General features: G+C 43.4%; 1 protein-coding gene across 1 annotated transcript; it reads left to right on the top strand.

The window, feature by feature from the left end:
- The first annotated feature begins 37,973 nt into the window (after positions 1-37,973).
- On the top strand, positions 37,974-94,240 carry grpr (gastrin-releasing peptide receptor). Its single transcript, XM_078408741.1, has 3 exons — positions 37,974-38,368; positions 58,233-58,584; positions 90,858-94,240. The coding sequence occupies exons 1-3, from the start codon at positions 37,974-37,976 to the stop codon at positions 91,254-91,256; spliced, it is 1,146 nt and encodes a 381-aa protein (XP_078264867.1). The 3' UTR covers positions 91,257-94,240.
- The last annotated feature ends 49,939 nt before the right edge of the window (positions 94,241-144,179 follow it).

The following is a 144,179-nucleotide window of genomic DNA, read 5'->3' as shown; positions in this document are numbered from 1 at the left end:
GTTCTTCAGTCAGTGCTCCCGATGTGGCCTCCTTTACATCAGTGAAATCAAGCTTAGACTTGGCAACCATTTTGCCTAGCAGTAGCGCTCGGTCCGCCAAAGCCTGCTGGATCTCCTGGTTGCTAACCATTTTAACACCGCTTCCAATTCCCAGACTGCGCTTTCTATCCTGATCCTTGTCCATTGCCAGAATGAGGCCAAACGTAAACTGGAGGAACAGCGTCTCATATTCCTTTTGGGTATCTTACAACCCAACGGTGTGAACACTGAATTCTAAAGTTTTAGGTAACTAACCAACAACATCCACCCCCTCCCCCTTTTTTGCTCCCTCCTCTCTTCCCTGTTTCACACCTGGATGTGCACCCATTTCTCCTACCTTCTGGCCCCATTCCCCTTCCCCCATCCCATCTCAACTACATCCTTTCCTCTGGCCTCACAATTCCCACATCTTCTCTCCTTATCTCACAGCCTTTTGTCTCCTTTCAATCTGTAGACTTTAGACTTTAAACTTTAGATTTACAGTGCAGAAACAGGCCCTTCAGCCCATCGAGTCCACACCGACCAGCAATCATCCCGTTCAGTAACCTACACACATTTGGGACAATTTTACAACTTACCAAAGCCAATTAACCTGCAAACCTGTACGTCTTTGGAGTGTGGGAGGAAACCAGAGCACCTGGAGAAAACCCGTGTGGTCACAGGGAAAACATACAACCTCTGTACATAGAGCACCTGTAATCAGGATCAAACCCGGGTGTCTGGTGCTGTAAGGCAGCAACTCCACCACTGCACCACTTTGCAGCCCCATCTCTGGCCTCTGTCCACCCATCTACCATTCCACCCCTCTCACCTGCATCCACCTATTACTTGCCTGGCTTTATCCCACCCCTATTTCTCTTCCAGCTTTCTCCCCCCACTACAATCAATATGAAGGATTCCGACCTAAAATGCCGCCTGTCCATGTTCTCCGGAGATGCTGCTTGACCCACTGAGTTACTCCAGCACTTTGTGTTTTGCTCAATATTCTAGCTTCTGTAGTTCGTTGCACATATAATTTCTTTGATTTTTTTAAATCTCTCTCAGCATAAGTACTACATAGTATAAATTAGTAAGTCTAAATAGCATTAGAACATAGGGAAATTAAGATGACATAGGTCTTATAGCTCCTTGAGCGTACTCTGTCATTCAATAACATCACGGCTGATCGGAACTTTATTTTCAACTTCGCTTTCCTTCCAATCCCCATAAGCATTAATAAGTGGTAAGTTATGACGTGGAGGATTTTAATCAGTAAATTATGCAGGCTTGTCATCAAAAGTCCTGTTGAAAAGTCTCTGCACAAGGCAAAGGTGTTGCCAAGTGAGTTCCATTAGGCACATTCAAGACATTTGTCTTGCTCGAATAACCTCTGTGGAATTATCACCCGCTTCACCCGCTTGAGTGGCATTTTTATGAACGAGATTAGTGATGTAGGAGTGGACATTCTTAGATGAGAAGGTAATAGAATTTATCTTCCCCTGGACATTATCAATGGTATTATAATCCATAAATCTTAGATCTCATGAGAGAACAGTTAGTCGTTTTTTTTAGTGCTGTTGAACACTTTCACAACAGTCATAAATCATAAGCCACAATTACTGTATGAGAATGCCATCTTAAGTAATCATGCATTACACATACCCTATATAGTACTGATCATTAGAGGCCCCAACCATTGTTGATCTTTAGAATTGACTTTAGATGATATCAGTGCACGTCTGAAAATCTCACTTCATCCCAACCTATTCTACTTCCAATCAAATGCTCAAGATGTGTTCTCACTGCAAAATATGTATGGGGTTCCCACTTTGCAGAGCACTCCTTTGCACTCTGCAGTCGAGGTAGCCTGTTCTTTAATTCTCCATCCCACTCCCACACTGACCTCCTGCATTATTCCATTGTAAGCTCAAAGAATAACACCTCATCTTCTATCTGACACACTGCAGCTCAAGACTCAGAATAGAATTCAACAATTTCAGATAGCCAACTTCCCCCATTTGTGTCAGAAATGTTTATTCTTGATTCACAACCATCCCCCTGTAATATTAACTTAGTTCTTCTCTCTCCACAGATGCTGTCTGACCTGCTGGTCATTTCCAGCATTCTCTTTTATTTCTGATTTCCTTCAATCCTGCATCACTTGGCTCCAGCTTTGTTTTATTTCTCTCCCTGCTGCTTTTATGCATCTCCACTTATTTATATTTCTCCAAGCAGTTTGGCTATAATTAACATTAATTTCCCTCTATTAGACAGCACTAACAGCACTAACAGTGCTTCCATTGCCTGGATAATCTAAGTTACACCCTGTCGCAGACGTTGCTTCTTTTCGCTAGACACAAAATGCGGGAGTACCTCAGTGGGACAGGCAGCATCTCTGGAGAGAATGAATGGGTGACGTTTCGTTTGGAGACCAGTCAGCTCCATTGCCCTCCCTCCACATCTCTCCACCTTCAGCTACACTTGTTTTCCCACTCTTCCAGTATCGATTAAAAAATAGTTATTGCACTCAATCATTAACTGGGTTTCTCCCTCCACAGAAATGGTCTGTGGTCTGACATGCTCTGTACCGCCAACATTTTCTATTTTTACACGAGATCCCAAAAGTTGGGTTGTGCACTATTAATTTGTAAAATATATAAGCGAGACATATTCAAAGGTTTCATAAGTTCATAAGTTCATAATTGATAGGAGGAAAATTAGGCCCATCAAGTCTACACCACCACTCAACCATGGCTGAACTTTCTTTCTCTCTTAACCCCATTCTCCTGCCTTTTCCCCATAACCCCTGACACCTGTACTAATCAAGAATTTATCTATCTCTGCTTTAAAAATATCCATTGACGGCCTCCACATCCTTATGTGACAATGAATTCCACAGATTCACCACCCTCTGACTAAAGAAATTCCTCCTAATTTCCTTCCGAAAGGAACGTCCGTTAATTCTGAGCCTTGGTCCCAGACTCTTCCACTAGTGAAAACATCCTATCCACATCCATCCATCCAGGCTTTTCACTATTCGATAAGTTTCAATGAGGTTCCCCCTCATCCTTCTACACCACCATGAGTGGAGACCCAGTGCCGTTAAATGCAAACATTTTTAAAAGGCTGAATGGATACAGGATTTAATTTTGATTGTTTTAAAATGTATATATAATAGTTGTATGCATTTCATTCAGACAGCCAAACCTACTATGGAGCGAAAGCAGCAGCAGGAAGGCAAGTTTTTCATGTAGGTGATTGTTAAGAAGGGATGACCATAAATATGCCAACATGGTGACATCATCACGCACATTCCCAGAAGTGGACATGTGCCCATTTGTTTAGTTTACACAATCCCAGAAGATATGCAGCAATCAAACGCAGCAGCAAAACAAGCAAGCCTTTACAGAGAGAAGGCACGCCATGGTGCAGCACGGTGGTGCAGTGATTGAGTTGCTGCCTTACAGTGCCAGAGACCCGGGTTCGAGCCTGACTATGGGTGCTGTCTGTTACGGAGTTTGTACATTCTCCCTGTGACCCCATGGGTTTTCTCTGAGATCTTCAGTTTCCTCCCACATGCCAAAGGCATACAGGATTGTAGGTTAATTGGCTTGGTAAAATTGTAAATTGGCCCTAGTATGTGTAGGGTAGTGTTAATGTGCGGGGATCGCTGTCAGTGCGGACTCGGTGGGCAGAAGGGCCTGTTTCCGCGCTGCATCTCTAAACTAAATTAGAGACCCTTTATGACCCAGTTCAGCATCAGCAGCTGTATGTAGCCTTTGTGACTTCACAGGTGCTTTTGGCCAGATGATCCAGGGACACCTGTCAAAGCTGAATGTTTCGAAATGTCAGTGACATTCAAAATCAACCAAAAACAATTTCAAACTAACTATTTTTTTTAAATTAAAATGATCAATAATGAAATATTAAAATATAGCACTTAAAAACCAAGCATCAGTCAAATAAACTTCAAATAAACTCCAAAATTGTAAATTAATTATAACTTGCTTCCATTCTTCTCAGTTTAAATGCCAAAAATTATGTTCCTGCATTAGATCCAACTTGAGCTTTCAGGAAACCATTAACAAAAAGGTTTGGTGCTTGCAAGTTTGCATGAATGTGCCCTGCAATTCAAAATTTGCAGCCGTTGGCAACAAATATAGGGAAATGTTAGTTGTTCCAGTCCCAAACATCTGAGTCATTTTTATTCAGAGAGGGGAGAGAGGTGGGAAGAGAGAGGGAGGAGGATAAGGGGGGGGGGGGGGGGGGGGGAGGAGACAGGGAGTAAAAGGCTACATTAGTATGGAATGGGAACTAATGTTGAAAGGAACTAATGATAAGATAAGCCAGGAGTAATGGTAGATCCAGAAACATTGGCTGCGAGGCTGACAAAATGATTAATGTATTTAAATGAAATATTGGAGATTTCATTTTTTATTTGTGAAATGTTGCTTCACAATAAACATGTTAATGTTATTTGCAGTGACTAAGACAGGATATTAATTCAATGGGTTCAAAATCATAATGATGTCAAGCTAAATGATCTTATGGTAACATATTGGTAAAAAGGACAAATATTTATATTAAATTAAACAAAGTTCTTATTTTCTTACAGTCACCAATCGCTGGAAAATAATACATTAATCCCATATTTTATTATCCGCACATTCTCTTAACCGCCCATCCTCCTAGATTCTTCCTCAAACAGTGGAGGCAATTTACAATGACCAACCTGTAATCAATGCGTGAGGAAATCAGAGCAACCAGAAAACCACACAGACACATGGAGAATATACAAACTCCACACAAACATCCAAGATCAGGATAAACCCAGGACTCTGGCGCTATGAGGCAGAGGTTCTACCAGCTGTACAAATTTTTAAAATCCAAATAGAATATTCAAACCAAAATAACAATAAAATTGTAAACCAGTATCATTCACGTTATTGCTGCTGGAAAGATTGGATTCACTTGACTGAAGCAAGGCATTGTGCCATGTTAGATTGGTAGGCTTTGTGCCTGATGCAACAGCAACAGTTTCACTGAATAGGTTTTGCAACAGCAACAGTTTCACTGAGTCTTGGGCTGGAGGCAGGTGTCTAAACAGAAGGATGCAGGAGCAGAATGCTTTTGTTTAAGAGGGTGTCATGGGTGTTTTTGGTGGCGCAGAAGATGACTCATGTAAATCTAGGGTTCCTTTTTCATTCTTTCAGAGAACGAGGGAACTACTTGCAAGGTGACTGCTGTGATAAGCAAGATGATGCCTGAGCCAATCAACTGCACCATTGGTGTCCAATGGTGAAGGCATTCCTTCCGTGAAGGTCAATAAAGAGGTTCAGGCTGTTGATCCAGTGGCAATGGAGAAACGTTGATATATTTAGTGCAAGCCAGTTGAGCATGTGACCTTGTGAGGAATTTGGAAGTAATGCTCTTCCCAGTTGCTTGTCACCCAAGTTCTTGCAGATTGTTGATTTACAAGGAACTAATAAAGAAACCTTGGCTTAACCATGGTCATAATGTACAGTGAGAGAATGAATGACTCGAGTTGTGAGTGGGGTGACACATGACAGGTATAGCTTCCACTAAAACAGCTTTATCCTGGATGATGGTGAGCCTTTGTTGGTTCTACACTTATCTGGGCAAGAGGAGAGTATGAGGAGCCTGCAGGTGAGCCAAGGAGAAGTGATTGGATGCTTTCCAGATGGAGATGGCAATTGCCCAACATTTGCGTGGTGCAAAATTCGATTTGCCATTTATAATCATGACCCTGGATATTTTTCAGGTCTTGGTGCATGAGCATACAAATTCATCCACTGGGTTGGATCATATTGGTCTGTTCTCCTGCATGGGGTCACCCACCTGCACCAGCCCAATCTCATACCCAGGGCTGACCAAGCTGACCCTCCATGCTGAGAAGCTTCTTGCAGGGTACGGTACGGTACGGTACGGTACGGTAGCGCAGCGGTAGAGTTGCTGCTTTACAGCGAATGCAGCGCCGGAGACTCAGGTTCGACCCTGACTACGGGTGCTGCACTGTAAGGAGTTTGTACGTTCTCCCCGTGACCTGCGTGGGTTTTCTCCGAGATCTTCGGTTTCCTCCCACACTCCAAAGACGTACAGGTATGTAGGTTAATTGGCTGGGTAAATGTAAAAATTGTCCCTAGTGGGTGTAGGATAGTGTTAATGTACGGGGATCGCTGGGCGGCACGGACTTGGTGGGCCGAAAAGGCCTGTTTCCGGCTGTATATATATGATGATGATGATGATGAGGGTGGAGCAGGCTGCCAGTGGTGAAAACCCCTCAGATATCTGGCCCAGAGACTATTGTCCCCTTTTTAACAGCTTCGAAGCAGGCTTTTAAAAATAGGTTAATCCTTGCTAGATCATTTTTTTAAAACAGTAAAATGCCACTGAAAACGACATTTAAGGGGTTTTTAGACAGACACATGAACAAACAGGGAAGAGGATACAGACCATGTGCAGGTAGATGGGGTTAGTTTAGGTTGGCACATGTGTAATGGGCTGAAGGGTACTGTACTGTTTTATGCTCTATGCAGTAGTAAATGTAATTAAAGCTGCCTTAACAGGCCAATGGATATCAGTGCATCAGTGAATGCTCACTGACGCCGTCTGGAGTGTTACTCATCACTTTAAAGACTTCTGAACGATCCTGATCAGCACAGGTTCTGACAGTGTGATATCTGTTCAGTTATTATCTCACAAGGAGCTTTGAAAGCAGCAGTTTGATTAAACTGGAGAGTCGTTGCCATTTGTGTACTAGTTACTTTCATAATGTTACTAGACGACCAAACTCAATCCAACCTGTCTCACATTATCTTGATCCATTTATAAGATGAAATGTTCAACTGGAGCAGCATCCACGTTACTTTCCCAAGAGAGAATAGGAAAGTAGGGTGTTCGATGGTTGAGGTTGACTCGGTGGATCGAAGGCCTGTTTCCATGCTGTATCTCTAACCTGCACTAAATTTATAGCACAAATAGTTCATAACTTCACAAGTTATAAGAGTAGAATTAGGCCTTTTGGCCCATCGAGTCCACTCCGCCATTCAATCATGGCTGATCTCTGCCTTGTAATCCCATTTTCCTGCCTTCTCCCCATAACCCTTGACACCCCATTCTAGTCTATTAATTTAATGGAGACACATAAATTTGACCAATTATCCGTAACAAAGACCAGGTGGCCATGCTTTGGAATGAAATACTCCAAGGTACTCAGAGAGGAGTGGCAAGACGGAAACAGTGGTGGTTTATCCCTGATAATAAAATAGAATTAACTTGGCTCAGGAAAATAGTATGTAGAATCAGTACAGGTAGAGATAATACATTAAAAAAGTGATCAAAGCTTTTGTGTCTCTACCAGATGCAACGGAAATGGGGAGGGCATTCATCGTAATAATAAAATTACAGATAATACCAGAGCTGACACGATAATCACAGAGTGTTTAAAGGAGCCATTAACAGGACAAATCAAGTTGGTAAAAGTGGTTTGTAGGATGTTCAAAGAATGCATTCAGGGCAATTTTCCAGAACCATGTCATGGAACTTGGTAATGCATTAATGGTCTGGTAATATGGTGAATGGTGTTACAAAATGATAGAAGTTTGCATGCTGTGATGGAAAGAACACCGATCCACCAAAAATTGGAGCCCATGCGCCCTGCAGTATAGTTGCTGTCTTACAAAGCCAGAGACCTGGATTCGATCCTGCACCCGGGTGCTCTCTGTATGGAGTTTGTACGTTCTTCCTGTGATATGTGCAGGTTTCCTCCAGGTGCTCCGGTTTCCTCCCACACTCCAAAGCCATACAAGTTTGTAAGCTAATTGGCTTGGTAAAATTGTAAATTGTCCTGAGTGTGTGTAGGATCGTGTTAGTGTGTGTGGATTACCGGTGGGCTGAATGGCCTGCTTCCATGCAGTATCTCTAAACTAAACTAAATTTTTTCCAATTGAATACTATTAGCTTTGTAAAATTGAGAGATGCATTGACACGGGTAGATTAGAAAATGACTTTGAAATGTTTATCAGCAAATAAATAATGGCAAGCACTTGAAGAGAGATTTCAAAACTCCAAACGAATGTACATTCCTCTAAGAAATAAATACTGCATGAGAAAATGGATCTATCTGTGGCTGCAGGTAAAAAATAGTGTTTTGGATTGAAAGCAGAAGCTTATGATGTTGCCAAGAAAAATCGCAACTCTAAGGAGTGAGAAATGTTTACGAAAAATGGCAACAAATGACCAATGGGGAAGAGATGAGAAGTGAAGAGAGGAAAGTTGGGTGGGAGGAGCTGGTGACTGGGTAATGTTATGATAATTGAATGTTGTTGGCATGTGATAAAAGGAAAGGAAAATGTCCATGTTTTGACTTCAGGTACAATTATGCCACAACGTAGCCCTGTAAGTATAACACAAAGGATGTGGTGGATGGAGGGAATTGTTCAAACTGCTGTGAGAGTGGATGGAAGGAGCATTGGAAGGTGTCTTTGAGGCAGATGGCAGCTGTATTCACTGGTACGGTGACCAGAATTGGAAGTGATACCACAGTTGTAGCTAAACTTCTCTTTTAATTGGCTGGGTAAATGTAAAAATTGTCCCTAGTGGGTGTAGGATAGTGTTAATGTACGGGGATCGCTGGGCGGCACGGACTTGGAGGGCCGAAAAGGCCTGTTTCCGGCTGTATATATATGATATGATATGATGATAATTTCTTTCTTTTAGTCCTCAGCATCTAAATATTGAAACCAGTGACTGATATATTTTTATAGTCACGTCCTCAAGGATAGACACAAAATACTGGAGTAACTCAGCGGGTCAGGCAGCATCCCAGTATTTCTGGAGAAACGGAATAGGTTACATTTCGGGTCGGAGCACTTCTTCAGACTTTCTGACCAAAACGTCACCTATTTCTTTTCTCCAGAAATACTGCCTGACCCGGCTGAGTTACTCCAGCATTTTGTGTCTATCTTCAGTATAAACCAGCATCTGCAGTTCCTTCCTACACACTCCTCAATCTCACCAGCCCCATTTAAACATTGGGCTGCAAACCCTCTTCTGAACTGTTCCTTTTTATGTTGTGTTGCTTCTTTGTGCTTCCCATCATATTCTTTCACATTCTACTTTTCCATTTTTAATTTCGACTGTCCATTGATGGTCTGTCACTATTCTCCTCACAGTTCAGAATACTGAAAAGTTTTACACCATTTGGGCATTTTGAAATTGCCCGTTGTTCATCAAATTTCAGGAAGAGAGTGGTCCTATCTTTTGGGCTATTGGAAACATGACTCTGCATATTCCTTCGGTTTGAAAACAAGCTCTTCGCCACAATGCTCTATTCTGGCACAATGCCATTTCCTATCCATGCTGGCACTGCCCGCTTGCTTTGAAAGGCTTATTGTGTGGCACTTCATCCATCACTTTTTCCATTTAACTACAACAATTACACTGCCCCCCATCAATCCGTTGTGACTTCATCCAACCAAAAACTCAGATTAGATTGTCAAAGTATAATTTCTTTTCCACAAATTTATTACAGCTTCCATTACATAATCCACGCACATCCAAGTGATTGTTACTTTGCTCCTGGATTAAACTTTCCAAAACGTTCCTCACCCATAGGGTTAAACTGTTTGACAGTGTTTGCTGGGTTTATCTTTATTCTCTGTGTTAAAGTGTGTGATGTTTGAAAAATGACAGCTTGTTAGCACACAAGCCGGTCTCACTGATTGATAATGTTCAGATCATTTGCTCTGGTGGTGTTGGTTGAAGGAGAAATACTGGCCAGACACTGGAGGGAACTGTTCAATGTCACTTCCAAACAGCAGACTTTGAACCAAAAATGTATGGAGGGGAGTTGATGGAGAACAGACCTGCTGTCTTCCAAAGTTCACATTTAGGAAGAATCAAGCTCACAATTCAGCTTCCTGAGTGTTGTTCATAGTCTTTCAGTTTAACTTTCATTTGTCAGAACAGCCGTGGACATGCTTTTGCTAAAACAATATGAGTGAGGAAATGTTCTTAAACCAAAAGAATGTAAGTAACCCTTTAACAACCTGAAATTTATTAGGAATTAATATCTTTTCAATGTTAATGCAAAAGTAGCTTTTAAATTTCAGAATGGACTAATGCACTTTCTTAATCAGTCTGAGCAACTATTGATATTGATTATCTTACACCCTAGCTTAGTTTTATTGTCGCTGGCCTGATGCCTCTTTTGATTTATTCTCCGTTAGGCTGCATTGCTGCACACCGTTCCTGTCCTTTTAATGCCGACCCAATGCTGCAATTTTACTGCATTGCTAACACTTGGTTGTCGCTGCATCTATTTCACCTTTGGTTCCCTTTGGTGCCATCATTTAGGTCCAGCATGGTGTTGCCTTTGTTACCACTCACAAACCCAAAGCCAGTTCATTGGCATTGTTTTGAGCTCAGTGTAAATGGGTTTCTCCGTGTAGGTAAGTGGCAAGAGAACCAAAGGGTGGTTGATAGGTTTATGAGAGATTGCTGAGGAGGGAGGTGGTGTGGGACTGATGGAATTGCTCTACCAGGAGCCAGAGCACACAATGGGCTGACTTAGCTCCCTTCTTTAGTTTAGAGATACAGAGATACAGCGTGGAAACAGGCCCTTAGGCCCACCGGGTTCGTGCCGACCAGCAATCCATGCATATTAACATTATCTGACACCCACTATGGACAATTTTTACATTTACCAAGCCAATTACCAATTAACCTACATACCTGTATGACCTGTACATACCTTGTTCTGAGCCATGATAAGTGATCAAGTGAATAGGTAAAAAAAAAACAGTTCTGTTCAGGAAGTGTTGTGCCTTTTTGTAATGGTGCATAGTTACTTCTAGCCACCAATATTATTGCAAATCTAGTTTTGAGTAGGAAGGGGTTTCTGATATTTAATGTCATTCAATGCATTCCTTCTATAACTGTTACTTTTCAAAGGCCAGCATGTTGATATAGGCTGTACATATAGGCTGAATGTCATTCAAAGACTGGCCAGTGTAATGGAGAAAGGGTTAATAGTATGTCAATAAAAGGACTTCCAATGGGAATTATAAGGTTTGATTTGTTAGGCATGTGCAACCTGTTGTATCATGATATTCAAAGTGATTCTCTAAATCTTCAGAGAATCATTCTCTAGAACATCTTCCTATGCTTGCAGACATCTGCAGTGGACATTTCTATATCATACAGGTTGAATTGCTGTCATCTTTGTTATTTATTTCCCACAGATTACCAAAATGTGGAAGAAATATCATTTGAAGATTTAACTTTTGGAAAAGTAGTTTGATGATTATCTGTTGTGGACATTATGAGGAAATGCACAGCTTGACAAGAGAGGTCAAACACAAAGTGCTAGAGAAACTCAGCGGGTCAGGCAGCATCTAGAGAAGGAATGAGTAGATAATGTTTCAGGTCGGGATCCTTCTTCAGCAAATTAATGGTCTTTAAATGTTATGACCAACTGGTATGACACAGAAATTACAAAAAAATACAAACATGATAGGGTTATTACAATGAAGGGCTTCAATAGTTTCATTATAAACTGGGATAGTGATAATACTAATGGCAAAATGGGCAAAGAATTTCAAAAATATGTCTAAGGTGATTTTTCTAGAACAATACACTTCTCATCCAACAAAGGAGATATTTCCAGATTTGTTTCTGGGGAATAAAGTGGAATTAAAAGTTGGCAGGCAAAACTGTAGCAGAGCAATGGGCTGCATTTTCAGAAGAGATTGATCAGGAAAAGTTGAGGCATGTCCTCATGAAGAACAATGGAAGAACAAACAAATCCACAGATCCCTGACTGCATCTCCCTGGATGAGATGCAGAGGAAGATAAAAAAAATATGAAAGGCCAGATTCAAGTTGTAAATACCAGCGAGAACCTGGCTGAAGACAAAAAGAATTTGAGTGGAAGTGAAAATGAAGAAAAGAGAATCCAAAAGAGTGTAGGAGAAAAGATAAGATGCTAACATAAATGGGAACCCGGAAGGCATGTGCATAGTAAAAGAATAATGCATGAAGGAGTGGAGACATTTCTGACAAAATCAGAAAATTGCACATGAATGCAGTGGCGTTCAGGTACTAAATGAGTACTGCATATCTATCTTTGCCAAGGATGAGCGTGTTTCCAAAATAATTGGGAAGGAGAAGATAGTTGCGATACTAGATATGTTAACATGGAGGTATTAGTAAAGATAAAGCAGGTAGGTCACCAGAACCAAATGGGATGCGTCCTGGAACTTTAAATGAAGTACAGGAGGAAATCGCAGGGACACTGGCCATAATTTTTTTATGCTCTTTAGATACGGAGTGTGGTGCCAGAGAACTGGAGAGTGACAATTTTCACTCTGTTGTTCAAAGGGTAAGACCAACAACTACAGATCAGTCAGTTTACTCCATGAGGTGGGAAAGTTTGTCGAAACATTGAGGTCACTCAGGGGTAACAGTCACTGAGATGAAAATGGAAAAATTATGGTAAACCAGCATGGCCTTGTTAAGGTCAAATCACATTTAATGTCATGTTTTGATGAGCTGATGGATGGAGTGAATGAATATTGTGTAGTACTGGGAATTTCAGGAGGTTTTAGATGAGGTACTGCAAGACTGACTGATCAGCAATCTTCAAGCACTGGCATAATTGATGGCATGAATCAGAAGTTGGCAAAGTAACAGACCACAGAGAGATGTAGTAAGTGGTTGCTTTTCAGACCAGACAAAAATGAATTCTGGCATTCTCCAGGGATCAGTATTAGGATCATTGCTTTTCTTGATCTATATTAATAACCAAGGCTTGGGGTGTAAGCCACAATTTCTGTATAGGAACATTGTGAGCTGAAAAGAGAACAATTGTACATTGCAGCGTGATATAATGAAGCTGATGGAAGGGCAGACACGTGGCAGATGAAGTTTTATGTGGAGAAATGTGTGGTGATCCACTTTGATAAGAAGACTGAGCAAAGCCCAGTAGAACAAAGGGGCTGTTCTAAAATGTGTGCTGGAGCAGACATACCATTGGCAATAGGTGCAGGAGCAATTGAAAGTGGTAGGGCAGGATGAGAAATTGGTTATTAGCCATATATTATTCTGGACTTTATTAACAGAGACATGGAGTATGAAGGTAGGGAAATCATGCTGAGCCTTTTTAAAGCACAAGTCTGGCCACGACTGGAATATTGTGTTTAATTCTGGTCTGTTCATTGTGGGAGGGAGGTGGAGGCATTAAAGAGTGTTCAGAGGAGATTTAAGAAAATGGTTTCTGCCATGAAGGATTACAGATGTCCATTATTGTTTCCATTATGGTGTTCAGTTTAGTTTATTCAGTTCAGTTCAGAAAAAAAATTGCAGGGTTGGGATGGAGTGGGACTAGAGGAGTGGAACTACTGAGATACTCTGATAAAGAAATAGTATGGACACCCATGGGCTGAATGGCCTCACAGTGCTGTTCATTTACCAGGGCTTCTTCAAATGCACTTTTCAAATCTGGAGCCTCTACCGCCGATAAAGAACAAAGTCAGCATGAGATTCCAGAACACCACCACATTTAGCTGCCCATCAAGGCACGAACTATATTTAATTGTTTCTGGGTGAGTGTCCAAGAGATGCACATCCAACCCCACAGTGTAATTTCCTTCACCAGATGGATTGCATCATTCAAAAGGGCAGCATACAGTGCATTCAGAAAGTATTCAGACCCCTTCACTTTTTCCACTTTTGCTACATTACAGCCTTATTATAAAATGAATCACATTTTTTTTAAAATCATCAATCTACACACAATACCCCATAATAAAAAACTGAAAACAGGTCTTTAGAAATTTTTGCAAAGTAATTAAAAAGAAATAACTGAAATATCACATTTACATAAGTATTCAGACCCTTTGCTATGACACTGAAAATTGAGCTTATGTTCATCCTGTTTCCATTGATTATCCTTGAGATGTTTCTACAACTTGATTGGAGTCCACTAGTGGTAAATTAAATTGATTGGACATGATTTGGAAAGGCACACACCTGTTTATACAAGGTCCCACAGTTGACAGTGCATGTCAGAGCAAAAACCAAGCCATGAAGACGAAGCACTTGTCCGTAGACCTCCGAGACAGGATTGTATCGAGACACGGATCTGGGGAAGGGTATAAAACAATTTCTGCAGCATTGCAGGTCCCGAAGAGCACAGTGGCCTCTGTCATTCCTAAATGGAAGAATTTTTGAACCACCAGGACTCTTCATAGAGCTGGCTGCCTGGCCAAACTGAGCAATTGGGGAGAAGGGCCTTGGTCAGGAAGGAGACCAAGAACCCGATGGTCGCTCTGACAGAGCTCCAGAGTTTCTCTGTGAATATGGTAGAACCTTCCAGAAGGACAACTATATCTGCAGCACTCCACCAATCAGGCCTTTGTGGTAGAGTGGCCAGACGGAAGCCACTCCTCAGTAAAAGGTACATGACAGCCCATTAGGAGTTTGCCAAAAGACACCTAAAGGACTCTCAGACCATGAGAAACAAAATTCTCTGGTCTGATGAAACCAAGATTGAACTCTTTGGCCTGAATGCCAAGCGGCAACGCTCATCACCTGGCCAATACCATACCTAGGTGAAGCATGATGGTGGCAGCATCATGCTGTGGGGATGTTTTTCAGCGGCAGGAACTGGGAGACTAAGTATAGAGAGATCCTTGATGAAAACCTGCACCAGAGGGTTCTGAGCCTCAGACTGGGGTGGAGGTTCACCTTCCAACAGGACAACGACCCTAAGCACACAGCCAAGACAACGCAGGAGTGGCTTCATGACAAGTCTGTGAATGTCCTTGAGTGGCCCAGCCAGAGCCCGGACTTGAACCCGATCGAACATCTCTGGAGGGACCTGAAAATAGCTGTGCATTGATGCTCCCATCCAACCTGACAGAGTTTGAGTGGATCTGCAGAGAAGAATGGGAGAAATTATCCAAATACAGGTGTGCCAAGCTTGTAGCGTCATACCAAAGAAGACTTGAGGCTGTAATCACTGCCAAAGGTGCCTCAACAATGTACTGAGTAAAGGTTCTGAATACTTATGTAAACGTGATATTTCAGTTATTTATTTTTAATTATTTTGCAAAAATTTCTAAACACCTGTTTTTGCTTTTTTATTATGGGGTATTGTGTGTAGATTGATGATTTTTAAAAATGAATTTCATCCATTTTAAAATAAGGCTGTAATGTAGCAAAATGTGGAAAAAGTGAAGGAGTCTGAATACTTTCTAAATGCACTGTATAAAGTCCTTCCCAAGGGCAACAGAGATGACCCATAAATACTGGCCTTTCCACCAACACCCGCATTCTAAGAATGAATTAAAGAAAATAAACTTCATAAACTTTTGTGTAAATCTATGCCCTATAAAAAAAATGACATGCTTTTAATCTTGTAACTTTTTATTGGATTGAAAACGATATTCTTCATCTACAATTACTTAAAAGTGTCAATGAGGAAATAAAACAGGATGATGGGAGAAGAAAGCTAATGAGTAGAATTTAATTCAATGTACTTTGCATATTGCTTGTGTTTTAGATGATTTTAATTAAAATTTGAATTAAACATCCCACCTGATTTTAGGCCAGTTTAATTTGTTACAAGACAGAATGTATTGCAGAGAGTGGATGGAGATGGCTTACAGCCTTGTAGTGAGATAATGTTCTTGCTTATGTAAATTAACAGTCTGTGCTTTCCATATTTCCTAAGGATCCTTTAACTCTGTGGCCCCGATTTTTAGCAAAATGTGCTTGGTGGTAATGGCTCAGAAAACACAACAGGCATTGCACTAGCTCTCAGTGCCTCAGCTGGAAGCAGGGTTGGCTTCATGAACAAACCCAGGTAGGGATCCAATTGCTCATTTGGATTCTGAAACATTATCACTGAGCTGCTCAGCAGTAGCCCCGTCAGATATAAAATCGAAGGAAAACAGCTTTGCAAACTGACAGAAGCTGCATTGAATGAAGCTCTGACCTGCAGGAGTCCAGCCATTACAACCTGTTCTGCTTTTCTTTCCCACCTCTGCTTGCCATGAACTTTTACAAGACTGATACTGCTCCTCCTGCATGTCATCTTTAGGATACCAGCTTTAGGACGTCAGAGGGACTGATCTGTTTAATCTGTTTCGGAATGGGATTGTTGTTTGTACTTTACTACGGGTACCTCAGAACAACAAAAAGCAACCTAAAGGGTTGCCTTGTGTAACCGTGATGTACTCAAACCCCAGTGCCCCATCAGTGGCCGAAGTGAACTTGTGGACACCATATACTCAATGTAATAAAAAGGAATATAGATATTGATTTACACCAAAGATTGACTCAAAATGCTGGAGCAACTCGGTAGGTCAGGCAGCATCTATGGAGAAGATAGATAGGTGAAGGTTTGGGTCATATTTTGTCTTTCTCGTGAAGGATCCCGACCCGAAACAACACAAATCCATTTTCTCCAGAGATGCTGCCTGACCCATTGAGTTGCTCCAGCATTTTGTGTCTATCTTTAGTATAAACCAGCATCTGCAGGTCCTTTTATTGCATTTCACCTTGCTCCATTGTAAAATCTGCTCAAGGTAGGTCTACCTTGGGCGGCACGGTAGCGCAGCGGTAGAGTTGCTGCTTTACAGCGAATGCAGCGCCGGAGACTCAGGTTCGATCCTGACTACGGGTGCTGCACTGTAAGGAGTTTGTACGTTCTCCCCGTGACCTGCGTGGGTTTTCTCCGAGATCTTCGGTTTCCTCCCACACTCCAAAGACGTACAGGTATGTAGGTTAATTGGCTGGGTAAATGTAAAAATTGTCCCTAGTGGGTGTAGGATAGTGTAGGAAGCAAAAGCGAGGACGCCGGTCCGGTATACTTGCCAAGCTAAAGAGACAGCCACACAAACCACCGCTACCCAGCATGTTCCTCACCAACGCCAGATCCATCATCAACAAAATGGACGAACTAAAACTACAGATATCAGCAAACAAACTCGTGGAGGACTGTTGCATTCTCTTAGTAACAGAGACATGGCTTCATCCACTTATCCCAGATGGAGCCATTGAGCTAGCCGGGCGTACAGCGTTTCGTTGGGACAGAAACATCGACTCCGGTAAGAGCAAGGGGGGGGGTTATGCATTTACGTGCACAACAACTGGTGCACTAACATCCAAATCATAGATAGCCACTGTTCTCCTGATCTGGAGTCCCTAACAGTTAAATGCAGGCCTTTTTACCTTCCTCGTGAATTTACAGGGGTTATAGTAACAGCAGTCTACATCCCACCGAATGCTAACGCTAGCACAGCTTTAGGCTACCTGCTCGGTGCAATAAACTCACAACAGAGCACATATCCAGAAGCAGCCCACATCATAGCCGGGGACTTCAATCATGCAGACCTAAAGTCAGTTCTCCCGAAACTTGAACAACACATAAGATGTGCTACCAGGGGGAAAAACACACTAGACAAGGTTTATTCAAATATTAAGAAGGGTTTCAGGTCAGCACCACTACCACACCTGGGGCAGTCAGATCACCTGTCCATATTCTTAACTCCAGCATACACCCCACTCAGGAGGAAAGCTCCAGTCACCATAAAGACTGTTAAGACATGGCCTGAAGGAGCTTCCTCGCAGCTGCAGGATTGCTTCGAAAGGACCAACTGGGATATTTTTGAGGATCAGGACTTGGAGGAGTACACATCAACTGTACTTTGCTACATCCAAAACTGTGTTGACAATGTCACCGTCGACAAACGCATCCGGTTGTATCCCAATCAGAAGCCCTGGATGACAAAGGATGTCAGGTCTCTCCTCAAGGACTGTAACACCGCCTTCAGGTCTAGTGATAGAGCTCTATACAGTGCTGCTAGAACCAACCTGAAGAGAGGCATCAAGGATGCCAAAGCGTCCTACAAGAGGAAGATTGAGGACCACTTTACCAACAATGATCCACGGCGGGTATGGCAAGGCATCCAGCACATCACCAACTACAAGACCAGCAACCGCACGACCGCCGACGGCGACGCCTCGCTGGCAGAGGAACTTAACTGTTTCTTTGCTCGTTTCGAGGTGAAAGCTACAGTGGCAGACATAACACCCTCTCCAGCACCTGACAGCAACACCTTCACTGTGCAGGAGTATGATGTTAAGCGCGTGCTCAGAGCAGTGAATCCCAGGAAAGCTGCAGGCCCCGATGGTGTGACGGGCAGAGTGCTGAGGGAATGTGCAGACCAATTATCTGAGGTCTTCACAAAAATCTTCAACCTGTCCCTTTTAAAATCCACCATCCCTCCCTGCCTGAAGTCCGCCACAATCATCCCACTGCCGAAAAAGTCTGTCATCAGCGGCCTTAACGACTACCGTCCGGTAGCACTCACACCGGTCATCACAAAGTGCTTCGAGAGACTGGTCCTGCAGCACATCAAAGCCAGCCTCCCACCCACCTTCGACCCATACCAGTTTGCCTACAGAGCAAATAGGTCTACAGGGGATGCCATCGACACTGCTCTTCACACTGCACTGACCCACCTTGAACATCAGGGGAGCTATGTGAGGATGCTCTTCCTCGACTTCAGCTCTGCCTTTAACACGGTCATCCCGAGCAGACTGGTCACCAAACTTTCTGACCTTGGATTTTCCCAAACCATCTGCCAATGGATCAAGGACTTCCTGACCAACCGCCCCCAGATCGTCAAAATAGGCCCTCACCTCTCCTCCACCATTACACTGAGCACCGGCTCACCACAGGGCTGTGTGTTGAGCCCCATCCTTTACTCCCTCTACACTCACGACTGCGCCCCCACCCATCCCACCAACACCATCATCAAGTTCGCGGATGACACGACTGTGGTTGGACTCATCTCAGGAGGAGATGAGACAGCCTATAGGGATGAAATCCAAAGGCTGGCAGCATGGTGTTCAGTGAACAATCTTGTCCTGAACTCCTCCAAAACAAAGGAACTTATAATTGACTTCAGAAAAACCAGTGTAGAATACGACCCACTCTACATCAATGGGGTCTGTGTGGAAAGGGTACCAGCTTTCAGGTTCCTGGGTACGCACATCGCAGAGGATCTTACCTGGTCTACCAACACCATCACCACAGTAAAGAAGGCACAGCAGAGACTCCACTTCCTGAGGATCCTCAGGAAAACCAACCTGCAGGAGAAGCTCATGATGTCCTTCTATCGCTGCTCCATCGAGAGTGTGCTGGCATACTGTATAACCACATGGTATGCCAGCTGCTCAGAAAAGGACAGGAAGGCCCTTCAGAGGGTCATCACGACGGCCCAGAAGATCATCGGCTGCTCACTGCCCTCCCTGGAGCACCTGTTCAGCCTACGCTGCCTCAGTAGAGCAGGCAAAATAATAAAAGATCCATCCCACCCCGGCCACCGTCTGTTTGTTCATCTGCCCTCTGGTCGACGTTTCAGGTCGATCAAATCCCGAACAAACAGACTTAAGAACAGTTTTTACCCCAGGGCCATACGAGAACTGAACACTACCTTCTGCACTAGGCAACACCGTTAAAAAATCTTGTACTTAATATAATTGTATTTATTTGTTTTTGCATTTATTGCATATATGTTTGTACGCACCGTCAGGATTGGCTATTTTTTAATTTCGTTGTACTCGTTGCAATGACAATAAATGAATATTATTATTATTATTATTATTATAATGTACGGGGATCGTTGGGCGGCACGGACTTGGTGGGCCGAAAAGGCCTGTTTCCGGCTGTATATATATGATATGATGATACTTTGAAGACGTTCTCTACCTCTCTGCGATGGGAGTTCTGCAAGGCCCCTCTCTCACTGCTCCCTCTCTGTAAATCCTGCTGCTCTCCGGCTCTGCCACCACGCTTTAACCCGGACTCACTACCACAGCCGCATGATTTCCTCGGCACGTTTGCCTGCACCTCCACCTCCACAAGCAGACCTTCGCTCTGACTCTCCCGCAGCTCCGGCCCTCACTCACGCGCACTTCAATGGACCCCAACTTTACTTCATTCCACAACAGATCCACACCTTCAATAACGCTTCCTCACCTACCTGGACTTCACTAAGTATCAACATTTTATCTAAAGGAAGAAGGGTTCCAACCCGAAACATCATCTATCCATTTTCTCCACAGATGCTGCCTGACCAGCTGAGTTATTCCAGCCTTTTGCATCTCACCATATACTCTCTTTCTCCAGATGCATCGGGCAGCAGCGCTACCTTAGTGGATGTCAGGCAAAGGAGGATTACAGTTAGTCATCAACCCACTGTCTATCGCTGTGAACAGCTACTTTAGAAAGCTCAGGAGCAGATTGACTAGTGGTTGCCTCAGTCCTCTCCTCGATAAATGCCCAAAGATGAGGAATGTGTTGGAGATTATCCAGAACCTGAGAAGCAACCTCATCAAATAAGTGGAACACAGACTCTCCAAGGCTACAAAAATGGCACACAGCATGGGGGGTGCATGAACGTGCATGGGGTTGCTTTGTGCAACACTATCCCATCCAAGGTGGTGGATTTCCATGTAGAAAGACCTCAGCTCTTTAGCTAATGGAAACCAGAAAGGTTCAACATAGTGTGTCAACATGGCAAACAAGTACATGGAAGTGCAATATGCCTTGGACGATACTGTACAGCAAATACCACTTACAGCGTGAGATAGTATGGAGAGCATTTCCAGAGAATTGCGTGAGACTCATGGAAGGTCTCGGGTCCTGGACCCGGTGATAAGTTTAGGTCAACCAGTGGTCCACCTGGTTGATTGCAGTGCCTTGAGCCCCTTTAACAACCACAGTGATGGAGCTTCAAGATGCTGCAGGCACAGGCTTTGGTGTCCAGCAGCTCACTCCTCCACCCTGCAGTCAATTCTCACGTCCAGCCACCCTGATAGCTAGATCCTTCCCCTCCACCAGCAGGGGTCACTCTGAGTACAAGTGACCATGTGGTGAAATATCTCAGGAAAAGACATGCAAGCCCCTTAGAGATGTGTGGCTATCATTTGCTAATGGGAGGTTTAAAAAATCTTTTTCCTCTCACCCTAAATCTATGTCCTCTAGCTTTGTGTTCTCCTATGCTCGAAAAGAGACTGTGAACATCCATCTTATCTAACCTCCTCATGATTTTGCATACCAGAGCTGGGATAGAAAAACTGGTGCAGTTACACCAATGTCTTATATGGCTGCAACATGATGTCCCAACTCTTGTATTCGCTGTCTGCCCTGACCCATGAAGGCAAGCGTGCCAAAACATCTTCATTACCCTGTCTACTTTTGTTGCCACTTTCAAGAAACTAAGTACCTGTACCTTACATCTGTCAGTTCTACAATAGTCCCCAAGCCACTGTCATTCATTGCCTATTTCCTGTCCTGGTTTAACTTCCCAAAATACATGATGTTGCACTTGTTCGAGTTAATTCCATCCGACATTCCTTGGCCAACCTTCCCAGTTGTTCTGGATTCTGTTGTAATCCTAGTCAACCTTCTTCAATGTCCATTACACCACTAATTTTGATGTCATCTATAAATGCATTAATCACACTACCTCTATTCTCATCCACATTATTAATACATGTAACACACAACAATGGATACAGCACCAGTTCCTGTGGCATCAAAACTTAAAAATCAACCCTCTAACCACCTTCTGAATGCTTCTCCAAGTCAATTTGTATCTAATTTGTTAGCTCAACCTGGATTCAATGTTATCTAGCCTTCTGGACCAGCCAACCACAAAGGACCCTATCAAAGGTCATGCAGACAATGTCTACTGACCTGCCCTTGTCAAGTCTCTTGGTCATCTCTTATAAAAACTCAATCAAATTCATGAGAATCATGAGTAAAGTTAAAAAGTGATGATTGTTATGATATTGATGAATTGAGCATTCATATTAAAAAATAAAATGTAAAGTTGTAGAGCTGGAGGGTCAGTTATTTGATTATTCACGATAATTCCAACATGGACAGGAGTTGTATATTCGCTTCGCTCGTGTGTCAGACGGCATTCTGCCATCGCTTTGCCACCTGCTATCGCAGTGCCACATCTGTGCCTCTGCGGAGATCGTGCGCAGTGCACACCTCTCTGCAAGTCAGTAGATGGGCCATTGTCGTGTACCTCTCCACACTTGCATTTGTCAAGAGTCCGAGAAGCCGAGAATGAAATGCTTAGTGGAGATTAAGGATTAGCAACCTTTAATGAGAAAGGATTTAGGAGTAATAAAAACAAATTTGTTCTAAAATGAGATGGGATGTAAATCTATTTCAAATGGACAGAGGTATTACTGATGGAAAGCCAAGGATAAACACTGGAAAAGAAAACTAATTTGGAAACTAGGACCGACCCAAGACAGGAGTTTCCCGCAAAGGCTGATCACTGATCAGATGTAAGATCTATAAATGAATTTAGAAAGGTTCTGTGATTTTACAAACTAAATATTACTGAATAGTAGCATAGAGAATGGGGAGGAGGCAGGCAGAGAAACAACTGTTATCCCTGGAGGAGAAAACCTTTCCTGTTTGGACAGGAATAGAGAGAAAGTGGCAGTTCAAGGACATAAGATAGGTAAGCACTTTTGGATACAATCAGAGTGTGGTTGATGGCAATGTGGGGTACAGGGAAAATAAGTGGGGGAATGGGTTGGGCAGGAATGCTCGGAGAACTGGCATGGATTTAATGGGCTGAGTACCCGCTTTCTATGTGGTACTGAATTATAATATGGAATGTCATATTGGAAGAAAGAATGTGCAGCAGTGGCTTGTAAAGTAAAATGCAGACAATAAACCGAAGTGTAATCTGAAATCTGACATTGATATATGTTGAGAGAAAGAGGCAGGGTCTCAACCTGAAATGTCAATGATTCTCTTTAGACTTTAGACTTCAGACTTAAGAGATACAGCGTGGAAACAGGCTCTTCGGCCCAATGAGTCCACGCCGACCGGCGATCGCTAGCACGTATACTATCACTATCCTACACACTAGGGACAATTTTCAACGTTACTGAAGCCAATTAACCTACAAATCTGTATGCCTTTGGTGTGTGGGAGGAAACCGGAACACCTGGAGAAAACCCACGCGATCACAGGGGAATGTACAAACTCCATGCAGACAGCACCCGGGGTAAAAAATTGGACCCAGGTCTCTGGAGCTGTAAAGCAGCAACTCTACCACTGTGCCATTCAGCTGCCCTTAAAACAATAGGTACCGATTTCTCCGTACATATAACCCATTGAGATACTCCATCAGTTTTTATGCTTGCAGATAAAATGACTATCTCTGAAGAAGTCAGAAAAGGAGAGCTGCACAATATGTACATCTGTGTCCCATGTGGAGCCATCCTTTGATCCAATAAGCTCATGGATTGAAGGCACATCAGATGGTTGGATGAGCCATGAGTGAAGCTTCAGTTATATGAAGGACTGGTGTATCATAGAATGTACTGTTTCCCATTATTTATGGATGTAAATACTTTGAAAGTAGTTCAGTGAAGGTTTATTGGACTGACATCTGGAACAGGCAGGTTGACATCACAAAAGATTGGATGGATTAGATCGTATCCTCTGGAGCATAGAAAAGTGAAATGAGATGATTAAAACATGTAAGATCCTGGCGTGTCTTGATAGGGTAGATGTGGAGAGAATATGGCAGAATCTAGAAGCAGGTAATGAAAGCAGAAATTTCAGATCCTTAAATCTGAAAGAAAATCAGAAAATGATGGAGACACTCAGTAGGACTGATGAAATATCATCAATTTAAATTGATAACTTTGTTTCGCTCTCCAGAGAGACAGCCTGATTTGTTGCTTATCTCAAGTACTTTCTGATTTTAGAACCAGGAGTCACTGCTAAAAATAAGTGTTCATCCATTTAAAATAGAGATAGATGATTTTATTTTTCTTTCAGACATCACAAGCCTTTTAAAAGCTAATTCTTAAAGGCAACAGAAACCAAGTCTGAATATTTTTAAGACAGAGATTAACAGATTCTTGATAAATAATGGGACTAAATGTTTATGGGGGGGGAGGGGGGAGGGGGGGAGGGGGGGAGGGGGAGGGGGGGGAGGGGGGAGGGGGGGAGGGGGGGAGGGGGGGAGGGGGGGGAGGAGGGGAGGGGGGAAATCACAGTTACAGAGTTTGAAAACCAAGCTCCCACTGATCATCAAGCACTCTTTTACACTCATCCTGAACCAGTCCCATTGCATTCTTCCCACATTCCTACCAACACCCCATTCGCACCACTCTCCAGATTGCACCAGTCCATTAAGCACTAGAGGCGATTTGCTGTGGCCAATCTGGCCTACTAATCCATAGCTTTTTGAGAAGCATGAAGAACTAGAAGCATCACAGGCAGATTGTGCAAACTCCATACGGTCAGCATCCGCAGTTCAGGATCAAACATGGATCACTGGAGCTGTAAGGCTGCAGCTACCAACTGTCCCAAATGACCTTTCATTTAGATAAGCCATGAACGATGCAGCATGCTTGAAAGACCAAGTAGCCCCCTCCTGGTTGTAATTGATTTATTTTAGAGATACAGCTTGCAGAATAGATTTACAAGGATGTTGCCATGACTTGAGGTCCTGAGCTATAGGAAGATGTTGGGCAGACTAAGGCTTTATTTGTTGTTAAGCAGGAGGATGAGGGGCGATCAACAATGGTCTTTGACTCTATTAGTGGATTATCTCAATAAAATCCATTGTATACAACCGATTGTTCTTACAATGACGTAAGGTCAAAGGTAGATAATCATTCCATCCAAAATAGGTTTTGAATTATCCTTTGAAGTTATTATGATCTTGTTTATTGCATAATTTGAGAAGCTTTGGAATTTTTACGTGTTGTTCTTTGCTCTGTCTGTAGATGCCTAGGTACAAAGGGCTAGAATTCACTTACAAAACTACTCCGTTTTGCTAACTCTTTCTTTGAGATGTTGTGTAAAGCCTATATGATTATTTTCAAATGGTTGTATCTCTGTGAAGTGACAGTAGCCATTTTTTTTCTGTCTGAAGGAATCCATACTTGAAATACGTCATAGCCCCTGCAAAGTTATAGTTTAGTTTAGCTTAGAAATACAGTGTGGAAACAGGCCCTTCGGCCCACCAAGTCTGTGCCGATCAACCGTCACTAGTTCTATTCTCCACACTTGCGACAATTTATAGAAGCCAATTAACCTCCAAACTTGTGTCTTTGGAATGTGGGAGGAAACCGGACCACCCGGAGAAAACCCACATGGTCACAGAGAGAATGTGCAAACTCCACACAGATAGCACTTGTAGTCAGGATTGGACCTGGGCCTCTGGTGCTGCGAGGCAACAACTCTACCGCTGCGCCATTGTGCTGCCCTTGCACGATTGAGTGTAATTTAACATTTTTCAGATTGTCCCATCACATCAGTGTTACTGTCCAAACAAATAATGGAAAACACTCCATTCCGTCTTTGGACGTCGCCTGACCTGCTGAGTTCCTCCAGCAGCTTGTGTTTTGATCACTGTAAAACAACTGGTGCAAACTTTAATAATTCTCTTTGGAAGAAATAAAAAAAAATCGATAAATTCTCAATTACCCTGAGAATGAATTATATTCAGTGTTGTGCACTGGCACAAAATCAAAACATTACACTTTAGTTTTCTGCGAAATAGCAAAATTAACTATGAATATTGATAAATTATTCTTGAATGTGTATTAATCAAGAAAAAAAATGCAGTAGAGGCACAATTCCTTTTTATTAATAGGTTTAATAGGTTTACCAGTTATCTTCAGACTCAGTAGAAGGTAGTATATATAAATATATATAAGTATATATAAATATAAATATATAAATAGTTTAAAAAATCAAGGCTGTCGGGAAAATTGTGGGAGATGGAACAAGATAGCTGTTCTCATAGAGAGCCGGAATGTGAATGATGGGCTAAATGGCCTCAAGCACTATTAGCGTTCTACGTTTCAATGATAGTTTTTGCCACCAACCCAGCATGAACACAATGGAACCTTGGGTCCAATGTCATGGGTCCAAGGATGAATTGAAATTGAGCTTCATTTGAATAATTAAGAGAAACCAGAAGTTTCAAATCTTTCAAAGGCATCTTGCCCACTTTGAATGGCACAAATGATTGCCTGCATCTGTGCCACCACATGCAGGATAGGAGGTAGTGATAGAACATAGAACACAGCACAAGAAGAGGTCCTTTGGCCGAACATGATGCCAGGACCATCTTTTACCTACTTGCACATAAACCATATTCCTCCAATCCTTGCATATTTATATGCCTATCCTAAAGTCTCTGAGATCTAATCGGATCTGCCTGAACCACCAACCCCAACAGCATCAACAATCAACTAAATAGAACTAAACTGAACTGATCTGAACTGATTTTTCCTGCCCATGTATCTGTCCAAGTGTATTTTAAATGTCTTAATTGTATACAACTCTACCACTTCCTTTGGCAACTCATTCCATGTATGCACTACCTTCTGTGTGGAAAAGATGCCGCTCGGATCCCTTTTGAATTTTTTCCTTCTCACCTCAAGCAAATGCCCTTTAGTTTTAGACTCTCCTACAATAGGGAAATCACTATGGCTATTCACCTCTTCTATGCCCCTCATGATTTTATAAACCTCTATAAGGTCACCACTCAGCTTACATTCCAGGGAAAAATCGCCTTCTTTCTTTCTCTATCCTTGACGTTCTGGATGCCAACCCATTCTTTACTCTTTTGAAGCAACACTTCTGCAAAACTTGCACTATACTTAAAGATTCATCTTTGTGGACATTTTACACTGTCACCCCCACACACCTCTGCATCCTCTCCAGTACAATCATGTCCTTTCTATAGTGTGGTGACCAGGACTGCACATAGTATTCCGGATGTGGCATAACCAAAGTTTATAAAATTGTATCATGACCTCCCTGCTCTTATCTACTTTGTCACAGCGAATGAAAGCCACTATCTTGCATGTGTGGTGGATGGAGATGTGTGACCATTTTGCAAGGTGTCAGTTACAGAAGACCTCATCCAGAGTCCAATGCAAAAGGAAGAGTTGCCTTTCAAGTCAGGTTCCATTAGATATGGTCCGGCCTCAGGTAATTATCTATCCAGAATGATTTCACTTATTCGGTTAAAATAATTAGACTTCGAGAAAATGACTCATTATGGGAGGAGTTGGCTGCGCCTAACGGCTGCGGCTCTCTGGCAGTCTGTTGTCTTTTTTTCTTTTTTTTTTGTTTGTGTCGGTGTTGGGATGGTTTTTGTTTCTGTTTTTGGCTGTGTATGTGTGGTGGGGGTGTGTGGTGGGGGTGTGGGGTGGGGTGGGGGGGTGGGGCGGGGGGAAACCTTTATTTTATTAGGTCTCTTCCCCGGGGCGCGGCTCGGCTGCGGGCCTTAACATTGCCGGCGCAGCTCGGCTGCGGGACGTTTCAGTGCCCGGTGCGGCTCGGCTGCGGGCCTTAACATTGCCGGCGCAGCTCGGCTGCGGGACGTTTCAGTGCCCGGTGCGGCTCGGCTGCGGGCCTTAACATTGCCGGCGCAGCTCGGCCGCGGGACGTTTCAGTGCCCGGTGCGGCTCGGCCGCTGGACTTAACATCGCCCGGTGCGGCCGCGGGACGTTTCAGTGCACGGTGCGGCTCGGCCGCTGGACTTAACATCGCCCGGTGTGGCCGCGGGACGTTTCAGTGCCCGGTGCGGCTTGGCCGCTGGACTTAACATCGCCCGGTGTGGCCGCGGGACGTTTCAGTGCCCGGTGTGGCCGCGGGACGTTTCAGTGCCCGGTGCGGCTCGGCCGCGGGACGTTTCAATGCCCGGTGCGGCTTGGCCGCTGGACTTAACATCGCCCGGTGTGGCCGCGGGACGTTTCAGTGCCCGGTGCGGCTTGGCCGCTGGACTTAACATCGTCAGCGCTGTTCGGCCGCGGGACGTTTCAGTGCCCGGTGCGGCTCGGCCGTTGGACTTAACATCGCCCGGTGCGGCCGCGGGACGTTTCGGTGCCCGGGGCGGCTCGGCCGGGGGGCCTTCCATCCCCTTGCGGGGGCTGTGCGTGTCGTTTGCCTCGGTAGGGGTCGAGCTGCCTGTCCGTGGGTGCGGGGGGAAGAGAGGGGAAGTTTTTGTTGCCTCCATCACAGTGAGGGGGTGTTTGGAGTCACTGTGATGGATGTTTGTGTTGGGGTCGGGTGTCCTGTGTTCTTTTCTTTTTGCTGTATTTTGTGTGACTGCTGAAATTTCGCTCGGTGTTGTGCCGAGTGACAATAAAGTGTTGTTATGTTATGTTATGTTATGTTATGTTAAGTGAAGAAAGACACAAAATGGTGGCGTAACCCAGCGGGTCAGGCAGCATCTCTGGAGAACATGGATAGGTGACATTTCAGGCTGGGACCTTTCAGCAGACTAATTGCACGGGGTGGGAAGAAAGCTGGGAGAGAGAAGAGGCAACATAGAGCATGGCCGGTAATAGTTGAACACAGATAACCAGGTCACGTTTTTATTAAGTGACTGATTCCAGGTTCCCTGCATGGAAACTGTTCTGGCTGATCTATCTGAACAACTCTGCATTCTCTTGTTACATCCTATGATCAGGAAATTAAAGTAATATAAGTGCCAATTTCTGAAGACGTTCATTATGATTAATCTGGAGGGTTATTTTCGAGCCAGGCTATTGTTGGCTACTTTGGAGGTTTAAAGCAGTGCAGCGCTCTATCCCAAATGGCTTGTCAATGAAAGTAAATTAAAATCCACTCCGCCTGCTTCATTTTTCAGAATGTCAAAACGATACTGGACAGCTGAAGATGAGAAAGCCAAGGGAGGACATTCTAATTTGCTTTTTGCTTTAGCGAAGTTAGACGCGGATCACTGGCATGTGTATGGACAGCGAAAAAATCCTCACTGTTAGTTAATGTCAGATGGGATCAAAAACATGAAATTGCTCTGACTGTGTGAAATAATTATGATTTATTAATAGTGTGCGCCATTGTTAATGAATTAAATTTCCAGGAAATTATGGAATGAATCATGCCGATTCATGTGCTGTGCCATAATTCTTTGGCACATTCACCCCACAGTCAACTTCTGTAATAATGTTTCTTCATTATCTCTTCTCTGCTGATCATTCAAGTAAGGTATTGCTGCATTTACCAATCTATTGGACTGGATCACGATCTTCTCACTCCCCTTTTGACTAGTACGGGTGTCAGGGGTTATGAGGAAAAGGCAGGATAATTGGGTTGGGGGGGGAAGAGAGATAGATCAGCCATGATTAAATGGCGGAGTAGACTTGATGGGCTGAATCAGTCTTGATGATGAATCAGTCTTAACTCACTTCTGGAATTCAGATCTTTGGTTGGTCCAAGGCTGTGATAAGGTTTGGAGCCAGGAAATCCTGACAAGGCACAAACTGGACATCAGTGAAATAGATGCCACCATTGACAACAATTTCTACCAACACTTTGCTGATGATTGGCAGTAAACTGATTGTGAGATAATTAATCAGATTTAATATGTCCTGCTTTTGGTGAAGAAGACATATGGGTGTTTAGTTTTAGTTTAGAGATACTGTATGGAAACAGGCCCTTCAGTCGACCGCATCACGCTGAACATGAATCACCTGTTCATACCTCAGTCTGAAGAAGGGTCTCAACCCGAAACGTCACCCATTCCTTTTCTCCAGAGATGTTGCCTGACCCGCTGAGTCATCCCAGCATTTTGTGTCTACCCGTTTACACCAATTATATATATTATCCCACTTTCATCTCCTCCCTAAACACTCGGAACAATTTACAGAGGCCAATTAACCTATAGCTCCACACGTCTTTGAGATGTGGGAGGAAACCCGAGCACTCAGAAGAAATCCACATGGCCACAGAGAGAATGTGCAAACTCCACACAGATAGCACCAGAGGTCAGGAATGAATCCAGGTCTCTGGCGCTGCGAAGCAGCAGCTCGAGCAACTGCATCACTGTGCTGCCCTGGCATATATGGGATTGTACAGGATAAATTGTAATGAGATTGATTTAAGGCAAAAACAAACTGGAACTTTGTGGCTGTGTAAAATAGTTTATGTAATGTATTTTTAAATTTGCTAAATATTTAAAAATCAATCCTAGGATGCTTCATAACAAATAGCTGAACAAACAGAATCAAATCTGTTCCTGGTGTCAGTTTGTGGAGTTGAAAACATGCAAAATAAATAGACGTACATTTAATGCACTCAGCAAAATGTGGTTTTTGTACAAAAACCTGTGCAAGGCTATTAATGATCTTCATAACATGAAGAAATGTAGATGATGCTCTATTTAATGTACATTTATTTCAGCCCAGGTTTCATTTTAATTATACACTTTGGTTTTAACATGCACTATTTGATCCAGATGAGATCCTACAAAGCTTTTGCAAGTCGTGTTTATTTCCAATTATGCCCACACAATAGCACTTGGGTGTTAGGGGGTAGAGACATATTATGAAAACGTGTGATATAATTGCCATGCGGAATATGCAGTCAACAATGGATTGCTCAAACTTTCAGCTCATAAATTCAGACATACATGGGGGATGATCTCAATGGGAATTTTTGGAAATCATTGGGAAGAATCCTTTGTGATGAAGCCTTGCTGGTTGTAATGGAATCACATGGAGAGACCAAAGCAAGGTGAGGATAAAGCTTGAGTGCCAGCCAAGCTACACCCCCCTTACTGGTAATCATAGAAACATAGAAACATAGAAAATAGGTGCAGGAGTAGGCCATTCGGCCCTTCGAGCCTGCACCGCCATTCAATATGATCATGGCTGATCATCCAGCTCAGTAACCTGTACCTGCCTTCTCTCCATACCCCCTGATCCCTTTAGCAAAAAGGGCCAAATCTAACTCCCTCTTAAATATAGCCAATGAACTGGCCTCAACTACCTTCTGTGGCAGAGAATTCCACAGACTCACCACTCTCTGTGTGAAGAAATGTTTTCTCATCTCGGTCCTAAAAGACTTCCCCCTTATCCTTAAGCTGTGACCCCTGGTTCTGGACTCCCCCAACATCGGGAACAATCTTCCCGCATCTAGCCTCTCCAACCCCTTAAGAATTTTATATGTTTCTATAAGATCCCCCCTCAGTCTTCTAAATTCCAGCGAGTACAAGCCTAGTCTATCCAGTCTTTCTTCATCCCAGGGATCAATCTAGTGAACCTTCTCTGTACTCCCTCTAAGGCAAGAACGTCTTTCCTCAGATTAGGAGCCCAAAACTGCACACAATACTCCAGGTGCGGTCTCACCAAGGCCCTGTACAACTGCAGTAGAACCTCCCTGCTCCTAAACTCAAATCCTCTTGCTATGAATGCCAACATACCATTCGCTTTCTTCACTGCCTGCTGCACCTGCACGCTTGCATCTCCCCTTCTCCTAATCGTTCACCATTCAGGTAATACTCTGCTTTCCTGTTCTTGCCGCCAAAGTGGATAACCTCACATTTATCCACATTATATTGCATCTGCCATGCATTTGCCCACTCGCCTAATCTATCCAAGTCACTCTGCAGCCTCCTAGCATCCTCCTCGCAGCTAACACTGCCACCCAGCTTCGTGTCATCCGCAAACTTAGAGATGTTGCATTCAATTCCCTCGTCCAAATCATTAATATACACTGTAAATAACTGGGGTCCCAGCACTGAGCCTTGCGGTACCCCACTAGTCACTGCCTGCCATTCCGAAAAGGACCCGTTTATTCCTACTCTTTGCTTCCTGTCCGCCAACCAATTTTCTATCCACCTCAACACTGAACCCTCAATACCGTGTGCTTTAAGTTTGTACACCAATCTCCTATGTGGGACCTTGTCGAAGGCCTTCTGAAAGTCCAGATATAACACATCGACTGGTTCTCCCTTATCCACTCTACTAGTTACATCCTCGAAAAATTCTATAAGATTCGTCAGACATGATTTGCCTTTTGTAAATCCATGCTGACTTTGTCCGATGATTTCACCACTTTCCAAATGTGATGCTATCCCATCTTTAATAACTGACTCTAGCATTTCCCCCACTACCGATGTTAGGCTAACTGGTCTACAATTCCCTGTTTTCTCTCTCCCTCCCTTTTTAAAAAGTGGGGTTACATTAGCTACCCTCCAGTCCTCAGGAACTACTCCAGAATCTAAGGAGTTTTGAAAAATTATCACTAATGCATCCACTATTTCTGAGGCTACTTCCTTAAGCACTCTGGGATGCAGCCTATCTGGCCCTGGGGATTTATCTGCCTTTAATCCATTTAATTTACCTAACACCACTTCCCGACTAACCTGGATTTCCCTCAGTTCCTCCATCTCATTAGACCCCCGGGCCCCCGCTATTTCCGGCAGACGGTTTATGTCTTCCTTAGTGAAGACAGAACCAAAGTATTTGTTCAATTGGTCTGCCATCTCCTTGTTCCCTATGATCAATCAAATCTGTCAAGTATTTAAAAGAATGAACATCTCTGAATGTCAACATTTAACAATTTGGAGGAATCAACTCTGAACTTAACTAAAAGAATCTAACGCAAAAAGTTTTAAAAAACTCTAAGAAATCTAAATACTATTCGTCATCTTTAGGAATCTGTTATTATTCCAGTAAAGGTCTTATGAATATTGGAAAGATCAAAAAAGAGATTTTATATTGAAAACTTTAAAATAATCTAATATTGCAAAAAACAGTTTGAAAAAGTAGAATTCTTTCCACTGCAAGATTATCGATTTCCAGTTTTATTTGTTGAATACATTTGCAAAAATTAGACTTCCTAACCTCACCAAAACCAAAAGGATTATAACAAGTGGATTCCCACAAGAATCAATGTCGGACTGTCAGGTTTTTACAGTCTCTATTTATGAGTTAGTTGAAAATACTTTAAGTTGCTGATGATGTAAAGCTGAGTGGGAAAGTAAACAGTGAGGACACATGAGGACTACAAAAGGTTGGGGCAGGGAATAAAGTTGAAACTAATATGATAAGTTATTCAGTTTTGTGGAAAGGATATAAAATTGTACTGATTGAGAATGATCAGCCATGATCACATTGAATGGTGGTGCTGGCTCGAAGGGCCGAATGGCCTACTCCTCCACCTATTGTCTATTGTCTAAAATTGAATTATTTTAACTTGTGAGAAGCTAGCAAATTTGGATGTCTAGAAGAACCCCATCTGGAATACCAAGTGCAGTTTTGGCCTCTGAGCCTTAGAAAGGATGTACTTTCCTTGAAGGCCACACACAGGAAATCAATTAAGTTGAGATGGGGGGTTGGTCCTGTTAGGAGAGAAACATGAATGGCTTGTGCTGACTGAAGTTTGAAGGGATTTTCAAGACAAATGCCAGGAGATGGTTTTGTCTGGCTGCGGAAGAAGCAACAGGTAGCCAGTAATAGTCTGAGAAGACGGATTCAAGATTGAAAGTGTGTAATTTCTTTACTCAGAAAGTTGAGCATTTTGGAAATATCTAACCCAGAAGATAGTAGATACTAAATCATTAAGTATATTCATGACAGAGATTTTTGGAATCGATGGATATAGTGATCAGACTGAAAAGTAAATGAGGTCCTGATAATAAATCCTGATAGGAAAGATGAACAAACAATGTACTATATGTAGGATAGGCTTTTAGTGTGAAGATATAATGTTCAATGCCAGTTCACAGAAGCACCATCAAACAAACTCTGATGCCAAGTCACAGAAGGAAATAAAAGTTTGATCAAAAATATGGATTTGAAGGAGTACCTTAAAAGAAAAAAAGCAGAGAGGCATAGATATTCAGAAATGGATATGAGATTTTGGCGGCAGATAGCCCAGCTCAGGTGATGATCAAGAGGCCAAAATCAGAGGAACACAAGATCCTTGAATATTTAGCAAGAGGAAGCTACAAAGACTGGGAAGGCATGGTGGAATTGAAAACAAGAATGAGAATCTTAAAACTGGAGCACTGCTGAAACAGAAGTCAATATAGGCCAGCAAGCACAATGTTGATGGATGAGTGGTGTTCACGGTAGGCTAGTACACATATATGAGATGTTTGGCCTCACAGTTATTAAAGGCCAAAGACGGTTGTCTAGCAAGCGATGGAATTGTGAAACCTTGAGGTAGCAAAGGCATGGAAAAGTAATAATAATATATTCCTTTATTCGTCCCACACTGGGGAAATTTACAGTGTTACAGCAGCAAAGTGGATAGCAAGGGAGCAAGAGACCATTCATTATAAATAAAAGATACTTAAATTGTCACCAGTTTTCTGTGTGTTCTTAGCTGTTATTGTTGACTCGTCTGCTGGGAACAGTGCTGGTTGTGCAGTCTCACAGCAGCGGGAAGGAAGGACCTCCTTCTTAAAAGTGTTCGAACAACAGATAAAGTGGTGCTAAGGGATTTGGAGGCAAAGATAGGGAAATGGAAGGAAACAGTACAGAAATAGTACTGCTAGTGTGGTCCAAAGTTGAAATCAAGGTCAGAAAACACACCAAGGTTGAAAACCGTCTGTAATAGCTTCTCACGGTTGCCAGGGAGAAAGATGGAATGAATAGCTAGGGAACAGAGTATGTGAAACCACAGCAAAACTGGTCTTACATAATGTGTCAGCAATCAAGTCCTGATCCTGCCAGCTGAATATCTCCAGCAATTGCCAAACCGTGGTCTAAAGTTAAACTCCACATGGAATTCAAAAGCCCAGTACAAACACAGCAATACCTCAGCCTGGAAACATTGCCTGCTGAAGTCCAATCACGTTGATCTGTGCACAAGTGTGGTGATGTGCAGGTATAATGAAAAATGTGCTTGCAATAGCAACACAGGCACATAAACTCAGATAACATGCAAAAATATAAATCATATATAAATTACACATAAATTCCACATGCCAGTGAAAAGAAAACAAAAGAATATACAAAGACAAATAAGACGATAGTGCAAAATAAAATTGGAAAACAAGTCCATGGTAGTACAAGAGATTTAGTTTTGTTTATGGTCACGTGTACCAAGGTACAGTGATAGCTTTTTGTTGCGTGCTATGCACTTAGCGGAAAGACTATACATGATTACAATCGAGCCATCCACAGTTTACAGATACAGAATAAAGGAAATAATGTTTAGTGCAAGATAAAGTCCAGTAAATTTCGATTAAAGATAGTCCAAGGATCTCCAATGAGGTAGGTAGTCCATACAACTACACCAGGTGAGTGCAAATGTGCCCCCCCCCCCACAGGCAGAGATAGTAAAATATGTAACAGGGAATTACAGAAAAGACATTTACTCCTGTACTCTACAGTGTATGTCCATATTTGTAGAAGAAAGCTACATTGTAGGCACATAAGACCTATCAGAAATACTGGACAGAGGCTCCACTGGAAATGGAGAACTGAAGGAGATTATAAGTAGTTAAAAATTAAGTACTAGAGAACTTGATGAGATTGAAAGCAAATAAATATTGTTGACCAAGAATTTTGAAAGTGGTGGCTATACAAAGAGCAGATTCATTGGTTAGCATCTTCCAAAGTTCTGTAGACTCTGAGTTGATTCCGACGGATTGGAGGGTGGTGAACATAATCTCCTCAAGTTTACATTCGTCCTCATTATAACAACTGAAAGATCAGAATATGAGTGGAATGGAGAACCAACACGGCAGCTAAGGAGTCCAGAGTTGGACTGAACACAGGCAGTCCAGTCCACAAGGCGATCAGCAAATCTACATTTGGTTTATCTGCCGTCGTACAGAAGACCAGATTGTGAACACTGACTGCGCTATACTAGACTGGAAGACGTACAAGAAATGTTCTGCTTCATTTCTAATCACCGGCGGTTACACATCTACTCTGTCCAAACTATGCCTACCCTGGTATCAGTCTGTTAAGATTTCTCTAACTGCGTCCAACGTATCAACATCCTTCATTAAACTGGAAATCCAATTCCGCACACATTACTTCCGATGTGGTCTCACTAATGCCCCATATCACTGAACTAATCACCTCCTTATAGCAATAGATTGTAACATTCCTGATGCAGTGTCTTGCCCCTAACGTCGACAATTCATATCTCCCCACAGAACTAACAAGTTGAGTTCTTCCAGCAGTTTAAGCAAAACACAAAGTGCTGGAATAACTCAGCAAATCGCCCTGCCACTGAGCTATTGAGTTACTCCAGCACGTTGCCTTCAGCTCGAGATTCCAGCATCTGCAGTTCATTGTATCTCCTCCAACTTTATTTTAGCTCAGATTCCAACATCTACAATCTCTGCAGATCCATCGGTAACATTTTTCTCCTTTATTTATCACCTGCATTTCACACTGACCACTCGTCGTTTTAGAAACATAGAAACATAGAAAATAGGTGCAGGAGTAGGCCATTCGGCCCTTCGAGCCAGCACCACCATTCAATATGATCATGGCTGATCATCCAACTCAGTATCCCGTACCTGCCTTCTCTCCGTACCCCCTGATCCCTTTAGCCACAAGGGCCACATCTAACTCCCTCTTAAATATAGCCAATGAACTGGCCTCAACTACCTTCTGTGGCAGAGAATTCCACAGACTCACCACTCTCTGTGTGAAGAAATGTTTTCTCATCTCGGTCCTAAAAGACTTCCCCCTTATCCTTTTTAGAATGCAACTGGATATTGAAAGATCCACATTTCTCGAGGACACTGAAAACAAAATAAATTCTTAGATGCTGGAAATTTGAATTAATGAACGAAGTTCCTTCTGATGGCCTGAGCCGTGAACTTTGCGTCTTTCTCGACATGGGCTGCGGGGGTTCCGCTGAGTGTCAGACACAAAATGCTGGAGTAACTTAGCGGGTCAGGCAGCATCCCTGAGTAGAAGCAATGTGTTGGAAGGAACTGCAGATGCTGGTTTAAACCGAAGATAGACACAAAATGCTGGAGTAACTCAGTGGAACAGACAGCCTCTCTGGAGAGAAGGAATGGGCGACGCTTCGGGTCGAGACCCCTCTTCAGACTGTCAGGGGAGAGGGAGATCCAGAGATAAGGAAGGGGTGTGGAAACGAGACAAAGGGGATGCAGCTCAAGGAAAATATAGATCATTAGTATAAGAAAATAACTGCAGATGCTGGTACAAATCGAAGGTATTTATTCACAAAGTGCTGGAGTAACTCAGCAGGTCAGGCAGCATCTCGTGAGAGAAGGAATGGTGACGTTTCGGGTCGAGACCCTTCTTCAGAAACGCAAATGCTGGTTTACACTGAAGATAGACACAAAATGCTGGATTCTAGTCTGAAGGAGGGTCTCGACCCGAAACGTCACCCATTCCTTCTCTCCCGAGATGCTGCCCGACCTGCTGAGTTACTCCAGCATTTTGTGAATAAATATAGATCATTGTTCGCTTGGAGAATAGACAATAGACAATAGGTGCAGGAGGAGGCCATTCGGCCCTTCGAGCCAGCACCGCCATTCAATGTGATCATGGCTGATCATTCTCAATCAGTACCCCGTTCCTGCCTTCTCCCCATACCCCCTGGTAACATCAAAGCAAACAGAGATAATGGGTGATGTTTCGGGTCGAGACCCTCCTTCAGACTGGAATGCAGCATTTTGTGTCTATCTTCAGTGTAAACCAGCATTTGCGTTTCCTTCCTACACGTTTTGCTGAGTGTTCCCAGCACTGGCCGCTGGCAGGGATGGGTGTGTGTGTGTGGAAGGGGCGGTGTGTTTCGCCAGCAGGTGGCCGTGTGTTGGGGTGTTACCAGAGGCAGTGGTTGCTGTTGGACCAGCCTCTCTGTGTGTGGGTGGGTGTGCGCTGCGAGTGACGCCAGTGAGGGGACGCACGCTGGAAGCTCGCACTTTAAATGTTGCCGCGGCCACAGATGGAGGGCAGGGCTGCAGAGGCGAGGAGAGGGGACGGGACGGGACGGGACGGGACTGCGTCGGGGGAGCCCGCTATAAAGTAGGGGGGACCACCCCACATGGGCGGGTGGCAGGGAGCGGAGGACAGCTCTCAGCCCGCGGCAGCATGAGTGCGGGCGACCTGTCCAGCTCGGACTGGGAGTTGCTGGACTTCAACCAGTCGTACAACCAGAGCTGGCCGGAGGCCGAGCCCGGCTTCCCGTTCCTCTACGCCATCCCGGCCGTGTACGGGCTCATCATCCTGGTGGGGCTAGTCGGCAACGTGACCCTCATCAAGATCTTCTGCACCGTGAAGTCCATGAGGAACGTGCCCAACATCTTCATCACCAGCCTGGCTCTGGGCGACCTGCTGCTCTTGGTCACCTGTGCTCCCGTGGACGCCAGCAAGTACATCAGCGCCGAGTGGCTTTTCGGCCGGGTGGGCTGCAAACTCATCGCCTTCATCCAACTGACCTCGGTCGGGGTGTCGGTCTTCACACTGACGGCACTCAGTGCGGACAGGTGAGCGCCAGAGAACCTTATCCTTATCCCCTCCCTCTCTCTCTCCACTCCGGGTGTGGTTCAAGTCAGGGGTAAGTCAAAGGGTTATCTGCCCGTGTTGGTCCCGGTTCCTCTGAATCCAAGCACAAAGTGCTGGAGTAACTCAGCGGGCCAGGCAGCATCTGTGAAGGGAATGGACAGGGACAGGCAGAGGTTCGGGTCGGGACCCTTCCACTCAAGACTTCGGCATCTGCCGTTCCCCGCGTCTTAGTTCTGGATGTCTACTGCACATGGACCCCTCTGCTTTGTACGTACTTCTCCCTGAGTGTGATATGTGTGCGTGCTTGACATCTGTTTTGGCGACTTGTTCCGCGCGTTACAATATAAGAGACGAGAGGTTGGGAAACTTACCGGGACTATCCAAGTCTTATCAAATCTTGTAATGAGCCCAGGCCGTGCGGTGTTGTTATATGGGGGGGGGGGGGGGGGGGGGGGGGGGATAAATATGGCACAACACTCGGACTGAGACCACTAATACCCCCTCGGTGACAGGGGCGAGGGAGGAAGCGGCGACAGCCGTTCACATCATACTTTCGCCTCTTTAAAAATATATATTACAGCGCGTTATCCTGGCATTTCAGAGTTTAACTGCGCTGCGAGAGTTTTAACGTTGCGCCGTCTCTCTCCAGGTGCGTGGGTTTCACTCTAAAAACTGCTTTACTCCAGAGCCGTTTTTCATCCACTCCTTCCATGAATGTCTTTTTAACGAGTCGTGCTGCAGTCCCGAATATGAGCCAAGTGCAACAGATGAAAAGTGTATTGTGACCTCCCTTCCCCCATTTGTTGCATCCGTGTGGGGGGGGGAAATAACAGTCCCGGCCTGGACACAACATGCCGGAGTAACTCAGCGGGCCAGGCAGCTTCTCCGGAGAGAAGGAATAGGTGACATTTCGGGTCCAGACCTTTCTTCAGACTGAGAGTCAGGGGTGAGGGAAACTAGAGGTATAAAGGAAGCACTCCAAAGGAAGGCAGGGTTGTAAGTTAACTGGCTTGGTATCATCATAAATTGTCCCAAGTGTGTGTAGGATCGCTGGTCGGCGCGGACTGGATGGGCCGAAGGGCCCGTTTAACTACAGAACAATCCAGAGCCGGCACCGATGACCAAAGGAAGGTGCCCACCTTTCTCAGCGTGTCCGCCAGCCGGCTCGTTTTATAGACAATAGACAATATCCATTCGGCCCTTCGAGCCAGCACCGCCATTCAATGTGATCATGGCTGATCATTCTCAATCAGTACCCCGTTCCTGCCTTCTCCCCATACCCCCTGACTCCGCTATCCTTAAGAGCTCTATCTAGCTCTCTCTTGAATGCATTCAGAGAATTGGCCTCCACTGCCTTCTGAGGCAGAGGATTCTGTTTCATACTGTTTGGGCTGGGAACCCAACCGTCGCTTTATCCCGTCAGCTAACAAGGGGGAAAAAACACAGCCACAATCTGCCGGTCTGTCTCACTGTAACTGCGCGAATCCACGGTCTCAATTCTATGAACATTAGAAATGTCAAGCATGTGACACGCTGGATATCTCTTAGGTTGAGCCTCGTGAAAATGTTTATGTGATTACTTTGTGGCCGCACGGAACAGGTTTTTGCAGCTTAAATTTGTGTTTTGATTCTGTCAATGAACCTCGCAGTGTAAGTGTTAGCAAAGATTCCCATCTGTTAGCCATCTGGCAACAGATGGGGAAAGAGCCCTTGGTCAGGCTGGTAAACCGAAGGCTCCTGTAAGGAGTTCCTGCCGTGGCACTGGTGGATTAATGGGGACATCTGCTGCTGTTGGGATCTCCGTGAGAACCTGATCGAGATATGGTGGACGTTCATTAATTCTGGTATTGGAGTATGATCGTACAGGTACCGCTGGAATAGGCGCCTTCATTTGGATCTTCTCCAGACATTAAGCCCCCGTGCTGGCTGAAAACGTGGTGGAAATAGCCGTGGAGTCATAGTCATGCAGGACGCTAACAGGTCCTTCGGCTCATCTCGTCCGTGCCGATATAGATGGCCATCTAAGCTAGTCCCATTCGCCCGCGTTTGACCCATATTTCTCCAAACCTCCCCTATCCTTTTTACTGCCAATGGTGGTGATGAAGGCAGAGACGATAGGCTTTTAGACAGGCACAGGGTAGTGCGGGGAATAAAGGTCTATGGGTCGTGTACAGGTAGATGCGATCAGTCTAACTTGGCAACATGTTCGGCACAAACATTGTGGGCCGAAGGGCCCGTTCCGTTGCTATACTGTTCTCTATTCGATGTTCTATGTATCCATGCTGCTACACTTTTTTTTTAACGCCGTTTACCTCTACCTGGTTGAGAAAGAATACGATGACATTAGCAATGTTGGACGGAATCACATATCTGAATCACAATACATTAGCAATGTTGGACGGAATCACAGATCTGAATCACAAAAGCAAGAATATTTTGTTTTTTTACCGCGGGGCAACTTTTGTGAAGGGCTCTCCGTCATCAAGAACACAAAGTACTGGTGTAACTCAGCGGGTCAGGCAACATCTGTGGAGTGAAATGGACAGGCGGTATTTCGGGTCGGGACCCCAAACATCGCCTATCTATTCCCTCCACAGATGCTGCCTGATCCGCTGAGTTTCTCCAGTGCTTTGTGTTTTGCTCAAGTTTCCAGCATCTGCAGTTCCTCGTGTCCCTGTGATTGTTGTTGATGGTGATCTCAGTAGAAATTAAAATGAAGCAAACGGGGAACTCAGTCTGTTTTTGCTTCATTGCACAAAGGCAAGATTTGCACCCAAGTGTCTCCTGCGGAAAAGAAAACACACATTAAGTATCCTTTGTGCTATAACGCGCCGAGTTTATTTCATCACGTTTAGTGTGTTCGCCTACTTCCCCTAATAATCCGCAGCTATGTGTGTGTGTGTTCGCGAGCGAAAACTTGGAAAGGACAGGCAAGGTTCCTCTCCAGCGAAGATGGACACAAAATGCTGGAGTAACTCAGCGGGACAGGCAGGATCTTCTTAAGAGAAGGGATGGGTGACGTTTCGGGTCGTGACCCATTACTTCTCTCCAGAGATGCTGCCTGACCCGCTACGTTACGCCAGCATTTTGTGTCTATCTTCAGTGCAAACCAGCATCTGCTGTTCCTTCCTACACATTTCGTCCTCGCTAGCGAGTCGCATTTAGGAGGAAGGGTGTGTTTTGACAGAATAGCTGCTAAATGTGCTGTCGTGTTAACAATTGCCAAATCTGCAGTTTGAAATGAAATTTTGCGAACAAAAATAATCTTTGCTCAAATTAATGAAACACGGCAACATCAAAGCACAAAGCCAGTCCGAAGAAGGGTCTCGACCCGATATGTTACCAATTCCTTTTGTCCAGAGATGCTGTCTGCCCCGCTGAGTTACTCCAGCATTTTGCGTCTATCTTCCATGGCTTCTAATGTCACCTCACATTGTAAAATCATTATCTGAAGAAATATCTCCCCGCTGGCTCAAATATACTCTCTTGGTTTAAGCACATAATGGACACAAGCGTACGTGCGTGTGAAGCGTAATGCAACTGTGGTTGATTACGCCCTCGGAGATGTTCATCTCACTGTAGATCACAGGTATTTATTCACAAAATGCTCGAGTAACTCAGCAGGTCAGGCAGCATCTCAGGGGAGAAGGAATGGGTGACGTTTCGGGTCGAGACCCTTCAATTTTCACTGTTCACTCACTGTAGATCACAGGTCAACAGGTATGGGAGTAATACATTTCCTTTCAGAATTGATAAGTAGTTTTAAGTAATACATTTCCTTTCTTGCTGCTACCTGCCACCTGTGGTCTTTTATATTAACATTGAAAAGAACTGTCCGCCTCTCTTCACTTGCTGGCAACAAGTTCCCTTGTTGTTGACTCCGCCTGAGATACACTGAGTGAAAATTATGTTCATCGCCTGTCCCTGAACGGACAGAACACACTGGAAGGATTCAGCAGGTTCGGTTAGCCTATAGTTTCAGTTCCCCAATGTTTGAAGCATTGCTGAGTTTATAATTTCTCTTCATTGATCGTAGCAAACGTTTGCATCAAATGGCAGCGCTGTGCGACAATGGGACTATGACGTGCTTATTGATTAAGGATGCAGGATGTTTAAAACTGAAACATGCGGAAACTGTATCTCATGCTTCGTGCTCGCTCAGTTGTTCAACATAAGCAACAGATGTGTAATTATACTGCACTGGATGATCTGATACTACTCGGAGTAGTCTAATAGCCCTCACACATTTCTCAAACGGTTTCTTCATTGCTTTAACCAATCTCCGGTAACATTTTAAAAAAAGGTCTCGACCCGAAGCATTACCCATTGTTTCTCTCCAGAGAGTTGTTCCAGCATTTTGTGTCTGTCTTCAACATTAAAAATCAGTTCATCGGAAGCCATCGTGCGACTCAAGTTAACCGGGCAATTTAGATTACGTTGACTGAGCAACGCGCTACTTCATTCAGCGTGGCGTAAACCCTCACGAATTATGAGATTTGAAACTGCCCCCTTTGTTTTGTTTGAAAGTGGAACACAGTTGATAGACTAAACAATGGCAGATTTTTGCATTGATATGCACCACGTCAGACAGCTGCCCTCTTATTCTGCATATGGCCTCGCTTTGCAGAATTCTGGGATATTTTCCATATGCCAGTTATCTTATTTATTAAGCTTATTGTGGAGATAATTGGGGCCAAAGTTTATCATTCATTATAAAGACTGTTAGCTCACGCCTTGAATAACCTGCACAGCATTATAATCAGAGCAAACACATTTTTTTCAATGTACATGTGCAGAGGAAGTTAACTCCTGCTGCTCGCCATATGTACAATCGAGAGGCAGCTGCACACAGAGACATCCCTTGTGGGGCTGTAGATATGAACATTTAACCTCTGATAAATACCACTTACCTACACTAGGGCCTAGGGGCAATGCAATTTTCCTTTGTTTTGGGAATCCTGGAGCACTTTTAATCGTAATCGAGATGGAGTTCAGTGCCACGAAGATGCTCCCTTGATTGGATCTGTTATTGTTGATTCAAGAGCCTTTATGGTGGAATGCAGATTGTTAGTTGTGGTTCTTCAGCTTCACTGTAATGTCTTTTTGAGGTCAGAATACATTGAGCTCACATGCCTCTCAGTTGAAAGTAAAAGCTCCTTGGCATCCTGCCTGCACCAAAGCAATCGGTTTTGCAGAAAGGCAGTGAGTCAGGAACACAAAACAGCATTCGGCCCATCAAGTGGTACCAACCACCCATTTACACAAAACTGTCATTAATCACGCTTTAATTTCCCCACAATCTCACACACACACACACACACACACACTACCACTTACCTACACTTGGGCCTAGGGGCAATTTATAGTGGCAATTAACCCACCAACTTGCATGTTTCTATGATGTGGGAGAAATTCAGAACAACCAATGAAAACCCACACGGTCATAGAGGGAATATGCACTCTTTATACAGACAGCATCCCAAGGTCAAGATTGAACCCAGATCCCTGGCACTGTAGGGCAGTGCCTCTACTAGCTGTGCCATTACACTACCCTCTCTTTCAACCCAGATTTTGTTGACATTTATCCCTGAACCAAAATTGAAAAACAAATTACCCGACCATTATCAGGAGTTGTTTGTGGAATCTTGCTGTGCAAAGTTGACTCCTGCATTTTCTACATTACAATTTGTGGCTATGCATTCAAAGTTTTCCATTAGCCGTCAAGTGTTTTGAGACACCCTGAGGTTGTGCAAGACACTATACAAATGCGGAATATAAAATGTGGCCAATTGCCTTCCAGTAATTTAAGAACCACTCCGTAGAATTTAATCATGTAAACCTTCGGACTGTTTGACTTCTAAACTTTCTATTTCAGCGTTGCTTCATTGGGGATATGCAAACATCCCTCTTGAAGCTGAGTGGCTTTGCTTTAAGTGAAATATTCAAGTCACTAGCATGCCACCGCAATGCATGTATCCATATAAGGGAAGGTATATTGGAAGTCTACTATTACTTCCAGTAAGAATTCCCAGATGTATCTGGTAGTTAGCCGTAATGCCTCCTAAAAGATTTCTCTGACGAGAGGAATGGAATTATTTCATGGTGATGGTAGATTTTACATAGTAACTTATTCAAAACAAAACCTGCTGCAATGTACGTCATGTGAAGTATGTCTCTAGGACCTCATATTCTGTGATTTACACAGCATCTACGAATTTCAAACCAATCTGCATGTGCAGTCAGCCTACAGTTTTACACTGAGTCATTAGTAGAGAGAGTTAAGAGCTTCAAATTCTAAGGAGTTAACATCTTGGATGACGTCCTGGGCCCAGGACATAGATGTAATCAGGAGGAAGGCATGCCAGTGTCTACTTTCTTTGAAGGCTAAAGAGATTTGGCATGTCACCAAATACTCTTAATAAACTTCTGGACATCCACTGTAGAAAGTAAACTAACTGGTTGCATCATGGCCTGGTATGGCAATTCCAATACACATGAACACATGATGCAGTGGTGGATGGTAGGCAACCAAGCCCATCACAGGCACAGTTCTCCCCACCATCAAGAGCATCTACACCAAGCACTGCCTCAAGAAGGTGGTATCTATGATCAAGGATCCCCATTATATGGGCCATGCCCCCCTTCTGTACCATTGGGCAGGAGGTACAGAAGCCTGAGGTCCCGCACCATCAAGTTTAGGAACAGCTATCTTCCCATAGTCATCAGGTTCATCAGATGACCTGCACAATCCTAATCCTACCTCAGCAACGGATCACTATGGACCATCTCTTACACTACAATGGACTTGTTTTCCTATTGTGTACTTTTGCACTAACATCTTTTGTTTTGCACATTCTTTTTCTTTTCACTGTCTTACAGAATTTATGTCTAAATTATGTTTCCATGTGCTGCCTGAATCCATGTGCCTGTGATGCTGTTGCAAGCATGAATTTCATTGTACCTGTACGTTACTGAACTTTATCTTGCACTAAGCATTATTCCCTTTATCCTGTATCTGTACACTGTGGATGGTTCAATTGTAATAATTTACAGTCTTTCTGCTAACTGGATAGCATGCAAAAAAAATTTTTTCACTGTATCACATGACAATGTGACATCATGTGACAATAAACTAAAGGTTAAACTAAATACTTCACTGTAGTTGTACGTATGACAATAAATTTGAGTTGACTTGACTGACTGTATTTACAGGAAACAATGATTTGAATTTACTGGGGTTGTTTGGTGCTTCAATGTGGATATATGTCCAAAGCTATTTCACAGGAGTGAAATCAACCAGCAACCGAGATCAGGCCAAAATGAAATACAGGGGTGGGTGAATCAGGCTTGTTCAAAAAGATGGATTTGATGGATTTAAAGGAGAATTCTAAAAGGCAGGAATGAGATGAAATGGTTTAGGAAGGGAATAGCAGAGTTTCTGACCATGTAGACAGAGAGGAATGCATGGCTCTCATGGCTCTTCATGGCCTGCCCCTTCATGGGGTAGGCCATGAAGTAAACTGGAGGTACCAGGTAATGGGAGTCACTGATCAGTGAGTCAGTGATGGCAGAATAATGGCTGTGGGCGAGACAGATCAAGGGCTGCAGCCATGGTCTAAGTGTGAATACAAGAAAGGATTCCAGAGGGGAGGTGAGAGTGACTGCCCTTGGCATCCAGATGGCTTGCCCCTGATTGGAGAAACCCCAACAGAACTGAAGGCAACGGGGTCTCCAGCAGCTGACAAAATGTGTCGGAAGGAACTGCAGATGCTGGTTTAAACCAAAGATAGACTCAAAATGCTGGAGAAACTCAGCAGGACAGGCAGCATCTCTGGAAAGATGCCAGTCTTAACTCAAAATGTCACCCATTCCTTCTCTCCAGAGATGCTGCCTGTCCCGCTGAGTTACTCCAACATTTTGTGTCTATCCAGCAGCTGACAGTCCATTATGGTTATCAAGTGGCACAATGGTCCAGCTTGTGGAGCTGCTGCCTCACAACCAGTGACCTGGGTTCAGTCCTGGCCTCCAGTGCTGTGTGTGTGGAGTTTGCACCTTCTCCCTATGACCTTGTGGTTCCTTGCTGCACCCAAAATATATATGTTGCTTAATAGGCCATTAATAGGTCCCTATTACATATATAAACAGAAGAATTTGGGGGCATTTAATGGGGGTGTTAGCCGAATAAAAATAGGATAAGTGTAAATGGGTGCTTGACACAAAATGTTCGTATCCCTTTCCCCTGACTCTCAGTCTAAAGAAGGGTCTCGACCCAAAGCATCACCTATTCCTTTTCTCCGGTGATGCTGTCTGACCCGCTGAGTTACTCCAGCATTTTGTGTCTATCTTTGGTTTAAACCAGCATCTGCAGTTCCTTCCTACACAATGGGTGCTTGATGGTTGGCATGAATTTAGTGGCCTGAAGCAGAGAGCTGTGCTGAACTACTATCTACCTCTTTGGTGATCCTCGGACTATCCTCGGACTATCCTTGATCGGACTTTGCTGGCTTTATCTTGGACTAAACGTTATTCAATTGTAATCATGTACTGTATTGTATTTTGGCTGACTGGTTAGCACACAATAAAAGCTTTTCACTGTACCTCGGTACACGTGGCAATGAACTCAACTGACGGACAGCTTCCTGACTGTATAACTCTATAACATTTATCTTAATGGCAGGGCACAGCCACGGTGGGCCTCAGGGGAAATGTCTCTTCCCAGCTTGACACAAAATGATGGAGTAATGTCTCTTCCCAGCTATCTTCAGTTACTTTATTACTGAACTTCCTTCACTCTGCCTTAAAAACACAACTGCTAACTTAATCACCATGTTATCTAGCCCTTCTTTATGCAGTTGGGCCATAGTGTAGCCAATCAATCAATGCCTTACCATTAAGCCTTGCATCCCGGGAACGGATAAAGAACGACAAATGGGATTAGCTGACATTTTGCACCAGGATGTTAAGTAGATTTCCCATCAAATAGAACTGTTATCATGAGTAATCCTTGATCAAAGAGTAAGCATGACAATAAATTAGATAAATTGTCTCTGACAAGTACTTTGAGGAAAATCAGTTGAATACACTTCAGAGAGCAGATCTCCCTGTCTTCGTCTACAATGCTGGCACAGTTTGTTTCTGGCATAATTGCAACAAGACAATATTTATAACCTACAAAAAAGGAGTGCGTTGAAGGTGACAATTTATTCATTTGTTTCAGACAATATTGATAAATTGTTTAGGTTTTTTAATGCACTATGACATGACCCATTGACTGAAACATAATGCACTAACTCATTCCAAGTAGTTGATAGGTCTTTGCAGTGAAAGCTTGCCTTAAATATTGTCATCACATAATAATTCAAAGGCTGCACATTATTACACTCACTTTGAAGTTTGTAAAATGATGACTGTGACAATCAGCTGTCTGAACTTTCTCAGCACTGTGCAAAAGACCTCTTTGCTTTCATGCTCCATCATCTACCTGTTTTGAATTAAATTATAACATTGCACAGCATACTGTGGGAGGAAAATTGATGATGTCAAAGTAACTATCATTTGAACGATGCATGCGGTTCCCGTTGCCTGCTCTGTTGGTGGAGATGTTTACATTGCTTATTATGTTAATAGGGAAAGCAAATTAATATAAGTATGTACTAACATTGCACAGTGTGATCCCAAGACCCAAAACATTTGCTGAGGGGAAAATATCCGTCACCTTGAAGGAAAGGAAGCATGAAGAAGAATGGATGGCCCTTTTACCTTCCTCTTATTAAACAAACTTAGGAATCAGAAGCAAGAGGAGGGCATTTAGCCACTTGAGTCTGTTCTGTTGTTTAGTGAGGTCCACGGATGGCAATGGCTGGAGCCGCGCTGCAGTCTGGGATTTGCCTGGAACGCTCATAACAACTAGAGCACTGACTGGACTTTGAGAATGGCGCCAAAACATGACTCCTCTTGCATGTGGGATCAGTGGACTATTTCTGTACCCTTGCTAATTGGGGATGTGCTTGGTTATGACAATACTCTACTGGACTGTTTGTAAGAAAATAATTTCTCTGTGCATTTGCACTTCGCACATGTGATAATAAATGGCTGACCTGTGACCTCATTGTCCAATCTTCCCTAAGATCTTTGGCTAACAATATTAAATGCAGACACCATGTCTTTACTTCATTCTCCTCTTACTTCTTCTGTTTGTTTGAAAATTATCCCTTAGTTTACCTTTTCTCCTTGAGATTTCACCCAATCCAAATTTCTCAATGCAAATTCTTCCTGTTGTTTCAAAGTGGCTGCCTCGTTTCCCTATATTATAAACACATCAGTGATCCTTCATTAGCTGTGAACTGATTTGGGGAATCCAGAATTGTGAAACATTACCTTTAAATACAACATTTTTTGTTTTTACTCACAAAGTTGCTTGATGTTCCAGAGTAATCAAAATGGTAAAAAAAATAAAGACTTTAAACTGCTTTTATATGTGCCTTTCTTTGATTTCTCTCTCTGTAACTATCCTCATTAATCTTTCATCTTTGTCACCATTGCAAATGTGGCCTCGCATATTCAAGGGTATATATACCCTTCATCAGACTGAGAGTCAAGAAGGGGGACACTAGAGGTATGGGAAGGTACAGAACAAAGCAGGAAAGGTGGAGCCCACAATGGTCCATTGTTGGCTGGGGATGAGGTGATGACGAAGGAATACAAACTGTGAAATTAGCAAGAGAACAAGAGTGGGGGAAGAATGTAGAAATCCATTGGCTCCTGATTGAAAATAAGGAATTGTCCATTTAAAACAAACATTAATTGATAGTGATTGAAGCAGAAACATTTCAACGTTTTAAGAATATGTTCTTAACAAAAGAGACATAAAGAAGTATGAGAACAAAGTCCAGTTTTAACTTCAATATAATCTTGTTAGTCACAATAGTTTTTACTGTTCAAATACTTAATTGTTTGGGTTTATTATGGTCTACTTCAGTTCACTTAGCAGAAAGAAATCTCATCAAATCCTCAACATTGCAATGGAATTCAGTTAACTGTACAAGGACAGAGGTTATTTTTAATTAGCTCCATCATTTTGTTATTAAAAATCATTAAAACAAAGCTGCAGCAGCTGGAAAAATAAGGCACAACAGAAAATACTGGAAATACCAAGACTGCATCTGTGGGAAGATAAACACAGTCAATATTTCAGTTTGGAGACCCTTCTTCAGAACTGAAAAGGAGATTAGAGAGAGACACAAAATGCTGGAGTAACTCAGCGGGCCAGGCAGCATCTCTGGGTCGAAGGAAAGGTATGTGGGTCGAGACACGAAACGTCACCGATTTTTTCTATCCAGAGATGCTGCCTGTCCCGCTGAATTACTCCAGCATTTTTGTGTCTATCTTCGGTTTAAACCAGCATCTGCAGTTGCCTACTACAACAGAAGACTAGAGAGACATGTCAAGCTGCAGAGAGGTTGGTAGTGATGGGTGCCTGTGTTAGGATAAAACTAGGATAAGCGGGGAAGAAGGTTATCTAGTCCATGAGTAAATGGGAACAGTTGGAGGTTGAGAACATGGGCAAAAGAAGACAGCAACACAAGGAACTGCATTTGCTGGAATCTTGAGGGAAAACACAACATGCTAGAGTAACTCAGTGGGTCGGGCAGCATCCGTAGAGGGAATAGACAGGCGATGTTTCAGGTCGGGACCCTGCAGATTCATGTGGTAGTTGTGAAATGCAGAACAGGAGGACAAAACCAACAAGTCATAATGGGCCGAACTCCACTCCAAGAGAGTGAGAAAAAAAGGAAGGAGAAAAACAAGCTGAGTTGATATCATAAACGGACAACAAATAGAGGCCACACAACCAAGTTACCAGAAGCTGTAAAATTCTATATTGAGTCTCGAAGGATGCATTGTGCCCAAATGCATTGTGAGATGTTGTTGCCTCAAGGTTGCATTGGGCCTTACTGTGAGAGTACAGGAGGCCACAGATCAATAGGTCAAAGTGGGAGTGGGATGGGGAATTAAAATGGCAGTTAACGGGAAGCTCAGGATCATTCCTGTGGTGTGAACATAGGTGCTCCGTGCAAGACCACTTCATCTGCATTTGCTTTTTGCCAATGCAGTCTCCTGTGCACATGAGTTCTGGAGAAGGGTCTCCAAACTGAAACATTGACTCCATTTTTCTTCCCACAGTTGAGGCCTGACTCACTGAGAACACCCAACATTTTTATTCTGTTATAATTTTATTCTTTATTGCCGACAATCTCACCCCCTCAAAAGATGCATGTCATAAAGAGAAAGTAATGAATCGATTGTCTTCTTAATGGATTCAGCTGGTGGTCTTGCTGAGGCAGAGTGAGGTGTAAAGGGAGTCAAAGGAAGGGAGGTTGGTTTGTGTGATGGCCCACAATTCTCTGTAATTCTCTGTAATTTCTTGCAGGCTTGGATGAAGCTGATCCCAAACCAAACTAATATCAATACCAATTCTTTCTGGCAGTGTACACCAAGTTATAACAACTCAATTTGCAAAGGAAATTCTGTTCCTTTCCTTGGGCAGCACAGTGACACAGCGGTAGAGATTGTGCCTTACAGCACCAGAGACCCAAAGAGGTCCTTCTGCAGTTGTACAGGGCCCTAGTGAGACCTCACCTGGAGTACTGTATGCAGTTGTGGTCTCCAAATTTGAGGAAGGATATTCTTGCTATTGAGGGCATGCAGCGTAGGTTTACTAGGTTAATTCCCGGAATGGCGGGACTGTCTTATATTGAAAGACTGGAGCGACTAGGCTTGTATACACTGGAATTTAGAAGGATGAGAGGGGATCTTATCGAAACATATGATTATTAAGGGGTTGGACACGTTAGAGGCAGGAAACATGTTCCCAATGTTGGGGGAGTCCAGAACCAGGGTCCACAGTTTAAAAATAAAGGGTAGGCCATTTAGAACGGAGATGAGGAAAAACCTTTTCAGTCAGAGAGTTGTAAATCTGTGGAATTCTCTGCCTCAGAAGGCAGTGGAGGCCAATTCTCTGAATGCATTCAAGAGTGAGCTAGATAGAGCTCTTAAGGATAACAGAGTCAGGGGGTATGGGGAGAAGGCAGGAACGGGGTACTGATTGAGAATGATTAGCCATGATCACATTGAAAGGTGGTGCTGGCTCGAAAGGCCGAATGGCCTACTCCTGCACCTATTGTCTATTGTCTATTGACCTGGGTTTGATCCTGACTACGAGTGCTGTCTGTACAGAATTTATACGTTCTCCCAGTAACTGCTTGGGTTCTCTCTGATTGGTGCTGTTTCCACCCACATTCAAAAAACATGCAGATTTATATGTTAATTGGCCTCTGCAAATTGCCCCTAGTGTGTAAGATAGAACTAGTGAATGGGTGATCGCTGGTCGGCATGGACTCAATTGGCTGAAGAGCCTGTTTCCACGCTGTATCTCTAAATCTAAAACTGAATCTATCTGCATCTGGTACCAATTACCTGCGATTTGTACTCAGTGCTTACCGAGTCTCCTGCCAGTGAAAGCAGATTTGTCATATTTATTTTATCAAAATCCCATATAAATTTTAATCTCCACTTAATCATCTCTTCTCTGAGAATGATTCTAGGTTCTCTCTAGTCTTTCCACAAATAGGTTCCCAATTACAGAGCAGATGTGATGCACACTAACAATTGATGCAAAAGCCATGTAACGGTGAGCCAAGCTGCCCTGGAGTTAGCAACAGTGCATTAATATTTTGTGCAGACAACAGCATGAAGGCAACAACCAAAACCAAAATAGCAGCCGACCTGGAGGAGAAGGGACAATGATGGGTGGCTTCAGACCTTGGACAAGAATCTATGCTTCACAGATTACACAGCATGGAAAGCTGTTCGAGCAATGCCTTGTGTAGCCAGCTGAGTTTCAAATGGAATCAGTAAAACAGGAAGGCAATTATCAAGTCAGCTACCTGCACAACCTAAAGGACCCATCCTGATACCTACTTGAGATTCAAAACTACACACGCTAGCAGCAGGTTGAATCATCTGCAGGATGCACTCCAGCAACTTGCTCAAGACTCCTTTGACATTACCTTCCAAACCCATGACCTCTACCAGCCAGAAGGACAAGTGCAGCAAAATCAAGAGAACGCACCACCTGGAAGTTGCTCTCCAAGCCACGCACCATCCTGACTTGGAAATATATCAGCATTCCTTCACCTGGGTCCCTACTGTGGATGTTTCCCATGGTGGGAGAGTCTAGAACCATAGGTCATAGCCTCAGAATTAAAGGCCACTCTTTTAGAAAGGGGGTGAGGGGGAACTTCTTTAGTCAGAGGGTAGTTAATCTGTGGAACTCATTGCCACAGAGGGCTGTAGAAGCAGGGTCAGTGAATATTTTTAAGGCAGAGACAGACAAATTCTTGATTAGAATGGGTGTCAAGGGTTATGGGGAGAAGGCATGAAAATGGGATTAGTAGGCAGAGATCAGCCATGATTGAATGGCGGGGTAGAAAATGGGCAGAATGGCCGAATTCTATTCTGATAACGTGAACCTGGGTCAAGATCCTCAAAATCTCTTCTTAACAGCATCGTGGGCAGGCCCACACCTCAATGAGTGTCATAAAATCATAGAGTGATACAGCATGGAAACAGGTCTTTCAGCCCAACTTGCCCACACGGACCAACATGTCCCATCTACACTCATCCCCCCTGCCTGTGTTTGGCCCATTTCTCTCTAAAAATGTCCAATCAATGCAGCTATTTAATTGTTTCTTAAGCATTGCAATAGTCCCTGCCTCAACTACCTCCTCTGGCAGCTCGTTCCATACAACCACCACGCTTTCTGTGAAAAAGCTACCCCTCAGATTCCGATTAAATCTTTCCCCCTTCACCTTAAACTTGTGTCCTATGGTTCTCGATTCCCCAACTCTGGGAAAGAGACTCTGTGCGTCTACCCGATCTGTTCCTCTCATGATTTTATACACATCTATAAGATCACCCCTCATCCTCCTGCACTCCAAGGAATAGAGTCCTAACCTGCTCAACTTCTCCCTCTCAGCTCAGACCCTCGAGTCCTGGCAACATTCTTGTAAATCTTCTCTGTCCCCTTTCCAACTTGACAACATTTTTCCTGCAACATAGAATGCTCTAAATGCGGCCTCACCAGCGTCTTATATAACTGCAACATGACCTCCAAACTTCTATATTCGGTGGTTCAAAAAGTCAGCTCACTGCCAATTTTTCAAGGGGCAATTAAATGGTTAATGTTGGCTCATGTTGGCTCAGCCTATGAACCCCATAGGAATGGAATGATTAAAAAAATATTAGTTGTTACTGGACATCCCTTCTTAAAGGCATTGGTAAGAGACATCTTTGGGGGTAGCTGCTTTGTTTGCACTTGTACTGGATCACTGATCCATTGTCAGGAAAATGGACAGTGCCAATGAAGATATGGGGGGAGGGGGGTGGTGGATCCCCAGACCGGGATTGAGAGAGGGGAATTCCAGGGCAGTAAGGCTGGAAGGCATGAGGATACAACACTGAATTAAAGGGATGGTCTTGGTCTTTAAACAAAGAATCATTCATGCTTCAGCATTACCCAAGGACCTGTTGGTGGCTTACAATTGTGTTAAAACCACCTGTAGCAACTCTTCTGTGAAACAATCTTTTTGTGCCCCAGACCAGCCAGATTTATCCACCATTCTTGTTAATTCCGATTAGTTAACAATTCGCAAGTGGGTCCAATTATTGCCATGTTTCAACAGGTCCTTGGGTAATGCTGAAGCATGAATGGTTCTTTGTTTAAAGACCAAGACCATCCCTTTAATTCAGTGTTCTCAGTCTTGCCAGCGACTAAAATATTATGTTCTTGCAAAAGTGTGATAAAACCTCTCTGCATTAACGCAAACTTTGTGTGCAAATATCACGCTGTTCTGATAATGTTATTTAACTGATCTTTCAGTTGTAACACCAGAGCATTAATAGTGCCAGAAAGAGCCGCTTATCTCAATGGTATCAGCAGAGCATCAATACCAAAGCACAGCAGGCCCTTTTATAAGGCTGTCTTCAAAAGTTGCAGAGAATGTGTAGCTGCAAATGTTTGATTCACCCTAACCACGTGAATATGAGTTGTAGGATCGTGACTCATAGATGACAGGTCTTGCGGCTGGATTTGCTGGGCATTAAAAGGGTAAATTTCAGGTCAGTGGAGAGTGCACTTTTCTGCATACGATGTTGTTTCAGAGAATTGCACCCACCACCCACTTCTTCATTGACATTTTGTATCATTGGTATCTCCACAATTTAAAGGGACAGCAGAACACTGTAGGTACTAAAAACATTTGAGAGAAATCCCATTGGTGTTAGGTAAATCGATCACTTCAGAATCTTTCCATGGTTTTTCCCAGGAATAATATGCATTATAAGTAGCTAGCTTCACTGTCGTTCTGGTAGGTTTCATTGTCTGTATAACTAATTTTTTTCCCAGCCCGCAGCTAACAATGGACCGTTTCCTTCATCATCGTTACTTTTTTGCATATCTTTCATTCATTTGTTCTATATCTTTCTATAATCACCGTCTATATCTCGCGTTTCCCTTTTAATAGACAATAGACAATAGGTGCAGGAGTAGGCCATTCGGCTCTTCCAGCCAGCACCACCATTCAATGTGATCATGGCTGATCATTCTCAATCAGTACCCCGTTCCTGCTTTCTCCCCATACCCCCTGACTCTGCTATCCTTAAGAGCTCTATCTATCTCTCTCTTGAATGCATTCAGAGAATTGGCCTCCACTGCCTTCTGAGGCAGAGAATTCCACAGATTTACAACTCTCTGCTGAAAAAGTTTTTCCTCATCTCCGTTCTAAATGGCCCACCCCATATTCTTAAACTGTGGCCCCTTGTTCTGGACTCCCCCAACATTGGGAACATGTTTCCTGCCTCTAACGTGTGCAACCCCTTAATAATCTTATATGTTTCAATAAGATCCCCTCTCATCCTTCTAAATTCCAGTGTATACAAGCCTAGTCGCTCCAGTCTTTCAACAAATGACAGTCCCGCCATTCCGGGAATTAACCTAGTAAACCTACGCTGCACGCCCTCAATAGCAAGAATATCCTTCCTCAAATTTGGAGACCAAAACTGCACACAGTACTCCAGGTGCGGTCTCACTAGGGCCCTGTACAACTGCAGAAGGACCTCTTTGCTCCGATACTCAACTCCTCTTGTTATGAAGGCCAATATCCCATTGGCTTTCTTCACTGCCTGCTGTACCTGCATGCTTCCTTTCAGTGACTGATGCACTAGGCCACCCAGCTCTCGTTGTACGTCCCCTTTTGCTAACTTGACACCATTCAGATAATAATCTGCCTTCCTATTCTTACCACCAGTGGATAACCTCACACCTATCCACATTAAACTGCATCTGCCCACTCACACAACCTGTCCAAGTCACTCTGCAACCTCATAGCATCTTCCTCACAGTTCACACTACCACCCAGCTTTGTATCATCTGCAAATTTGCTAATGATACTTTTAATCCCTTCATCCAAGTCATTAATGTATATTGTAAGTAGCTGCGGTCCCAGCACCGAGCCTTGCGGTACCCCACTAGTCACTGCCTGCCATTCTGAAAGGGACCCATTTATTCCCACTCTTTGCATTCTGTCTGCCAACCAATTTTCTATCCATGTCAGTACCCTACCCCCAATACAATGTGCTCTAATTTTGCCCACTAATCTCCTATATGGGACCTTGTCGAAGGCTTTCTGAAAGTCGAGGTACACCACATCCACCGGCTCTCCCCTGTCAATTTTCCTAGTTACATCCTCAAAAAACTCCAGTAGATTAGTCAAGCATGATTTCCCCTTCGTAAATCCATGCTGACTCAGAACGGTCCTGATACTGCTATCCAAATGCTCCGCAATGTCGTCTTTTATAATTGACTTCAGCATCTTTCCCACCACTGATGTCAGACTAACTGGTCTATAATTTCCCATTTTGTCTCTCCCTCCTTTCTTAAAAAGTGGGATAACATTAGCTACCCTCCAATCCACAGGAACTGATCCTGAATCTATAGAACATTGGAAAATGATCACCAATGCGTCCACAATTTCTAGAGCCACCTCCTTAAGTACCCTGGGATGCAGACCATCAGGCCCTGGGGATTTATCAGCGTTCAGTCCCATCAGTCTACCCAACCTAATGTGAATTTCCTGCCTAATGTGAATTTCCTTCAGTTCCTCCGACACCCTAGGATCTCTGGCCACTAGAACATCTGGGAGATTGTTTGTATCTTCCTTAGTGAAGACAGATCCAAAGTACTGGTTCAACTCGTCTGCCATTTCCTTGTTCCCCATAATAAATTCCCATGCTTCTGTCTTCAAGGGACCCACATTTGCCTTGACTATTCTTTTCCTCTTCACATACCTAAAAAGGCTTTTACTATTCTCCTTTATATTATTGGCTAGCTTACCCTCGTACCTCATCTTTTCTCCCCGTATTCCCTTGTTAGTTATCTTCTGTTGCTCTTTAAAAGTGTCCCGTTCCTCTGGCTTCCCACTCTTCTTTGCTATGTTATACTTCTTTTTTATTTTTATACTGTCCTTGACTTCCCTTGTCAGCCACGGGTGCCTCTTACTCCCCTTAGAATCTTTCCTCCTCTTTGGGATAAATTGATCCTGCAACTTCTGCATTATTCCCAGGAATACCTGCCATTGCTGTTCCACCATCTTCCCTGCTTGGGCCTCCTTCCAGTCGGATCTGGCCAGCTCCTGCCTCATGCCTCTGTAATCCCCTTTGCTATACTGTAATACTGACACTTCTGATTTTCCCTTCTCCCTCTCAATTTGTAGAGTAAAACTTATCACTGCCTCCTAACGGCTCTTTTACCTTGAGTCCCCTTATCAGATCAGGTTCATTACACAACACTAAATCCAGAATTGCCTTCTCCCAGGTAGGCTCCAGTACAAGCTGTTCTAAGAATTCATCTCGGAGGCACTCCACAAACTCTCTTTCCTGGGGTCCATTACCAAACTGATTTTCCCAGTCTACCTGCATGTTGAAATCTCCCATAACCACCGTAGCATTACATTTGCGACATGCCAATTTTAGCTCTTGATTCAACTTGCACCCTATGTCGAGGCTACTGTTTGGGGGCCTGTAGATAACTCCTATTAGGGTCTTTTTACCCTTACCCTCATTTCTATCCATACTGATTCTACATCTCCTGATTCCATGTCACCCCTTGCAAGGGAGTGAATATCATTCCTTGCCAACAGAGCGACCCCACCCACTCTGCCCACCTGTCTTTCCCCTGACTCTCAGTCTGAAGAAGGGTCTCGGCACAAAACGTCACCTATTCCTTTTCTCCAGAGATTCTGTTTGACCCACTGAGTTACTCCAGCTTTTTGCGTCTACCTTTGGTTTACAGCAGCATCTACAGTTCCTTTCTACACATAAGTAGCTTTTAATTCTCTATCACAGAAGGCAGTGGAGGCCAATTCACTTGATGTTTTCAAGAGAGAGTTAGATATAGCTCTTAGGGCTAATGGAATCAAGGGACATGGGGAAAAAGCAGGAACGGGGTACAGATTTTGGATGATCAGCTGTGATCATATTGAATGGTGGCTCGAATGACCGAATGGCCTACTCCTGCCTATTTTCTATGTTTCTATGATTCTATGTTTAATTCATATTAGGAGTGTGGGTACATGATCTAATTATTGCCCAAGTGCTGAGAAGCTGGAGAGGTTCCCTCTTCTTTGACACCCGCAATGAGTGCATTGTAATCTATTTCTTTGTTATCATTTGATCTAAATGGCACCATTCGGAGTACTGTTACATACTGCTCATTTGTTCCTTTTGCAGGTACAAAGCTATAGTCAGACCGATGGATATCCAAACCACCAATGCTCTGATGAAGATTTGTGTGAAGGCGGCTCTCATCTGGGTGTTTTCAATGCTGCTGGCTGTCCCCGATGCTGTGTATTCTGACCTGCATCCTTTCGATGACCCCCATATCAATAAAACTTTCAAGGCATGTGCCCCGTACCCGCACGGCAATGAGCTGCACCCTAAGATCCACTCCACGGCCTCCTTCCTGATCCTCTACGTCATCCCACTCTTCATCATCTCCGTGTATTATTTCCACATTGCCAAGAACTTGATCAGGAGTGCTTACAACATTCCAGCAGAGGGCAATCAGCACATATTGAGACAGGTAAGCCCACAAATCTCAGGCTGCTCAGCTGCAGAGGTGATGCCACTGTATCAGTACAAAATGAAGGCCATTTTCAGTCGAGACTGACAGCACGGAAATCTGCTTTGAAATCAGTCAGTTCACTCGGAGAAATCAATTTCCATTCACTCTAAAGATCACAGTAAGTACAAAGCCTGCTTACAATTGAAATTTTGGCCTGTACTGTGGGCCTAGATTCTTTGCGTGACCTTTAAGAGCTCTCATTCTCCTGGTACTGTGTCTAAAGTTCTCTGATATTCATTCAGTTTGATGCAGCATGATATGATCGTCAGCATCTTTATTCACTGCTGTTAAGATGGAGGCGCCTGATAGCAGAACTCCACTGCTCACAGCTGTGGGAGAGGTCTAGTGGTCATAAATGATAGGAGCAGAATTAGGATATTCAGTCCATCAAGTTTACTCCGCGATTCAATCATGGCTGATCGATCTCTCCCTCCTAACCCCATTCTCCTGCCTTCTCCCCATAACCCCTGACACCTGGACTAATCAAGAATTTATCTATCTCTGCTTTAAAAATATCCATTGACGGCCTCCACAACCTTCTATGGCAAATAATTCCACAGATTTACCACCCTCTGATAAATAAATTCCTTTACATCTCCTTCCTAAAGGAACGTCCTTTAATTCCGAGGCTATGGTCACTGATCCTAGACTCCCACTAGTGGAAACATCCTCGCCACATCTACCCTATCCAAGCCTTTCACTATTTGGTACATTTCAATGAGATCCCCCCCCCCCTCTTACTTCAAAACTCCAGCGAGTACAGGCCCAGTACCGTCAAGCGCTCATCATAAGTTAACCCACTCATTCGTGGGATCATTCTTGTAAACATGTGTGCATGAAAAATGGCACATATGCTCAAGAGTTCCTGGGGAGTTCCTTGCACCCCCCCGTAAACCAGGAAAAGGTCATATCATCTCTTGTCTAAAAGCTGACAAGTGATTGAGGTCTAATAGGTTGGGGCAATAGGCAAGACCTCTTATAATTGAAGTGAGTGTGTGAAGGCATCTGACAATGGATTTGCTCATCAGGTACCTTAACTCAACTGGTCTGCAAGCTTTTGAAACTGGTTTTGCTCATCTAGATAGTAATAGCCTTGATTTGACACAAGAAACAGAAGTGAGAGGAGGCCATTTGATCCTGTGCATAATATGATCATGATTGATCTTTTACTCCAGCATTACTGTCTTGCACTAACCCCATATTCACTTAGTATCTAAAAATCCATCAAGCTCTGAGTTGAATACAAGCAGCAACTGAGCCTCCACTATCTTCGAGGGGGAGGAATTTCAACCATTCACCACCCTCTGACTGAAGAAACATCTTCTCATCTCATTCCCGAAAGGCCAGCCTCTAATTTTGAGACTATGTCTTCTGTTTTTGGATGCCTCAGCCACGGAAATCTTCCTTTATCCTTTTGAGCCCTATAAGAATAAGGTAATGAAATCACCTCTTACTCTTCCAACCAAAAGAGTACAGGCCTAGTCTGCTCAAGCTCTTATCTTGTGATACACCCGCTAGATTCAATCGGGTAAACCTTTGCTGTAGTTGTCCTAGTTTGCAGGGAAATATTGGGTACTGCTTCTTGTGCACCTGACGTAACTCAGGAAGTCATAAATGCCTGTCCTGGAGTTCAGTTTGGGACCAGGATGGTGCAGCAAGGTAAGACCTTGCACAAAGAGGTTGTTTTCAATGGAGAGCTGAGCTAAGTGTTTGCAATGTTGGATGGTTATTTTTAACTGTGTAATTTTTATTGTCATAGAGCTAACAAAGCATGGAAACAAGACCTTCAGCCCAACACATCCATGTTGATCAAAATTGCCCCATTCATGCTAATACTATTTACCAGCATTTGCTTCATATACCTCTAAACCTTTCCTATTCACGTACCTGTTCAAATATTTTTTAAATGGTGTTATTGTGCCTGCCTCAACCACTTCCTCTGACAGCTGCTTCCATATAGGTACCATATATCTGTGTGAAAAAGTTGCCCATGGGGTTCATATTAATTCTTTCCCTTCTCAACTTAAACCTATGCTCCCCAGTTATTGAATTCCCAACCATGGGAAAAATACTCTATGCATTCACCCTATCTATGCCCCTCTTGATTTTATACGCTGCTATGTCACACCTCAGTCTATAAAGTTCCAAGAAATAAAGTCCTAGACTGCCCAATCTCTCCTTATAACTCAATTTAGGTGTTTATTTTTGAAATTATTAATAACTGAAATGGTTTTTAATTAGTTTGGATTATTTACAACAGGTTTGATATTTAACTAAACCTAGGTGGCGGGAGCCTGGCTCAGCCAGCTACCATTTTGGTCTACTGCTTTGTGTTTGAATCATACAGCTCCACTCCCAGATGACGTTATTCACAGGAAGACCATCTCCCCTTGAGCTTCCCATGGAAATCTGCACAAAGTGTGCCCTGTATTGATCAGTTCTGACCAGCATACACCAGCACTATCCTACACACTCGGGGTAATTTACAATTTTTACCAAAGCCAATTAACCAAATACCTGTACGTCATTGCAGTGTGGGAGGAAACTGGAGTACCTGTGGAAAACCCATGCCAGATAGAACGTACAAACTCCACACAGACAGCATCTGTGGTCAGGATCAAACCCGGGTCTCTGGCACTGTAAGGCAGTAAATCTACGGCTGCACCACCGTGCCACGCTTGCATTAATATCCATAGATGAGCCATGCCTTCCCCAAAGTGTATTATGAAAATTAGTTCACATAAAACCATGATTCAATACACTTTGAAATTAACTTTCATCGTAAACTCAGTCACAAAGACAAATGAGAATCTATTGCATTGCACTGTCCATGGTTTTCCTTCCAGTTCCTCCATACATGGGATGTGTTAATGCATGGAGCATCCCGGACAACTGCCAAGGAAACCAGACTGAGTGAAGAAATATGTATGAAACAGAGACTGCTGCAATGGTCATGGGAGCACTCCTGCAGAAGCAGATCTTCATGCCATTTATGAGACCTGCTGCATAGAGCAGCTGGCCAAGATGCCTGACTCTGAGATCCCACACCTTGGGTGTTCCTCAGAGAGGGATCTAACTACCTGGCTCTCCCAAAGGATCATCTCCTCTTGCAACATCTCTGCGTAATCACCAGCCTCCTCACTCACCACCTTGTCCTCAGCGAGCCGACTGACAACCAATCACCCAATATTCTTCCACTCCCCCTTGCTATCCACAACTAACTTCCCTATCAAACTATCTGATGCCAAATGTCTCCAAAACTCAACCCCTCTATCAAATCTCTCCTGACGTCAGTCCCAATAACTCTGCTACCGATCCTGGCCTGATGATTATTCTCGCCATGGTAGACACAAACTGCTGGAGTAACTCAACGGGTCAGGCAGCATCTCTGGAGAGAAGGAATGGGTAACGTTTCGGGTTGAGACCCTTCTTCAGACTGATGTCAGGGGTGTGGGCGGTACAGAGATAAAATGTAGTCACAGACAGAACAGATTATTCTCGCCATTGTATCCTGCTGCCCTACCCTTGTGCTCTCTGACTCAGTCCATGTCTCACCAACCATAGGCATCTCTCCCACCTGGTCCCTCCACCCTTCTGCATAAGTAGGAAAGAACGACGTTAATTCAATAACTGAATTTCTGAAACAGAGACGGCTGCAATCGCCTGGCATTGATGAGTACTAAATTCACTGACGTAGAATTATTTATTAGCTTGTTACCATAACACAAAATAAACAGTCAAGTTGAAACTAAATCCCAAAGATGACCAACATGGTGTAGGAACCAAGTTGTAAAATGCAGACGCATTAATGTGTTTATATGGAAGTCTTTTACTTGTTGTTGAAGATAAAGCTTTGCTTTATTTATAACAAGTGGGATCATGTGTTTTTAAAATCGCCCACAAAAAATCTTTTGCAGGCTTTTTAATATTTTCTGAGGAACACCCAATGTACTCTCAATGCACTCATTTCTTTAAAAAAGCACTTTTGAGACATGATATTTGTGTTCACAGAGCAGAGATCTAATGGATACAGGAACTTGGAATTTTCTAAGCAACCCCATGGCCTTACACCGCTCCCCAATCTCCACCACCACCCCACCAGCCCAGTAATAAGAGCAATTTTAGAAGCACAATTTTCAAGATTAGAGGAGACATTAACAACCGACTGTAAGCTTAAAACAATAGCGGAGAATGAAATAAAGTCTGGGGCATGCAGCGAACAAATAGATGGAGCACTTTGATTTACTGAGATATCTGCAAAAGGCAATGTAATGGAGAAAGGTTGTTAATCTGTAAAACTTTCCAGCTTGAAATTTGGTGACTTTTACAAGGTATGTAAAGTTAAGCAATATGGGGATTAAAGCAAAGCTTGCATTTCTGTAGCACCTTATCATGTCTCTCAGTTCATTGTGAGTTGCATTAAATGCTGCAGTGGTGCTAAATGAAAACAAAATGGTTTTAACAGTGATGCAAAGTACCGCAATATAAGACCATAAGATCATAAAACATAGGAGCAAATTAGACCATTCGGCTCATCAAGGTAGCACATTGGTGCAGCAGTAGAGTTGCTGTCTTACAGCGACAGAGGCCTGGGTTTGATCCTGTCTATGGGTGCTATGTGTAAATAATTTGTACGGTCTCTCTCTGACCTGCGTGTGTTTTCTATGGGTAATTAAGCAGTTGAAGTCAGATTAAGCTTCTGTGTCTGTGTAATGTATTACTAATGGAAAGGCTGTGAAATATGCCTATTGGGCCTGACTATAGAAATAAACAATACTGGACTCATTATAGTAGTCACCAGGAGAAAGGGTATTTAATAGCAAGAGGCATCCTCCTAGGTAAATCACTTTAGACTGGATGAGAATTGGGAGGAGAAAATGAAGCAGAGAAGCAAATAAAGTCAGACAGAACCACAGCAGCACGAGAGCAGGACAGGAGAGCAAGATCGGTTCCTTCTCTTTTTTGAAGATAGACACAAAACGCTGGAGTAACTCAACGGGTCAAGCAGCATCTCTGGAGATAAGGAATATGTGACATTTCAAGTCGAGACCCTTCTTCAGACATCTTCTCTTCTTCGTTGCACTTCATCCAGCAGGATCTCAATGCCATGTCCGAGGACCTCTTTGTTTTCTCACTTGGTCCCTAGGCACTGCAACCAATACACTCTACACCTTCAGTGAAGGGAATGTGTGAAACACAACGATTGCGTTGAATCCTCGTTTGAGTGCTAAGGTTGCTGGTGCGTATATTTAGAAACATAGAAACATAGAAAATAGGTGCAGGAGTAGGCCATTCGGCCCTTCGAGCCTGCACCGCCATTCAATATGATCATGGCTGATCATCCAGCTCAGTAGCCTGTACCTGCCTTCTCTCCATACCCCCTGATCCCTTTAGCAAAAAGGGCCACATCTAACTCCCTCTTAAATATAGCCAATGAACTGGCCTCAACTACCTTCTGTGGCAGAGAATTCCACAGACTCACCACTCTCTGTGTGAAGAAATGTTTTCTCATCTCGGTCCTAAAAGACTTCCCCCTTATCCTTAAGCTGTGACCCCTGGTTCTGGACTCCCCCAACATCGGGAACAATCTTCCCGCATCTAGCCTCTCCAACCCCTTAAGAATTTTATATGTTTCTATAAGATCCCCCCTCAGTCTTCTAAATTCCAGCGAGTACAAGCCCAGTCTATCCAGTCTTTCCTCATATGCAAGTCCCGCCATCCCAGGGATTAATCTGGTGAACCTTCTCTGTACTCCCTCTAAGGCAAGAACGTCTTTCCTCAGGTTAGGAGACCAAAACTGAGTTTGAAGCTCTGGCCAAGCTTGTCTTATCAGCACTACACCAATTCAGCATCCTTTAGAACATTTGAGCCAAATATCCAGTTCCCTGTTCCCCACAAACTGTACTATAGTATATGCTTGTGCTGAAATGACAATTCTACCGAATAAAGTATGAAAATGTCTTCTGTTACGCGTCGACAATGCTGCAGGACAATATAAAGTAGAAAAAGTTCTTAAGTTTCCTTGCCTTGTGATCCTGAGGCATTTTGCAAGACCCTGCCACCACTATGGCTGAACTCAGCTGACAAGGAATGCGTTGCTTTATATAGATGGATATCTCAGTGCGTGTGATTTATGCATTCAGAAATCATAATTATTTACCCACTTTCCCTATTTTCCCTTTGCCATGTTAAAAGTGAGGCTTTAACTTCCACCGTTCCTTTCATGAACACAGAGCCTTACAGCCAATTTAACATTTTGAAAAAATGTAGCTGCAAGCTAATGCCGGAAACATAAAAGTTAATTTTAATGCAGCGTTCACTCACAAAAAGCAATGCAAATGCGACCAGATAATCACTTCTTGTTTGATGAGATAGTTTGAGAGAAACATTTTGCACTTCTCTAAAATAATTCTTGAGCTTCTTTAACATCTGCTGGAGAGAATAGTTATGGCCTTACTTCAATGTTCCATCAAATGGCTGGATTTAAATGCTGTGGATTTACCCAAAGGAAAATAATAGACTATTTACCCTAAGAAATTTAATAGACCATCTAGTTATAACGTTCTAACTGCTCCCTTTTAAATCTGCCAAGTGCACTGTCAGGTTATGTTATCTTATGCCAAGAGGCTGCATTGCGAATCATTGTGATGCTTTGATTTTTTACACCAGATCTGTAAGATTTATTGAGTTATAAAAGGCCAACGTCCAGAATTATAATTCAAGAACATGATTTGGAAAGCAGCATGTTAGCAGCCTATGCCAGATGTGGTCAGAAAAAGAGATGGAAAACAAATAAAAATTTCTGCGTGTTCACAACATCTCCTTTTCAAGCTTTTTCTACCATTCTGCAATAGTCAGGGCCAGCTGCTGATAATATATTCACCCTTCAGATGTAACACGATGAAGTGGATTTGCTTTATGTGAGCACATGGCCTACAGTGTAAACACTGCCTGATACTGGAGTTAAGAGCTGTGTTGCTTCTGGAGTGAAGGAAAGACTTGCATGTATAGTGGGGCTTCCACAGCTCCAAGCTACTGCAAAGCACTTTAAGGATTTCCAGCAACTGCACAAGTCCCACACAGTCACTGAAAAGCATTAAATGCAAATGCCGGAAATTTGAAAAATCAAAAAACACTGGAAACACTCAGCAGGTCAGACAGCTTCTGTGGAAGGATTAAACTATGCTTGTTCCTACCCTTTTTCCATTTCCGGCAATAGGCCACTTACCTGAAACATTAACATAATCCCTCCACAGATGCTGCATGATCTGCTGAGTGTCTCTGGCATTTTTCTTTTAACTATAACATTCACTCTTCATTGCACCATTGGCCTCAAGACTCTAGAGTCAGACTTAATTCCATGACTTTCAGACTCAGGGACTTAAAATGATCACAATGAAGGTAATACCATGTAAGAGAACTAGAGCTGCTAAATCTTACTTCTAACACCTCTCAGTTATTTCAAACTTGGACGTCCATTCTTATGCACATGGATTGAACTTTAGAAGAAGAAAAAGGCTTTGCTTTGGCTTTTAAACTTATAAAACCAAAAGCAGACACGTTTTAATTTAGACATATGTCACTGAGTCTGGGAGAATCATTTCAAAACACTGCATGGAAACGTGCCCTTCTGCCCATTGAGTCTATACAAATCATCGAGCACTCATTTACATTGAATACATACAGCACACTATGAAGTAGAAAAAGTTCCAAAGTTTTCTCCCACTCCTTACCTCGTGATCTCGAGGCCTTTTGCAAGACCCTGACACCACTATGGCTAACCTCAGCTCCAGCAACACATTAATCCCAATTAATTCTCCACACATTCCCATCAACTCCCCCCCCCCCTCCCCCCCAGATTCTATCATTCACCTAGTGTCTTCATTGTGATCGGATTAAAACACAGAGATCCTTGCCAAACAATGCAGTGAGAATGCCTCACCAGCCACACATAGAGTAGCAGTCATCTTCTCACAATCCACCCTGTCTGGGCAATAAATCCTATCTTTGCCATTTTGTCATCTAATCCAGACATTTTAGAAAATGCTCTGAAATTAACTGCAAATGCAAGTTAAATAAAAATGGCTGAGCCTACATCAAGTGGACTAACATGTTCCAACCAAAGGAAACAAACTGTCAGTTAATTATATCTTTAAAATAATATTTGTTAATTGAGGGAGGAAATATCAATTCCACCTGATCTAGCAGTGAGTTAAAGATGTGGCTGGGCAAAAGAAGTACTTACGGAAAAGAATATTGTGGAGCACTCAAGAATGGGCTATAAAACAGCTCAAAGGATCTGAGCTGTTTTTAATCTTTGTGCATAGCTCACACATGCATGAGTCGTCATATTTTGGCAACATTTACGAAGGTTCAAGGTCCTGTGCATGTTCTCGATGTACTGGAGCAGTTCCCGATCCAGGTAAGCCCCAGTCTACTGCAGGGACTCCTCTAGGGGGCGACGGAAGAGGCCCTGCAGCAGCCTGGGGCTCACCTGGATTGGGAGCTGCTCCAGTACATCGAGCACGTGAACTAGACCTTGGACCTTTGTAAATGCTGCCAAAATATGGTGACTTGTGTATGTGTGAGCTATGCACAAAGAATTTCTATGTACAGTGCATTCGTGACAATAAAGAACCATTTAACCATTTGGGTGGCATGGTAGAGCAGTGGTAGACTTGCTGCCTTACAGCACTTACAGCACCGAATACCCAGGTTCGATCCCGACCACAGGTGCTATCTGTATGGATTTTTTACATTCTCCCTGTGACCGCGTGTGTTTTCTCTGAGATCTTCTGTTTCCTCCCACATTCCAAAGACGTACAGGTTTGTAGGTAAATTGGCTTGGTTTAAATGTAAAATTGTCCCTAGTGTGTGTAGGATAGTGTTAATGTGCGGGGATCGCTGGTCAGTGCGGACTCGGTAGGCCAAAGGGCCTGTTTCTGCGCGGTATCTCTAAACTAAACTAAACTAAACATTGAAAGAACCTAAAGTTCGGGAACAAAGAAGAGGGATTATGGGGTGGCTTCAGTTCTAAGATTAAAAAATAATGACAACAATGAAATTGAAAACTGGTGGAAGGGTTATCAATCCATAAATCAAGTTCTACACCCAGTGATGCTAAAAGTGTTGCAAGTTTTAATGAGAGCCCAGGTCTTCCAATAGGTTGATGTGTGATCCCAAGAAGGATCAGCACAACTTGAATGCACTGCTGACGAGTTGAGAACCAGGAAAAACATCCATGGATAATAGGGAGTGGTGACCAGGAAGAATATCCCAGTCAGGGAGCTCGCTGGGAATATCTACCATGTAAGAAATCTTAAAAACTTTAACAATATTCATCGCTTTAATGACTGCTCACAGATCTTGAAAAGCAAAATACTGCAGATGCTGGAAATCTGAAATAACAAAAAATGCTAGAAATACACAGCAGTTCGGGTAGCAGGTGTGGAGAGAGAGAATCAGAGTTAACACTTCATATTGATGGCCTTTCGTCGGAACTGAACAGTTCTGATACAAATTGGAAGCTGATTATCAGAAATTGTTGAATTCAAAGTTAAATCCTGGAGGCCATCACATCTCCAGTCGGAAGATGGGATGTCATCCCTGTAGCTCCATTTGGGGTTTAATGGAGCAGTATAATAGGCTAAGGTCAAATAGATCAGTGTGGGAGTGGGATGGTAATTTTGTGTGACAGCCTACTGAAAGCCCAAGGACACCTCTCTGGCCAGAACAGTGATCTTCCATTCTGCATCTGGTATCTCCAATATAGACAAGACAACTTTTTATCTCGTGCTTCAACTTGTTGACTCCATTGAGACCCTCTGAACTCCCTGGCATTCTTGGATCTTCCTCTCATCCCACTAAACTCTTCCCATTGCTTCCCTGATCCGTCAAAGCAAATGATACATTGATCAGGATGTTGGCTCCAAAGTCAACCATGATATACCCGCCCTACCCCCAGAATGCAGCATCCATATCCTGATCTAACCACCATACCTGCCATCCAGCTTCTCAAACACACGCACATGCATACACACACATACACACACACAAACACACACACACACACACACACACACACACACACACACACACACACACACACACACACACACACACACACACACACACACACACACACACACACACACACACACACACACACACACACACACACACACACACATACAGATGTCCTGCCCCATATTTATTTACCAATGTCCATCACATAACCCCCTCTCCAGCCACATAGCTTATTTCTGATCCTAGGAACAGGCTGAAGTGCTCTCCTACACCAGTCTGTTCCGAACCCCACCTCGTCTCCCACCCACCCAACCAACCCAAACCCCCCCCCCGCCACCCCCTCCCTTCCCCACATTCCCCCTGACAAAGCCCAACTCTAGTCCTCGGTAGCACATCTGGATCATGAGAAGGTTCAAAGCCCCCAAGGCTTCAGGTATTACTGAGGTTCACAGCCATGAGTTTATGCTTGAAATAGAGATTTTGCGGCTTTTGTGTCAACCCATTTAGACACACTGGAAGTTCTAGGCTTCCCTGTTTAACCGTACGCATCAAGAGTTGCCCAGTGTGATCTATGACAGGCTGGACACCATGTGGGACCATGGCCTCGAAGGGAATTAATGCGCAGGGTATAATAGGAGAAATTAAAATAAGAGAAAAGTTCTTAATAAGGACACTTGGATGTGCATGAGATTGTGCTGCTTTTGATTTATCCCTCCATTTACTTTTCTTTCCTTCGCATGGCTCATTGCAGTTATTGTAGATGAGTCAGCTGTGATGGGATTTTGTGAGAACAGCATGCACAACTATTACGAACCAAATGCATCATTTTATTAATTGCATAAAAAAATACAGGCGATGGAAATCCAAAAGAAAACTCAGCTGATCATCGGGCACTCATGTGGTGAGCAACAGAGTCAATGTTTCTGGTGAAGGATCCTTCATCAAGCATGTTTGACTTCTCAAATTTCTAATTCTGATGAAGGGTCATCGGCATGAAACAGCATAGAAACATAGAAAATAGGTGCAGGAGTAGGCCATTCAGCCCTTCAAGCCAGCACTATCATTCAATACGATCATGGCTGATCATCCTAAATCGATACCACATTCCTGCATTCTCCCCATATCGATTTATTCACAATATGCTGGAGTAACTCAGCAGGTCAGGCAGCATCTCGGGAGAGAAGGAATGGGTGAAGTTTCGGGTCGAGACCCTTCTTCAGACTGATGTCAGGGGGCGGGACAAAGGAAGGATATAGGTGGAGACAGGAAGATAGAGGGAGATCTGGGAAGGGGGAGGGGAAGGGAGGAACAGGGGGACTATCTAAAGTTGGAGAAGTCGACATTCATACCACTGGGCTGCAAACTGCCCAGGCGAAATATGAGGTGCTGTTCCTCCAATTTCCGGTGGGCCTCACTATGGCACTGGAGGAGGCCCATGGCAGAAAGGTCAGACTGGGAATGGGAGGGGGAGTTGAAGTGCTCGGCCACCAGGAGATCAGTTTTGTTAATGCGGACCGAGCGCAGGTGTTCAGCGAAGCGATCGCCGAGCCTGCGCTTGGTTTCGCCGATGTAAATGAGTTGACATCTAGAGCAGCGGATGCAATAGATGAGGTTGGAGGAGGTGCAGGTGAACCTTTGTCTCACCTGGAAAAACTGTTTGGGTCCTTGGATGGAGTTGAGGGGGGAGGTAAAGGGACAGGTGTTGCATCTCGTGCGGTTGCAGGGGAAAGTGCCCGGGGTTGGGGTGGTTTGGGTAGGAAGGGACGAGTGGACCAGGGAGTTACGGAGGGAACGGTCTCTGCGGAACGCAGAGAGGGAAGGGGATGGGAAGATATGGCCAGTGGTGGGGTCCCGTTGTAGGTGACGGAAATGTTGGTGGATGATATGTTGGATCCGCTGGCTGGTGGGGTGGAAGGTGAGAACGAGGGGAATTCTGTCCTTGTTGCGAGTGGGGGGAGGGGGAGCAAGAGCGGAGCTGCGAGACGTAGAGGAGACCCTAGTGAGAGCCTCATCTATAATGGAGGAGGGGAAGCCCCGTTTCCTGAAGAACGAGGACATCTCGGAAGCCCTAGTGTGAAACACCTCATCCCGGGCGCAGATGCAGCGTAGACGGAAGAATTGGGAGTAGGGGATAGACTTTTTGCAGGGGACCGGGTGGGAAGAAGTGTAGTCCAGATAGCTGTGCGAGTCAGTGGGTTTATAGTAAATGTCCGTCACTAGTCTGTCTCCTGTGATGATCTCCCCATATCCCTTGATTCCATTAGCCCTAAGAGTTATATCTAACTCTCTCTTGAATACATCCAGTGAATTGGCCTCCACCGCCTTCTGTGGCAGACAATTCTACAGATTCACAACTCTCTGGCTGAAAATGTTTTTCCTCATCTCAGTTCTAAATGGCCTACCCCTTATTCTTAAACTGTGACACCTGTTTCTGGATCTCCTCTTATCCTTCTAAATTCCAGTGAATATAAGCCCAGTGGATCCATTCTTTCATCATATGTTAGTCCCGCCATCCCAGGCATTAAGCTGGGATGGAAACTTTGCTTCCCCCTCCACAGAGGCGGTCCGACCTGTTGTGTTCTTCCAGTCTTTGCAACTGTTCTTTAGTGGGGCGACGGTGAGATACAGTAATGGGAAAGAGTGTTAGATCTGAGGGTTGCAGAAAATAAATTTACAAATCTTAACAGATGATCGAGCAGCTGAAATAAGTCTACAGAGCTTTGGTTTTCTCAAGAGGGGAAATTAATTCAAAACAAGGAGCTGACAGTACAAATCCATAACTCACAGGCAAGGTCTCCACTGGGCACCAGACTTTGAGGAGGTTGCTGTGCCCGAGGAGAGCGTACAGAGATATGCATTGGGAAGTCATCAGGGAGGCACAACTTTCTCTATATGTAGAGATTGGAGAAGCTCTGCCACTGACAATAAAGTTTTAAAAAAACCACAGAAGAGGTTCAGGGGACACTTGAAAAGGAACAAAAGCAAAAACAATACCCAACAACGTCAAAAGAAGGAGATTATCAAGGAGTTATCCCTTGCTGCTTGATTGACCACTGTGCTTCCTTCAGTACAACTGTATCTAACATTTAAATAACATTTAATTGACTGCAGCTTTTGGGATGTTCTTGTTCATGAAATGTGCTGAGTACCTTCACAATCTTTCATTGTATAACAAAAATGATTGGAGCTGTGCAGAATGATATGCTGTGTGTATGATTATCTTAGCCGTAGCTGTCAAAGCCTATTATGCAGAGCCTTCAGATTTTGCCCTCACTGTGACATGCTCATGTAAATGTTCTGAGTCAGTACAGCGGGGAATACTGAAAATGAGTTACTCCAGTATTTTAGAAACATAGAAACAGAAAATAGGTGCAGGAGTAGGCTATTCGACCCAGCAACGCCATTCAATATGATCGTGGCTGATCATCCAAAATCAGTACCCTGTTCCTGCTTTTTCCCCATATCCTTTGATTCCTTTAGCCCGAAGAGCTATATCTAACTCTCTCTTGGAAACATCCAGTGAATTGGCCTCCACTGCTTTCTATGGCAGAGAATTCCACAGATTCACAACTCTCTGGGTGAACCTATCTTCGGTTTAAACCAGTTCCTTCCTACACATTTCGTCTGTCCCACTATGAATGTTTATTGTTGGGTGCCAGGGTCAGATGAAGTCTCAACTTTTGCTGCAAGATTTGTTTTCTATTTTCTTGGGGCATCTGAGCATTGGTAGCCTAGTCAACATTTATTACCCATCTCCATTTGCCCTTCAGAAGGTGGTGGTGAGCTGCCTTCTTGAAACTCTGCAGACAATCACTGCAGTTTCAGGCTTTTGGCCCGGTGTGAAGTTACTACATGTTGTTTCATTATCTTTTTAAAAAAATGGTTGAAGCTGCTTAAAATGGTCTGCTGGAACTCAGTACCTAATGATACACACAGAGGACGGTGGGTGTATGGAACCAGCTGCCGGAGGAGATAGTTGAGGTAGGTAGTATCGTAATGTTTAAGAAACATTTGGACAGGTACATGGATAGGACAGGTTTAGAGGGATATGGGCCAAACGCAGGCAGGTGGGACTAGTTTAGATGGGACATGTTGGTCAGTAGTGGCAAGTTGAGCCGAAGGGGCTGTTTCCACACTGTGTGACTCTATGACTCTATACACAGCAGTGTTTCAAAAAGGAAAATACCTACACCCTCTCAGCGGTAATTAGAGATGGCCAACACTCTCTAGAGTATGCCACCAATGCTCAGAACCTAGTGCTGGTGTAGAACAGAGGCATATTTCCAAGTCAGACTAATGCAGTGTTTGGAACACAGCTTATTATTTTGGGTAGTCACCTTACAGGTTTCTCAGGTGTTGTCAAAGAAATTGGGGTAAATTGCTCCAGTGAATTTTGTACATGACTGACAATACAATACACTACAAACTACAACTAAACTGAACTACGAACTGCCTGGGTTGCACCAGGGACTTTGGGCTTTCTTTGGTTTTTGCACTATATTGTATTTTGTTATTTATTAAACATCTTTTATTGTTTGCTTGTTGTGTTGTCGATTGAGTACTGCGTTTAAAAACCCACTGTGCTGCTGCAGCCAGTAAGAATTTCATTGTTCCGTTTCAGGGCGTAGGATGATAAAAACACTCTCGACTATAGTGGTGTTCTGGTAATGGAAGGAGTGAATGTTTTAGCTGCTGCTTGAAATAGCATTCAAGTGGGTTGCTTTGCCTTGGATAATGCAAAGTTGCTTGAGTTAAAACGACTTTGTTGCTCCCGTGCCAAGTTTTGATTTAAATCAGCACACTATTACCACGGACCCTATTCATCAAGCTTAAGTGTGCCAAGAGGATCAGGGAGTTGTTAACAACTGAGACTCCTATCCTCAGTCAGTAGCAAGGACGACACTCGACAGTAACAACAGTGCATTGTGTTCAGCCCCACAGCTCAGTTCTACTGCCTTGAGTTGAATGCAACCTTGTGATGAGGGAATATAGGTTTCTAAGAAGGAGAGCTATTGAAGCATTGAATGAAACTTTCTCTGCAAGGCAGGGTGCGATGGATGACGTTCCTCAAGTACCTGCATTAGGTCCTTCACTTTAAAAAAAAAGCTGTGTATGGATGAGTTTCATGTCCAAATTTGTTTGTTGGTTAATTGGCTTCAGATCAGTGGGGAATGTGGAGGAGCTGCTGTGGTGGATGTTTATGTCAATTTTTATGTAGTTGTGTGTCTTGTTGCTTTTTTTGTTTTGTTATGACTGTATGGCAAACCAAATTCCTCATATGTTGCAAAGCATACTTGGATAATAAATTACGATTGTGATTACGATTATGATTATGAAATCTGCACAAAGAAATGAATTGAGTGGTGCAGTAAGTTGCATTAATTGGAAAAGGAAGTTTCAAAGACTATAGAATGGGGCGGCACATTGGACCAGAGGTAGAGCTGCTGCCTTACTGTGCCAGAGACCCTGGTCCGATCCTGACTATGGGTGCTGTCTGCATGGAATTTGTACTTTCTCACTGTGACTGCATGGGTTTCTCCAGGTGCTCTGGTTTCCTCCCACACTCCAAAAACATGCAGGTTTGTAAGTTAATTGGCTTTAGAAAAAATTATAAATTGTCCCTCGTGTGCAGGATAGTGTTTGTGTACAGGGTGATCACTGGTCGGCGCGGACCCGGTTGGCTGAATGGCCTGTTTCCGCGCTGTATCTCCAAAGGCTAAAGCCTAAAGTAAAGAAAGATTAATTGAGTGGGTAGATGGAGTAAAATATGGAAAATCATGAACCCATTCACTTTGGATATGAGAATATTCACTTTGAATAGTAAGAGACGTAAAGCAGTGGGAAAACAAATCAATCTAGCCCAGGTGCAACAAATAACAAAGGTTCATGGACCATTAGACACTTCGTGCAAGAGGTTGGAATTCCTTGCCAGGGAATCTGGAAGCTGCTCCCGGAAAAACTGTGATGCTGAGACACTTGCTATTAACGAGACCAAAAATGATAGATTTATTTTTCCTTATGGGTTGGGAAAGGAATTAGAACACAACTAGATGAATGGAATTGGCTGAGAGAGACTGAGTTGAATGGTGGAACATGCTAAAGTGACTGAGTGTCCAGCTGCTGTTCTTATGTCGTGGCATCTCCAACTCCCTTCCCTTAGCTTGCAAACATAATTCTGTTTTACATTCCTCAAACAAATCTATTGACAACCAGGAGAAAAGTGAAAACCTGCCAGATGTTTAAAAATATATATTAACGTGTGACTGAAATGTATATTAGCTGGGATTGACAGAATGTTGTGAATGTCATGGAATAAAAGCAAATGGCGATTTCATGAACCTGGTGGACAAGTTAACTGTAATTGTATAATTGTACTGAATAACTAGTTTAGGTGGAGGTAACCTTACCGATAAGGCCCTGCAGATTAACGTTTCAAATATCAAAATGCAATACGTATTGCAAAATTCTGCATTGTGGAAGATATGTTATTATGCTTGTAACAAAATAAATTGAAAACGATATTAAATATAATTTTTCTTCAGACTTAATGCAAGTACTACATTTTTACAACTGCTTTTAATATTTAATGTTAAATAAAATATTATAACAATTCTCCATCAAGGATAGATCGGCCCTTTATTCTGAATGTAAGGGCTTAGGCCTTTCTTGCGTCTACAATGCTTGCTTGGCAAGTGCATCTTTAAACTGCAGCTCCCTCAGTGAATATGGCTTCAGCCTATTCTACACAGCACACAGCCTTCCAGGTATAGATGGCATCACATGGTGGAGCACAGTTAAGCCCAAAGAAATGCTTTGACAAACTGGCTAAATCAGCCATCAGAACTGAAAAGACACAAAGTGCTGGAGTAACTCAGCAGGTCAGTCAGCATCTCTGGAGAACTTAGATAGGCGACATTTTGGGCCGAGACCTGAACCGGTCCGGATCCGAAACGTCACCTTTCCATATTCTCCAGAGATGCTGTCCAACCCTCTGAGTCACCACTCTGTGTCCTTTTGTGTAAGCCAGCATCTGCTCTTCCTTGTTTCTACGTCAAAGCTGTAAAGTGCCGTGAAGACACAACAAACTGCTTGGTTCTGAAAGTCATTGATTCAAAAACAATAAAACCTGTTAAGAATTAATCAAATTAATAAAACAATTAAACCTCCTAAAAAATTAAAGCACTTCAAATGATTTTAAATCAATGTTGACTCAACTCATTCAATGAGTTGTTAATTATGCAGGGGTTATCCTTCCCCCGAGGAGCTATACGTTTCCATTGATTTGAGTGGAGTTGCTGAATCTGTTGCATGGGTTCACTGAGCAGATTCCCCGGTGTGACTGGTGAGGAATTGCAGGAAGCTGGGGCTCTGCCATTTGGGAATGTAGATCAAGGGACTACAGGAAGATTGGAGTTTAATATCTTCCAGAATATTCATGACTTCTAGTTTTGTGCACAGAAGTCTCGAGACTGCAGACATTTACAGAGGGAAACTCTGGCCGTCCCACGTGATATTTGTCAGGAACATCCAATGTTGAATCAACAAAGGGCGGAATCTGGCAAAATATTGAAAAGGTAGATTCCCTGATCAGCACTTTTGATGGAAGGCTATCTGTTTGTGGGATTGCTCCAATGGATTGTGCATCAGCATGGTGGCATAGCGGGTGAGTTGCTGCCTTACAGTGCCAGAGACTCGGTTTCAATCCTGCTTACGGGTGCTGTCTGTACGGAGTTTGTACGTTCTCCCTGTGACCACGTGGCTTTTCCCCGGATGCTCCGGTTTCCTCCCACTTTCCAAAAATGTCCAGGCTTCAGTAAAAAATTGTAAATTGGCCCCAGTGTGTAGGATAGTGTGCGGGGATCGATGGTCGGCAGGGACTCGGTGGGCCGAAGGGCCTGTTTCTGTGCTGTGTCTCTAAACTAAACTAAACTAAACTAATGTGATGCTCGTGATCTTCTGGTAATTTAAGTTAAGGAAAAGGTGTCCAGGACGTCCTGTGTTGTTTTAGAGTCATAATGTTATACTCCTATTTTTGCCTATCTACACTAATCCCATTTACCCGCATTAAGACCATGAATACTCCTATCCATTGCCTTAACTTGCTTTATTGGGTCAATCAGAAAGATTGCATGGCAGCATCAGTAATTTCTGATCTTTTTCCCCTTAAGGCTGTGTTAAAGTAATCTTTATTTAGTGTCTCTTGACCCTGCCATTTATAGTTTATTTTATTGCTGCCCAATCAATCCAGCCTTCTGTGACTGTAGCTTCCAGACACACTGTCCTTTAAACCTACAATGATACAAGGTGTTTGGTAAGTTCATTTATGGAGTACAGTACACAATTTTGGTCTCCTTACTGAAAAACGTACACTCGTCCCAGTGGGCGTGCTGGAAAGATTCACCAGAATGGTTTCTGAGATAGGATATCTATTAGACTGAGTGGCCAAGAACCCTTCTCTCAAGTTTAGAAGAACAAGAGGTGACCTCACTGAAAGGTATGAAACGGCTGGAGGCTCCAATGGGTCGACGTAGCATAAGAAAATAACTGCAGATGCTGGTACAAATCGATTTATTCACAAAATGCTGGAGTAACTCAGCAGGTCAGGCAGCATCTCGGGAGAGAAGGAATGGGTGACGTTTCGGGTCGAGACCCTTCTTCTGAAGAAGGGTCTCGACCCGAAACGTCACCCATTCCTTCTCTCCCGAGATGCTGCCTAACCTGCTGAGTTACTCCAGCATTTTGTGAATAGGTCGACGTAGCATGTTCTCTTCCCTCGCCTGCGCTAAAACTATTATTTTATTGAATATTTACATTTTGGTGCGCAAAAGAATATGGGTGCCTGAAATGGTAGCTTAACTAATTGAAGCAAAGTCCTTGATCTTGGGGGCTTGCAGTTTAACCTGCAGCAATTCCACTGTAAATTAACATCCCACAAACTCTTCATTTTTTGGGGTCTTGCTCTTATTTGAGTTGAGGATTCTTCAGTTTAAAATATTGATTGATAATCATTATTTCTGCAGAGCATCTTGGAATGTGCGATACATCAAATAATCTAAATAATCAGCTCTTTCAGTCTGAAAGAGTAAGAATTTATGTTGACCAAAAATTTTGGCAATGGCATCGTTGACTCGAAAGGTTAAATTCAGCGTAAAGCTGTTTCTGCCCTGTCCTGAAAGTTCACCTTGATCCTGAATTAAGTACCTGCTCCATTAGGTCATATTTTCATTTCCGAAAGCAGCTATTCCTGAACCAATTAGTGAATTGAGTAAATTAATTTGAAATTGTAAGCATTTCTAAGTCCTGTTCACACCCAATAGTGCCCAGATTGCCTGTGGTTAACTCACGAAGAACACAACAGAGTGAAACATTCAACGTTCTGTTCTCGGCTGCATTTTACCCTGGCTTACAAAACCTACCCCAACACCACCATTCTCCCTCCCCAAAGCCCCTCTTTCTGAACCCCCATTAGTGCAGCCTTTCCTCTGACAATAGCCTTGTGCTGTAGTCCACCAAATCTGGTTAGCTCATGTTAGAAGGTACAATGCACTTCACCTTTAATTTGTACTGAAGCTGGGTCACAAGCAAGATTCGCAGACCTGTGGATTACCAACCTTCTCCTCAGAGCTTATACTCTGCAGATTAAGTGGGCAAAGTACAGTCAAGGTGAAGCTTACGATGAATTCTTTGTAGGCATTTTGCCCTGGCTTACACTTCCGGGCCATATGTTCACCAACAAAAGTCAGAAATTTAATTTGACAAAGCTCTCTAGAGTTCATTACTTCACAACACAGATGTCATTTTGGGTCCACTCCAATCTAAAATTGACTGATGTGAGATAAAGGTGCACAGCTGCACTGTTAAGAGCTATGAGTAAACCTCGGCTTAGTTGCTATTTAAAAAAATTAGTATTCCAGTCACAGATTGCTGTATGACACCAGCATCTTTTGGTGATTTGAATAAAGAGATTAGTATATCTAATTCACGTGCAACTTTATTTTTTATCGATTCATTTTAATGAGAACAGGATGTGCACTGTGATTACTATGTGTAGAATGGAACTTGGAGCACAGGAGGATGAGGGGTGATCTTCTAGAGGTGTACAAAATCATGAGGAATAGATCGGGTAGATGCACAGAGTCTCTTGCCCAGAGTAGGGAAATTGAGGACCAGAGGACATAGGTTCACGGTGAAGGGGAAAAGATTTAATAGGAATTTGCGGGGTAACTTTTTCACACAAAGGGTGGTGAGTGTATGGAACAAGCTGCCAGAGGAGGTAGTTGAGGCTGGGACTATCCCAACGTTTAAGAAACGGTTCGATGGATACATGGATAGGACAGGTTTGGAGAGATATGGGCCAAACGCAAGCAGGTGGGACTAGTGTAGCTGGGACATGTTGGCTGGTGTGGGCAAGTTGGGCCGAAGGGCCTGTTTCCACACTGTATCACCCTATGACTCTGACATAACTGCAGATGCTGGTTTCAATCAAAGATAGACACAAAAAACTGGAGTAACTCAACGGGTCAGACAGCACCTTTGGAGAAAAGGAATAAGTGCATTTGGGTCGAGACCCTTCTTCAGACTGAGAGTCAAGGGAAAGGCCCCTTCTCTCTGAACACCCACCACCCCCCCACAGGACCTCGCCTCAACCTCTGTCTACTCGCCTATCCCCCCTCTGACCCTAACCCCCAGCCTTCTTGTGTCTTCACCACCCCCCTGACCTCCTCCTTTCCGATACGGAATGGTCTGTCCTGAACAGAGGCCTCACCATCGTTCCCCTCTGCCCCCAACTCAACGAGTTCCAGGTCCGCCACGACATGGAACTTTTCTTCTGTTGCCTCCGCCTCTGTGCCTTTTTCTATGGGAAGGAGTCCTCACCATCCCCTTCTCCCATTTACACTGGTTCCCCCTCCTCTTGGACATCCCCAGACAGCCTTCTACCCTCTTTAGACCTCTTAATTTCTAACTGCCGGCGTGACATAATTTTTCACTTTCTCCTGACTCTCAGTCTGTTGAAGGGTCTCGACCCAAAATGTCACCTATTCTTTTTCTCCAGAGATGCTGTCGGACCTGCTGAGTTACTCCAGCTTTTTGTGTCTATCTTTGTGCACTGTGATTAAATGTGTTGAGCAGGGGATACAGCTACAAGCCCCTCGGCCCTGTGAGCCTATTCCATTGCACAAAACAAAAGGCTGGAGGAGCTCAGGGGGCCAGGGGGCATCTGTGGAGGAAATGGACAGACAACGTTTTGGGTCGGGACCTTTCTTCAGACTGGTAGAAGTAAAGGGAGAAATCTGGAAAAGAGAAAGGAGGGTGAAACAAAGCTTGGCAAATGATAGGAAAGAACTGCAGATGCTGGTTTAAACTGAAAATAGACACAAAAAGCTGGAGTAACTCAGCGGGTCAGGCAGCAGGCTAAAGAAGGGTCTCTACCTGAAACGTCACCCATTCCTTTTCACCAGAGATGCTGCCTGACTCGCTGAGTTACTCCAGCTTTTTGTGCCTAACCAGGCAAGTGATAGGTGGATACGGGTGATTTACAGATGGGGGGAGTGGAGTAAGTGGCAAAGACTGGGGATGAAAAGACGAAAGGGTATCAGATAAGGCAAGAGGAACAGTGGAATTTAATGCCTGAGAGAGGGATATGGGTGGAAGAGGACAGCGGGGGAAGAGAAAACCAGCAGATGCAGGTTTACATCAAAGATAGACACAAAATGCTGGAGTAACTCAGCGGAACAGGCAGCATCTCTGGATAGAAGGAAGGGGTGATGTTTCAGGCTGAGAAGTCGGTCTGAAGAAGGGTCTCGACCCAAAGCGTCACCCATCCCTTCTATCCAGAAATGCTGCCTGTTCCGCTCAGTTACTCCCAACATTTCATGTTTATCTTCCAGTTTGCACGTGACCTCACAGTCGCAATGGAATTCTGCAAATTCACTCTACAGCTCCTTTCTTTTCCCTGCTCCCCCACCCCCAGGTGAACACACTTTCTCCCATCATCTCCCACCACCCCTGTCACCCTGCTCCTTTCCCATCCTCCGTACACTCATCCTCATCCTTGTCTCTTACTTCACTTTTATCTGCACTCTCTCCCCTCTACCCTGCCCCCTTCCACCCACGTACCTCCCTCTTGCTTTACATTTCACTTTCCCTCGTTTCATTATCTGACAACCCTCCGTCTCCTTTTCGCCTCCAACCTTTGTCACTTACTCCACCCATTTGCCAATCACCCCCTCATCTGTATCCACCTATCACTTGCCAGACGTCGCCCCATCCCACCTCTCTGTACCAGTTTTCTCCTCCCTCCTACTCCATCATTCTAGCATTCAAGAGGGAGCTAGATAGAGCTCTTAAGGATAGCGGAGTCAGGGGGTATGGGGAGAAGGCAGGAACGGGGTACTGATTGAAAATGATCAGCCATGATCACATTGAATGGCGGTGCTGGCTCGAAGGGCCGAATGGCCTCCTCCTGCACCTATTGTCTATTGTCTATCAGTCAGAAGAAGGATCCTGACCCAAAACCTCGCCTGTCCATTCCCTTCACAAATACTGCCTGACCCATTGAGTCCCTCCAGCACGTTGATGTTTGTGTGCCATCCCTGCATCTGTGTTGCTGAGTCTACTCCATTGTTCATTTAGATCAATTCAACAGCGACTCAATTTCATTCACCTACCTTTGGTCAATGTTCCCCAGTGTTGAAATTCTCAGTGTTGAAATTCCAAATTGTTGCTGCAGTCGCAATTTTCAGTGAAGAGAGAGTTAAAGATCTAGTGTGAAAAATAGTTTCCTGAATGTACCCCTATATAGGCGGCGGCCACTGTTCTCAGTTAAATGATCTCATCTCTCGGTCCGGATTGCTGCAGTAACGGGAAATGTTTCTCTGTGATCTGCCCTTCAGTTTCCTCCACTTAAACCGTCATCTCCTGTAAATAAGTTAACATGGAACGCAAAGTGTTCCTGGCACAGAGCTTTGATTCACAATAGATCAATGAGCAGTGATGCAGCGGTAACGTTGCTGTCTTACAGCACCTTGCAGCGCCAGAGACGGGCGCTACAGATGCTGTCTGTACGGAGTTTGTAAGTTCAGAGTTGTCAGAGTTTGTAAGTTCTTCCCGTGACCACGTGCGTTTTCCCCATGATCTTTAGTTTCCTCCCACACTCCAAAGACGTTTGTAGGTTAATCGGCTTGGGTTTGTATACTTCGTAGAAGTGTAAATTGTCCCTAGTGTGTGTAGGATAGTGTTAATGTGCGGGGATCACTGGTCAGCACGGACTCGGTGGGCCAAAGGGCCTGGATCTCTAAACTAAAATAGCATTTGCAGGGTATCCCTAGGTCTGTTTTCAGTATTATTTTTCAGGATCAGTCCCTCACCAACAAGGCCGTCATGTATTGACTCCACTTGTCCTCAGATTCCATCCTGCCCATCTAACTCCACTTCCAAATGATTCTCTTTTCTGCATTTCCAACATATGAGCCCATGACCAAATATACAGTCATAGAGCCGTATAGCATGGAAACATGCCCTTTGGCCCACCTAATCCATGCCTAACCGAGCTCATCTCATCCCATTTGCTTGTGCCAGAACCGTATTGTTCAAAACCATTCCTATCCGTGTACTTGTTCAAGTGTCATTAGGGTTGAAATGTCTAAGACTAGAGATCATAGTTTTAACATGACCGGTGGGAGCCTGGTACATGCTGCCAGGGTGGGCAGGGATAGGGGAGGTGGTGGAGGTAGATTGGATAATTGGCATTTAAAGGCCTTTTAGATGGGCACGTTGATATGCAGGTAATAGAGGCATATGAATCACATGCAGGCAAAATATTAGATTAGCATCATGTTGGGCACCGAAATTGTGCGCTGAAGGGTCTGTTCCTGTGCTGTACTATTCGATGTTCTGTGTTTTATGTTTGGCTTTTACATGAAGTTTCTGCTAAAAGTAAATATTTGTTCGTACCAGGCTGCCTATGACTATTGGCATTCAACTGAACAAGTGCTACCACATGTGGCTCTGACAGTTTAAGGTGGAACTGTATCCAGTTATATTTCTTCCTTTTCAAACAATATTTGCATTTTATTTAATGCATAATTATAGCCTCCAATATTCACTTCTTTTTGTGTGTGGCTACCCTTGAGTATGTGGATCTATCTTCACCAATAGTGTTTGCACCACCAATAATGGGGATTTATTTAAAATCTGCCTCATTGTTTTAAACGAGAACTGCATTTCACTCATAATGTAAGTACAGACACTCCCTGGCTTACATAAGTGTAACGTTCCACAGACCCTTGTGTAAGTCAGATGTTATGTAAGTCTGAAATGGAAGTGTTACTGCACATATGTCCATTTACTATTCGTCACGGAAACCATGTGGGAGCTGGACACAAAATGTTGGATCAACTCAGCAAGTCAGGCAGCACCTAAGGAGAAAATGGACAGGTGATGCTTCTAGTCGGGACACGTCCCCAGACTGGCTGAGTTGCTCCAGTATTTTGTCATCGAGTCATAGTATGGAAACAGGCCCTTCGGCCCAACTTGTCCATACCGGCCAATATGTCGCAGCTACACTCATCCCACCTGCCTGCGTTTGGTCCATATCACCTCCAAACTTGCCCTATCCATGTACCTGTCTAAATGTTTCTTAAACTTTGGGATAGTCCCAGCCTCAACTAACTCCTCTGGCAGCTTGTTCCATACACCCACCACCCTTTGTGTGAAAATGTTACCCCTTAGATTCCTATTAAATCTTTTCCCTTTCACCTTGAACCTATGTCCTCTGGTCCTCGATTCCCCTACTCTGGGCAAGACATTCTGTGCATCTACCCAATTTATTCCTCTAATGATTTTATACACCTCTATAAGATCACCGCTAATCCTCCTGCACTCTAAGGAATAGAGCCCCAGCCTACTCAACCTCTCACTATACCTGAAGCTCAGACCCTCGAGTCCCGGTAACATCCTCGTAAACCTCTGTGCCCTTTAAAGCTTGACAATATCTTTCCTTTTAACACGATGCCTAGAACTGAACACAATACTCTAAATGCAAACTCGCCAATGTCTTTTTGTGTCTATCTTTGGTATAAACCACCATCTGCAGTTCTTTGTTATTACATTTTTACCATGTGGCAGACCACATGGAGACCACATGGGAACTCCCACATAGAGATCATGAGGGGGCTCCAATGTGTAGGCCACGTGGGAACTCTGACACGAAGACCACATGGGCACTCCGACATGGAGACTATGTGGGAGCTCTGATGTAGAGGCCATGGGGGAGCTCCAACATGGAGACCACATAGGAGCATCCATGATAACAGCTGACTGGATTGCGGAAATGGCTGCATGCAACGGCAGTAGTGTACTGCTACTGAGACTACTGAGATGTGCAACTCAGAAATAAATCAGTGGCTCAAAGAATTGCCTATGTAAGTGCTGGTTTATGTAAGTCGCCTGTCACGTAAGTCGGAGAGTGCCTGTACTATATCTGTCAGTTGTGTAAAGGCTTTATAATACATACTGATCATCCCAAACATGGATTTAAATATTGCAAAATTGTAATGAAACGAATTTTGTTCAGACACAATTGTAAGTCTTTTAAAAAAATATTTCGGAGTCTGATATCTTCCTTCTGTTTTTGAAGATGAATTGAAGCTGCTATGGTCAAAATATTCCCAGACAGGTGTTGAGCTGGGGAAACGCGTACAGCCTTGTTCAGAGGGTGATGGGTGCATGGTTTACTCAGAGGGTGGTGGTGTATAGATTCACTCGGAGGGTGGTGTGTGCATGGCACAAGCTGCCCAAAGAAGTAGCTGAGGCAGGTACTATAATAGCATTTAAAAGACACTGGACAGGTGCATGGGTTGGAAAGGTTTGGTGGGATACGGGCCAAATGTGAACAAATGAGACCATCATAGATGGGGGATCTTGGTCAGCATGGATGAATTGGGCAGAAGTGCCTGTTTCTGTGCTGTGTGACACTAAGACTCTAGATTTCTCACACCAATGTTCAATAGTTTCATGTCATATGAGAACACAATTAAAACAATGGTTCAGGCAAGTGCATAAAAAACTGACCAATCAATTTCAATAGACTAGTAAATTGAAGCATAAATTCAAAACAATTTTATTTTTCTAAGTGATTTATTAACAGCTAGCACATTACGGAACAAATAGATCCCACAGTACTCTATGGATATCGAGGGATTTGAGCATTTGAAATGCTACGGAATGGGAATTCTGCCACCCAGTCAAGTTGCGGGAATGTGAACAATGACACTCAGTCAGAATGTGGATGTGGGAATAGAAACTGATATGTTCCTACAGGTTTAGGAATGGGAATTGGGTCCTTGGCCAAGGATGTGGGCAGGAGAACAGTGATATGTTCCCAGGAATGTGGGGAGGGGAATTATGACATCACCTGTGATGTGGGGATGGGAGCTGTGACAGTCAGAGGGGTTAGGGGAACAGGAATCGTGATGCTTTTTTCTGAGGCTGGAAACTGTACGTGAATGATTTAATTTGAGATTAGAATAGAAATAAAGACAGAGAGCATTGAGGCAGTGGGTGGTTGGAAGCGAGCAGAGAATGTTAACGCAGGTCCCAGATTGGAAATAAATGGAAAGAAAGAATGAAGACATAAGGAAATGCAAATTGTGGGATCTGGTGTAGAGCACAAAGTGCTGTAGTAACTTGGCGTGTGAAACAGCATCTGTGGAGGACATGGATAGGTGACATTTCGGGACATGGGATGGTTCTTCATATTGATTGTAGTGGGGGCAGATAGCTGGAAAAGAGGTAAATACAGGACGAAGCCTGGCAAAGCCTCAAAAAGAGTTGGAGGAGTCCTGCTCCCATCTCTTTTCCAGCTTTCTCCCGTTCTACAGTCCTTCTGTGGAAGTGTCCCAACCTGAAATGATGCCTAACCATATCCTCCAGAGACGCTGCCTGACTCACTATTCCAGCACCTTGTGCTCTACAAAATAATTACTTGGATCAATGGAACTTTGACCATGTCCTCAGGATGTCAAAATTGACTTAGAGCCAGCGCACATTTGAAATGTGTTTATTTTGTAAATAACTTTTTGGGCAACCTGTGGATTAGTTTAGTTTAATTTAGAGATACAGCGCAGAAACAGGCCCTTCGGTCCACCAAGTCCATGTCGACCAGCGATCCCCGTACACTTGCACTGTCCTACACACCAGGGACAATCTACAATTTTTACCAAAGCCAATTAACCTACAAACCTGTATATAGTTGGAGTGTGCGAGGAAACTGGAGCACCTGGAGAACACAGTCGCAGGGACAACATACAAACTCCGCATGGACAGCGCCTATAGTCAGGATCGAAGCTGGGTCTCTGGCACTGTAAGGCAGCAACTCTACCGCTGCGCCACTGTGCCGCCTTATATGCAGGGAAATTAATACCACTGTATTGTGTCAGCAAGGAAACTTTCGTTTTCACTTTGAAATTACTTTCTGCAAATGCTAGTCTGAATCATAACAGCTGGGGACACTGGCTGGATGACAGGTCCATCTCCCATTAAATGTGTCGTATAAATCAGAAGCGAATGGGCCAGCCCAAAGCAGCAAGCTGCTGTCCCTTGCTCTCCACTGAAACATCAAACCCTGTGCTAAATGTTCACTATGTCACTTAGATTTATTTGTTAAAATGGAGTGCAACTTAATTACATGATTAATCAGGAAATTACGAGCAGTGGGACTTCACTGTGACAATGTCCTGGTCCTGCCACCAGTTGCTAACATTCCTCATGCTGGGAGTGAGAGATGGTACACACCATTTGTCAATTGATGAAACAATAATTCATCACTCACTATGAGAATTTTCTTCAAGTTGAAAGTCATCTGCTCAACTGCAACTCTCAGCCCTTGGCCAGTGTCCGTGACTAACTGGCAGCACTCACCACTAAATAAAACCGACTGGAGCAACTCAGCCGAACAAGCAGCGTCTGCGGAGGCAAATACATCACCAATGTTTCGGGTCAAGTCCCTGGATCAGTCCTGACACGGTTCCTTCAGTTTACTTTATTTTAGAGATACAGTGCGGTAACAGGCCCCTCAGCCCACAGAGTCCGCACTGACCAGTGATCCCCGTACACTAACACTATCCTACACACTAGGGACAATTTACAGTTTTTATCCAAAGCCAATTAACCTACAAACCTGTACATCTTTGGAGTGTGGGAGGATACCGGAGCACCTGGGGAAAACACATGCGGTCACGGGGAGAACGTAACAAACTCCATACAGACAGCACCCGAAGTCAGAATCGAACCCGGGTGTGTTGCGCTCCGAGGCAGCAGCTCTATCGCTGCGCCATCGTGCCACCCCGAAGCTCAACCCAAAATGTTGACCGTTCCTTTGCCTCCACAAGTGATGCTCAACCTGCTGAGTTTTTTCCAACAGTTTGCTTTTTTGCTGCAGTTTCCAACATTTGCAGTGTCTTCCTTCCCCTGTCTGCATTTACCACTGACATGCTAAAGAAGCTCCCACAATCTTGTGCAGAAACTTGCATGAGGAAATAATCGGGATCCTTGCTAATGAGCCCTACATGATGACAGACCGTTCCGCCAACTTAATATCAAGAGGACTCAATAAACCGTTGCCACAAACAGCAGAAAAAGTCATGCCCTTTTCTCAACCAGCAGAACCAGAAATGTAAAACATACTATAAGTGGTCAGGAGAGTGAGTAGTCCGGAATAGTGAAAGGCTTGGATAGAGTGGATATGGAGAGGATGTTTCCACCAGTGGGAGAGTCTGGGACTAAAGGTCATAGTCTCAGCATTAAAGGATGTTTTTTTTAGGAAGGAGATGAGGGAACATTTCTTTAGTCGGAGGGTGATGAATCTGTGGAATTCTTTGCCACAGAAGGCTGTGGAGGCCAAGTCAGTGGATATTTTTAAGGCAGGGATAGATAGATTCTTGATTAGTACAGGTGTCAGAGTTATGGGGAGAAGGCAGGACAATGGGGTAAGGAGGGAGAGATAGATCAGCCATGATTGAATGGCGCAGTAGACTTGATGGGCCAAATGGCCTAATTCTACTACTATTCCATATGACGTTATGACCCTCAGGAAAGCAGCCAACATAATCAAGGGCCATTTTCACCCTGGTCATTCCCTCTTTTTCCCTCTCCCTTTGGGCAGAAGATACAAAAGCTTGAAAGTCCATATCACCAAATTCAGGAATAGCTTCTTCCCTGCTGTTATTACATGACTGAATGGTCATCCATAAGCTAGGGTGCAGGCCCTGACCTACATCTTGCAGATTTTACACTTTGTCTCTGTAACTGTATGGCCATACATCTGTAACAGTATATTCTGTGGTCTGGTATTTGTATCTCTACCCTCTCTGTTGTGCTGTGCATGGTTTGATTGTGCCCATGTAGATTATGATTTTACTGGATTGCATGCAAAGCTTGTTGGTGTATCTCGGAATACGTGAGATTAATGAACCAATACCTATACCTCGCAGAACACGTTCCCAAATTGGCCACAAGCACTCTACACCCATCACTCAAATGCGGCAACTGAAAATGAACCTCTTGCCATTTTGCTTGCAGCTTAATTGAGATTACACTGTTACATTTCACATACCAAGTGACGTTCTCCTTGATGTTTGATTAATATTTAACTCTGAAGAACAGATTCTCCATTCATTTTGTTTTATAAGTATGAACTTATTGCGGATAAATTGGCTGGTTAGCTGTGGTGTACCTGCCATTACCCTTTGGAGTTGTAAGCCATGAAAATCTTATGTTCCTATTAAAACCGTGTTCTGAATGGAAAAGGTTATTACAGCATTGAAGCATTTACTGCAGATATCTCAGTGATTTAAAATGAATTCAAGCTGAGCACTTTGGGGATTTACATTTTGTCTCAATGGATTATAAACTACCAGTTAGACACCTGATCGATTTGCTGTGTGTTCCATAGTTAGCCTTAATTAGATGTAAGAACTTGTGGGATTAGAACATCTTTTTCAGAATATAGAATGAGTTCTATTTTGCATTTATTTAACATTTAATGTGATACTGCAGCACAAAAGAGACCATTCTCTTTAATGAGGTTGCACTGGTTTTATCAAAAAGCAATCCAGTTATTCCCATCCACCTCCTCTCCCCACATCTTCTCCCAAGCTTTATTCACCAACCATCCATCCAAGTCTTATTATAGGCTCTTATTGGAACCTGTACGCTCCATACTATGAAATAGTACATTCCAAATCTTAAAAGACAGATCCTAAAAATACTTGTCTTTGCATCTCCGTTTCATTTTGCTAGTCACCAGTGTGTATCAACTACTTCCATTGAAGGCAACTTTTCCTTACTTCATCTAACCCATTATGATTTCATTCCAATCTGATCATGCATTCCCTGCGCAGTGTATATCAACCTCATCCTCTCCACTCCATCTGTGTAACCACAAACTCCTTCTCCCAGCTTGCTTTGCAACTCCCGAATGCTGTTTTAATTGCACATTTTTTTCTTTTGTTCACATCTTTACTCTATTATTTTTCTCTGTTTAAATATTTCAGTTTAAACAATGTGAGCAGAATTTTGGCTCCTCAGAGCTCACCTCAGTTCCCACTGATCTTCACCTCTCTATAGCAGTAACTAACCCATAGTCTGTTGCACTGGAAATTGCTGTATAGCCACCCAATTTATTTATTTCCCTGCTGAACCAATTCCTGTAGGCCTGGATTTAAAAGAGAGTTTGGCTCAAATGGGTTTTTCAAATTTGGAACATAGTTCCAGCAACTATGAAGAACAAGTAACCCTTGTTAATAACAGATCATGAGGGGAGGGGATGGTGTCCATTATTGACGATTTCCGCTATATCTCGAGAAAGAGATTACCGAATCACAGAGTATCATTGTATGAGTAGCAGAAACAAAGAATTGCAGATGCTGGTCAAAGTGGCGGAGTAACTCAGCAGGTCGGGCAGCATCTCTGGAGAATATGGACAGGGGACATTTTGGGTCGGGATCCTTCTTCAGACTCTTGGTCTGGAACTGGGCCAGGAATCCAGGTGAGTTGAAGGCCCCGGGCTGCTGGCAGCTGGGGGAGAAACGAGGATTGGCGGAGTTATTGGTGATGGCACATGGGAGGCTGGAGTGCAGGTAAAGGGCCAGAGATGGCACAGTGGCGGGCAAGGCCTGGAAGTAACCGATTAAGGTGTGTGGGCTGGTGGTGGCGACAGTAGGTCTGGCCTGGAAGTGGCCAGGGAGGCGGTGCGGGCTGGGTGTGGCATCGGCAGTACAGCCTGATGGTGAAGGTTGGTAGGTCTTTCCGCTATAACCAAATTCCATTATAAAGAGGTCCGTAATAACAAGGGTTTACTGTGTAAACTTTCAAAGCGAACTTCTGTTGGTAAGGTTGGGTCATTTTCAATGTCAATGTGTGCAATCAAAAGCGAATAGTTCATCTCCCTGTTCTGTGCCCTGCTCATAGGCAAATCATGGAATCATCAGTGCAGAAAGAGGACCTTCAGCTCACCAAGATCATGCTGACCATTAAGCACCCATTTATACCGATCCTTCACAAATCCTGTTCTTCTCTCCCCATGTTCGCTTTAGTTGCCGTCAGCTCCAGTCTACCCGTAACCCCAGACACCCGTACGAATCAAGTATCTATCAATCTCCACCTTAAAAATATCAATTGATTTGGCCTCCACAGCCTTCTGTGGCAATGAGTTCCACAGATTTACCACCCACTCACTAAATAAATTCCTCTTCATCTCCTTTCTGGAAGTACATCCTTTTATTCTGAGGCTATGGCCTCTGGTCCTAGACTCTCCCACTAGAGGAAACATCCTCTCCACATCCACACTATCCAGTTACAGTATATCTCTTTAGTTTCCCCGCCTGCACTGTTGTTCCTTATGTAGTTTTCTTCTGCAACTCTAATCAATAGAATCATGTTAAATGTTCGCTGTAGCTTTATGGTTTACACAAATTGCTAATTCTTTAGAAACTTTCAGTCATTCTTTAAACTTCTTTAAACTTTCAGTCTATCTTTGATCGGGCTTTACCTTGCATTAAACGTTATTCCCTTATCATGTATCTAGACACTGTGAATGGCTCGATTGTAATCATGTATTGTCTTTCCACTGACTGGTTAGCACTGTACCTTGGTACACGTGACAATAAACTCAACTGAAATATCTTTCCGTTTCATTTTATTCACAGATGGAATCCAGGAAAAGACTTGCAAAGACGGTGCTGGTGTTTGTGGGCTTCTTTGCTATAAGCTGGCTCCCCAGTCATATCATCTACCTGCACCGCTCCTACCACTACAAACAGGTGGACACCTCCATGGCGCACCTGATCGGCAGCATTTGTGCCAGAATTCTGGCGTTCAGCAACTCCTGCGTCAACCCCTTTGCCCTCTACCTGCTGAGCAAGACCTTCCGAAAGCAGTTCAACAACAACCTGTTTTGCTGCAGGAGCCACCTGCTCATACGATCGACCAGCATGGGCAAGAGCACCACAGCTTCGCGGATGACCTCTCTCAAGAGCACCAACCACTCGGTGGGAAGCTTTAGTCTAATCAATGGGAACTTTGTTCACCAAGAAGGTTATGTATAGGACTGCCAGGCAGCACCAAGAGACTATGTACGCTCTGCACTTTCAATCATTGTCCAGGGATGCCAGTCTCAGTGAAGTGAATGTTTAAAGAATCTTCCGGTCAGGAAGAGAATGTGAGGACTTGGAACAATGGGTTTCAGTTGAGTTTTTGCCAAATCGAAGGATATAATTCCGATTAAAACAATTTATTTTGAAATGTTGGGAGTAGTCTTGATATGCGGCAGGACCTCCCTATTAGCAGGGAAGCAATCAGGAAGCTAACGGTGTACCAAAGATATGCCACAAAAGTAGGTGTTTGCCAGACCCTCTCTCAGGTCTCTGCAAGTTGTGGGAGGCAATAAGCAACATTGTCATGTTGTTACAGAAAGATAATTTTGGTACTCTGTTAAAGCAAGGATTAGGTACGGTATTTGTCAATATGAAAGATAGATACATGATGTGTAATGCTGTGGTATATCAGTCACATGTATTATATTGGAAGGTACAATGGCACTCATCATTGAGTGATGAGACACCATCCACACAGAGTTCCTCATCTGAACTGTGTAGAAGTCAGGTCCAATTTATTTCATTGAATGTGCATTGCAGTAGATTATGTATTTAAATTCTGTTTCTAGAAATTCAGTTCCATCCACATCAGTAGAATGACATTTCACTCTTGGAGTGCAGCACAATTATATCATGCTTTTGGTGCACATAACTACAGACAGATCTCCATCCATAAATGTTGCCTCAAAAAAACAAGAAAAAGGTAGAACATCTACTTTTGTGGTGAACTGTAGTGCTGTTTTCCCAAGAGAAGTGGAAGAGACAAGTGAAAATAACATCATCAAGCGAGGGTTTGTGTGCTCAGTTTAGATAGGAACCATTTTATAATACATGGCGGCACCACCTGATCATCGTCCACCAACTTACATTTGTGAAAGTGATCTTTCATAGAGCTGTTGCCTCACAGCACCAGAGACCTGGGTTCGAACTGACCTTGGGTGCTGTCTGTGTGGAGTTTGCACATTCTCCTTGTGACCGTGCAAACCTCTGGGTGCTCCGGTTTCCGCCTACATCCCAAAGACATGTGGGTGTGTAGGGTAATTGGCATCTGTAGAATTGCCCTGAATGTGTAGGGAGTTGATGCAAAAAGTGGGGTAATATAGAACACGTGTGAATGGGTGATCGATGGTCAGAGTGGACTTGGTGGGCCGAAAGGCCTGTTTCCATGCTGCATCTTTCCATCAATCAACGAGGAAAGGGCTCAACCACGAGGGCCCCAGAGTCAGGACCACATTGAGTCTCAGAGTATTGTTCACCTGTGAAGGATGCGCAGTGGTCAGGGTACGGGAGCAGACAGGCAACAATATTAAACAACATTTTCCGATTTGAAGAGAGAAGCAGTAACAAAACTGGAAGGTAGTAGAATGGGTCATGGTCATTCAGAAACCTGTTTTATTTAACTTGAATGTTGTGGTACATTATGGAGATGTCTGGTGCTGAGGGTCAAGGACTTGCACGTGGTCTTCTGTGCAGTGTGTCTCCAGAGTGACAAAAAAAATGACAAAGATGCTTTGAAGGTAAACTGGATTTTAATTGAGATTCTGCATCCTAAGAAAGAGCAGGTATGGTTCTTGATGTTCGAGTAGCAATTGGCTTTTTGAATAAGAATTGGATTGTTAAGGCTATGGGCATACATGTTAAGAAAATCTTTTCTTAATCTTTTCTGGCAGTCAATAGAAAATGTAAATAGTTATCACCACAAGTACTTTTCACTTGCAATATGAAAACATACCAAATATTTAATCAATGTTAATACACGATTTCCGATGGCAAATAGAAATATTCGGCCATAGTGGGGCTATAAAATCACTAAATCACAAATTTAATTTAAAAAAAAAATATATATATATATATATATCATGAGGATATATCATGAGGATATATCATGAGGATACCATTTCAAAGATACCTATTTAAGGCAATGCTATTAATTGAATATCTTTGTTAGTTTAGCAAAAGACAATGCTGTTTCTGCCATATAACCCGGTGGATGATAACGACAAGACTTTTCCAGATCCAAATTTAACCTGCTCCATCCACCTGGATACAAACACAACCATGTTTCCTTATGGAAGATGCTGTTAGTGTCAACAAAAACTCATGGTAGTAAAAGCAAGAACCTGTTTGGATTCTTACTGCCATAGGAAAATCGAATGGATAATGCCAGAGTTTGTGATGATTTGTAGTGATCAACCATTGACTTCAGTGTAATCTATTTCATTTTCAGGAAATTGTATCCCTGAAGATATGCTGTTCGATATAGTCAATGAAATATTAAGTCTTCAACCTAGAGGTTATTCCCACTTACATTTAACAAATAACGACTCCACAAAATTGCAAGGAAGAAGAATTAGCATCCAAGTGTTACTTTCCTTAGTCTGAAGAAGGGTCTCGACCCTAAACGTCACCTATTCCTTTTCTCCAGAGATGCTGTCTGACCCGCTGAGTTACTCCAGCTTTCTGTGTCTATCTTTGGTTTAAACCAGCATCGGCAGACCCTTCCCACACATTACTTTCCCACAGCTGACTTGCTGGAACTATGAGATGCACCACACCAGTAAACTGTAGTTCACATTGATCTTTTTTTTTTAACCCAAAATGTCACTTATCCATGTTCTCCAAGGATGCTGCCTGACCTGCTGAGTTACTCCAGCACCTTGTGTTTTTTGTGCACTTCTTTTAATGTTACTTGCAAATATTTGAATTTTCCCACGGTTCAATTGAAATAATCTTAATTTAAGTTTTGTATAACCAGTAATCTGAATGAAGTAAACAACTTAAAATAAATAGATGGTAATATTATCAGCATAAATGAATATAACCCAGAATGAACTTCCCAATTAATTTGTGTAGGAAGGAACTGCTGGTTTACACCGAAGATAGACACAAAATGTTGGAGTAACTCAACAGGACAGGCAGCATCTCATAAGAGAAGGAATGGGTGACATTTCGTGTCGAGATCCTTCTTCAGAGTGAAGAAGGGTCTCAACCCGAAATGTCACCTGTTCCTTCTCTCCAGACATGCTGCCTGTCCCGTTGAGTTACTCCAGCATTTTGTGCCTATCTTCACATTTAAAGTGTCAATTTGTTCACTGATTACGTTTACAAGTGGTCAAGTTGTCAATATGGACATGTTTGTTTCCCCTTAAAATGTGTAGATTTACACTGAGGAAGATGTGTCCATTCTCTGGTATTTGTTGGATTTTTCCCAATATTACTGAGCATCCTATGTCTTTTTAAAAAAGCCAGGATAAACCTAACTGTGAAAGCACATCAGAGAATGTCAAACCAATTGTAAGCTCCCTTCTTAGATATCGATAGATCTGGAATTCAAAGAAACATTCAAAGTTTTTCTTCTTCGTAAGAAGTGCAGGTAACGCTGACAGATCCCAGATACATAACCCAAAGCAACATTGAACCAGGCAGTTATTGAAATCACTGCGGAGATATCAGAAATCAAAGATGATCAACCTTTCCCAAGGGTTTATCGCTGGAAGGTTTGAAAGATATAAATCTAGGCATTGTGTCACGCCTTGTAAACTTTACATTGTCATAAATTTACAAGTTCCAAAACTAAGCCTACCAAACACATGGCGTACCATGTCTGTTTTTTAATACCTTGGTGTTATAAATGTACAATGCAAGCATGCTATACATGAGAACCAACCTTGTAGATTCCATTCCAGTGCTGTGACCCCAGCATTTTCAAGGCATTCAGCCTTGTCTTTGTGCTAGTGTTTCAATACACTTGACGGCTCAACAATGGATTATCATCCTTTAATGAGTAATAGAGGCAATTCAAAGATTTTTTTTCCACTTGCTTACATTTAAGCCATTCATGTAAATAACTACATTGAAAACCTCTTCTAAAGCAGCCTGCCATGTAGAACTTCACCGAGTTGGAACTGCAGATGCTGGTTTACACCAAAGATAGACACAAAAAGCTGGAGCTACTCAGCGGGACAGGCAGCATCTCTGGAGAGAAATAATGGGTGATGTTTCGGATCGAGACCCTTCTTCAGATTGAGTGCCAGGGGGGAGGGCGACTAGATTTATCCCTTTGTGAAGAAGCCATAGCCTCAGAGTGGAGGGACGTACTTTGGAAAGGAGATGTCAGGTGGTTATGGGGAGAAGGCAGGAGAATAGGGTTAAGAGGGGAAGATAGATCAGCCATGATTAAATAGCAGAGTAGACTTGATGGGCTGAACGGCCTAATTCTGCTCCTAGAACATGAACTTATATACCTATGAGGCCCTTCACAACTTTCTCATGTCTTTGTGCCATGGAAGTTCTGAAGCTTCTCCCATTACCTTCGGAAATAAATGACAAATTTCCTCTATTCCTCAATTTAATGTTTGGATGATACTGCATTGGCAAAAAAAAGTCCATTCCTGGTTATTACATGATTTCAGTATTTAGCAAATCAATTATTGTTTAATCTGATACTTTGTGTTTTTGACAATACTTCGTTATTGATAGAATACAATATGCTATCATTTTAATTTTAATTTTCAAATCTGAGCCTGATCAAGTGCATTGTTCCCTGTATGAAACTCTCAGCTGTGTGCAAGAAAAATGATTAGCATGTTCAGTTCTCACCAATATGCTTCTCAAAGTAATGACAATCTATATGTTTGTTGCATCTGACTAATGTGGTAACTGTAAATAAATTGTGTGTGCACTTGACCGAAATACGTTTAGGAAATGATGCATTCAAGGAGATTGTGATTGTTTGTACGTTTGGTTTTGTTGGACCTCGCAACCACTAGCAACCAGAAAAATAATGCTGTCATTTGCTAATTGAATCTCTGAACATGATAGGAGGGTCCATCATTCTCCGTAGGTCTGGTGTGCATAATCTGCACATTTCATGATGCAGAAAATCCAAACCGAGCAAATGTTTTTTAGAATTAAAGCAGGAGGTTTTGGATGACACAAAATATTGTGCAGCCCTCTCTCTGAATACTGAGGTGAAATGCTCCTTTTATTTCCATGGGTCTTTAATGAAATGGCTCGAGTCAGTATTAGTTCCTGGTGGTTCCAAGTCCAGCTGTTACATTCATTTGTCGTCCAGGCATTTTCCAATTCCATCCGACTTGCCGGCCAACAGTGTCACCACAGGACTCTTGATTTAACACCTGCATATTTCTGTTGAATCAGGCTTTCCCAAATCTTCTGCTTACAAACCTATTCTAAGCTTTACTAGTAATAACAAGGAACTGTTGATTCTGGTTAATACAAAAGATAGACACAATGCTGGAGTAACTCACTGGGCCAGGCAGCATCTCTGGAGAATTTGGATGGATGACATTTCAGGAAACATTACCTATCCACTTCTCCAGAGTTGATGCCTGACACAGTGTTACTCCAGTATTTTGTGACTAACCTTTACTAAGACTGGGTATCGTCAATTTCCATCAAATCCACTTACAAACATATTTTGAATGTCACTTCACCTCAACCTCATTATCTCCATCTCCTATTATTTTTTTCTCTTTATTCAGCATTAGCTCTTCTCTCCCATCTTCTGCCCTTCATGTTACACATTCGCATTCTCACACTCTCCTGTCGGGTACTTTGAATTCCCAAATTCTTACTCCAGATTTTCAGTATGGGCCAATAAAGCATTGAATGGATACTTTCTAAAAGGTGAGCAGCATTAAACAGTAGAGCTCCAAATCCTTGGTGCTCAAGGATAAGAATCAAATATAATCATTCACTAAAGCTAGTGAAATGCTGGCCTTCAAACCTAGGGCACTGGAATACAAGTCATTGTACATTTATTACAAAACCCTAGTGGTGTGAAGTCCATTGAGAAGTTTATGAACAGCATACCTATGGAGGAAATATTGACCTTGAATGTAGAAATGATACTTGAATCCAGTCTGAAGAAGGGTCTCAACCTGAAACGACACCTATTCCCTGTCCTGCTGAGTTACTCCAGCATTTTGTGCCTGTCTTGAATCCCAAGAAATAAGTTCCAGACAATTTGGTAGAATTTAAGGGGTTTTTCTTTGGCGTTCCCATCTTCCAACCTTCAGGACCGCAGACTCAATATTTTTAAGCTCTCTCATCCGGTTTCCAATCCCCTAATTGTTTTGCCCATTTCTATTTCCATAATCTACTCCAGCCCATAATGCCGGAGAACTAAGTTTATCAATCCTTTCCTTATTCCCCTCCAATTTTCAGCCATCATTAATGGCAGAGCTTGCAGCTTGGAAATTTCTATCTCAATTTCCTGGTCTTTGCACGACTACAAAGAATATAGAACATAGAACAGTATACACAGGAACTGGTCCTTTGCCCCACAATGACTGTGCTGCACAGAATGTCAAATTAAACTAATCTCCTTTGCCTGCATATGATCCGTATCACTCCATTTCTGCATATCCATATGCATTTCTAAAAGCCTCTTAAATGCCACTATCATATATCTGCTTCCATCACCACCCCTGGCAGTAGATTCCAGGCACCCATCACTCCCTGTATAAAAAACACACCCATCATATCTCCATTAAACTTTGTCCCTCTCACCTTAAAGCTATGCCGTCGAGTCTTTGTAATTTCCACCCTGTGAAAAAGGTTCTGACTGTCCACCCAATCTGTGGTTCTCATCAGTTTATATACTTCTATCAAGCAATTAATCTTGCCCATGCATAATGCAGATGATATTTCACATTGGGAGTACAACCCCTGCTTTAACAAAAGATGGGAAATGGGCTACTGTTCTCCACTATTAAAAGGTATGTTCATTGACTTGTAGTAATGTGCAGCATTGGTGTATGCAAGTCCTGAAAATGTCATCAATTACAAATGATGGAACTGTTCTTCAACAGAAATGTTGACCTTCCTCCTACCCAATATTTTAATCTTCACAAAATGAACAACTTTATAAAATTAAGGAATGGCTTATATCTTAATATATTTTTGTATAAACTAAGTTCCTGTTCAAAAAAGGATCAATGAAAATGACATTTTTCATGCCAAGTCACAATAAGGCAGATCCTCACTCCTAAACGGCAAACTATTTTATGTTGTTATTTATTCCAGAGACTTTTTAATTAGGGTCCGATGATTGTGACAAATGCATTCAATGATATTTTGTGTAAACAGGTAGTTTTATTCTGCAGTGAAAGTCTGAGGAGCAAAGGAAGAAGATGGATGCTGTTTTGGGAAGTGAAATAATAATAATGCTGGTTTGGGATTTAAGGGCTGATGCAAGTGGATTTAATGGGCAGTACAGTGATGCAGCAAGTAGTGTAGCTGCCTCACAGCTCCAGTGTTCAAGGCTGGGTGGAGTTAGATGTTCTCTCTGTGACCACATAGGATTCCCCCTGAGCTCCCACATCCCAAGCATAGGCTAGTTGGTCGGATAATTCACTCTTATTGATCACCCCCAATGTGAGAGAATCAGGGGAGTTCATGGGCATGTGATTGAGAACAGACGACAGGGAAATAAATGGGGAATAGGACCAATGCAATTGCTCTGAGAGCCAGCATAGACTTGATGGGCCAAATGGTCTCCTTCCATATCATAATAACATTTTTCCCACAGCATTTGTAAAGTTTACAATTGCAGCTAATACTCAAAGAATTGTGGGCAGCAGATAAATTATTTCACACCACATCTCCTGGTTGCTCACAGGACATACAATAACTTTCCTTCCAGTTCTGTTAAACCTTATTCATATACATATTTCCAATAAACTTCACGTTGTGTCTGCCTCTTGCAACTCCTGATTCCACTCTCAGTTCATGGAACAACACCATGTTAACAGGCAAGGCTCCAATCACAAACTGAGCTCTCAACAACACAAACCATCTTTTGCCCATCATACCACAGAAAAAGATTGAAAATCATGGCCAAATAATTGGGTTGTATTTTGTAACAAGACCATCAGGATTTAAAGTGGTAAATTAAAGCAACAGTAAAATGGGGAAATCAAGCTTGTGGCGAGGCATTGCTCCTGACCTGTCTGTACACATGCAATGCAAAGAGACTCATCTTCTGTGATTTATGACCTGCTATTGAGTCTGCTTTACCTCTTCTTCTTTGTGGTTTAACACAGAGATCAATACTTAAGAATCTGTGGCTGTCCAATTGTCAAGTGACATGATATTGGTGTAGCTTTGGAAATCAAAAGCTACCATCACAAGCCATGTCCTTTTCATACAATTTCCATCCAAAGAATTGAGCTTGTAAAATGCTAGAGCCATTTTTTTTGCCAAAATACATTGTGTGTGAGAGAGAGAGAGAGAGAGAGAGAGAGAGAGAGAGAGAGAGAGAGAGAGAGAGAGAGAGAGAGAGAGAGAGAGAGAGAGAGAGAGAGAGAGAGAGAGAGAGAGAGAGAGAGAGAGAGAGAGAGAGAGAGAGAGAGAGAGAGAGAGAGAGAGAGAGAGAGAGAGAGAGAGAGAGAGAGAGAGAGAGAGAGAGAGAGAGAGAAAGAGAGAGAGAAAGGGAGAGAGAAAGGGGGAGAGAAAGGGGGAGAGAAAGGGAGAGTGGGAGAGCGAGAAATTGCTCCCGAACAATTTTGTTATTGGGAAAATGACAGAAGTATTAATTGTTTTGTACATTCATGTACATCTTGTAAATGAGGTGGCTATTGTCACACACAACAGTGAATCAGAGGCACTGCATTTGATGTGTGCTTATTATTTTAGAAGTGTTTGCACTGAACCAATGCAGAATTGTGTGCTTTCTTGTTTACATTGTGCCTGCCGCTCAGCTTTCACAATAAAACAAAAGTTGCGTGAAATAGCACTTGTGAGTCATTTCCGTCATCTCCTACTGTTCTGTTTCTGTTGAAAAACTTGGTTCTTCTGCCCATTTAGAAAATGCCAGTACAGTAATCCTACTGTGTTTCCAGGGTTTTCTTCTCATTCTATATTCTTCTGAATTCACCAGTGGGAGCACATATTACAGGATGGTGGCATTGTTTTTTTGATTGAGTGAAAGATACAGCAGGGAAACAGGTCCTTTGGCCCACTGAGTCCAAGCTGACCATCCTTCACATTATTTCACTGTTATCATCTTGGCACCCACTCCCTACAGCCAGGAGCAATTTATAGCAGTCAATTAAACTACAAACCCACACGTCTTTGGGATATGGAAGGAAACGACCCGGAGGAAACCCACGTGATCACAAGGAGAGCATGCAAACTCCACACAGACAGCACCCAAGGTTTGGATCAAACTCGGATCTCTGGCGCTGTGAGGCATTGATTCTACCAAATGCACCATTGTGCCATCCACTAAATGGTGTGGTGGTGTACATTCACAGTAAAGTAGACTTGAGGGGCCAAAAGGCCTAATTCTACTCCAATTCCTTTTCAGTTAATGTGACTCCAATGAAGTGCAGATCTGAATCCTTATGCCATTAACAACTCTCTTGGAATAACTGCTCACCAAAGTCAAACTACGAGTGTTAATTTTTACACTGAAATTATGACATGATCGTGTGAAAGCAAATGGCGATACTGGTATTATTTCTGTTCAGATGTAAAACATAATTCGTGATCAACAACTGAAGGAAACCCTAGCCCTAAAATTCCCCCAGAGAATCCTAATGTGAATGGGTGTCACTGACACCCAGTACAAGCATCTATTGGGGCTGGCATCAAACTTCCGCTGGGATTTTAACAACAGTCCGGGAAAGGCCTGATGGAAACTTGAATCATAGCATAGAATTATCCTGCAAAGGTTGAGCCTTCTTCATGTCTTTTTGTGTTGGAAGGAACTGCAGATGCAGGTTTAAACCGAAGATAGACACAAAATGCTGGAGTAACTCAGCAGGACAGACAGCATCTCTGGAGAGAAGGAATGGGTGACATTTTGGGTCAAGCCCCTTCTTCAGACAGATTCGCTATCTAAAATAATTCACTATCTGAAATAAATCCCCATCTTCTGGTTCTTCTACCAATTATTACGTTGGCCTCTGTGAATAGGAATAGTTTCTCCCTATCTGCTCTGTTAAAGCCAACTCAAGGAAGTCCTGAAGACTGCATGATCCTTTTGTCCATCATCTGCAGTCAACAAACACCACGCTCCACTATGGTCCTTTATAACGAGGGTTTACTGAAAATGGACCATAGTGGTGTCCGATATTGGGGGGATATTAGGGGAGGGGAGCGAGGGGGAGGGGGGGGGGGGAGTGGGGATGGAGAGGGGGAGGGGGGAAAGGGTGGGGGGAAGATGCCGACTGGACAGGGCGACGGGTAATGCAGGTGGCGATGGATGGTTAAGTGTGGAGCGATAAAGCCACTGCCGACAGCAATAAACAGCAGCAGGTGAGAGGGGCTCACTGGTGCACCTTGCGAGTTGGGGATGGGATTGGAAGCCGGAGCCCTAAACGGCCGGGGAGGCAGTGATGGCTCAGCAGGTCATTCCACTCACATTCAGTTTACATTTTATATTTGTAGGAAGGAACTGCAGAGGCTGGTTTAAACCAAAGATAGGTGCAAAAGGCTGAAGTAACTCAGCGGGACAGGCAGCATCTCTGGAGATAAGGAATGGGTGACGTTTTGGGTCATTAGAAGAAGGGTCTCCACCCAAAACATCTCCCATTCCTTCTCTCCAGAGACACTGCCTGTCCCGCTGAGTTACTCTAGCTTTTTGTATCTATCTACATTTTATATATATTTTTAAAGTTTCTGGCACTCCATGGTGCTTTAGGGACGTGGGAGGGGTGTCATTAGTGGGCCAGGGGTGTGTTGTCATTTCATTGTCATTTAACCTCGGCTGGGCAGGAAAAACAGATAATTCAGAAAGGCTCTGGAACTGAGGATTCCTGATAATCTGCATTCAATCTGTACTCACCACCCTCTGTGTAAAACACTTGCCCTGCTCATCTCCTTTAAATGTCGCCCCTCTCCCCTTAAAGCTCTGCCCTTTCGAGTTGGACATTTCTACACTGGGAAAAAGGTTTTGACTGTCTACCCTATCAATGCCTCTCATAGTTTTACATACTTCTATCAGGTCACCCCGCAACCTCCGGCATCCCAGGAAAAGCAGTTGTGTGTCCATTCTCGCCTTGTAGTCTAATCCAGGCATCATACTGGTAAACCTCCTCTGCACCCTTTCCAAAGACAATAGACAATAGTGCAGGAGGAGGCCATTCGGCCCTTTGAGCCAGCACCGCCATTCAATGTGATCCTGGCTGATCATTCTCAATCAGTACCCCGTTCCTGCCTTCTCCCCATACCCCCTGGCTCCGCTATCCTTAAGAGCTCTATCCAGCTCTCTCTTGAATGCATTCAGAGAATTGGCCTCCACTGCCTTCTGAGGCAGAGAATTCCATAGATTCACAACTCTCTGACTGAAAAAGTTTTTCCTCATCTCAGTTTTGCTTTCAGAATAAAAGTGGTGCATTTTAATATTAGAACCAATGTGCCTAACAGTAAAGGTAAGTATAATTTTATTTCAGAGTGCTTAGCTGTCAGCAGAGTAGGAGGACTTCAGGTAGAAGATAAGTAAACTGGAATTGTTTTTCTTGGAACAGACTTGGTGAAGCAGGGAAAGTTTAAAAACTACCAATGTGCACTTCACATCCTTCCTGTATTGGGCGATACATAGTTTTAAAACTTTCCCTGCTTCACCAATCTTCCTGCATCTAGCCTGTCCAACCCCTTAATAATTTTGTAAGTTTCTATAAGATCACTTGGCCTTCATTGCCAATCCATTTTATTTTGCCCCGTGTATCCTTGCACCCCTGGATTGATTCATCTATCTTGAAGTCATCCTCTGCCTACATCTGCTGACCAACAACCTAGCCCGATATTGACCACCACATCAAATGTACTCCCCACAGCAACAAAGAGAATGCAGCAAGTTACATTAGCTACACAACCTTAAACATTAATGTACGAGCAACATGGATGTTGCTCTGACATAATGGATCGACTGGGCTTATATTCACTGGAATTTAGGAGGATGAGAGGGGATCATGGAAACATATACAATTCTTAAGGCATTGGACAGGCAAGATGCAGGAAAAATGCAGGAAAAATGTTCCCAATGTTGGGGGAGTCCAGAACCAAGGGTCACAGTTTAAGAGTTTTTCACCCAGAGAGTTGTGAATCTGTGGAATTCTCTGCCACAGAAGGCAGTGGAGGCCAATTCACTGGATGTTTTCAAGAGAGAGTTAGATATAGCTCGTAGGGCTAACAGAATCAAGGGATATGGTGAAAAAGCAGGAACTGGGTGATCAGCCATGATCATATTGAATGGCGGTGCTGGCTCGAAGGGCCAAATTGCCTACTCTTGCACCTATTTTCTATGTTTCTATGTTTCTAACATGAATGCTGGACATGTCTCTTTAGTCTCTGTAAGGATCTAGAGGCAAAAGAGTTTAAGGTGCTGGCGTAACATGCCCAGCAAGGAGTTGATCTCCATCAAAGCTTCAAATGTCTGCTGGCACATGCTGCTTGATAGTATTTATCTTCTGAAATGCCATCAAAAACATCCAACTTGCTTCCCCATCTGTGTGCATCAATGTGAGATCCTCTGACGTTGATGGAAATCTGTGTGCGCACATATGAGCTTACTGTCAAACCTGTAGGGTATTATTACACGTACCTGAGCTATTACTGAGAGAACACCGTGATGCTTATATATCCATCTGAACACTTGCTTCTAATTCTTTGTCAATTTCCTGAGACCAGACAAAGTTAAACTGACAGACTCAACCTGGAATGCAACTAAAAAGAAATCACAAAGATCTCATCGATGTCATTTGAGGGTGTTAAATAGCCAGTTTGTGCTTGATTGCAGTAGTTCAATGGCTACAGGATTTCTTGGCAACATGCAAATTTAACCAAGAGGTGAGAGTGTTAGAAGTAGTTTGCGCCGATCAAAAAATTTAAAATTTTTAATTTTTTCATCCACACTTGGAGATTAAATTCATCTCACGTTTTCAATTGTTTTAAGCTTGATTCTCTGGATCATGACATTGCTGGCATCCTAATTACGCTTGAGAAGATGATGGTGAGTCATCATCTTGAACTGCTACAGTCCTGGTGAGAATAAAACTAGAGGAAATAGATTCAGAATAAATGGCAGATTTAGTGGTGACGTGAGGATGATCATTTTCACCCAGAGGGTGGCGAGTACCTGGAATGCATAGCTAGAGAGTGGTAGAAGCAGAGTTACTGATGGACAATTGATGGTCGGCGTGGATTCGGTGGGCCGAAAGGCCTGTTTCCACGCTATATTTCTAAACTAAATTAAGCAAGCATTTAAGAAGTGTGCAGATGAGCACTTGAAACATAGAAGGCTATGGGCCAATGCTGGAAGATGGGGTTAATAACGGATTTATTGATGAAACCCCATTACTTGGGTTTAAGTGGTGGGTTGAATGGCTTTTTCCCATGTTCTATGACTCTATGTCTCTTTGAAATACTCCCACAATGCTGGTGGGTCAAGAGTTCCATGATTTAGATCCAGCAATGATGACGGACTCACAACGTATTTCCAAGTCTGACTGATGTGCGAATTGTTTAGATACCTGCAGGCCGACAGTTCGGGTTCAATACTGTTTAAAGCAGCATCTGACAGTAATGATAAGGTGTAGTCAATATTCTCAGAAGGACACCAAATCTTATCAAACTGAATGAAAATGGATGTCTGAAATTGAATAGTTCTTTTCTCGCCATAATGCAGGTTAAGTTAGTTTGGGCAGTCAGTGGGAAATGAGTGATAAACTAACAAAACCTGCAGCATAAATTAAACATGCCTACGGTAGCGCAGCGGTAGAGTTGCTGCTTTACAGCGAATGCAGCGCCGGAGACTCAGGTTCGATCCTGACTACGGGTGCTGTACTGTAAGGAGTTTGTACGTTCTCCCCGTGACCTGCGTGGGTTTTCTCCGAGATCTTCGGTTTCCTCCCACACTCCAAAGACGTACAGGTATGTAGGTTAATTGGCTGGGTAAATGTAAAAATTGTCCCTAGTGGGTGTAGGATAGTGTTAATGTACGGGGATCGCTGGGCGGCACGGACTTGGAGGGCCGAAAAGGCCTGTTTCCGGCTGTATATATATGATATGATATGATAATTCCGAAACTCCAAACCGACTTTTCGATAATACCTCAGTTTTCAGCCTAGCTCTCTGATGATTAAAAGGAAAAGTTCATCAAATGCACATTGATGTAATGACACACTTAGTGTACTTTGATTCATTTCTAGAGATTATTTTCCAGTATTAGAAAATCAGTCCTTCATCCGTTATCTCTAACTGCCTGAAGACATTGGGATTAATTTCTCATCTTATTACCTTTGATAAAGACTCATAATCTTCCCACAAGACAATGATGAGGTTATCTGCTGCAACATGATAGCTAGAAAGGCAGGGCCTTTTGAAATGGTGAGTTTGCAAGGTTTTGGACCTGGGTATCCTTATACAAGAATCATTAAAAAATAATATTCAAATACTGCAAACAATTAGGAAGTAAGTTAGCCATTATTACAAGAGCACATGAGTACAAGTGGGTGGCAGAGCAGCACTGCTAGAAGACCTGCTCTCCCACAGCTTCAGGGATCCAGCTTCAATTCTGACTTTGGGTGCTGTCTGTGCGGAGTTTGCACGTTGTCCCTTTGACTGTGTGACTGTCTGCCCAGTGCTTTGCTTTTTCCCACATCCCACAGGCATGAGGATTGATAGGTAAATTGGCCACAATAAATTGCCCTGAGCAAATAGGTGAGTGATAGAATCTGAGGGAAGTTTATTTAAACGTTAGGAAATAAAATGTGATTAGTATAAGATAAGTAAAAATGTGTGTGTTTTTTTTAACCACCATGTCCTGGTGGTTGGCATGGATGCAGTGTTCCAGAGACATTTAGTCCAGTGGACCAATCTCGGACATTTGTGTGACCTACTTATAAAAATGTGCACACAGCTGGTATCTCTGCTTAAAGAAGGATTTAGTAGCAATAGAATACGTGCAGCAAAGGATCACCAAATGGAAAGTTTATTGTACAAGCGAAAGCTAAACGGTGGAGGAAGGGATATGGGCAAGGTGCAGGCTTGATTAGATTAGATCAAACAAGACTAGATTGGATGGGGCATCTTTGTTGGCATGAACGGGTTGGACCAAATTGTCTGTTTCTGTGCTGTATGACGCTATGACCCTATGACCTGCACTTTCTTGACTTGAGTTGAATGAGAGTCAACATTGGAATGGACAAAATTCTTATGGGTTTGTTAGGACACAGAGAGAGTGATGGTTCCCTTGATACAGGAATAGGAAAACAAGGATAGGGGTGTGTAAACCCAGGTATGACAGACTCAAAATAGGAAGGACAGAAATAGGAAGAAATTTCTTCACTCAAAGGGTAAACAATCTTTGGAATACTCTATCCGAGAGGGCAGTTTAGGCTCAGTCCATGAGTATGTTCAAGATAGAGACCAAGAGATAATGAAGGAATGAAGGAATGGAGTGAGAGAAGGAGCTAAGGCATAAGATTGGATATGATTTAATTGAATGATGGAGCAGGTATGATTAACTGGTGGCCTATTCCTGACTCTATTTTATGTTCATTTCTTGCATTCTTTTTTTTTTTTTGAAAAGCATATGTACAAATAGAAATAAGAAAAAAAACACATTTGTTACAAAGTTCTTACATAGCTTCAATTTTTAAATTTTTGAAGAGAGAAAGTAAAAATAAAAATAAAAAACGATAAACTTGGGGAGAGAGAATAAGAGGGTTAAAAAAAAGGATCTAACAATAAAAATTAACGGGAGTAGATCCGGGAGACAATAACCACAGTTGTACCTCCAACCCCTAACTCAAGTTTCAACTTTTAATTTAAATTTTTTATTTTAGTCCTGCGCCAAAACCATTTACTTTTCTAAAAATTCAATAAATGGAGACCATATTTTTTTAAATAACTCAGGTTTGTCGATTAAGGCAAACCTTATTTTTTCCAAATGCAGGGTCTCTGTCATTTCCGTAGTCCACATTTTAATTGTGGGGGTTATTGGTTTTTTCCAAAATTTAAGTATTAATTTTTTCGCAGTTATTAGACTGTAATCAAGAAAATGTACCTGACTTACTGTAAAATTTGTAGTATGTTCTGATAATCCTAATATAATTAATTTTGGGTCCATATCTAATTTTTTATTAATAACTTTAGAAACTATTTTAAAAATCTCCAACCAGAAGTTTTGCATTTTTATACAAGTTACGAAAATATGAGTTAAATTAGCTTCTTGAAATTGACATTTATCGCAAATAGGAGAGATACTAGGAAAAATCCTATTTAATTTCGTCTTCGAATAATGTAATCTATGTATTATTTTAAATTGTATTAAGGAATGTCTAGTATTCAATGAACATTGATGTATATGTTGTAAACTTTCATCCCATATATCTTGCATTATAAATTGATTCAATTCGTCCTCCCATGCTCGTCTATAAGATTCTGATGACGGAATGTCAGTGTCAAGGAGAGTATTGTAAATAAAGGATATTAATTTATTTGAGTTATAATGTCGATTCAGGCATACATCAAGTGTTTCTGGACCTCTAAACTTATATTCTTGCATGTGTGATTTTACATAATCTCTAAGTTGTAAATATCTAAATTAATTATTAACATGTAATCTGTACTTCTGCTGTAAATCCTGAAAAGAAAGAAAAGTTCCCTTATGATAAAGATCTCCCACCCTTTTGATTCCATAACTTTTCCATTGAGCAAAGCCTCTATCTAAGACAGACGGTTTAAAAGAAGGATTATTCGCAATAGGAAGGAAAACAGATAATTTACTCAATTTTAACGTAAGCTTTAATTGTTTCCAGGTACGGATAACACTATGTATAATGGGATTACCTCCATATGTTTTTTTATTTAAATTTATTGGAGCTAAGAGGATCGCACCAATATCGAATGGTAAACAATCCTCTTTCTCCATCTTTAACCAATCCGGTTGTTGATCAGAATCATCCAACCAGCAGGTTATATTTTTAATATTAACCGCCCAATAATAAAATAAAAAGTTAGGTAAAGCAATTCCTCCATTAATTTTAGACTTACATAGATGTCTTTTATTTATTCTATGAGTCTTGTAGTCCCAAATAAAATTAGTAACAATTGAATCAATTTTAAAAAAAAACTTTTTTGGAAGATAGATTGCTTGAAATAAGTAGAGTAGCTGTGGAAGAAAGATCATCTTTATAGCATTACTACGGCCAACATAAGATTGGATATGATTTAATTGAATGATGGAGCAGGTATGATTAACTGGTGGCCTATTCCTGACTCTATTTTATGTTCATTTCTTGCATTCTAATGAAATTTTATTCTTGTCCAGAACTCGATGAGCAATAAAAGTCTCCCTTCTTGACATGTGCACTTTGTTCCAGTTGTTTTGTTCCTTTTAAATGCCAGGTTATGTAGGTTAATTGGCTGGGTAAATGTAAAAATTGTCCCTAGTGGGTGTAGGATAGTGTTAATGTACGGGGATCACTGGGCGGCACGGACTTGGAGGGCCGAAAAGGCCTGTTTCCGGCTGTATAGATATGATATGATATGATATGATATGAAATGAACCAGTCGGCACCTTTAACTTCACTGTTTCCCAACCTTCACCTTTGCCCAGCTGCCCTCGGCAAATGTCCTCTGAAGTACCAGATATTTCTTTGCCTCTTCAACTCTTGAATCTCTGCACAATATGGGCACTTCCCATATTGGGGGAACTTCTGCTAGAATTTCTGTACTCTAAAGGATGCGATCTTTCATTCCCTTCTAGCATCTATCCTTATTCCCCTCATGATATTTGTTGCCTTTGTTATGTTCTGTATTTAGGAATCTACTGTCCTTCCAATTCCCTCCTTAAATCCAAATAAATTCTCAGTATTTTTATTTGTCTTGCTCAGTGTGCTGATGCTGATATTTATTAGGCCATCCGGATGCTCTGTCTTTTTCAGTACATCAGGCTTGTTGATCTCTTTTCCTTCTTCATGATGATAAAGTCTTTGTTTCCACTTTCCTGGGCTTTTACGTCCTTCTGCTGTCTTTGAGTTTGAGTTTAATTTGTTGTTACATGTGCCGAGGTTCAGTGAAAAGCTTCTGTTATGTGCTAACCAGTCAGCGGAAAGGCAATACATTCTTTCTCTGTGGATCATGCTGTTTATTAACATGTTAAAAATATTCCCCTCCTCAATATAAAGATAAGAAATAGGTTCAGAAGTAGACCATGCAGCCTTTACACACGAGGGAAGCTGAGGCTGCAAGCCTGCCCTGCCATTAAATATGATCGTGTTTGATCTGCCCCATGCTTCAGCTTTCTTCTGTGCCAGTTCCAAGTAACCCTTAATTCCCCGATCTCTCAAGCAATTACCTCCCATCTCTTTAAAACCCTCCAGTGAACTAGTGTCCACAACCTTCTAAGGTAGAGAATGCCAAAGATTCCCCACCCTTTGCACAAAGTGGTTCATATTGCCCAGTCCACCTTAGGGATCTAGAGCAAGAAGGCAGCTAATATCATCAAAGATCCACATCATCCTGGCCATGGTTTTATCTCACTGCTGCCATTGTGAAGAAAGTAAAGGACCCAGAGAACTATTAGCTCCAGGTTCAAGAACAGCTTCTTCCCATCAAATGTTAGAATCTTGAACCACATTGCACAACCCAGTACCCAACCTCAGCAATGAACTACTGTAGGAGCCATTTATGTTTGTACTAGCTGTTTAGCATATTATATTATTTTATATCTTGCTGTATTATTTTTGGACACTTGGGGGTTGTCATGAGATGAATACATATATGGGCATAACGTACTGGGAGAAGTCAGAACTAGGTACTATCTGGGAATGCAGAGACGGGATGCGTCAGGCACGGAGAAGCATGGTGAGGATATAGTCCCTCAGACCTATGATGAGAGAAAAGCTTGGAGAGATACAAATCTGTTTGTTTTACTACTTCAATAAACGACCAAATAAACTGAAACGTCTTTAAGATCTCTCTGTTGTTGGTTAGGTGTCAAGATCATTAATCACTCCACCCTTCGTGAAGCGGTGGCAAGTGGAGAGGATTTCAGTGGGAAGGACCGGAGTTGCCACTACAACTACTATGGACTATTTTTACATACTTTGGCTTGCATTATTATGGTCTGGTTACCCAGTATAAGTGTTAATTTATTCAATTATCATTTATTGTGCCAACCTTGACACCCACAAATCCACCTGCTGAAATTTCAGGAAAAGCTGCGGGCTCACAGGCGTTGCCTCCCTTTTCTTTTTTACGCTCTCTTCTCAATGACTAGGGTACATGGTTTCTCTTCGAAGCAGATTCCTGCCAGATGAAGGTTTTTGCTGCCATTGGTTTAGGTTATGCTTGGGTTTATGTTTATTATTGTTAGGTGTACTGAGGTACAGTGAAAAGTTTTGTTTTGCATGCAATCCTATTGGATCAGATAATAACACACATAGATATAATCAAGCAAACTCAAGTAAAATAGATAGAGCAAAGGTACAGAATGTAAAATATAGTTCTCAGCATCATAGCACACCAGTTCCAAAGATAAATCCAATGTTCGCAATGGGTTAGAGGTGAATCGGTCAGTACCCTAGCGTATGGAAGGACCGTTCAGAAGCCTGATACAGAGGGGAAGAATCTATTCCTGAGTATGGTGGTGTGTGCTTTCAACCTTTGGTATCGGGGGTGATAGGTGGCCTGTTCTTCTCAGCTTCTGTTTGTTCTGACAATGTCTGTTTTCTTTACTTTGTCTTCAATGTGTCTTTGTAGTGTTCAGTTTCATCAGCTTGTGAACAATGGAAACGTTCGAACAGGCAGCATAAAACTTATTTGCAACTGATCCTTGTGATCATTACATCTGTCAACGATATTGGCTTAGGTGAAAACACGGATGTTCATGCAATGAAAACGAAAAATGCTGGAAACACTCATCATGTCAGGCAGCATCTGAGATTTTAAAAAAGAGAAACATATTGTTTCATGTCCACGATCTCTTCATTCGAGTCTCAGCTGCAAGGAACTTCAAAACAACTTTGTCAACTGTGAAGTCATTTCATACTAAGGTTGTATATAAATGCATGTTTACGGTTTCTTTCTTCAGCTGAGATGCAGAATTCCACCTATTCCAAGAACAAAGGGAATCAATCAGAAATGTTTCACATTTGCTTCTAGTGCCTCAACTGAACCAGAATTTAACCCACTGAAGGTGCTTGCCGACATCTTCTGATGTATAGGCAGAATGAATTTGACTGTATCACATTTATTTTAAGTGGTAATTAATCTAAATTACATCCACTCTTATTAAGTTTGTCTTTGCAATATAATTTTAAAAAGCCAGGCACTTATTATGTAATTCTGCCACACTGTTGCTTAATGTAGGATAAATTTAAGCGGGCTGCTCTGGTCTGATAAATGGCCTATGAAAAATTGTCGACTTTTGAATATTCTTGAATGCATTTAAACTTCCTATTCATCACAGATGTGACATTCAGACCTATTACAATAATTGCTTTTGCATTTCTAAATGCAAATTTACTAAATCCAAAGTAGTTGTAATCTTGGAAACCTCAATCATGTGTCCTTCTCTCTCTCAATCTAGCTTGCATTTTACCACATTGAATAACTCTTTGTTCCCAATAAATAGACAAATGATCTGTTTAGTTATGCTTCTTGTTGATCTCCACTGCACAAAGACTCCAACAGTGAATGTAGGAGTAAAGCTGAATAGAAGCGGTAGAGTTGCTGCTTTACAGCGAATGCAGCGCCGGAGACCCAGGTTCGATCCTGACTACGGGTGCTGCACTGTAAGGAGTTTGTACGTTCTCCCCGTGACCTGCGTGGGTTTTCTCCGAGATCTTCGGTTTCCTCCCACACTCCAAAGACGTACAGGTATGTAGGTTAATTGGCTGGGTAAATGTAAAAATTGTCCCTAGTGGGTGTAGGATAGTGTTAGTGTACGGGGATCGCTGGGCGGCACGGACTTGGTGGGCCGAAAAGGCCTGTTTCCGGCTGTATATATATGATGATATGATATGAGAATGTTGATGATCCAGCATCAAGCGTTAATCATTTAAATTGCAAACTAAAAGGACAAACCTACAGAAGATAACAATGTATACATTTTCCTTTGCTTTGTTAGATTTGCCACTCCCATTGCCTACTTTATGGACATTGTTTAAAGAAGTTTAACAGAATATTGGAAGGGGAACAATTCTATTATCAAACGTAAGATAAGGTAAAGAAACGTTATTCGAGGAAAAGTGACAGAAGGCGGCTGAATACTTGTGTGGAAAATAGGGCTGACAAGTAGAACATAATGGCTTAGAAATTTCTATGTGCCATTTTGAGGCATAAAGTCATACAACAGAAATAGACACTTCGGCCCACTGATTCTGTATAGACCATGAAGGATTCGGTGCGACACGGTGGCGCAAAGGTTGAGTTGCTGCCTTACAGTGCCAGAGACCTGGGTACGATCCTGACTGTGTGTGCTATCTGTACAGAGTTTGTACGTTTTCCCCGTGACCGTGTAGGTTTTCCCCGGGTGCTTCGGTTTCTTCTCACACTCCAAAGATGTACAGGTTTGTAGGCTAATTGGCTTCAGTAAAGATTGTAAATTGTCCCTACTGTGTAGGATAGTGCTAGTGTACGGGGATTGCTGGTCAGTACGGACTCGGTGCGACGAAGGGCTTGTTTCCGCACTGTATTTCTAAACTAAGCTAAACTAAAGTAAACCCATTTACACTAACCTCATTTATTCTCCTTGCAGTCCCATCAACTGCACCTGGATTCTACTATTCAGCTGCACACTAAGGGGAATTTAAGCTGCACACTAAGGGGAATTTACAGTGGCCAATTGCCCTATCAACCTGCATGTCTTTGGGATGCAGGTGGGAAATGTAGAATCTGGAGGAAATACACATGGTTACAGGGAGGACATGCAAATGCCACACAGGGTACTCAAGAATCACTCGGACTGTGAGGCAGCTGATCTACCAGCTACACCATTTCACTTCCTATTTACCTAGTGTCAAAATGTTGCATATCTCCATTAAATGGTTTAGTTTAGTTTAGAGATACAGCGCAGAAACAGGCCCTTCAGCCCACCGGGTCCCTGCCGGCCAGCGATCCCCACACACTGACATTATCCTACACACACTAGGGACAATTTTTACATTTATGCCAATCCAATTAACCTACACACCTGTACGTCTTTGGAGTGTGTGAGGAAACTGAAGATCTCAGAGAAAACCCACGCAGGTCACGGGGAGAACGTACAAACTCCGTACAGACAGCAGCCGGAGTCAGGATGGAATCTGGGTTTCCGGCGCTGCAGGTGCTGTAAGGCAGCAACACTACCGCTGTGCCACTGCGCCGCCCAAGGCACTTGTAAAACTTTTAAAAAGACATTGTGATATTTAATTGTACCATTTAAAGAACTGCTTTGCTGGTTTTCATCACATACCATTTACAGTGTTTTACAAAATATGCAATTTCATACAAATCTCCAGTTGAATTTTTCTTAGTGCTTTGCCACACCGCTGCCACCTGATCAGTCAGCACTTAAAAGTTCAAAGGATCATCACGTTTAGCACTTTTGCAGCCACTGGAGACTGAAGCTTACTTGTAGATGATTGCACCAGTGATTCCTACGTGCATGAAGACCAGATTCAGCAAAAGAGACCTGGAATGATTAGTTGAATACTTTACCTGTGGGAGAAAGATTCTCTGTTCAAGTGAGGCATTGAGATCATTAAGGGGTAGCTACTGACTACTCAGAGGTCACTGAGAGAATCAATAATGTTGACACATGTTACAAAAAAATATCATGAGCTCACAAGGTTGGTCAAGGTAAATCCACACAATTTAAGATTATTTCTTCCCTTCTCCAAATCCTGCCTCCAACCAAACACTTCTCACATTTTTCCATATGACAAACTCACTCTCTCAGCCAGACACAAAGTGCTGGTATAACTCAGCAGGTCAGGCAGCATCACTACATCGTGCTGATAGAACAAAGGACTCCGGTAAGAGCAAGGGCGGTGGGCTCTGCATCTACATTAACAATGACTGGTGCACCAACCACTCTGCAATAGAGAGCTGCTGCTCCCCAGACCTGGAGTACTTACTGCTCAAATGTAGGCCATTCTATCTGCCGCGGGAGTTTACGGTGGTCATCATCATGGCTGTATACATTCCCCCACAGGCTAATGCTAACCTAGCACTAGCACAGCTACACTCGGCCATCAGTAAGCAGCAGGATGCCCACCTTCATTGTTGCAGGGGACTTCAATCAGGTCGACCTACGAGCCTCGCTCCACAAATTCCATCAGCATGTGCAGTGCCCTACCAGGGGCTCAAACACACTGGACAAGGTGTACACCAATGTAAAGGACGCCTACAGAGCTCTCCCCTGCCCACCCCTGGGACAATCCGATCACCTCTCACTGTTTCTACTACCCGCATACAAACCCCTCATCCGCAAGACCAAACCCACAATAAAGACGGTCAAAATATGGCCCGAGGATGCCACCCTACAACTCCAGGACTGCTTTGATCGCACCGACTGGGACCTGTTTGCACAACAGGCCACCTACGGTTCAGAGGTAGACTTGGAGGAATACGCATCCACTGTGCTCTCCTACATCAACTGCTGTGTGGAGAATGTCACGGAGGACAAGGAGATAAAGATGTTCCCAAACCGGAAACCCTGGATGAACAAGGAGGTACAGAACCTGCTGAGGGCACGCAACAATGCCTTTAAATCTGGTGACACTTCAGCATACAGTGTTGCCAGGTCAAACCTGAACAAAGGTATTAAAAGGGCCAAAGACACCCACAGGCAACGGGTGGAAGACCACTTCAACACCACGGACACCAGAAGCATGTGGCAGGGTGTCAGGAACATCACTGGCTACAAGAGCAGCCCTGCCTGCCCCCACAGCGATATGGCACTGACCAACGAGCTTAACACCTTCTTTGCCCGCTTTGAAACTGGCAAAACCACCTTGAGTGAAAGAACCCCAGCCGAGGCAGTGGGACAGGTCTTGCAACTGAACACACAGGAGGTACAACGCGCTCTGCAAAGGGTCAACCCACGCAAGGCTGCAGGACCGGATGGAGTTCAAGGAAGGGTACTGAAGGACTGTGCTGAACAGCTGGCTGAGGTATTCACCAGGATCTTTAACCTGTCATTATCTCTAGCTACGGTCCCCAAGTGCCTGAAGTCGGCTATCATAGTTCCGGTGCCGAAAAAAGCAAAGATCTCCAACCTGAACGACTACCGCCCGGTTGCCCTAACGCCGATAGTCATGAAGTGCTTTGAGAGGCTGGTCCTCTCACACATCAAATCCAGCATCCCTGACTCACTGGACCCACATCAACTTGCATACAGGGCAAATAGATCCACAGAGGACGCCATCTCTCTGGCTCTTCACACTGTCCTGACTCACCTAGAGAGACAGGGCACGTACGTGAGGATGCTATTCATAGACTATAGCTCCGCCTTCAACACGGTCATCCCCACCAAGCTCATCACCAAACTCCACCAGCTAGGCCTCAGCTCGTCATTATGTGACTGGATTCTGGACTTCCTGCTGGAACGACCGCAGGCAGTGAGAATGGGCCCGCACCTGTCCTCCACTATCACCCTGAGTACCGGCACACCACAGGGCTGTGTTCTGAGCCCCATGCTCTACTCCCTCTTCACACACGACTGTGTTCCTGCATTCGACACCAACACCATTGTCAAGTTTGCAGACGACACAACGGTGATCGGGCTTATCACCAACGGGGATGAAACAAACTATAGAGCGGAGGTGCAGAACCTGGCGGACTGGTGCTCGGATAACAACCTGTCCCTAAATACCACCAAGACCAAGGAGCTGATCATCAACTTCCGTAGGTCACATAACGGGGAATATGCCCCGATCTCTATCAACGGGGACAGTGTGGAGAGAGTGTCCAGCTTCAAGTTTCTGGGCACTCACATTTCGGAGGACCTAACATGGTCCAATAACACTGCTGCGCTGGTCAAGAAGGCACAACAAAGACTGTTCTACTTAAGAACACTGAAAAAGTCTGGTCTACCCCAACAGCTGCTGACGGCCTTCTACCGCTGCACCATAGAGAGCATCCTAACGCATGGCATCCCTGTGTGGTACCTCAGCTGCACGGAGGCAGAAAGGAAAGCTCTACAGCGGGTAGTCCATAGAGCTCAGAGGGCCATCGGAACACAGCTACCAGACTTGGAGGGCATCTACAACACACGATGCCTCAGAAAAGCCACCAGCATCCACAAAGACTCTTCACACCCCTGCAACAGTCTGTTCGAACTCCTTCCATCGGGCAGACGATACAAGGCCTTCTACGCCCGCACCTCCAGACTCAGGAACAGCTTCATCCCCAGGGCCATAGCTGCTATGAACCGGTCCTGCTGAGCCGGATGGCCACAACGCATAGATCAACTTGCACTTTACCCTGTCTAAAAACTGTTACAATTGTTTCGTTTCGTTGGGTTGCTGTTAATTACTTAAATTATTGCATCGTATGGGAGGCGCATTCCCAATCTCGTTGTACCCCTGGGTACAATGACAATAAAGATATATTGTATTGTATTGTATTATATTGGAGAACATGGATAGGTGACATTTCAGGTCGAGACCCTTCTTCAGCCTGCCTGCTCTGGAGGACTGATAGAGAGCCTGATAATGTTAGGTCTTGACTAGAAAGCTTAAGTGATCTCCCTAATGCAGCAGAGATAAGTAAGCCGTGAGATGTGGGACATATTAACAGGTGCGGAGGCTAGGAATTTGACAATGAAGGTGTTCTTGACACCCACTGAAGGAGCAGGTAAAGCACCTGTGCATTGACACCTGTGTCTTCCTGAGGTCACATTGCGAGTGAGAGCTGCCCTGAGAAAGGGCAACTTTCTCCTTCAAAGAGTAATGACAAGAGCTTGGTTCCCTGGGTGGAAAGCAGTAGGGACCCGAGCTCTTGCATGTGTCCGGTTACGCCATCTCTTTGGCTGTTTGCGATGCTTGCGAGACGTCTCTTGTGCATTCATGTCGTCACGTTAGTCTGGTCAATGAGCACTGGAAGGCAGTTTTGATTGCAACAATGTGTTCGAAGATGTAAATGAGGTTCAGAGTTCTGTGCAAGCAATGTGCAGATTGAGCATTGTGAGTGTAAGGTGGAATGACGACTCACACCAGTTCATGTTATGGACTCTTTAATTAACCTTGTTTTGCAGCAGTCACCCTTGGTAAAAAGCTGTTTCCCCTGTGAATGAGCAGTAACTGGCACCTTTAGACCAATGTGCGAGAAGGAATCATTCATGATGAAATTTGGGAGTTGTACCAGTGGTGCAGCGGTATAGTTGTTGCCTTACAACGTTAGAGACCCAGGTTCAATCCTGACTATGGGTGCTCTCTGTGCAGCAGTTTGTACGTTCTCTCTGGGACCTCATGGGTTTTCTCCGGGTGCTCCGGTTTCCTCCCACATTATAAAAACGTGCGGGTTAATTGGCTTCTGTAAATTGTCCTTAGTGTGTAGCATAAAACTAGTGTGTGGGTGATTGTTGGTCATTTCCACACTGTATCTCTAAACTAAACTAATCATGAATTACAGGTTGCACTCCAGAAGAAACAGAACAAAAATGAGTGTTGGAAGAATTTGTGTTTCTGTCCTGCACACTCAATTTAGGAGTCAGTCACCATCTTAATTACAGCTCAGATTGGGACAGCACAAAAAAAAACTCAAATAGACACAAAATGCTGGAGTAACTCAGCGATTCAGGTAGCATCTCTGGAGAGAAGGAACGGGTCGAGACCCTTCTTCAGACTGATGTCAGGGGAATGGGCGGTGCATAGATAAAGACGTGTACAGATAAGGAAGTGTAAGGTGTGAAAACAGGAGAAAGAAATCTAATGTAGCAGTGGTGAGTGGCTCCAACAAGTTAGTTTATTCGGACCATATTATAGCATATATTGGAGAGTGTTTTTGACATCTAAAAAATACTCGACCGTTCCAAAATATCTGCTAGTATTTAGTAGTATTTTGTGCCACAATAGTTACCATGCAGCTTCCACAGTTTCACCATAAATCATCACGATCCTGTTCTTCTTAATTAGGCATTGTGATCATTAATTATTGATTCACAAAATGCTGGAGTAACTCAGCAGGTCAGGCAGCATCTCGGGAGAGAAGGAATGGGTGACGTTTCGGGTCAAGACCCTTCTTCGACCCGAAACGTCGCCCATTCCTTCTCTCCCGGGATGCTGCCTGACCTGCTGAGTTACTCAAGCATTTTGTGAATAAATACCTTCGATTTGTACCAGTATTTGCAGTTATTTTCTTATATTAATTATTGATTAACGCAAGACTTGCTTGACAACAGTTCCCCATGCCGCTTGAGTGAACTACGACCCTTCCTCTGATCATCTGTGACAGAAACAAAATGCGGGTTTTCTTTCCAGCCCTTGTCCTATCTTGCTTAAGTTGTAAATAGCTCTTCATTTTAACACCCATGCATAGGTATCTTTGTTTTAATTAACTCTGCTTTGCAGACTAAGCATTTTTTCTTCTCTGTTTACTGCACCGGATTTTTCTAACGTGACCTTATTGAAATCAGTGTTATATTTTTTAAGTTATTCACATTTTTAAGTTTAAAAGGAGGGGAGGGGGAGAGGAGGAGGGAGGGAGAGGGGAAGGGGGAGGGGGGAAGGGGGGAGTGGCGGAGAAGGGAGAGAGGAGGGGGGGATGTGGAAAGGGGGGAGGGGGGGAGGACAGGGTGCTGCACCAATGCAGGAGAGGATTGGGCCCAACTGGTCCACTTGGAACAGTACACGATAGCATGACAATTTTAGGCCCACCTTACTCACCGTCCTCGCTTTAATGGTAAAGCAAGTCGTTTTATTGAAATCGGTGTTATATTTTTTAAGTTATTCGCATTTTAAAGTTTAAATCTATCTCCTAGGGAGGGAGGAGGGAGGGAGGGAGGGAGGGAGGGAGGGAGGGAAGGGGAGGTGGGGGGCAGGGAGGGAGGAAGGTGGATAAGGGGGGTTGAGGGGGGTGGAGAGGGGGAAGGGGAAGTGGGGAGGGGAGGTGGAGGGGAAGGGAAGGGGGATGGGTAGGGGAGGGAGGGGGGGAGGGAGGGGGGTAGGAGAGGGTGCTGCACCAATGCAGGAGAGGTTTGGGCCCAACGGGTCCGCTTGGTCTAGTAAACAGTTAAAAAGCTCAATATAATAAAACCTAAAACCAATATATCAGTGACTGTTTAATAAAAGCATGTTGTGGATGGTAACCTTCTTCAAACCTATTATGTATCAGGTAAGGAAGTGTTGAGATCTGCAGATAGTTTGTGAAGTATGCTTATTGCTGTCTCATCACTATGACCAAGGTTTCCCTCTCCGTGACCCTGCACCTGACCACAGCTACATAATCCTTCGTGCCATGAAGGGGAAAAGATAGGCTCCTGGATAACCTTCCTGCCACACCTACCATATCAAGCTCATTCCTATGTGGATGGCCCAGACCTAGGCCTTGGCTTCATTTGAGGACTTGTGGGGGCCTCATTCCAGTCTTCAGAGCAGTCAAGTTTGCCCACCAGTTATCAGTGTGACTCCAGCATTTCTTTGCCTGCGTGGGTGGGATCTGCCTTGATGTCGTTGAGCTTGTTGTGCATAGGTAATGACCACCACCAACCTCAGAAGAGTGGATGCGGAAAGGCAACCAAAATGCGTCCTTTCCCTGATCCCAGAGAAGGAGGCCCAAGCCTTCATGTCCAAGTTACACATTAGGAATTTCTATACAATGCACTCAAAAAACATACTCCTCCAGGTAGTAAGCCCCAAAATAAGAAAAAATCACAAATTCTCAAAAGGTGAGGCAAAAGCATACATGAGTTACATAGGATATAGAACACAAAGGCCCTTCAGCTCACAGTATCTGTGCTGAACATGAAGCCAAGATAAAATAATCACACTTGCATGCACATGAACCATATCCCTCTATTCCCTACATATGTACGTATCTAAAAGCCTCTATCATATCTGCTTCCACCACCACACCTGGCAGCATGCTCCAAATACCCACCACCTTCTGTGTCAAATCTTGCCCTGCACATTTCCTTTCAACTTTGCCCCTCTCACCTTCCAATTATGCCCTCCCAGTCTTTGAATTTTATTGTTATTGATTTGATTTGATTGATTTGGTTATTGGGTGCTGATATTTTTTCTCTGCTGGCTATGTATGCAGGTGATCAGTGAAGAGACTCTTTCATGTTTTCAAGCTGCACCAGAACGTCTCAATTAACACTCTAGCTAAATAACTTGTGCTGCTTCTTACTCTGGCCTGCTCCTGTTTCCAAGTAAACTTAGCTCAATATCATTCATTGCCCTGTGGTGCGAATCCTGACTGACACAATAACCATGGTCTCAAGTTATTTTCAAGGGAAAAAAATATTTCATTGTGGCCGGTTATTGGATTCACACACTGTGAAGGTCCCTGTAGAGATACCATAGCCACTGCTATCTATTTGGCCCTGAGGAGTAACAGCAGGATTTGGTTTTACTGCGATCTAATCTGTTAGCAGCAGGACATTTTGATTTAAAAGCAAAACTATAATAAAAATATGCCATTCCATGAGATAAAGCCAGAAAATTATGATACTTAGGGAAACTGTATTGTTTTAAATATTATGTGAACAGTGTAGCCTTCATATGCCACAATATATCGAGAAACATATTTAAATCAACTGTGGAGCTATAGGAATAACAGGTAATCACATTAGGAATAAAAGAGGGAAATGTAAAATGTTTCTGATTCTGCACAGTTTACATCTCCTATAATTTAGATTTAAATGATTTGCCAGCATTTTTATTCATTCTTCCACTCATATAGTCATAGAGTGATACAGCGTGGAAACAGGCCCTTCGGCCCAACTCACCCACACCGGCCAACAATGTCCCAGCTACACTAGTTCCACTTGCCTGCGGATATGGAAGCTCCATATCCTTCCAAACTTGTCCGATCCATGTACCTGTCTAACTGTTTCTTAAACGATGGGATAGTCCCAGCCTCAACTACCTCCTCTGGCAGCTTGTTCCATACACCCACCACCCTTTGTGTGAAAAAGCTACCCCTCAGATTCCTATTAAATCTTTTCCACTTTACCTTGAACCTATGTCCTCTGGTCCTCGATTCCCCTACTCTGGGAAAAAGACTCTGTGCATCTACCCAATCTATTCCTCTCATGATTTTGTATACCTCTATAAGATCTCCCCTTATCCTCCTGCACTCCATGGAATAGAGACCCACCCTACTCAACCTCTCCCTATAGTCCAGGCAACATCCTGGTAGATCTTTTCTGAACCCTTTCAAGCTTGACAATATCTTTCCTATAACATGGTTCCCACAACTGAACACAATATTCTAAATGTGGTCTCACCAACTACTTACACAACTGCAACGTGACCTCCCAACTTCTATAATCAACACTCTGACTGATGAAGACCAAAGTGCCAAAAGCCTTTTTGACCACATTATCTACCTGCGACTCAACCGTCAAGGAACCATATATCTGTACTCCCAGATCCTTCTGCTCTATATCATTACCCAGAGGCCTACCATTTACTGTGTAGGTCCTGGCCTTGTTTGACATCCCAAAATGCAACACCTCACACTTCTCTGTATTAAATTCCGTCAACCATTCCTCCACCCACCTGGCTAATCAATCCAGATCCTGCTGCAATCGTTCACTTGCAGTTTCTTTAAAATGGCAAACACTCAAGGTATGAAACCAAACCGCAAAAGAGTGGAAATCTAAAGCTTCAGTTCATTAAATGACACAAAGAGCTGAAGTAACTTAGCAGGTCAGGAAGCATCTCTGGAGATCATACAAAGGTGATGTATTGGGTCGGGACCCTTCTTCAGCTCATTGACCTTCAATGAATGAAAAGAGTTGCACCAACAGGTAGAAGTCATTAATCTACAATTGAAGATTGCTTTTCCTGCATGGATTAGTATCACTACTAGAGCTTAAAGATTTCCATCTGAACTTCTGACGTTTTGTCCCAGTGGGTGGATGCTCGTATTGCAAACAGGATTTTGGAAATTTCAATCCACCTTTTTGCTTCACAAGATGGTTGAGGTTGGATGTAACTGAAGGTAGTTTTCACAGCCTTAATTCTGATTTCGGTAGTGGTTAGTTTATTGATATCCTTGGATGGAGCAAGCAAGCAGTAGAGACTAAAAGGTAGGAAGGTGGGAAATGGAATCACTGTTCAGTCTTGTGCCCAGCCTGAAAAATAATTGATCAAATATTGATCAATGCAATAAGAGTGCAGGCCCATCAACATTACCAATACTGCTGGTGATAGCAGTACTGATTACAGAGGTTGGCATTGCATTACACACTCGTCATCTCACCACAGGCTGACTGGGCTACCACAATCTACACCCTTTTTTTGATATTTAGTATAACGCATAAGAAAGAAAATGTAATTATATCAACAATAAAGTGATTACAAATTAGGTTGGAGGAAACCTCGGAGAAACATCTTCACTTTGGAAGATATTATATCAGTTTGATTACTCACTACTCAGGCTCCATTTCAAAGGACTTCAAAAATGTTGAATATCATGAAAACTGTTGAAAGTGTTGCTGAGCGAATTTGCCTGCTTTACACGGTCCATCACGGTTAGATCCCCGTCCCTGCCGAGTCTCAAGAAATGCAAAGGACCTTCAGGAAGGTACAGGCAGTGTGTGCGACATGAATAAGACTGATACAAGAGAGAGGTGATTGAAGTAACCCAGTAGGGAGGTCTAGTCCAGGAACAAACTGCAACATTCTGTCTGCATACATCGAGAAGTGGCGGCGCCTAACGGCAGCGGCTCACTAGCAGTCTGTTCGTCTTTTTTCCTTTTTTTTTTGTTGTGTGTCGGTGTTGGGATGGTTTTTATATATTTTTTTGGTTGTGTATGTGTGGGAGGGGGTGGTGGTGTGGGGGGGGGGAACTTTTCTCTTCCTCACGGCGCGGGGTGCGGCTCGGCTGCGGGCCTAACATCGCCCGGTGCGGCTTGGCCGCTGGACTTTACATCGCCCGGTGCGGCTTGGCCGCTGGACTTAACAGGGCCCGGTGCAGCTCGGCCGCGGGACTTAACATCGCCCGGTGCGGCTCGGCCGCGGGACTTTACATCGCTGGTGCGGCTCGACTGCGGGACTTAACATCGCCCGGTGCAGCTCGGCTGCGGGACTTAACATCACCCGGTGCGGCTCGGCTGCGGGTCTTTTCATCGCTGGTGCGGCTCGACTGCGGGACTTAACATCACCCGGTGCGGCTCGACCACGGGACTTAACATCGCCCGGTGCGGCTCGACCACGGGACTTAACATCGCCCGGTGCGGCTCGGCCACGGGACTTAACATCGCTGGTGCGGCTCGACCACGGGACTTTACATCGCCCGGTGCGGCTCGGCCACTGGACTTAGCTGCGCAAGGCTTGGTCGCGGGCCTTTCATCGCCCGGTTCGGCCGCGGGACGTTTCAGCGCCCGGTGCGGGGACTGTGCGGGTCGGTCGGGGACGAGCTGTCTGTCCGTGGGCGTGGGGAAGAGAGTGGAAGTTTTGTTGCCTCCATCACAGTGAGGGGGTGTTTGGAGTCACTGTGATGGACGTTTGTGTTGGGGTTATGTGTCTTGTGTTCTTTTTTTCTATGACTGCTATGTAGTTTCGTTCGGTACTTCGGTGCCGAACGACAAATAAAGCTCTGTTATACCTGTTATACCTGTTATCCAATAACAACACAGGAGCTATGAGGTTGATTCTTAATGCTGACCCTGAAGCTTTTGGAAAGGCAAGAAAACTAGTGAGGAAAAATTCACCTTTGCTACCTAACACTAAGTACACATGAGTATGTTGGCTGCCAACAGTCCTTTGCTTTGATAGATCAATTCAATTGATTTATTTGTGTCAAGATGTCTCCATATGGTGGCACGGTGGCACAGCTAGTTGAGCTGCTGCCTGACGGTGCCAAAGACCCATGTTTAATCCTGACCTTGGGTGCATCTGTGTGGAGTTTGCACAATCTACCTGTGACTGCAAGGGTTTCCTTCGATTTCCACCCACATCAGAAAGATATGCGGGTGGAATAACATAGAACTAGTGTGAATGGGTGATTGATGGTCGCCGTGGACTTGGTGGGCTTGAAGCGTCTCTTTCCACGCTGTATCTGTAAACTAAACTCTAAACCAATGAGTTCACAGCCAATGAGTTCCTTTAACATTCAGTTACCATTGTTTTCTAAGCAGGACAGTGTAAGTGCAAAAATAACAGCACCAATTGGATAAGATAACACTCATGTCCATCCCTACCCAAACCCTATGGGAACACAGGTGTAGAATGAAGAATACCAGTGAGAATGTGCTTTAGACTTTAGACTTTAGAGATACAGCACGGAAACAGTGCCTTCAGCGCACCAAGTCCACGCCGACCTGCGATCCCTCTACACTAACACCATCAGACACACCAGGGACAATTTACAATTTTACCGAGGCCAATTAACCTACAAACCTGCACATCTTTCGAATTTTGGGAGGAAACTGGAGTACCTGGAGAAGACCCACACAGTCACAGGGAGAACATACAAACTTCATGCAGACACCACCTGTAGTCGGGATCGAAACCGGTTCTCTGGCAATGGGAAGCAGCAACTCTACCACTGTGCCACCACACCACCAGCTGTGCTGATTTCACTATTTCCACTATGTTTACTTTGAACTAGCCTCAGAAGAGGTAACAGTAAGTTAACATCAGCATAACAAAAGTGTTAGCATGCAGTTATGCCAACGAGAGAGAGAACCAAACATTTCACACGTCAATCAACCTGTTATGGATAATCTATGTCTAGCCATAATTTATGGAATTAAGAATTGATGCTAATAGCAAAAACATGTTAATACATTCATAAGGCACTCCTCTGCCACTCAACTGCAGAAACTAATGCTTTTAATTTTTTTTTAAACTTACATTTAAATTTTTCCCTATGCTCTTTTAAAAGTGGTGTAGCCTGAGGCAAATGCAGATGGCCACTATGAAGAAATTATAGTAGCTGAAATAAGATCAAGGAACAGTGGGGAGGTTAGGATTTCCTAATCAATCCCCTCTGTCCATTTCAGAACACAGATTAAAGTTAATAGAGTTGGTGTCGCACAAAAGTCATGCTTAGGGCTGATGGCTAAAGAAGAACACGCTTCTTTCTTTAAAACACTTTCATGAACGAGTCGGATTTCAACCATCAATAGGTGATGCTACGAGGTCACAGCTCGTAGGAATAAAGCAGAGATATCTATCTCCTTTTGTTCCATTATCTGTGCTTCGAGGGGTTTAATATGTCAGTATGAAGTCGCAATAGCAACTGAATTTCCCTCTTTCAAGTTCTGTTGGAAGTGGCAAAAATGTCGGAGGATTATGTGTTGTATGCAACGGCTGGAAGTAAGGACTAGGGAGACTCTTTCTCTGTTGCGACTAGGGGGAGGTGAGCTGCACAGTTTAAGAAAGGAGGGAGTGTTTTAAGTGATCCCCAACCAGAAACCTTGGATGAACCAGTAGACCTGTTATGTTCTGAGGTCTCGGGCATTCAGGTCTGGTGATGCAGAGTCATATAACCTTGATAAGGCCATCAAAATGCTAAAAAGGGCTTCTGCTCTAAAGTGGAGGACAAGACAGACAGTACGCAGCTGTAGAATGGCTTGCATGCCATCATTTCCTACAAGGCAAAATCAAGTGGCAGCTCAAACGACAGTGAGCCATCACTCCCAGATAAGCTCAATGTGTTTATGCACGCTTCGATAAGGGGAACACTGATGTGCCTTCTTGGGCCACTATAGATGGTGTTGCAATCTCAGTCACCAAGGCCAATGTCATAAGATCCTCCAGGATGGTGAGCACTCGGAATGCATCTTGACCTGATGGTGAATCTGGTCGTGGACCTAATTGTTTAGAGAATTAAGGAGCTTTGGAGAAGGTGGTACTAAAAAAACAGCCATGATCTTAACGAATCACACTCATGAGTCCACTCCCTATAAAGCCCGAATATGTTCCATTCAGACTGTAGCATTCTATTCAATTGCAGCTACAGATAATTATTTGGTATTAACCTTGATATCGTTTCTCAATCCCTTGATGTTTCTTGATTTCGCCAATAGATCACAATTTCATCTAAAGAGTCATAGAGTAATACAGCATGGAAACAAGCCCTTCTGTGACTGAGTCTTCGTTGACCATAGAGCACCCGTCCGCATTAATCCTGCACAAATCCTGTTTTATTCTTCCCATATTTCCTTCAACTCCACGCAGATTTAACAGCTCACCTTCTCGCTGGCAGTAATTTAAGTGGCCAATTAACCTACTAATTAAATTGTGGGAGGAAACCAGAGTACCACAATGAAACCTACACCATCACAGGAAGAACGTGCAATCTCCACTCAGCAAGTTCCTGAGGTCAGGATTGAACCTGAGCCATTGGAGCTGTGAGGCAGCGGCCCTACTAGTTGTGCCATGCTGTTGTCATTATACCACTGTGCTTCTCTAAACATATTGGTACCAACAGAAAAAAAGACTGTTTAATATTAAAAATTTATATTCTGAGCTGAAAATTGCACTTTCTGAAGATTGATTTTCCCAGGAGTAGAGTTTCTATTATTTTATTGTGTTTATATTTTATTCCATTTATTATTCACGAAACAATTATCATACATTATACAGCTTAGTTTCTAGTGAGCTTTTCAGTGGGAGTGTTTTGGATATCTTTAATGTAAAAAACAGCAGAGACTGAGTCTGTCCTTTAGCTGGGTTCTTTATTTTCTTCAGCTTTTTGAATACATTGAATACATTGTGGAGGGTGGTGGGTGGAGGGGTGGGGGAAACTTTTTTATCTCTTTCCTCGAAGGAGATGCGTCTTTCTTCGTGTCGTATCTCCGTCCGCACTGCGGCCTAACATCATGGAGTTGGTGGCCTCTTCTGCGATTTCTAGAGCTCCAACCGTGGGAGCCTGCAGACTTTAACATCTTGGAGCGGGCAATCCCTTTGCCAGGGGTCGGCCTTTGGTGCTCCAACCTGCGGGAGCTATAGACTTTAATATCGTGAAGCTCGCGGTCCCTGGTGAAGGACCGATTTTGGGTACTCCCAGCTGCAGGAGTTTCAACCGTCCCGACGTGGGAGCTCGTTCGCCGGCTGTGGATGGTTCAACTCCCTCGACCGCGGGAGGAAAGGAGGAAAGAAAATAAGACTTTATTGCCCTCCATTAAAGTGGGGAATGTGTAGGAGCCGCTGTGGTGGCTGTTTATGTCAAATTTTTATGTAGTTGTGTGTCTTGTTGCTTTTTTGGTATGACAGTAATGGCAAATCAAATTCCTTGTATGTTGCAAAACATACTTGGCTAATAAATTACGATTATGATTATGATTATGATTATTATGTTTATGATAAAGCAGTCCTTGCAAAGACTAACCAAATAGTCTCTATCAAAGAACAAAATAGTGACACACAATAAGCCTCCAAAATGACCTACTGTTTTGGAGAACAACTGACAACCAAATACATTCAGCTTTACATATATTGCTGTATCTCTTCCCTCCCTGCCAAGTTTAATTCAACATTATTTAATATAATTTTTCTGATGTGCTGGAGATCTTTTCTTCCTGGTATGTCTGACTTATGTAAACATAGTCATATTACACCTGATCCTCTTGCAACTTTTACATTCCACTGTCTGATTTGTACTGTTAGATGATCGACTGCGTCTACTGTAGGCCTATAGTATACCTTCAAGTGTAGTCATCTCCAGCATCAGAAACTTTGTGAGCCTTTCCAAGATAATTCCCAGCTTTGCAAACAACAGTAAACTCATTTGCTCTCAAGGTCAGAACCCATCCTTGAACTCATGGGGAAACCACTTAAGGCACGAGCTTAATCAGACGGAACAGCGAATTCAGGAGTTAGCGATCTGTGAAATGTTCATAAATGTACTTTTGGAACCACAGCACTCCAAATGTGATAGCTACACATTCTTTATGCAGCTGAGAGCACATTCCCTTTGCAACAATCAATGTTCTGAACACCACAGAATCATCCTCCATTCAATGGGACTACACAGATCCAACACTGTATAATACACCTATCGTGTAGTCGACCAACATGTCAGCAGATGATAGCAGTTCTTTGGAGTGAACAAAAGGCCTTTCTTATACTTCTGCACCACATCTTTTCACATAATTTGAGCAATGGAGCTAGAAGTGGAACTAAATTTGGTAAAAATGTATTCAAATTCATTATCAATCCCAACTGTGGTTTCAGGTCATTTACATGAGTTTGACAGGAGGACTGGCAATGATTGTCCTCCTCACGTTAACTGGCAGCAATCCTTTACAGTCCACATGATGCCCTGCGTACTGTACTTTATTCATCAAGAAGGTTCACATGCTTCTCTATCAACTTGTGTCTGTCTTTTCCATTCTCCTAAATGCTTCTTCCAGATTCCAAAAGAGTTCATCTCTATAGCTTTCCATGGCCAGGACATCATTCAAGTGTACAGCATGCTTTGAGAATGCCCTGAAATAATCCATCCTTGGTTATCAGAAAGCCATTAGAAAACTACTCGATTATAGACAATAGACAATAGACAATAGGTGCAGGAGTATGCCATCTGGCCCTTCGAGCCAGCACCACCATTCAATGTGATCATGGCTGATCATTCTCAATCAGTACCCTGTTCCTGCCTTCTCCCCATACCCCCTGACTCCGCTATCCTTGAAAGCTCTATCTAGCTCTCTCTTGAATGCATTCAGAGAACTGGCCTCCACTGCCTTCTGTGGCAGAGAATTCCACATATTTACAACTCTCTGACTGAAAAAGTTTTTCCTCATCTCCGTTCTAAATGGCCTACCCCTTATTCTTAAACTGTGGCCCCTGGTTCTGGACTCCCCCAACATTGGGAACATGATTCCTGCCTCTAACGTGTCCAACCCCTTAATAATCTTATATGTTTTCGATAAGATCCCCTCTCATCCTTCTAAATTCTAGTGTATACAAGCCTAGTCGCTCCAGTCTTTCAACATATGACAATCCCACCATTTCGGGAATTAACCTAGTAAACCTACGCTGCACGCCCTCAATAGCAAGAATATCCTTCCTCAAATTTGGAGACCAAAACTGCACACAATACTCCAGGTGCGGTCTCACTAGGGCCCTGTACAACTGCAGAAGGACTACTTTGCTCCTATAATGTACAGCACTTTGGTCAACGTGGGTTGTGTTTAAATGTGCTATACAAATAAAATTGACTTGACTTGACTTTACTATATTCAAATCTGTGAACTAGCCCATGCACAGATGCCAGAAATTTGAAATAGAAACAAATAATGCATGAAACACCCAACAGATCAGGCAGCATCCTAGCAAGAGAAGCAAAACTAATGTTAAGGCAGCACTGCAGCGTAGCCAGTAGAACCACTGTCTCACAGACCAGGATTCAATCCAGAGTTCCAGTACTGTCTGTGTAGATTTTGTACGTTTCCTCTCATATCCTCAAAGTTGTGCAGGTTGGTACATTAATCGGCCACTGTAAATTGCCCCCAGTGTGTAGGTGCCTGATGGAAACTGAAAGGAGTTGATGGGAATATGACTCGTTTTAAGACTCGTGTTATAAGGGGTGCCCAATGTAAGCACGAAGTGTCTAAGGACCTGTTTCCCTGCTGCATGGCTTTAGGACCATATTTCTGCTGTTCTGTTAAAGGGTCTTGGATTTTTAATATTAATTCTATTTTTCTTTCCATGGATGCTGTCCGACCTGCTAAGTATTTCCATAATGTTCCTTGTAGCTTTGCAGAGTCATAAAGTTCCTTGTAGCTTCATAGATTCATAGAGTTAAAGAACACAGAAACAAGCCCTTCTACCCAGCATGCTGATCAAGATATCCATCTGAGCTAATCCCATTTGCCTGTGTTTGGCCCCTATCTCTCTAAATCTTCCTATCCAGAGCTGTACAAATGTCTGTGAAATACTTGCTCTTCAGATCCACTTTAAATCTCTCTCCGCTCACCTTAATCCTATGCCCTCTAGATTTAGACTTGCCTATCCTGGGAAAAAGACTGCACTATCTATTCTATCGATATTCCTCATAATTCATAAACCTCTGTAAGATCTATAACTTCTATCAAACTATACGACTCCTCCCCCTTCAGTTGTGGGGTAGACTAACTCCCCTCCCCCTCACCCCCACCCCATCCCCCCCCCTTGCCAATCTTTACACAACCTCAACCCTTTCCACTCGTTACTTTAATTTCATGTTTCATGTATATTGTGACCCGAAACGTCACCCATTCCTTTTCTCCCGAGATGCTGCCTGACCTGCTGAGTTACTCCAGCATTTTGTGAATAAATCGATTTGTACCAGCATCTGCAGTTATTTTCTTATACAAGTGTTGAAAGTACTTTGTGAGAAAATCAAGAAACCCAACACTTCAGTGGCTGTTTTAACTTTCCCTGCTCAGTGGAAACAGGAATAATGAGAAGTCAGAGCAGTCTTCACTCTGCTGCTCCTTAAACATACGACCCGGTGGCAATTTTAACTGGAGTTGGTTGAGGCATCCGCTTGAGTCATTAACACATGCTTGACTGGTCTCGTTTGTCACAAAGTATCCTAAGGCTACAAGAGCAGCCTATTTTCTGGGTCAGAGTCACTCCAAACATCAAAACCAGCAATCATCTCACAAGGGTCCCAAAAGGTTAAGCAAAAAGCTTTTATCTGCAAGGTCTGAGCAATCAGGATGGCTGGATCTTATTCTTTGATGGAACAGCTTCTCCTTTGACCAACTGACTAACCTTTCAATACACAATAGGGGAGCGCAGTGGCACTGTTGTGTGAAGCTGTTGCAGTAGCTGGGTTCAAGTCAGAGATGGAATAGAGATGGATAAAGCTTTTGATTGTCAACACGAGCCATATGTTAAACTTGTACAAAATGTTAGGTGCACTGCACCTGGAGTATTCTGTGTCATTTTGTTGCCACTTTATAGGAAGGATGTGATTAAACTAGAGAAGGCGCAGATAAGTTTCACAAGGGTGTAATTTGTACAGGAGGGCTTGAGTTATAAGGAGAGATTAGATTGGTTGGGATTGTTTTCCCCTGAGTGAAGTGTGATGTATACATGCAACAATATGGTAAAGTTGCTATGTGATGTATACATGCAACAATATGGTAAACCTGTGCCTGCGCATTTGCTAAAATACACAGAGTTAAAATGGCGATCTTGTGTCCAGATGTGTGTTGTTTTGGTCTCCCACTCAATGCGTGCTTTTGAGAATGATACTGAGTAGAACGTATCATGAAGGAGGTTGATGGGTGACCATATGATACGATACGATAGAACTTTATTTATCCCAGGAGGGAAATTGGTATGCCAATAGTCATAAAACACAATATACATGAAATGCTGCCTGACCTGCTGAGTTACTCCAGCATTTTGTGAATAAATCTTTCAACACTTGTAACTCATTTATGCTTTGACGAATTTTTCTTCAGAACTAGGATTGTTCCACTGGTGTATAGAAAGGTTAAAGGAATTTTAAGATCTGATTCATCCTCTTGAGATGAAAAATAGACTGGGAGAAATTTAAGATAATTTACTGAAAAAGTGAAGGGGAAATTTCATTATTTGTGCTTTTAGTGCTTTTAGATTACTACAATCTTTAACAACCTGCACTCAGTCATGGGGCATTGGATAAGTATTTGAATGGGAACATTTTTCAGCATCTTGAGGAATGGGGTAGAAAATGGGGCTCTTTGTGCAGAATAATCAATGAGACATTAAATCTCACTGGCCAAATCCCTTCTATGCTGACAAAGGTTAGTGAGGAAATAAGATAAATTCATAAGCTATCGGAGCAGAATTTGGCCGTTCAGCCCATTCAGTCAACTCCGTCGCTCAGTCATGATCGATGTATCGTTCCCTTTCAACCCATTCTCCTGCCTTCTCTCCATAGCCCCTGACAATGTGAAGAGGACAGACAGTCCAGACTGCTTGGAAGACGATAACATGTACGTTCCACTGGAAGGATCCCATGCGTTATAAAGGTGGATCCAATATTGGGTGGGTGGGTGGGAAAAGCAAACCGTGATGTGACTGCAAGGCTGTTTCTAGTGGGATTGGACTGGCCTCAGTACTCTGCTAATTTGCTGCAAAAGCCATCGATGATTGAGACTTAAATACCAGACCCATGAATAAGAAATTTATAGATAATAAAATGAAGAGCCCTCTTGTTGATATGTTGATCACTGGGTATTTTTAAGGTGGAGATTGACAGGTTCTTGATTATTAAGGTTGTCTAAAGTTACGGTGAGAAGGCAGGAGAATGGGGTTGGAAGGGAAAAAATAGTTCAGCCACGATGGAATGGCAGAGCAGACTTGATGGACCGAATGGGCTAATTCTGTTCCTATGTCTTACGGTCTTATGATGGTGAGAAAAGGTTTTGCTCTCCACGAACCTCTGGAGGGACCGAAGCAATAAGCAGAAAAAAAGCAAGAGAATGTGAACCTAAAGAACTAAGAATGAACCTGGTAGGAGAAAGTTTGAAGAACAAATGGTATTGAGATATGAGAATGGAAAGCCCTTAGACAGCCTGTTCACAAATAAACAGGAAGCCGATGCATTTAACGAGCCTCATGGTATGCTTTCATTTATAAGTGAGGCATAAATTATCAGAGTAGGGAGGTTATGATAGAGCACTAGAAAACACAACAGGGCCCCTGCTGGGATACAGAGTGCAGTCGCCCCATATTACAGCAACCATATTATTGCACAAGAGAGGATTGAGTGTAGGTTGAGGTGAATATTAGTTTTCCGTTAAAGAAGTGAAGTCGAGGGCTGATTTAATGAAATGTACAAAATAATGAAGTGTCTGGATAGGAATGAGGTGTCAATACAATACAATACAATAGAATACAATATATCTTTATTGTCATTGTACAGGGGTACAACGAGATTGGGAATGTGCCTCCCATACGATGCAATAAATCAATAGCCAAAGGATTAGGGTTTTCATAATAGATGATTTTGTGGAGATTTTATTTTTACTCATTGGTTGCTGTGGTATGGAACTCACTCCTTGGAAGGGCAATGCAACAGAAAACATTACCACATTTTAAAAAGATAGTTGAATATGCACCTGAGAAGACACCAGACATCAGCCCATCGAGTCTGATCCGCCATTCGATCATGGCTCATCGATTTGTCCCCTCTTAATCCCAGTTTCCTGCCTTCTCCCCGTAACCTTTGAGGCCCTCACTAAATAAGAGCCTATCAATCTCCGCTTTTAAAATACCCAGTGACTTGGCCTCAACAACCATCTGTGGTAATGAATTCCAAAGACTCACCACCCTCTGGCTAAAGAAATTCCTCCTCATCTCCATTCAAAAGGAAAATTATTTTATTCTGTGGCTATTCCCTCTAGTCCTGTACTGAAAACATCCTTTCCACATCCACTCTATCTAGGCCCCATCCATCTATGCGATGTTACAAGGTAGCATTCTATTGTTCTTATTGTGTTTTTCAACATGTAGCTTTAGAATAATCCTTCAGAATTATTCAATGTATTCAAGAAGAATTTAGATATTAAGCTGAAGAAACACGAGATAATGCAAGAAAACTTGAATAAGGTATTCAATTTGGCTAATCATCAGTGGAACCAGTTTGAAAAGCAAAGTGGCCTACTCCTGCTCCTAATCTATGCTTCTACAATTCTTTATCAACATTCTTGAAGTTACTGGACAGCTTTCATCAATGTTGGTCATGCTTACATACATTTGGGACAGCATGGTGGCACAGTGGTAGAGTTGCTGCCTTGCAGCGCCAGAGACTTGGGTTCGATCCTGACCTCGGATGCAGTCTGTATGGAGTTTGCGCGTTCTCCCCATGACCTGCATGGCTTTTCTCCAGGAGCTCCGGTTTCCTCCCACTCTCCAAACACCTACAGGTTTGTAGGCTAATTGGCTTCAGTAAAATTGTAAATTGGTGCTAGTGTGTGTAGTGTGTGTTAGCGTGTGGGATGATCGCTGGTCGGTGCGGACTCGGTTGGCGGAAGGGCCTGATTCTGCGCTGTATCTCTAAACTAAACTAAACATGTTGTTTGTATAGGTCACGAAAATGTGAAGTACAGAGGAGCTGGCACAATATTTACATATAAATACTTAACACTGCTGTTCTGTGTTCAGATGAAATACATGGTGACGTGCATGAACCAAGTACCTGGGCGATCAGGAGATCACTTCAAATTAAGGCCTTGATGAAATGACTGATTCATCCCACTCAATCATTCTTCAAACATAGTACACAGCTTGCCGAATGTCCAGAGTTTGAACAATTACCCCTGAATAATTGCAATGCCTTTGATACAATATTTCTGAAGAAACAAAACAATAGCTGATAAAAATAATCCGGTTATAAAATGCATGATATAGCTATTGACCAAACGGTTTGTGGATTCATTAAAAGGGGCACAGGTTAACCACATAATTAGAGGAACCAAGCTGTGGCTTCTCTGTGATGTTTAAACAGTGTGGTATATGAGGGACCTTTGGTGCTTTCTTGCTCCATAATTATTCTTAAAACTATAGTAAGTGGAAGCACAATTCTCCACAGTCAATATACATTCCAACGTTAATCATGGATTTATTTGTAAACCAACTTCTTTTTTAGAACATCTTGTTCAAATTTAAATCAAGTTTATTACAATATGAGAGCCCAAGAGACTGCAGAAGCTGGATTCTGGAGCAGGATCGATCTGCTGGATGATCTCAACAGGTCAGGCAGTCTCAGTGGGGGGAAAGGAATGATTGATGTTTTAGATCAAATGCCATATGAGGACGTGATGCAGGGGATTCAACCTGACACATTGACTGTTCCTTACCCCGACAGATGCTGCTCGACATGCTGAGACACTCCAGCAAATTGTTACCACGTGAGATAGACACAAAAAGCTGGAGTAACTCAGCGGGACAGGCAGCATCTCTGGAGAGAAGGAATGGGTGATGTTTCGCGTCGAGACCCTTCTTCAGTACGTGATGATTTGTTTTCCTGTTTCTCCGTGTCTCCCTGTAAAGGTGGTGCCTGAGACACATCTGTAAGCATCAGGCCTAAGTCATAATTGAGTTGAGGTAGGTAGTGTTACTGACAACCCTTCTCGTCCACGATGCTCACTCACAGTGTTACAGATTGAGGCAGTCGATAACCATACTGCACCTCCAAGTCCAGAAGCAGTGAGACTGACTGTAGCACCACCACTCTTGCAGCTCCGAAACAACAGCACCTTGTAACGCCAGGTTTAATCCTGATCTCCAGTGTTGCCTGTGCAGAGTTTGCATATTCTCCCTGTGACTGCATGGGGTTCTTCCACTTGCTCCCGGTTCATCCAACATCCCAAAAATGTGCAGGTTGGTAGGTTATTTGGCCTCTGCAGATTGTTACCTGTGTGTAGACGATTAGTAGAATCTAGGGGGTGTGGAAAAGGATGTGGGGAAAATTTTTAAATGATGTCGTGCACTTGTCATCTGGGAAGGACGTGTATGTTATTTTGATCAGCTGGGTAGTTGGGGATCAGCACGAACTCGATGGGCCAAAGGGCCTGCTTCTGTATTTGTTCATGGAATCATCGTTTTTTAATGACTGAATAAAATCGCCATCGATAAAGAACCTAATGCAATTATTTTATTTTACTTTTCTCTCAAGAACTTCAATTCCTTGTGAAAGAGGGTTTATCTGCCCAGACGGAGGTCTCCGAGATGATTACAGGATAACTGTAGAGAGCTGTGTGGGGGCATCCAATACTAGGATTCATATATATATATATATATATACATATATATATATATATATATATATATAGATTAGGGCCTAAAAACCCCAGTAGTAGGTTCAAGAAATAAAAACTTTAATCACAAAGTGATCAGAATGGGCAATTTGCTCTCACGTGGACTAGCTGACAGAAATAACACATGGGTCATTCTTAGGTTATAGGTGCCTGACCAATGTACAGCCTTGTGTACGATTTTGTCTTTGGGAAAGACCAGTAGGATGGATTTGCCAGTTGTTGCAGGGCCGCAGGCATCTCATAAGAATTAGGAGCAAAATTAGGCCATTCGGACCATTAGGTCTACTCCACCATTCACGGCACGGTGGCGAAGCGGTAGAGTTGCTGCTTTACAGCGAATGCAGCGCCGGAGACTCAGGTTCGATCCTGACTACGGGTGCTGCACTGTAAGGAGTTTGTACGTTCTCCCCGTGACCTGCGTGGGTTTTCTCCGAGATCTTCGGTTTCCTCCCACACTCCAAAGACGTACTGGTATGTAGGTTAATTGACTGGGTAAATGTAAAAATTGTCCCTAGTGTGTGTAGGATAGTGTTAATGTGCGGGGATCGCTGGGCGGCGCGGACTTGGTGGGCCGAAAAGGCCTGTTTCCGCGCTGTATCTGAAATTTAAAAAAATTTAAAATCATGGCTGTTCTATATTTCCCTCTCAAGCCCATTCTCTTTCCTTCTCCCCATAACCAATGACACCATTATGAATCAAGAATGTCAATCTCCACTTTAAAAATACCAAAAGACGGCCTCCACAGCCTTGTGTGGCAATGAATTTCACAGATTCACCACCCTCTACCTAAAGAAATTCCTCCTCATCCCTTTTCTAATAGACAATAGACAATAGGTGCAGGAGGAGGCCATTCGGCCCTTCGAGCCAGCACCACCATTCAATGTGATCATGGCTGATCATTCTCAATCAGTACCCCGTTCCTGCCTTCTCCCCATACCCCCCTGACTCTGCTATCCTTAAGAGTATCAAGCTCTCTCTCGAATGCATTCAGAGAATTGGCCTCCACTGCCTTCTGAGGCAGAGAATTCCACAGATTCACAACTCTCTGACTGAAAAGGTTTTTCCTCATCTCCGTTCTAAATGGCCTACCCCTTATTCTTAAACTGTGGCCCCTGGTTCTGGACTCCCCCAACATTGGGAACATGTTTCCTGCCTCTAACGTGTCCAATCCCTTAATAATCTTATATGTTTCGATAAGATCCCCTCTCTTCCTAAATTCCAGTATATACAAGCTGTATAGTACATCCTTTTATTCTGAGGCTGTGCCTTCTGATCTTAGACACTTCCACTAGAAACATTCTCTCCACATCCATTTTATCTAGGCCTGTCATTATTCTTAAGAAAAACAACTTGTTCATGTTAAAACAGTAATAAAATTATGATGCAAACGAAAAAAAAAGAAAAAGAATACAGCCAAATCGATGTTAAAAGAAACTTGTGGATAAGAACGCTTGGCATCAGTTATCTCTGATATTCATGAAATAATCTTGTACAAGAACAAATCAACTGAGGCTGAAAGTTTGTTTTCATTTTGAGAACAAAAAAGGAATAATGTCTTGCCGTTACATTTCCCAAAGATGTAAAAGAATATCTGGCGTTCTTTTGTACACTGGAGGAAAAAATATATTTGAGAACTGAAGAAATGTAATAACGCTGTAACATAAATTTCCACAAAAGCACATATCCATCCAAAATATACACTGTAAGTTCTGGCATTCCTCAAAACTGAAATTAGATTGAATGTTCTCTAAAGATAGACACAAAATCCAGGAGTAACTCAGCGAGACAGGCAGCATCTCTGGATAGAAGGGATGGGTGACTTTTCGGGTCGAGATCCTTCTTAAATCCAAACAACCATATTCATTTAAAAACAGTGTCTTTCTTTATGAACATCGCAAATTTGGGATAAAGTTCACCTTATGTTCTGAAAAAGGTTGCTGCATTGTGAAATGATGGGGTCGTGACTTTTTTGGGCCGATCACCTGTTGCCCTGCAATTGCTGGCAGCTTGTCTCTGTCTTTACAGGTGGCCCTGATCACAGTCTTTCAATGGGAGTTTGGCTGTGAGCCACATTGGGGCTGTTTCAGCTCAGGCAGTATCTGCTTTACCAACAGAACGGCTTTACCAATTATTGAGGCCGAGCTCCCAGGCTTACTGATTGCTAAAGTATTCACTGTTTTGTAACATTCGCAAATAGCTTTGAAATTCATTAACATTCTGAATCATTTGAGATGTATTAAAAGTAGAAATGTTAAAAAAAGCAAATTGTTTTTTTTCTTAAAAAGGATACAAAAGTGCGCCACCTGTCTATCTCTGCAGTTGATTTCTTTCTGGGACCACGACTGCACATCTGTAGGTCTGATCCAGTAGGACTCAGCAAGCTGACTTCCCAGTCCGACAGCTGAGGGACTTACCACTGCCTCACACCATGCAGGTGGCATTGCAGAGAATCATGCAACTGGCTCTGGTCTATGCCAGTGCTGGCCCTTGGGATTTCTGATGAGAAAGGGAGATTTACTTTAGTGATACAGCTTGGAAACAGGCCCTTCGGCCCACTGAGTCTGTGCTGACCAGCGATCACTCCGTGTACTAGCACTATGGCACACACTAGGAACAATTTACAATTTACAGAAGCCAATTAACCTACAAACCTGTCGGCCCGTTGAGTCTACTCCGCCATTCAATCATGGTTGATCAATCTTTCCCTCTCAACCCCATTCTGCTGCCTTCCAGCACCAGAGTTCAATCCTGTCCTTAGATGCTGTCTGTATGGAGTTTGTACGCTCTCCCTGTGACCACGTGGGTTTCCTCCAGGTCCTTTGGTTTCTTCCCATATTCCAAAGTTGTGCAGGTTTGTAGACTAATTGGACTCTGTATCATTGCCCCTAATGCGTAGGGAGTGGATGAGAAAGTGGGGTAACATAGAACTAGTGTGAATGGGTTATCGATGGTCGGTGTGGTCTCGATAGACCAAATAACCTGTTTCCATGTTGTAATTCTAAAACTAAGAACTAAATCACCATGTCACAAGTGTATTTTTGTATCGCCCACTGGAATATAAAGAGGAATAATGACAGGTCATCCACTTTGGTAGAAAAATATCAAAGCATTGTGTTTTTTAAATGGTGAGAGATTGAAACATGTTCTCGTCCAGAGGGACCAGGATGCCCACGTACACCAGTCACTGAAGGTTAATGTGCTTGTTCAACAAACGATCATGAAAGCACGTAGTATGCGGGCCTACGATATGAGTGCAAGAACAGAAAGATCTTGTTCCAATTATGTGAGGTTCTGATGAGACTGGAATATTGTGTGCAGGTCTGATCACTCTATCTCAGGAAGGACAGAGGGATAATGGCAATAGCATGCTTGAGGATAGATTATCTAGACTGATCTCCCTCCTTTGAGTTTAAGAGAATGACAGGACAATGAGATCTCAATGCAACTTTCAAACCTTTAATGGGGCTCAAATGCTTGGACATGGATCCTCACTGAGGTGCCCACAACCATGAGATACAATCTCAAAGGTGGATTTCTCTTCCAAAGAGCATACATAATAAGGGATATAGGGTATTAAATTGGAGACTTGAGGGACTGCACGTGTTTGAATCTGAATCAACCAACAATCTGCTGGAGGAATTCAGTGGGTTGAGCAGCATCTGTGGGTGGAAAGGAATGGTTGCCAGGAGAAGGGGTTATTGCTCAAGAAATAGCACTGAGGTAAATGACCAGCAATGATCACACTGAATAGTCTAGCAGGGATGAGGGGCTGAATGGCCTACTCCTGTTCCCACTTGTGTCCTTATGTTCTGATGCGAAGACCTGCCTTTATCTTGCACAATATCACAAAGTGTTTTCCTGTATCAAATTGTTTTGGAGAATTGCTGTAGTGCTGGGAACAAAGATGGCGCCTCCCTGTGTGGCAGCTGTTGCAGCAGCTCCTGCTCACTGGTGAGCGTTTTTCTCTTTCTTAGCAGTTAGTTAAATTATTTCTGTCACTATTCTTGTGTATTAGTTTTGTGTATTAATTTTGTGTAACTTTAGCGCGGTATGGAGACCAAAACTGGCGTTTTGGCACTATTTTTTTCACCTACCGTGTCCGGAGATCCCGCGCACAGCCAGTGCCCTATTGTTCACACGGGGGAAGCAGCTGTTAGCGCTCCGTAACCCAGCGGTGCTGCCTCAGGAGAGACCCGATGTCCCCCGTGAGCTGAGGAGGAGGAGAAGAGGGTGCCGCGCTGGAATCCAGCGTTGAGTCGGGAGGAGACGCCACAGACCAGCGCTCCCGTCCATCGTTATGGGAAATGCAAGATCTCTCCCCAACAAGATGGACGAGTTGGCGGCGGTGACCCGGCACCAGAGGGAATATCGGGAGTGCAGCATCATGCTGCTTACAGAGACCTGGCTGAACACGTTAACTCCGGACACGAACGCCTCACTGGACGGTTTTCACCTGAGGCGGGCAGACAGAACAGTGGAGAGTGGTAAGAGAAAATGAGGAGGGCAGGCTGTGTTTGTAAATGTTTGTAAATGATAGATGGTGTAACCCTGGGCACATCACTGCTGCAGGGACATCGAGCTGTTAGCTGTTAGCATGAGGCCTTACTATCTACCAAGGGAATTCTCACATGTTGTTGTGATAGCAACATATATTCCCCCCTCTGCTAATGGCGACACAGCCTGTGATGTACTGCACTCAGCTGTGAGCAGGTTGCAAACACAGCACCCACATGCCCTATTTCTAATCTCCGGGAACTTCAACCATGCACCCCCATCATCCACACTGCCCACGTTCACCCAGTACGTCACCTGCCGCACCAGAGACAACAAAATACTGGACGTTTTATGCCAACACCAAGGAGGCACATAACTCAGCACCCCTCCCCCCTCCCACCCCCCCAGGGAGATCTGACCACAACATGATCCATCTCCAGCCTGTGTACCAACCTCTCGTGCACAGGCAACCAGCAGTGACCTGCACAGTTAGAGGATGGTCCGAGGATGCTCTGAGAGACTGTTTCGAAACAACTGTATGGGAGGAACCCTGTGATCCCCACGGGGAGGACATTGATGGTCTAACCCAGTGCATCACCGACTATATTAACTTCTGTGTGGAGAACACTGTACCCACCAGGACTGTACGGTGTTTCTCCAACAACAAACCCTGGGTCAACCCTGACATGAAGGATCTCCTTAAGGAGAAAAAGAGGGCCTTTAAGTCGGGAAATAAGGAGGAGCTGAAGGCTGTGCAAAAGGAGCTGAGGAGGAAGATCAGAGAGGGGAAGAACAGCTACAGGAAGAAGATGGAGGACCAGCTGCAGAGGAACAACATCAGTGGAGTCTGGAGAGGCCTCAAAACCATCTCTGGGTACAAGGAACCGGACTCCCGGGCCGTGGGGGACCAGAAATGGGTGAACGATCTGAACCTTTTCTTCAACAGGTTCGATCAGTCACCTACCCCTCCCCCGGTCCAGTCACCCCTACTGCAGCCCCCCTTGTCTGCACGTCCAGTACACTGCCCCACCTCCCCTCCCACAGCACTTGTGTCACAGTCACCACCCACTGCTGCTGCTTCTCCTGCCCCAACCCCACCACCCCCACCTCCTCCCCCCACGCCCTCCCCCCAGCACCCCCCCTCCCACACCCCCTCCTCCTCTCACACCCTTGAGCATCCAGCCCTGCAAACTCCTATCTACAGAAGTTCTCTGACGACTGCCATCGTCGGCCTCATCACGGGCAACAAGGACAGGGCGTACAGAGAACTGATCAAGGAGTGTGTGGACTGGTGCCAGCAGAACCGCCTCTGGATCAACGCGGAGAAAGCCAGGGAGATGGTGGTAGATTTCCACAGACGCAGCCAGGTCCCCCCGACACCGGTGAACATCCAGGGAATGGACATCGAGAACATCCAGGGAACGGACAGAAAACACCGATGCGCTATACAGAAAGGACCAGAGCAGACTTTATCTGCTAAGGAGACTCAGGTCCTTTGGGGTGCAAGGACCTTCTACAACACGGTGGTTGCATCGGCCATCTTCTATGGAGTGGTCTGCTGGAGCAGCAGCATCTCAGCGGCGGAAGGGAAGAGACTCGACAAGCTGGTCAGGAAGGCCAGCTCTGTCCTGGGTTGCCCCCTCGACTCAGTGCAGGTGGTGGGAGAGAGGAGGATGATGGCAAAGTTACCATTGCTGCTGGACGACGACTCCCACCCCATGCAGGACACTGTCACTGTACTGAGTAGCTCCTTCAGTGACAGACTCCTACACCCCAAGTGCGTAAAGGAAAGATATAGGAGGTCCTTCCTTCTCGCTGCTGTGAGACTGCACAACCAGCACTGCTCCCAGCAGAAGAGTCAACAATAACAGCTAAGAACACACAGAAAACTGATGACAATTTATGCATCTTTTATTTATAATGAATGATCTCTTGCTCTCTTGCTATCCACTTTGCTGCTGTAACACTGTAAACTTTCCTGGTGTGGGACGAATAAAGGAATATATTATTATTATTATTATTATTAAAGCCACCATTTTGCACATTAAAAGCTCCAAAAAAAAGGATCTTACGGTCTCTTCCTTCATTTAAAGACATTGGCAGAGAGACAACTATTCCCGTTGTTGGAACTTTGACAGCCACCTGAAAGGTCAGGCAGATTCTCAGTTAAATAGTTCATTCCAAAGATTCCATGCAGTTGGGGTGGCACAGTGATGCAGTGGTCGAGCTGCTGCCTCACTGCACCAGAGACCCAGGTTCGATCCTGACTACAGGTGCTGTCTGTGCAGAGTTTGTACGTTCTCCCTGTGACCAAGTGGGTTTTCTCCGGCAGCTCAAGTTTTCTCCCACATTCCAAAAATGTTCACATTTCTAGGTTAATTACCTTCTGTAAATTGCCCCCAGTGTGTAGGATGGGAAAGTGGGATAACATAGGACTAGTATACAGGTGATCGATGGTTGACTTGGACCCAATGGGCCAAAGGAACTGTTTCAATACTAAATCTCTAAAATATAACAGAGCAACAGGAATAGGTAGAGTTAGTGCTCAGGTCGCTGGAGATAGCTTGAAGCTGAGGTTTACTCAGAGACATCAAGGCTACCAAATGGGTCATGGATGACACTTGCTTCTAATCCGAAACAAACCATTCATCCTGATGCTAAACCTGTTGTGAGAACATGGATGTTAGGTCTCAAACGTTTATCATCCAGGTTTCTTCAATCTGCCTGCCATCCTTCTCTCCAAGTTAAACGTTTCCTGCAGCACCAACATTACCACTTTGAGAAGCAATTCACCATGGAGTCTGCTGTTTAATCAGGGTTCCTGCTTTCCTCCAGGTATTTCCCAAAACTCCTCCCCCCCCCCCCCCCCCCCCCCACTGTGGTAAGATTTTAGAATGAGACGGCATAGAAGGGGATCATCTGACCCATTGCACCTGTGCCAGATCCTTAAACAAGGTATCCAAATAGTCTTTCCACCTGTCCTTTCCTCATTGCTCAGTAAATTTTCCTTTGAAACTCATTACTGAAACACCCTCCCCCCTTCCAGGTGCAATCCAATTCACAATTGATCCCTACTTTCAAATGATTCTCCTCGTGTTACTCTTCAGACCTGCATCTTCCAACTATTTATTCACAAAATGCTGGAGTAACTCAGCAGGTCAGGCAGCATCTCGGGAGAGAAGGAATGGGTGACGTTTCAGGTCGAGACCCTTCTTCAGACTGTGTCATTCTGTTCCCATACATTATCAAAATCTGTCACAATTTTGCACATCTCCACATGTTTAATGTACACTGCTCTGAATTCCACATAATTCAGAGCCCTGTATCCCTTGTAACGGTTTGGTTAAGTTCGTCTGTACAACCTCTGAGACCTTGACAACCGTTTGGTGTCCAGAAATGGCCAAGAAGTGCTGGGCAAGAACTAACCAATTAAATATAATGGTTCATTATAATTTCCTTGCTTTGCACTCCATGTTTCAGTTCATAAAGTT

Source organism: Rhinoraja longicauda, chromosome 12, assembly GCF_053455715.1.
Source record: "Rhinoraja longicauda isolate Sanriku21f chromosome 12, sRhiLon1.1, whole genome shotgun sequence".
Taxonomy (NCBI): Eukaryota; Metazoa; Chordata; class Chondrichthyes; order Rajiformes; family Arhynchobatidae; genus Rhinoraja; species Rhinoraja longicauda.
The sequence above is the reverse complement of the archived record's forward strand: the minus strand, read 5'-3'. Positions and strand labels throughout refer to the sequence as shown.

Coding starts and splice junctions, on each gene's coding strand:
- grpr (XM_078408741.1), top strand. CDS start 37,974: ATGAGTGCGGGCGACCTGTCCAGCTCGGACTGGGAGTTGCTGGACTTC. Junction 38,369..58,232: donor ACGGCACTCAGTGCGGACAG/GTGAGCGCCAGA, acceptor TTCCTTTTGCAG/GTACAAAGCTATAGTCAGAC. Junction 58,585..90,857: donor ATCAGCACATATTGAGACAG/GTAAGCCCACAA, acceptor TTTTATTCACAG/ATGGAATCCAGGAAAAGACT.